This window comes from Gastrolobium bilobum, unplaced genomic scaffold, assembly GCF_033153095.1.
Source record: "Gastrolobium bilobum isolate Gb01-03AN ecotype WA unplaced genomic scaffold, APGP_CSIRO_Gbil_v1 utg7600, whole genome shotgun sequence".
In the NCBI taxonomy this organism is placed as follows: Eukaryota; Viridiplantae; Streptophyta; class Magnoliopsida; order Fabales; family Fabaceae; genus Gastrolobium; species Gastrolobium bilobum.
This window is the reverse complement of record NW_026897674.1, coordinates 472,386-581,063: the sequence shown is the minus strand read 5'-3', so window position 1 is coordinate 581,063 and position 108,678 is coordinate 472,386. Positions and strand designations below refer to the sequence as shown.

General features: G+C 34.1%; 8 protein-coding genes and 1 pseudogene across 11 annotated transcripts; 1 reads left to right on the top strand and 8 right to left on the bottom strand.

Moving 5' to 3' along the window:
- Positions 1 to 5,276: 5,276 nt before the first annotated feature.
- Positions 5,277 to 10,031, bottom strand: LOC133309205 (beta-amyrin 28-monooxygenase-like). Its single transcript, XM_061509954.1, has 4 exons — positions 9,508 to 10,031; positions 8,072 to 8,487; positions 6,178 to 6,365; positions 5,277 to 5,798 (listed from the first exon to the last, which is right to left on the bottom strand). Exons 1-4 carry the CDS (start codon positions 10,029 to 10,031, stop codon positions 5,499 to 5,501), a joined length of 1,428 nt encoding a protein of 475 aa, XP_061365938.1. The 3' UTR covers positions 5,277 to 5,498.
- Positions 10,032 to 25,614: 15,583 nt separating this feature from the next.
- LOC133309207 (UDP-glycosyltransferase 83A1-like) lies at positions 25,615 to 27,746 on the bottom strand. The gene is made up of 2 exons (XM_061509955.1): positions 27,088 to 27,746; positions 25,615 to 26,702 (listed from the first exon to the last, which is right to left on the bottom strand). The coding sequence occupies exons 1-2, from the start codon at positions 27,575 to 27,577 to the stop codon at positions 25,858 to 25,860; spliced, it is 1,335 nt and encodes a 444-aa protein (XP_061365939.1). The 5' UTR covers positions 27,578 to 27,746; the 3' UTR covers positions 25,615 to 25,857.
- Positions 27,747 to 35,055: 7,309 nt separating this feature from the next.
- Positions 35,056 to 37,497, bottom strand: LOC133309226 (UDP-glycosyltransferase 83A1-like). The gene is made up of 2 exons (XM_061509984.1): positions 37,017 to 37,497; positions 35,056 to 36,142 (listed from the first exon to the last, which is right to left on the bottom strand). Exons 1-2 carry the CDS (start codon positions 37,492 to 37,494, stop codon positions 35,292 to 35,294), a joined length of 1,329 nt encoding a protein of 442 aa, XP_061365968.1. The 5' UTR covers positions 37,495 to 37,497; the 3' UTR covers positions 35,056 to 35,291.
- Positions 37,498 to 40,398: 2,901 nt separating this feature from the next.
- On the bottom strand, positions 40,399 to 42,487 carry LOC133309228 (UDP-glycosyltransferase 83A1-like). Its single transcript, XM_061509986.1, has 2 exons — positions 41,852 to 42,487; positions 40,399 to 41,370 (listed from the first exon to the last, which is right to left on the bottom strand). The coding sequence occupies exons 1-2, from the start codon at positions 42,348 to 42,350 to the stop codon at positions 40,520 to 40,522; spliced, it is 1,350 nt and encodes a 449-aa protein (XP_061365970.1). The 5' UTR covers positions 42,351 to 42,487; the 3' UTR covers positions 40,399 to 40,519.
- An 8,189-nt stretch (positions 42,488 to 50,676) lies between these two features.
- Positions 50,677 to 53,319, bottom strand: LOC133309269 (UDP-glycosyltransferase 83A1-like). The gene is made up of 3 exons (XM_061510023.1): positions 52,821 to 53,319; positions 52,005 to 52,087; positions 50,677 to 51,444 (listed from the first exon to the last, which is right to left on the bottom strand). The coding sequence occupies exons 1-3, from the start codon at positions 53,317 to 53,319 to the stop codon at positions 50,677 to 50,679; spliced, it is 1,350 nt and encodes a 449-aa protein (XP_061366007.1).
- Positions 53,320 to 55,094: 1,775 nt separating this feature from the next.
- Positions 55,095 to 71,162, bottom strand: LOC133309248 (uncharacterized; annotated as a pseudogene).
- A 3,121-nt stretch (positions 71,163 to 74,283) lies between these two features.
- LOC133309227 (histone H3.2-like) lies at positions 74,284 to 75,164 on the bottom strand. The gene has a single exon (XM_061509985.1). It carries the CDS (start codon positions 74,890 to 74,892, stop codon positions 74,482 to 74,484), a length of 411 nt encoding a protein of 136 aa, XP_061365969.1. The 5' UTR covers positions 74,893 to 75,164; the 3' UTR covers positions 74,284 to 74,481.
- An 8,174-nt stretch (positions 75,165 to 83,338) lies between these two features.
- On the top strand, positions 83,339 to 93,005 carry LOC133309189 (protein RIK). Of its 3 annotated transcripts, XM_061509929.1 has the most exons (12): positions 83,342 to 83,681; positions 83,943 to 84,150; positions 85,969 to 86,070; positions 86,160 to 86,194; positions 86,282 to 86,357; positions 86,733 to 86,864; positions 86,944 to 87,021; positions 87,338 to 87,431; positions 87,538 to 87,655; positions 89,291 to 89,957; positions 91,969 to 92,197; positions 92,417 to 93,005. In XM_061509929.1, exons 1-12 carry the CDS (start codon positions 83,605 to 83,607, stop codon positions 92,536 to 92,538), a joined length of 1,938 nt encoding a protein of 645 aa, XP_061365913.1. In that variant the 5' UTR covers positions 83,342 to 83,604; the 3' UTR covers positions 92,539 to 93,005. The 3 variants fall into 3 exon arrangements, with proteins under 3 accessions (XP_061365914.1, XP_061365913.1, XP_061365915.1); XM_061509930.1 differs by lacking the exon at positions 92,417 to 93,005 and having other exon boundaries at positions 83,339 to 83,681; positions 90,835 to 92,097; XM_061509931.1 differs by lacking the exon at positions 83,342 to 83,681 and having other exon boundaries at positions 84,042 to 84,150; positions 86,024 to 86,070.
- Positions 93,006 to 94,478: 1,473 nt separating this feature from the next.
- On the bottom strand, positions 94,479 to 97,818 carry LOC133309192 (glycine-rich RNA-binding protein 2, mitochondrial-like). Of its 2 annotated transcripts, none has more exons than XM_061509934.1 (5): positions 97,711 to 97,818; positions 96,747 to 96,891; positions 96,602 to 96,670; positions 96,014 to 96,120; positions 94,479 to 95,292 (listed from the first exon to the last, which is right to left on the bottom strand). In XM_061509934.1, exons 2-5 carry the CDS (start codon positions 96,880 to 96,882, stop codon positions 94,783 to 94,785), a joined length of 822 nt encoding a protein of 273 aa, XP_061365918.1. In that variant the 5' UTR covers positions 96,883 to 96,891; positions 97,711 to 97,818; the 3' UTR covers positions 94,479 to 94,782. The 2 variants fall into 2 exon arrangements, with proteins under 2 accessions (XP_061365918.1, XP_061365920.1); XM_061509936.1 differs by having other exon boundaries at positions 96,747 to 96,906; positions 97,711 to 97,744.
- Positions 97,819 to 108,678: the final 10,860 nt, after the last annotated feature.

Here is a 108,678-nt window from a genome sequence, read left to right as displayed (position 1 = left end):
GTGCATATAGGGTCCAACTTGTGACCCCAACCCTCAAAGGGGAGAGGTCAGGGTTGACCCGGGTCAACCCAGGGGTGGGGTGGGGTTTTAAAACACTGAACAATACTACTAAAAAATGAAACTTTTTCGACGAAAATTTTTCGTAAAAAATGGTTAAAATACCGTCAAAAATAAAAATTTTCGACGGAACTATCAACGAAAATGAAGCCGTTGAATATCTTTTCGTGGGTAATAATTTTTTCGATAGAATTAGAGATTCCGTAAAAAAATTTCGACAGAATTAAATAGTAGAAAATTTTTGACGGAATAATTTCTGTGGAAAATTTCGACGGAAAAATAATTCCGTCAAAAATTTTCGACATAAAATGAATAAAATTTCGTCGAAAAATCTTGCATTCATTTTCGATGAAAAATAAATTCCGTCGAAATTTTTCAACGAAAAAAGAATAAAATTCAGTCGAAAAATCTTGTAATAATTTTCGATGAAAAACAAATTCTGTCGAAAACAATTGCCTCAGTTTTCAATGAAATTGCTTTTTTGTTGATTTTCTTTTTAATTTATCTCTAAAAATTAATACTCATTGATGTTTTGCATCTGATAAACAAATATAATTAAAGTAAATAACATATCAAAATCATATGATCTTAATATAATTATGTGTGCAAAAGTTCATGTTATAAACTAATGAAAAGAGTCTTATATATACAAAAGTCTCGTTCAAAAGAGACTTATATGTATAATTGTCCAAGACATATGCTAATCAGAAGAAACATACATATACAAAAGTCTCTGACATATACTAATCAAAAGAGTCTTATATGTATAAATGTCCAAGATATATACTAATCAAAAGAGACATGCATATACAAAATTCTCTGTCATATAGTAATCAAAAGAGACCTATATATATATATATATATATATATATATATATATATATATATATATATATATATGTCCAAGACATATACTAATCAAAAGGGACATACATATACAAAAGGCACTATCATATACTAATCAAAAGAGTCCTACATCTATAAATGTCCAAGACATATACTAATCAAGAGGGATATACATATACAAAAGTTCATGTCATATACTAATCAAAGGGACATACATATACAAAAGTCCCTGTTATAGACTAATCAAAAGAGTCCTATATCTATTAATGTCCAATACATATACTAATCAAAAGGGACATACATATACAAAAGTCTATGTCATATACTAATCAAAAGAGTCTATGTACAATAGTCTATGTCATATACATCCAAACAAGATACAAAAGTCATGCTGGTGGATGACCTGCAAGATCATGGTCATCACCTAGGTCTTGAGATAGGGGCTGAGTCTCGTCGTCATCCTTAGTATCTAATAATACCTCAGGAAACCTTCGCATAAGCTTCTCCATTTTTTTCATTCGCCTTTGCATCATAGCCATAAGACTATCCTGTTGCTCAACCTTTTTCTCTTGTTGTGCAGCCCTCTCTTGTTGTTGTGCATCCCTTTCTTCTTGCTGTGCAACTATACCCTGTAACTGCGTAATCAATGTGTGCATCATGTCAGGCTCCTGCTAGGACACTCCAAGTAGTAGCATGCTGGAGAACCGAGATTGCTTATATGCTCCTGCCCGTGTACCTAAACCGTATACTCGTCCTTTACGGTTAATCCCACCAGTTGCCTGCAAGATTAATTCATTGTCCAAGGCAGCACTGCTAGCATCCTCTCATGGAGTGACCTGACTGTCTCTCTCTTCCCCCAGTCTTGTAAAGTCATCCTAAAATTTACATAGAAAGTATTGATGTGTTAAAGTCAAATGCATTAAAACTAATCAGCTTTTGAAATTAATATAATATTGTAAAAATCAATAATACTCACTGCTATTGCCTTTGCCTTGTCATTGTACCACCTATCACGATCATCTTTAGATGTGTGCCTACTGCGTGATATAAAACATAAAAAAATAGGAACATAATACGCTAAGTATAAGAAAAAGGCTTATCATTTTAATTACTACATGTATATGCAATTATAAATATTCTTACCAACTGCCTTGCATGCTCAGTAAATGGAATTGAACCTCCAGAATGTGAAGGTCCTCAAATTTGGACATGTTCCTCTTATTTGCTTCAGCCATTTTCTTTCATTTTTCATCAGTCCAATGGACCTTCAAACCATCAAGTGCATTTTGGGTCATCTAAGACATATCGCCATTTCCATTTCTTATCAAATTTATGGGATTTTTAATTATGTCTGTGGCTTTAGTCTTGTATGTTTTATCAAAAAGATACTGATCATCTGACAAGCATTTATATTTTTCCTACGAGGATTAAACATGATAAAAAGACAACTTAGTAAAAATATCAACATTAACTTGAAAAACCTTGAATTATACATAAATATTAATATGGTCAGGTTTGAAGGGCAACGTTACCATCGATTTGTTGAACCAGTTCTTCTTGACGTCATCTGGCACTGCCCTATATGTAAGCCATAGACCATCATAGTTGCGTTTGATTATTTTTGTTATTTTGCGCATTACATTATATGGTTCTAAGCTGAAATACATTGTCATGTGATTATATTGACCAATGCATTTAAATTATTATCAACACTTACATCAAGATGTATTGAAAAAGTCGGGCTTCGTAAATTTCCAAATGACTTTTCGGAATAATATTTCCAAGACAACATCACACTATATATATGATGTTTGGATATTTTCATAGAGTTTAGGATATTCATACTATCACTTTTTTTTACTATCAATTCACTAGAACTCTAATATAACTATGTACTCCGGGTATTACATTAAAAAAAATTTCTTTATTTTCTCTTTAGAAACTTTTCAGAAATTGACGGCTAAAAAGTGAGATCCAATGATGATTAAAATGATAGTGGATTACTAGTAAAAAAATTGGTACTAAAAATATGTTATCTCTAATAATTAACAAATAACTAAAATTCCCTGTCAGACAATGTACCAAGAACAATGTGGGCTAATCAAAATTGATTACTTCCATTTCAGTGCTTGTTTACAGTTATTGTATTTGTTTTGCTTTATGGAAAGTTCTTTAACTTGAATTCATCTCAGGTGTCTTTCCTCTCGTTTGCTACTTTAATTATCAAATTAAAATATGCTTCATATCGCGTGTCTCACACTCTGAACTTTCCATATGTTAAAAAGGATAGTTTCAGTGATTCGATAGCATCTCCAAGCTGTATCTACGAGATTCTTTGATTTTTGTCACAAATTGATGACCGAATGACGATAGTTTTAGAGTGTGCAATATGCAATACTTTATAATTTTGGTTGGCAATGCTCTGAACCTTTTATAACGACGCACTGAACATTACTATAATTTATTGCTCCATTCTATACGAGACATGTTTCTTTTTCATTTTCCGTTTTTATGGGCAACTGTCATAATCAAATAAAAAGAATTTAAATTATGTTATTTTAATTAATTTAATATCTTTATTTTGATTAGTTTAATTTTTGTTATTCATCTTCATTTTTAGTTTATTTTTAGGGACAGATTATAATTACTATTGAAATTTTTTACTATTCTTATTACTAAATTAATCATCGTAGATTTCCGTCAATCTAACAGTTATAATTATCATTAATGAAGAAAGAGTACTAGATTCTCTCATGTTAAAATTTCACATGACCAGATCATATAAATTTTTATTTTTATCTCTATCTTTACAGACATTAAATAGGTGGGTTTCAATTATCATTAATTAATAAAGAGATATACATAAAAATTTCATACAACCAGATCATATGAAATTTTAATATGATAGGATCCATTTGTTGGGAAATCAACACCAATTTCCCTACCAAAACCTGTTAAGAATGATTTACAACAAGCAAAACAAATGTTCCAATAACAACTATGCAAGTAGAACCAAACACCAAGCAACGCAAAGCAATTGTTTAACGTAGAAAACCTCCTCAACGTGAGAAGTAAAAATCACAGGACCAATTTCGGTGTCCACCCAAATTCTTCACTATCAACAAAGTGAGATACAAGGGTTTCAACAACAATTATAATCAACAATTCTTCTCCCACCCAAACCATTTGTCAAATCTAAAGATCAACATGTTGTTAATTTGACTAAAGTTGTGTCTGTAAAGTTTTTTCAAGATACAATTGGCAAGTTGGGCAAGATAGATATCTATGCACCAACTTGAGGGGGAGCATTGAGCTGTATATTGGTTGGGAGCATGGTACTTAAAATTCCGATTTAAATCTACGCTTTTACGATTTTTCTAATCAGAATGATTTCATCAAAATTCCAAACGCTTTTACATTTTTATGATTTTTTTTATATTAGGATTTTACGTTTTACGGTTTTTTATCCTCCTTTCAATTTTAGGTAAAATCTCGATTTTAACTACCATGGTTGTGAGTTTTTTATTCTCTGATATCATTGATTACACTGTTGTATAAGCATAAAAAATTTGTATAAAATAGAAATAGTAACAAATTTCAAATTATTGTTTAAAAGTTATTTCATTTCCTTATTTATAGTTGATTGATAGCTAATTTGTAATGGACATAAAATCCCTATTTATGTATATAATAACCCCTGTAGAGGAGGGAAATTCAAGACAAAATATTCTCATGAGATGGCACCGTTGTTTTAACAAAAACAACCAGTCTTACAGAAAGTGAAATAATAATATAGAAAAACAAGAGAAAATGAAAAAGATAGTTTCTGAGTATTTAACAGTTTGAAGTGAATTAAAACAATAGTATTCTCTATGTTGCGCGCATAGCGAGGTCATTTTCATCTATGAAGCACTGACACTTCAAAAATCTCGACGTGTCGTGTCCGACACTTCCCAACACTCTCCGACACTCCAACGAACATTACAGAAACTCAAAAAAAATTCAAAGGTTGCGTTGCATTGCGTTTCTAATTCTAACTATTAGATTCTTTGGAATACAATTATCATTTTATTGAATTTAATATAAATATTTATGATATCTTATGTTTCTTTGCAAAACTAATGGGATTAAAAGTTTAACTTTATTTTTTGTTAAATTATTGAATATTAAATATAATATATGCAACATAAATTAAAAATATTATTTAATATTAAAACGTGTCCTAACGTGTCGAAATTTAACATTTTTTAGAATTAATATATCGGAGTGTCGTGTCGTGTCATGTTCTGTGTCTCGTGTCGATATCCGTCCTAGATAAGTTTTCATGTTAGAAATATTGCAATGGAATTGTAATAGCCGTTGACAGTACTGGAGACCCTAAAACAATACAAATTGATGAGTGCTTGATTACAAACAATTATGTAAATGTGTAATAACTTGCACACAAATAACTTTCGTGCTTAAAGATACATGAAAAAAAAAAGAGACAAAGGGTGACATTTAAAAAGAAAACAAATAGACAATATTCGGGCTTAAATTTACACTACTTGCATATAAGAGTTAATATCGGTCTAGGCATTCAAATATAATTGTTTTCAAGGTTGGTGAGGATAAAGACGAATAGGGAGGCCCTGGGCAGGAATAGTCATGGGATTAACGATAGTCTTCTCATCAGGAATAATCTTATCCCACTTAAACCTCTTCACTAAGTTGTGCATGAAAACCAGTATTTCCAATCGTGCATACTCTTTTCCGGGGCACATCCTTGGTCCTCCACCGAATGGCACATAAGTGTAAGGAGCTAATCCTTTTCCTTCGAATCGACTCGGGTCAAATTTCTCTGGCTCCGGAAAGCACTCTGGATTCATATGTGTCGAGTTTGCACTCCAATATAACTGTTTGAGCAACAAAACAGTTAAATAACCTCAAACTAGCTACTTGCATTAACATTTTCATCTATGTTAGATTTACTTCTTTCGGGAAGATTAAAATACTAAGCAAAATTCCTGTGAGATACACAAAACACATGTACCTGTTTATCATGTCATGAACAAGACTAATTAAGGATGTAGTGAAGTTTTTTAAGACTACACTTTCATGCATAAATACTTTGACAAATTCTAACCATAAGCCATCAATTAAAACCATAAATATGTTTACCAAAAAAAAAAAAAACCATAAATATGTAGTAAAAAAATTGAAAAATAAGAAGATCATTATGAATATATCTGTGTGCGTATAAATTTTACGGCAGGTAAAAACAATGTAATTTACCTTCCAGCCTTTTGGAATTGAGAATCCATTGAAGATAAAATCATTGATAGTTTCCCTGAAAGCTCCTGGGAGTGGAGGGGCAAGTCTCATTGCTTCACAAGCAACATTCCACGAGTATTTCATCTTCTCCACGTCACCCCAATTCAATAACTCACCTCGAGATTTCGATTTTGCAATTTCCATTTGCTCTGAACAAATTGAAGGATAAGAAAAACAGATAAGTATATAATATCATAAACAATCACGGTAGTCATTTAATGAAAATGAGAGATGGGAAAACAGGGAGAAAATAAGTAATATGATTAATTGCGCAATTTCAAGCTGACTTGTAGAAAGGAACAGTGCTATTAATTGCACAATTTATTTTTTTAGTAGTGGTCAAATCTCTCATTTTTTTCTAATTGAAAAAAGTTCTAGTTACTCATCAAATTACTGATAAAAGTTAATTAATGGGGCACACTGTTGTCCCTTTTTTTGGGTTTATCAAAGTATATATCTCCCCTCAGAGCAGCTGATAGATTAATCTGCTTGGATACGTGTGGAGTGAGATGGAAATAAGCACGAATCTCGATTTTGGTTAAAACCTTAAACCTCGAAGTAGGGTCTTCATCCAATGATTTTACCCAGTGTTATTAAACCCGGTCCGAGCATCGACCTGATCGGGGTACTGGGTTACTGGGTTATTGGTCAGACCAGTGGGTCACTGGTCAGACCGGTTGACCCGGATATATATATATAGATATATAAAAATATGAACATATAAATTCAATTATATTCTTCTTATCTAAAATAAATTAAATAAGGTTCTTTAAATAAGCTCAAAAACATGAAGCATAAATAAATAAAAATGCATACTATTACTATGTCAATTTAAATTGCAACTCATAATCCGCATAAACATACCTCTTAATGACATTGAACTCATATTTTTCAAATTCAACTACATTAAAAATGACATATGTCACAATCTCTTAATTTATTATTCCATAAATTGCTTCAGTATTGGAAGCTGAAATTTGAGGTCATTGTAGAAAAGTATACTGGCAAATAAAATTACAAAAAAAAAATTAAAATGAGTTCTACATTTTTTTGACAAGATAAAACAATTTTGATTTTTTGATTTTTTTTTTAAATGCATGACCCACCGGGTCACCGGTTTTGACCGGGTTTGACCGGATCGATGCATGACCGGTCCAATGCTTAACCCGAACCGGTCTGGTGACCGAGTCACCGGATTCCGGGTCGGGCCGGGTTTTACAACAATGATTTTACCCCCATATACATGAATCTCGACATTAAATAGGTGTGAGGGACTCAGGAGTCAGGACCAACACACGTTGGTATCCAATAGTAACCTTAATTTATTTAAATATGTTATTCTTTTATATTTAATTTCTTTACATTTGAAATTTTAAATATATTAAAGTCATATGTGTGAATTTATTAATTAATTACCAACTCAGTAAAGTATTTTCATATATTTTTAAGTTATCGGTCACGCATATTTATTTACAATATGTTTATTTCATTCATTTTTTATTTGAGTTTATTTAGTTATTAAAGAAATATTATTCAGTAAAAAATTAGATAATAAATTGACGTGTGTTTTCTAATTCTTAGATTAATGAGTAGTTCTTATCACTTCATCTTATCCAATAATTACCCTTAAAGGAATTTATTTTGTAGAAATTGTGGTTATTGATTTTGGGCTGTATAACAGTGCTCTTAAATTTAATACAAAATATTTACAAAAATGAAAATCTTGTATTTTTGTTTGCATAGAAATTAAATAATAATTGAAAACAAATTTATAAACTTATAAATACTTTATTACTCGTATTTATTTAGGATGTTGTCACAAAACAGGTAGAATAAAATTAAGAGACTGACTTACCCTGATAGACACGTTGATAAATAATTGGATCGGCAAGGTATTTGACAATGGAAGTGCATGCAGAACTTGCAGTGTCATGGCCAGCAATCAACAAGCCAAGAATCTTGTCTGCAATATCACCTTCACCGATATATTGTCCATTCTCATCGGATGACATTAACATGCGAGACAATATGTCTTGTGTTGTTGAGGCCTTCCCTTCAGCCAAATCCAATTTCCTCTGCTTTATGATCTTCAACAGCTCCTTCCTAATGAACTTCGACGCCTTTATTGCTCTGTTGAAAGGTGTTCCTGGCAAGTCTATGGGTATGGACATGATTCCCGCGGGCAACAGATTGAAAGGTTCTTCAAATTTTGCTACGTGGTTTGGATCCTCAACGCTCATGAACAAAATGCAAGCCAACCAGAAGGTATACCTATGTTGAGAGTACGTCGGCGAACACAAAAAAATAAACAAATGCATGAAATAAAATTAATGCAAAGCAGATGCAAATTAATTAATTAAACAATGAGCATAGATTCCATTTTTGGAAAATTTGAGTCAACTATATTATGAAATGTTTTGGTCAACTATGTCACTATTGAGTAACATGTCACCTCACAATTATTCCACTTATAGTCAATGCGGAATCTGGGAGGGACTAGGTGGGGCCCAAACTCATGTAAGTAGTATTTTCTTTTAATCGCCAAGTAACTCCCATTTTAACAGATCGTCCTTTAAACACACAAATATTTTCTCGCAAAATTAAGTTACTTCTTGCAATCTCAAGAGGATATAATTTCGGAGTTGCAATTTCAAGACAACGTTAGTTTGGAATTATAATTGATAATTTTATTGGTTTAATATTTCTCATCTTATAGAAGAAATAAAATTATTTTCTATACACATAAAGATATATGAAGCTCAAGTGAGTGAGGAGAAGAGAAAAAAAATAAACCCCACATATTTTTATGTATATAGTAAATAATTTTATCCCATAGAACTAGGGGTGAAATTCGGTCGGGCCGGCCTACAGGGGCCTACGTCTCGGCCATCAGGCTAGATCTGACCTAGTATATTTTGTATAATAGGTCGGACTCGGGCCTTAAAAAAGCTTGGACGTTGAAATTATTATTTTTGGTGTAGTAACATAATTTGAGTACTTTATAAAGTTGATTCATGGTTCTGCTTGGAAGTTAAAAATTAAGAGGCTAACGGGCCAAGCCAGGTCATTTGTTTTTTTATAAACGGGTCAAACCAGGCTAACAGTTAGACTCATACAAGGGTTGAGCCAGGCCAAATTAAAATTTTTTGACGTAGGCTTGGATTTTTCGGGACAAAGTTTGGCCTAACCCAGCTCACTTTCACCCCTACCTACAACATATATATTAAACCGTAACTTTAACCCAAAAAATATAGTTTTTCTATAACAGAAATATTAATAATGAATAATCACCTCTTGGCCAAGGGAAATACAGTGACATGCGTCTTGTTCTCCCAGTCGGAAGCAAAGTGCCTTTGGGCAAAGGTGTCCATAGTGCCAATATAACATTGGAGAGCTTGCGGGTTCAGAAGCTGAGGGAATATCTTTCTCATTTTTATAGCTTCTTCCTTAGAACTGGTTTCAAGCGACGTTGGGAATATCTTGTTAACGTTGTCAGGCCACCATGACACAACGAGCTTGTTCTCGTTAGAAAACAAGAACTTGTTGCATGCAGAACCACAGAACATAACTGTGGGTTCCCCAATGATTGAGGTCTTGAAAACTTGGGAAGAGTACTTCTTGATGCGTTCATATATGAACTTCTCTGGGTGACCTTTCCACCCGGTGGACAGGAATTGAAGGCTCTCACCGATCACCGGATACCCCATACTTCCCGGTGGCAAGTTGGGGTTCATGAACGGAGAAATGTGCCTGTAAAAAAGGATAAAGATGGTGACAATAATCAGAAGCAGAACGGAGAGATACAATAGCTCCATTTTGTTTCTATATTTTTTTGTGAAAGTGGCGATGAGCATATATAACGAGGGTAGGGGTGGATAAAAATTTGCGACACTATCATGCTACAGCGCTTAAGCCGCTGGCACATTTAACGAGGCCACAATACACATTGCATAGAGGATAGGGGTGGCAATACGGGTCAACCCGACACGACACGACACGATACGTTTTTGACCCGTACACTATTTGACACGACTCTGACACGACCCGTTTTGTAAACGGGTCACAAAACACAAACCCTGACACGACCTGTTGCGGGTCAAGGGTCGACACGACACGACCCGCAAAATTTAAAATTTAAAAAAAAGTGGTATTTTTTGAAAAATAAATAAATTAAAAACAATAAAAAAAAGATTAGCTTCTGTTTTTTGAGATTTTTAGTTCCTTCTATTCTTTTCTATACTAAACAATGACTATATATATCAATATATAAATGAATAAAAATAATAATATAATAAAATATTTAATAAAAAATAAAAAAATGACACTGTGCGGGTTGACACGCGAACCCGCGGGTTGACACGACACGTGATTTGGCGGGTCGGGTCACGGGTCAACCCGCGAGTCAATACCTGTATTGCCATCCCTAATAGAGTATCGACTTAAGAAGTCAAACTCTAGCACGTTTTTTTTTTTTTTTTTAAAGTATGACACGTGTGTTATGAACCTTTATAAAGCTTGTATATCTAAAAGTTCAACAAATGGAATGAATTTTTGATGCTACTGTTGCATCAAAGATTCAGTGCATTTTATTAATGGAAATATTATATTTCAGTCAAAATTCTCTCTCCTCTGTCGAATTATCTCTCTTCCCTCTGACGTGTAATGCACCCATTGATGGGATGCACTGAATCTATGTGCAACAGATACACCTAAGATTTATTCCAACAAATGACAATTATGCAAGAGGACAATTGGGCTTATGAATAGAAGGCCCAGAACTAATTACCCACAAGTAAAAGGTAAACCCTACATGTATGACCTAATCTCTCTCAGTTACTGTTATGTTGTCACTGTGCACACACATCATCTCATTGGCTTATGTCATTATTAGTTGTGTACAGTGACCTTCCATCTCTAGATATTTACTTCAAAGATACCTTAGAGAGAGTCTGGTCCCATATTGACTTACAAGCCTTGGGCTAGGCATATCTGTCACACAATTGATTAACCACAAGCAAAAATTATAAGGGAGGAATCCAATTATAAAGTTGCTCTAATCCAGGAAAGTATAACAACAAATCACGAGTTTCATATATCATACAGAAAGGTATGGAAAGCAAAGCAAAAGACAACTGTCAAAATTTATGGGTCTGGGATGATTCTTACGGGTTTCTACCAAGATGGTTTGATTACATGTTCAAAAGGGTCCTAAAATATTATAACATTTTAAGAAGATAAGTTGATTTTGTGGTATTACCTTCTCACTTTTTATTGTTATTTTATTTCATTTGGCGGAGATGTGAAAAGATAAGCAAAAAATTAAAAATATTTAAATATTTTTTAACTCTATAAATAAGTGATAAATAATTTGGAAACTATATATTAGAGAATAATATAAAAATCATGGAAACTTCATTTAAAAGTTTAAACTGTTAGGAAAATTAGTTCTTTATATGTATTAGAGCAAAAAAAAATAGGTCAATGTTTCAAACCCAAACGTCTCTTGCGTGAAGATTGTGTTAGAAAGATATAATATAAAATTATTAAAGGGCAGCCACTTAGGAGTTTAAGCTTTTGAGTTAAAATTGTTGTTTTCATAAACAAACTAACAATTCTAAAAATGGCAATTATTTTAAGGGAAAAGTGTTTATTTTTTTAAATGACACAACTTATATCCTTTCACTATCACAAAGAGGTGGGACCCACACCTTTATTTATTTTTTTGTCAACTCTCTCTTCTCCTTTATCTATCTCTTTCTTTCTCTTAAAATGACACAACTTTACATTCTTTAAAATGACACACACTTTACCTTTATTTTAAAACAGGAGAAATATATTATTTAGGAAGGCAATATGGGTTCTTTTTTCTAATGTTATTTTAAGATATTTTATCTAATGTTCACCGAAATGATGTTTTTTTGGAGTGAAAATTATGGTATGTTTGTAATTTTAATTTATTCCAGGGTTATAATAATCTTTATCATTCCACTTTTTAAATCTTTCAACTTCAAAACGACGTCGTTTCGTCGAACATTAAACAAAATTTTCTAAAGTAACATTAGATATTTTATTCCCAGGTAATACTTACCATATTTTTTCGCTTATAATCTTTTATATCTTAATCGTTGGTTTTCGTTAATTTGACGGTTATAATTTATTGAGAATTAATAATTAATTAATAGAAAAAATATTTATCTTTTTCGTTTTAGATCCTAACCATTAATTTTCATCAATCAACGGTTAAGATTAATGGTCAAACTTATTAATTAATTATTAATTCGCAATAAAATTCAATAAATCATAACCCATGATTGACGAAAATCAACGATTAAGATATAAAATAACACAAAATTATATTCTTTAAAAGGACAAATACTTTTTCTTTAATTAATAAGTATGATCCAATAAATTTTAACATTTAAAATCTACAGTTAAGATTTAATTATAAAATATCTAAGTAAAAAGAGGTTGTAAATTTAACATCATTCGTATAGAATTTGAAGCTGTCAGCGCAATCTTTTCGTTTTCCAAGCAAAACTGTCGTTATTGAACAAACCCCGTCACGTTTCAACAAGTCGCACACCATACAGTATTATAGTTATTAGTGGTGCTATTTGCGTACGGAATTTTTGCATTATTTCTACATTAACATCAATGATGTCCAACTACTAGTGTGTAAGTATCATTTAATGTCCAACTACTAGTGTGTAAGTATCATTTAATACATTTACAATACAGATGACTTCCAACGGCTTAGGTAGGAGGCAAGTAAGTCTCATTTCATACATTTATAATACCGATGACTTCTAATTAAAAACTTAAGTCGGAGCAAGTATCATTTCATACATTTACAAAACAGATGACTTCTAATTAATGCTTAAGTAGGAGCAAGTAAGTATCATTTCATACGATGACTTCTAACCAGTGTTTAAACACAGAGTGATGGATTTAATCGGGGAGTCATGGGGTCACTTCACTAACCAGTTTTATACATTAAAAAAATATAAATATATATCTTATATGATTCAAAAAAATCAAATCACCAATCATCAAAGATTCAAAATATACTTAACATAATTTAACCAATTACATCCACATGTCAATGTTACATGCTAATCAAAGTATCAAACTATCAAAGTAAAAACATATATTCCACTGGAGTTAATGAAAAGTTATATCATTAAACACATGCCCTTCGTTTCCTTCTCATGCACCTACAACAGCATGTAAAAGGAGATCCCTTACCAAAGAGAGAACAACGGAGTACAGGCGGCGACGCGATGAATCAACAGTGAGGAGAGAAGAACCAGAGCAGCGGAGGAGAGGGAGAAAGAAAACCGAAGAGGATAAGAGGAACCACCACCACAGGGGAGGAGATCATCGGATCAGGGAAACTGGGTCTGGGCCTGGGAAAAAAGATTAGAAGAGAAGAAGAAGAATGATTCAGGTTTCAGATGTAGTTCTAGATCTAGGTAGCAGTGAGTTTTTATTTTGTTTTAGTCACCAAACGACGCCTTTTGTGTGTAAATATTTTTTAAAAAAAATGCAGTGACCCCCTCTGACCCAGGAGCCACGGGTTCAACCGGGGATTTCAGGGGTCAGAGACGTGCATGCATGATCTAACTGTTGACCTCAACCTCAAAGAGAGAGGGTTAGTGACCCGGCGAAGTTGACCCCGGGGTAGGGTAAGGTTTTAAAACACAGCTTCTAACGACTTATTTATTGTTATATATATATGCATTAATACTTCTCCTATTGCTGCAAATAATACTTCTCCTGACATTGCAAAAAAGGATTTTGTGCAGCAAACACATCTTTTCCAGGATATGCCGGCAAATCCTGGCATTTTTTTAAAAAATAAAATAAAATAAAATAATAAGTGTGTTCCGCTATTCTGTGTCTGCTTCAAAATTTTGCTTTATGCAACGACAGCAGAAAAATGCAACCTATATATATAGAGAGAGAGTTCATTTTTTCAGCAAAACTTTGTAGCGGACACAGAAAAGCGAGACCCACTAGTTTTTTTGATAAAATTACTAGCATCCGATGTTTTATCTTGATAAATATGTGTACGTTACACAAAAACATTGTTTTGCAGCAACATGAGAAGTATAAATGACGTGTGTGTACATATATATAGGGATAGGATCCTTTGACATCGATATTAAATTTTAAAATTTGACACTAAATCTTAACCTCTAATTTTAATCAATTATTTATTAAGAATTAATAATTAACTAATAAGTTTGATTTAGCTGTGTGAACAATACTCAATCATACTAGCAGTAGATTTTAAGCAATCAGAACGTGCGGTTATTTGAAGAATTGGGCTTAGTGAAGAATATTGAGCCGTGTTACAATTGGGTACGAAGAAGCACTTGATTACTTTTCAATTGATAGCTATTTTAAAGGGGTATTCATAAAAACGAAAAATCATAGTTTCCCTGTGTTGATTGCACTCAGCGCACATTATCAAAAAATTAAAGTTCTTAGATATAATTGGAATAAACAGTCAAGATTAAAAGTATAACTGTTGGAATAGAAGATTCTATATGTTGTTATGATTTGCTGTGATATGTTGTAACCTGTAGTTTGTTAGGATATGTATAACTGAGTCCTAGGCGGTGTATGTTTGTTGGTTATCCTCATGGGCAGAAAGGTTGGAGAGTGTATGATCTTAATACTAAGGAATTCTTTGTGTCACGAGATGTCAGTTTCCACGAAGATGAGTTTCCTTTTGTTGCTATAAGTGTGCCTACACCTAGCCCATCATTACCTACATTTATACCAATAGATTCTAATGATTCTGCCAATCCAGTATCTCAATCAACTTCAAATGATTGTGAGGCAGAAGTGCAGTTGGAAGATAGAGGGAGTGTCCATCAGTCTGAAAGGGAGCCGAATGAAGATTCTACATCAAATGCTGATCAAGTGCAAAGGAGTGAGGATCCAGCTCCTGCTCTCGTACAAAGGAATGAAGATTCAGCTCACGAACTTGTGCAAAGAAGTGCAGAATCAGCTCAAAACGATTCTCTTCGTCCAGCACGCACACGAAGGCCTCCGTCCTATTTGAGTAACTACAAATGTAATCTGATTGAGGCACATACATACACTCCCAGTCTCACCTCTTCTAGCTCCACCTCAGGTATACGGTATCCAATTGCCAACTATGTGAATACTAACAATTTTTCTTCAAAACATCGAGTTTTTGTTGCTGCTATTGATGCAGGTAGTGAACCTCGGTCATTTAAAGAAGCAATGACCAATGATGTTTGGCGTAAAGCTATGGCTCAGGAGATACATGCACTAGAAGAAAATAATACGTGGACTATCACTGATTTACCTGCAGGCAAACATGCCCTTCCATGTAAATGGGTATATAAAATTAAATATCATTCCAATGGTAGCATCGAGCGCTACAAAGCAAGGTTGGTAATTGCAGGTAATCATCAAGTTCCAGGAGAAGATTTCCATGAAACTTACGCTCCTGTAGCGAAAATGGTGAGTGTTAGAACTCTACTCTCGGTTGCAGCTGCAAAAGGTTGGTACTTGCACCAAATGGATGTTCATAATGCGTTTCTTAATGGAGAACTGGACGAAGAAGTGTATATGCGCATACCGGCAGGCTTTAATCAAGGACAAGGAAGAAAAGTGTGTCGTTTGCAAAGGTCGTTATATGGCTTACGACAATCTCCCAGGAATTGGTTTGCAAAGTTGAGTTCCTCACTTATTAAATACGGTTTTGTTCAATCCGAAGCAGATCACACTTTGTTCACTTTGAAGCGTGGTTCTACCTTCTTGACCATACTAGTCTATGTTGATGATTTGGTGTTGGCAGGCAATGATTCCCAAGCATGTCAAGAGGTTAAGATTTATCTTAACAAGTGTTTTAAAATTAAAGATTTGGGTCACTTGAAATATTTTTTGGGCATCGAGGTTGCCCGTAGCAATGAGGGTATCTTATTGTGCCAACGAAAATATGCATTAGATATCCTCAAAGAAACAGGTTTGTTGGATTGTAAACCGGTTATGTTTCCAATTGAACAGAATCATCGCTTAGCTCTGGCAGATGGACCTGACTATGATGATCCAGGTCGCTATAGAAGAATTGTCGGCAAGCTAATGTACCTTACGATCACTCGTCCTGATTTGAGTTATGTAGTGCACACTCTTTCACAGTTCATGCAAGCTCCAAAGGAAGCACATTATGAGGCTGCCATTCGGGTACTAAGATACATCAAAATGAATCCTGGCCAAGGTATCCTCCTTTCTTCCAAAAGTGATCTCAAAATTCATGCTTTCTGTGATTCAGATTGGGCCAGCTGCCCTTTAACTCGCCGGTCAGTTTCTGGGTTCTTCATTATGCTTGGAACGTCACCTGTTTCTTGGAAAACAAAGAAGCAACTCACTGTCTCACGCTCCTCAGCAGAGGCTGAGTACCGCTCCATGGCTGCCGCGACAGCAGAATTGATATGGTTGAAGTCTTTTCTTGCTTCACTTGATGTTATCCATGTTGATCCTATGGAATTATGTTGTGATAATCAAGCCGCTATACATATCGCGGCAAATCCTGTGTTCCATGAGCGAACTAAACACATTGAAATTAATTGCCATTTTGTCCGGGAAAGGTTGGTTTCTAAGACGATTCGAACTACTTTTGTTCGTTCTCATTTGCAACTCGCAGACATTTTCACCAAAGCACTTGGTCGTGTTCCATTTCTTGCCGTTCTTTCCAAGTTAGGCATTTCATGTCTTCATGCTCCAACTTGAGGGGGAGTGTTGGAATAGAAGATTCTATATGTTGTTATGATTTGCTATGATATGTTGTAACCTGTAGTTTGTTAGGATATGTATAACTGAGTCATATTGTAATTAGGTGTAGTTACTTATCTTTAGGAAGTTGTTTTACTATTTGGTAACAGACTGTTTGGTAACAGCCGTAACAGCCTATTCTATTTAAGATACATTGATTTACAGTTTTAAATCAATGGAAATACTATCAATTGATACCATTTATCAATAACTTACACTGGTGTAAAATGATCCTGATCCTATATATATATATATATATATATATATATATAGGATCAGGATCATTTTACACTACACCAGTGTAAGTTACACTTTTTAGTAATATGAGCCATTAGATACAAGTAGATCAATGATCAAGATTGAGTGTAAATATGAACCATTAGATATAAGTAGATCAATGATCAAGATTGAATGTAAAACTTCTAATTCTTACACCAGTATAAGAATATCCTATCCCATATATATATATATATATATATATATATATATATTTGGCTCAATATTCTTCACTAAGCCCAATTCTTCAAATAACCGCACGTTATGATTGCTTAAAATGTACTGCTAGTATGATTGAGTATCACTGTATCACTCTGTACTTGCCAAGCTGTTTGGGCTATTTGTAACCTAAAATCAGAATAAGCTGAATGCTAATCCTTGTGGACTAGTTTGTGTTGTTGATGTATGAACCGTATCAACTCTTGCGTACATGTGACATAAATTATCTGACAATGGATTAATTGATTAGTTTGTACAAATTAAATTGCTTTTATTATTTTTCCATTGTTTAATCATTTTATTAAACATGAATCATCTGCCAGCAGCTTGATTGCACCTCACTGCACGTGAATCATTTTAGGAATTCATTACCATGAAAGGTTGGGGATTCGTTTCAGTGAATAGAGGAGCATGTGTAGAGTAGAGGGACTGAGCCAGTATGGGAAAAAAGTGGAATGGTATTGAACTTTTTAGAGGGACGACGAGGGAGTAGATGTTCTTCTTAGAGGATGAAATATATCAATAAGCAATATGAACTACAATTGAAAGAGGATCACCGTTGAAGTCTCAATCAAGCTAGAATCAAGGGAGAGTGATTGGATTCAATTATGGCTGGAATACTGCGGAGATTTTATTTTTTGCGAAGTTTCAATACAGAGAGCAAAGATGAAAAGATGACTCCTAGAAATAATGAAAAGATGGCTCCTCTAGAGTGACAAGTGTTTGATTGGTTGAAAGTGTTATCTTGCATATATATACATGTTTGACTATTCATCTTCAAAACCAGCATTTTTTCTGTAAGTTATTAATATATACTTGGCAATGCTGGCTTAGGCGTTTAGCACCTTTTTGTAGCTCCACCCTCTCTCCCCGTTACTTCAATGTAACTCTCGTTCATGTGCAGTAGTTTTTATTCTGCGGCATCTGTAAATTATGCTGCATTTAGGTTTCGAACCTTGGTCTGATTTTTCAGAATCATGTTTAATCACTCAATGGTGTTATTTGATGTCCCTAAAAAAAGAAATCACGTTTGAATGTATATTTTACATAAACATCTCCCTGTTTTAATTTTCTTTCTTAACGCGAGGCCTTATAATTTTTACATTTTATATATCAATATGGACTATAACGCATATAGTTCAACATCAAAAGTATCTTTAACCCAAAAGTGTCGGTGGTACATGAATCTAATAATATATGAGTGGAGATTAAAAGAAAAGGAGAAGGGAGAAATAAGATAAAAAACAAGAGAGGAAAAAGAAGGAGAGAGGGGAGGGGATTGAAGAAGAAAAGAACTAAAAAATGATCATATAAAACATAGGAATAATAACGATCTAACCTTCCACTCTGTTTATAGCTATAGTTATATTTGACCCTTTTTAATTTGGTAGTATGGTATCAATGAAACCAAACAAATTCAAAGAATTAGCTCTTGAACTTGATCTCCTTGGCAAGTCTTTTCTTTGGGTTGTGCGTACTGATAACCGGTAAAGAGGTAAACAACGCATACCCAGATGAATTCAAGGGAAGTCAAGGTAAAATTGTTAGTTGGGCGCCACAAAAGAAGATTTTGAGTCACCCTGCATTAGCATGTTTCATTAGCCACTGTGGTTGGAACTCTACCATAGAAGGTGTACATCATGGGGTGCCTTTCTTGCGTTGGCCATTCTGGAGTGATCAACTTATGAACAAGACGTATACTTGTGATGTGTGGAAGGTTGGCCTTGGATTTGACAAGGATGAAAATGGATTAATATCAAGGGGAGAGATAGAGAACAAGGTGGAGCGAGTGGCGGAGCCACTCCTATGCCAGCAGGTGCCAAGGCACCTGTTTGGTTTTAAAAAAATTTATTTATTATATGTAAATATATAATTAATTATAATTAACAAAGATTAAATTTATAATTTGGCACCACCTAAATAAATATAATTATATTTATGTTTTTCAATTAGAAAAATAAAATTCAATACTCAAATCTTTTTACCTGACTCGTAAATTAAAATCACTTTCAAAGTCCTAATTTGTGACTTACAATTGCAATCAGATTTCTCTCTCTTGCTCCTTTTTTCATCTGACTTGTTGCACAACTTGCTAGCTCTGCGAGACTTCCATTGAAATAGCAATGGCTTACGAAATGAAAAGATGGAAGAATCAAACAAAAATATATTTTGTAAATAGAAAAGTATAATGAAGGAGAATCCCTTTAACTCTAAATGTTGTCTTTATGCTTTAATTTATAGTTAATATCTCAATTATAAAGTGAAATTTATAGAAAAGTATTATATTTGTGTGTTTTCATATCCTTATGACAATATTTGGTTCATTACTTATCATGCTATGGGAGGAAAGTGAAATTCTTATGTTTGAAATGCTTACCCAAAAAGTTAGTGTCTTTTTATATGTTTGCTCTGATATTAATCATTTAGAAAAATATTTATGCATTTAATGCATATAAGTTATCTGCATTTACTCTCAAAATAACGTCGTTTTGGGATTGAAAAATTAAAAAAATATAATTATAAAGACTATAATAATCCTAGAATAAATTAAAATTACAAAAACACCATGATTTCCGTCTCAAAACGACGTCGTATTGGGCTTACTGCAGATAACTTATCTACAATAACTGCAGAAAAAACGAACCCATAATCATTAACGATTGTTCATTTGAATTTTCAATGTTTTCTGATATTACTTAATACATAATTTAAATAACTATGCTAGAATTCATAATAATTTTTTTTTTGATTAATTTGTATAATTACGATAAATATCTTGATAATTTAATATGTTAAAATTTTTTGGCACCACCTAAATTTTTGGTCTGGCTCCGTCACTGCTGTGGAGCAACTACTAGAAAATGAAGAAATAAAAGGAAGATCTTTGAAACTAATGGAAATGGTCATCAAGAATAAAGCAGAAGGTGATGCGAATCTCAACAAGTTTATCAATTGGGCCAAGGAATAAGAATATGCTCTTGTTGTCAGTCGATGCTTCAATAGAATTCTGAAATTGAGCTTGCGCTAGCTTAATAATTTAACAAAGAGTTTGAATAAATGAAAATGGAAAAGAGAGAAAGCATATAGTTATGGGGTTTTATAAATCTCATGCAATAAGAGAGAAGTTTTTTATGCTATAGATACAACCATGTTTAGAACCCACCCTATGAGAGTATATTTTCCCATAGTAGGTTCCTATGAAGCATCAACACTTCAAAATCCTTAACATGTCATGTTCGATACTCTGACACTTCCCGACACTCCAATACTTGGTGCAAAGACTCAAAAAAGTTCAAAGGTTACATTGTGTAGCATTTTAAGTTCCAACTATTAGATTCATTGAATTACGATTACTATTTTATTGAGTTTAATATAAACATTTGGGATATCTTATGTTTCTTTGCAAAATTAATGGGTATTATAAGTTTAACTTTATTTTTTTGTTAAATTATTGAATATTAAATATAATATACACTATATAAATTAAAAATATTATATAATATCAAAACGTGTCCTAACGTGTCAAAATTTAATATTTTTTAGAATTAACGTGTCGGAGTGTCGTGTCGTATCACGTGTCCTGTGTCGGTGTCGGTGTAACATAGGTAGATTCTGATCTAACTGTTGGAGAATATACTATGCTTTTAATATTAAATATAGTTCAAATAATAATTAAAAATATAGTATTAATTAAATAAAATATTAAAAGATAGTAAATTGCCAATAAATAGATAAGATCCTAATCTTTGTTGTTGTTTCAGGTTGTTTCATACTAGAATAACAAAGTACTAACCTGATAACGATGAGAAGATGAGAACGCAGTTGCAATCTGAGGAATATCAAGCAGAAATAAAGACATAAATAAAAATAAATTATTTGGTCACGATCGCTCTACCTCTCGCTTCAGCGAGCAAGTAAGCGAGCAGCACAATTAAGCGAGCAAGTGAGCAAGGAGAAGGAAATTTCTCGCTGAGCAGCTCGCTTCAGCGAGCTGGCCTAGATTAAAGGGCCAATTTAACTCTTAAATACAACGCGACAAAGCCTTTGAAAGGAATTCGGAAGACGGAGGACAGCAGACCTGATGATGGCTGCGGCTTAAGCAAGGGAAAAGCTCCGTTCCGGACCTGAGGAGCGGAGAAACGGACAAAGCTTCACCCAACACTAAATTATTTTATGTTAAGTTGAAGTTTTTTTTTTAATTTTTTTATTTTTTAATACATTTAGAATTTTATTAAAAAAATTTCGGGGCGCAGCCTCAGAACCCACCACTAAATATGCACATACAAATACAATTTTTTGGGTCCGCCACTGCACTTACGGTTATACAGTTAACCAAAGTCACAAGTTTTTCGGTCTCATCACAACACAACTTAATTAGCACAACATATACATCTCAACCTATGAAGCAGCGACACTTCAAAAACCCTAACATGTCGTGTCCGACACTTCCCGACACTCTCGGACACTCCGACACTCCCCGACACTCCAACACGCGTTATTGAAATTCAAAAAACGGTTCAAAGGTTAAATTGCGTTGAGTTTTTAGTTCCAACTGTTAGATTCGTTAGATTATGATTATCATTTTATTGAGTTTAATATAAATATTTGGAATATCTTATGTTTCTTTGCAAAATTTATAAATATTGTAAGTTTAGATACATTTTTTGTTGAAGTATTGAATATTAAAGATAATATATACTACATAAATTAAATATATTATTTAATATCAAAACGTGTCCTAACGTGTCGAAATTTAACATTTTTTACAATTAACGTGTCAGAGTGTCGTGTCGTATCGTGTCACGTGTCCTGTGTCAGTGTCAGTGCTACATAGATCTCAACTATCAACATCAACCACCATGCACCCATGATTGTATATATGGTTCTGCGTAATATCACCCAAGTAGATTTTATGGAACTCGTAATTAACTCATAGAACCTCATGGAGAATAAAGATTCACAAGTTTAAAAATAAAAATATCTCTATGTGAAACAGAGAAGTAAGAACACAAGGTAAAATTTTGTATTAGAATGAATAACTTATGTATTGATATGCCTCCAGCATATAATGTTTTAAAAGATAAAAAGAGCAAGGTTTTAATCTAAATTGAGTTAAAAAACTCCTAATCAAGATAAAGATTAATAATCCATATTTAGACTCGCTCTTGTAAAATTCTTGTGTTTTGTAGGTAAAACTACATGGAAAAGAGTGAAATTCAAAAGAGCAAAAGAAGGAAAAATCAAAGTCCCCCGCGCTAGTAGCTCAGGATTGGCGTTGTCAGAACCATAGAATCTTGAAGCCACTGTCTGACCGCACCAGTAGTGTGGAACTCGCGCTAGAAGCACCAGCACTGCACAAATCACTCGCGCCAGTAGCACGGAAGTTGCGATACTAGCGCCATGGCCAAAATTATGCTTTAGCATACCCGCGCCAATAGCATGGGATTTTTAAGTGGATGTCAAATTGCATCTGAAGGAGGATTGTATGCAAAGATTTGATAAAAATTTGGGCATATTCGGAATTAAGCTATAAAAGGAGAATGTAAACCCTTATTGAGTATCTTTGGCTGAAGCAATTTTCGTTTTTAGAGAGAAAAGTTGAGAGCTGGAGATCGAAGATTTCAGAAAAAGAAACTTGAAGAAGATCGTTCAATATTGAATCTCTTTCTTCTTCTTCTTCTTCATAATTTCATCTATTTCTTTTTATTTCTTTGTTTTGTTTATGCCAGCTATGTCTGGCTAGTTTTTTTTGTAGTTAGAGTTATGGATCCGACGTGAATCCTTTTGTGGTTTAAATTTTTTCTTTAATAAATTGTCTCAATTGTTTGTGTTTTACCTTGGATTAATTTTATATATTCATGTATGAATTGATCACTCTTATAGAGATTTGAAGGTTAGGGTTCATAATAGGCATATTGGGATTTTAATCCTGACGGATGTAAAATATCAATTCTTGCATGATCTAGACATAGGCTTGCTTAGATTGCAAACTTTTAGAATTGATCACGCTTAATACTTAATCTAAGAGGAATTACTAAGACATTAGGGTTCTAATTGGGTTAAAAGGTTAAAGTCACTAAGAAATTAGGATATAACAAACTAATTAATTAGAAGGTGAATTGTTTGAAATAATTGAGCTATTTTAATATTGAAATTAATTTAAGCTACTAAAAGAGGATCGAAGGTGAAATTTTTCCTAGCTACAGCTTCCGTTATTGAATTCTTAATACACGTTTTAGTTGGCAAAAAAATTAAGTTAATGATTTTTAATAAATTAATTACGTATTTATTACAGTTTTGAAAATAATTACATATTTATTGTACAATATGACGCATAATTTGGACGTCAACGCCTAAATTGAGCATCACTCAAGAGGCAATCACGCTTAATTTAGGCGTCACTTATCAGGTGTTGACACGTGTCATATTTTTTTCCAAATAAAGAAATAATTTAATCATAAAACTTCTGAAGGCCATAACTTTTGACTCAGGTATCCAAATCAGGTAATTCTTTTTTTGATTTCACATAACTTTTCGAGATCTACGCAATGACATCTCATTTTACATATTTTATTTCTAACAAACACAATTTAAATTTGCAAGAATGGTATTATAAGAGCGGTTAAACCCAGAAGCCTCTGAGTTTTGGATTTGTGATTTAATATAAAAAAATAAATAAAATTTTGATTTGTGATTTAAATCTTTTTAAAATAATTTTTTTTATTATAACAAAAATTTGGTTTGTGATTTAAATTAAAAATAAAAATAAAAATTATTATTATTAAGGAAAACAAAATAAAGATTTGATTTGTGATTTAAACTAAAATAACAATTTGAAAAAATCTGTAGAAATAAAGGAAATAATTAAATAAATATTCTAAATCTCTAAGGAAGAAGGATATTATTTTTGAAATTAATGATTAATGCTATAAGCTTCTGTGTTATTATTTTTGGTCTAAAATTAATTAAGGCTTATGAATGGTTTTTCAAAAATAAAATTACCTAAATTAGGCGTGATTGCCTCTTGATTGAAATCTAATTTAGACGTCATTGCTGACGTGTCAGGTGTTGATACGTGTTGACACGTGTCACATTTTTAAACTCCGAAGCCTCTGAGTTCTCGGTTTGTGATTTAATATAAAAAATAAATCAAGATTTGATGTGTGATTTAAATTAAAAAAATAATTATTATTATTATTAATAAGAAAAACAAAATAAAGATTTGATTTGTGATTTAAACTCAAAAATTAATTTAAAAAATATGTATTAATAAAGGAAATAATTAAATAAATATTTTAAATCTCTAAGGAAGAAGGATTACCTGATTTAAATTTAAATTATGTTTGTGAGAAATAAAATATATCAAATTAGATTTCATTGAGTAGACTTCAAATGTTTTATGATTAAATTATTATTTTTTGGGAAAAAAATATGACACGTGTCAACACCTGATGAGTGACGCCTAAACTAATCGTGATTGCCTCTTGAGTGACGCCCAATTTAGGAAATTGGACGTTATATTGTGCAATAAATATGTAATTATTTCCAAAATTGTTTTAAATTAATTTTATTGCCCGTTTTAGTTCTCTGCGTTCTTGCCTGAAATTTACTTTCATTGCAATTGCCTTATTTATTTTTATTCAAAATCTTTCTTATCTACACCTATTGATCTGTCCAAATTAGAGAGAATAGCAAGAATAGTAATTGGTGCATTTAATCCTCATGGGACGATACGCTACTCACACCTCATTACTTGTACGACCAATATACTAGTTATCATCGCAACATATATCAATATGGACCAAACTATTATTTGCCTAACCTTATCCAATGAAATCAAATTGCACTCACGGGTATACAGTTAACCAAAGCCACAAGTTTTTCGGTCTTATCGCAACACAAATTAGTTAGCACAACATATACATCTCAACTATCATCCACCAACCACCATGCACCCATGATTGTATACATGGTTCTGCATAATATCACCCACGTAGATTTTATGGAACTCGTAATTAAGCTCATAGAACCTCATAGAGGATTAATAAATATTGACTAAGTTTAAAAATAAAAATAATAATATCTCTATGTGAAACAGAGAAGTAAGAACACAAGGCAAATTTTGTTTTAGAATGAATAACTTAGTTAATACCGCACACTTTTGCTATCCACTCTTGTTTTATTTTACATTTATTCTTTCTCTCATTGTCTCTCTCATTGTCTCTCTTGTCCATTTTCATTTATTCAAACTATTTGTTAAATTATTAAGCTAGCGCATGCTCAATTTCAGAATTCTATTGAAGCATGGACAGACAACAAGAGCATATTCTTATATTATTCCTTGGCCCAATTGATAAACTTGTTGAGATTCGCATCACCTTCTGCTTTATTCTTGATTACCATTTCCATTAGTTTCAAAGATCTTCCTTTTATTTCTTCATCTTCTAGTAGTTGCTCCACCTTCTTCTTTATCTCTCCCCTTGATATTAATCCATTTTCAGCCTTGTCAAATCCAAGTCCAACCTTCCACACATCACAAATATATGCCTTGTTCATAAGTTGGTCACTGCAGAATGGCCAACACAAGAAAGGCACCCCATTATATACACCTTCTATGGTAGAGTTCCAACCACAGTGGCTAATGAAACATGCTAATGCAGGGTGACTCAAAATCTTCTTTTGTGGTGCCCAACTAACAACTTTACCTTGACTTCCCTTGAATTCATCTGGGTATGCATTGTTTACCTCTTTACCATTATCAGTACGCACAACCCAAAGAAAAGGCTTGCCAAGGAGATCAAGTCCAAGAGCTAATTCTTTGAATTGGTTTGGTTTCATTGATACCATACTGCCAAATGAAACATATATGACAGATTGAGGTGGCTGCAGATCTAGCCATTCAAGGCAGGTTCTGTCTTCTTGCAAGAATGAACTTATGTTGTGGTCACATGCCATCATTAATGGGCCAATTGGTAAGAGCTTTGGTGATGTAGAAAATGCTCCAGCCTCAAGATCAAAAGTGGTGTTACAAAGCCACCATTCTCCTAAATTCAAATTTTGCATCTCTTGCATCATATGTTGGAAGAAGAAGGAATTATCCAAGCAGTACCATGGCATGGCAGCTGCCTCCATCATAGGTAAATTTGAAGAAAGCTGAATTTCCTGTTTTCTTGGGAGTCCTGAAATGCCAAAAGGCAAGTAATTAAGAAGTGTCTATGTCAGTGTATGTTGCACTAATAATTAAGTAGAAATAGATATTTAATGGTTATTCATAAATTGTGGTCATGGTCAGAATTACCTATGAAGTTGTTAAGAAATAATATAATATACTTTAAGGATAGTTTGTTACATGAAAATTCTCTTTTTCAATGAGTTTCATATGAAATTGACTGACTATGGTATTAAAGTAAATGGGGAAGGATCCGTTTACAAAATTTTTTTACAAATTACACTAAGTATGACCGGTCATACACTCTTGATTGAAGTATGACCGGTCATACTCAGTGTAGTTTGTAAACAAAAAGTTTGTAAATATAACTGTTCCCCAAATTAAATATTTCTTACCATTTTCAGAATCTATGATTCCTTCATCGATGAGCCTTTGCATGGAGTTAAAGGAGGCCAATGAAGTTGCCGATGCTGGCCAGAATAGAGCCCCTTTAATTCCCAATTCGTGGCCAACTTCCAAGGCCCATCCCATATTTTTAGTAACAATTATACAAGTAACCTTGTTGTCACTATCCACAGCATTTATATCTTGTATAAGCTTGGGAAGCTTAGCACGCATGGTGGTTATGGTGGATAAAATAACTTTGGTTTGGTCACTTCTGTCATCTTGAGGATCCACACCATCTGGGAGAGACACTAACTTTATCTGTGATTCCATGAGTTTGCCCTGTCCAGCACTTGCAGCCTTCAATCTATTGTAGTTCTCATCTGAGCTCAAGAAAGTGATTTTGCAGCCATATTTGGCCAAAACCTGAGAGAACTGCAGAAGGGGATTCATATGTCCTAGAATTGGATAAGGTATTGCAAGAAAATGTGGGATACCCATGTCCGTGAAGTGTATAAACAGGGAATTAATCTGGCAGAGAGAAGCGGGCAAAAACTATTGGTGTAGAATTATAATGAAACCTAGAGAAATAGTTTGTGTAGATGTGTATGATTGTTGATTTGTCAATGGAGGGATTGTGTGGATGTGTTTGTTACTATTGTTAATATATTATGGGATTTATTAATCTACTTCAATAGAAGATAACTTACCTCAGGCATAGAAACAAGTTATGTGGGTCCCATCATTTTTTAAAAATAAAAAAAAATAAAAAAAGAATGGCACAACTTTTTATGTCTCACTAACATAAGATAGTTGTCTTCTATAAAAGGAGATAATTTAAACCTATATATTATATACATTACTTGCAAATTAAGGTGGTATAGTATTTTAATTTTTATGTTTTCGGGTCAATCCAAACGTAAGCGATGGGTTTTGTTTAAAACAATGATGGGAAATGAGCTTGGACATACATTCGTGGTATGGTCCTCCTCCATGATTTTTAATTTCCAATTGACCTGGAATTATGTACCCTCATGAGCACGGCTTGGCCCTCTCACATGCCAACAGGAACAAAGTGCTATTTATAAAAGGACAATTTTCTTTTGAATTTGAAGACTTTGTTAGAGTGTTGTCTTTCCACTGGGATTTTACGTGAGTGAGAGAATTTATAGCGTGGATGGATATAGAAATGAATAGATTGAGAGAGGGGAATTTTTTTTTTGTGCATATGATCCTTGCATTCAAGAGCTGATATTTGAATAAAAAGTTATTTTTTATTTCTTCTCTCTTCTCTCTCCTCGTTAGTTATAATATTTTGATTGGTCCGGATCACTGAATAAATGATAATCTGGAACCATTGAAATTCTTCTCGGTAAGGGGAAATCCATTTCTCTCTGTTTAGTTCTCACTCCCTACTTAATTTATTTGGAATAGCTTACGCAAGGTATAAGATTTGAAATTTCACATAAGAGACATAAGATTTTAGTACGGGGTTTATATAAACTTTAAGTTCTTATATCTTATAACATAGTTTTTTTTTTATATGAGTTCTTTCAAAGTTTGAATTAATTGGGTATCAGTGTTTTCATCTCCTATAAAAAAAAAAATTTAAAGCCAAATTGACTGTTTATCAACGAAAAAAAAATCAAATTGTCCAATATTTAGAATTGAAAAAATTCAGATTCTTCCGTTAATCTATTGTCTAATTACAAAGAAAAGATGTGATCAAACCCCAAGGGTAGCTCATTTGGCAACTGAGCTCCCAAAGGATTGTTTGGTGCAGGGATTAAACCCTGCCAAAAATTTTCGGTTAGGAGATTAGTCTCGTTCTTTTCCGGTCCATACCCAGAGAAGGTTGAATGGGAATACCTCCTGATCATGATAAATAATAGCAAGTCGGGGCCCGTAAATTTTCAAATGACTTTTCGGAATAATATTTCCAAGACAACATCCCACGTATGTAAGACGCTGGGAACTTTACATATAATAATCACCTTAGTTGGAAACCTTTTCCAAATGATTTTTCGGAATAATATTTCCAATGTGTTAAAGATTTTTTATATCACATGAGAAAAATATTTTTTTTTATACATAAAATAAATATTTTTTTCCAATGTTTATTGCCTATATAGGAAAAGAAATTTTTTCATATAATTATTAGAGAAAATATTCGTTTACAAATTTTTTTTATAAATTACACTAAGTATGACCGATCGTATACTGTTAATTGAAGTATGATCAATCATATTTAATATAGTTTGTAAGAGTTTGTAAATATAACATTCCCTTAATTATTATACGAGAAGTCTTTAACCCTATTTCCATGACAACATCACACCGTATATAAGACGGTGGGAACTTTTCTTCAGAATAATCACTTTATTAGGAAACCTTCGGTACACACGACATCTGGCAGCAGACAGTGGCTCAACCTTTCATTTTCAGTGGATGAAGATTCATTAAGCTCTACATTTTAACCAAAGTCGGTGGCGTATCCAACGGAGACACCAGGTGGTAGTGGAGCTCCGGTGAGGCCTGAGCGTGGCATAACTGGGCTTGGATGCATGTGTTGGCATAGGGAGAGCATCCGGGTCTATCATTTTTGGGGTGGTTCTTTAAAGAATGTTTGGGATATAAATATTTTTTAGATTTTCGAAAAATTAGTATTGAGAATTTTATTTATCCATATTTGTATAAGGTTTTTGAAAAAATTTCTAGGAATTCAATTTTTTTTCGAGATTCTAATTTGTGAATAAATTATATAGCAAAACGACATTCAAGAATAACATTGAGAGGTGATATTTTTGAAATCTGGGTGTTGAAAAAATTGGACATTTTCAATAATATTTAACAATCAACCAAGTATAGAATTAGTAAATTAAAGCTAATATTTTCAGTAATATTTTTGGCTATCAAATAGATTTTTGGTCATATTTTTTAGAAAATTTACTTTTTCAACATATTCTTGATAATCATGATTTTTGGGTTAAAAAAATTTCTCATCTACTAAATATTTCCTTAATCTAAATGAGAGAATAAAAATGAGAAAAAAGAAAAATAACAGAGATATAAAAAAAAAAATTGATATTGAGAGAGATCATCAAATTATTAAATGATCTTGATCCATAAAAAAATATTTCCTGACCTCGGGGACATTTCTATTTACTCTCACACATCTATTTGCTCCTAGCAGTTACGTGACAAATTTCAGAGAGTTTGGCATAATAAAAAATAACTAACCCAATAGGTGCAGCTCATTTGGTTCCTTGGCGCTGAGTTAGTGGGGTTGGACATGTGTTCGATTCTCACTGAATGCATTCTTGGGGAGGGGACTGAACCTTCAGCCATCACTGACCCCCGCACTCCGGATTAGTCTCATAACCGGCTCAAAGAGTCGAAGCTTGTGAGTATACCGGAGGGAGTCAACTCGCCTCAAGAGATAATTAAGGTTGGGTAGCTCCAAAAAAAATAATAACTAATTAATTGCCAGTCAGAGAATGTACCAACATATAATCCAAAAAAAAAAAAAGAGAACGTACCAACAAAAATGTGGGCAAATCAAAATTGATGACTTCCGATTTCAGTGCTTGTTTACAAATATTGTACTTGTTTTGCTTTTTGGAAAATTCTTTAACTTGAATTCATCTCTGGTGTCTTTCCTCGTGTGCTTCATATCGCGTGTCTCATACTCTGAACTTGGCATCCTTGGTGCCATTACATACATAAGTTGAAACTGAAAATATCTTCGGTACATCCTTTATTAAATTTCAAAATAACAATATAACTGATTTTTTTTTGGGAAATATTACTCTCCTTTTGCATAAGATTACTTATCTCCTACTCTCTCACTTCGATTTCCGCACCTCATCTTTTTTTTTTTTTTTCTTTTTTCTTGTAATGGTGGGACCCACCTATTTTATCTCTACAACATAAGATACCTATCTTATGTTGAAGGAGAATAATAAAACCCTTTTTTTTTTGTTCTTTTATGATTATTCTTATATAAATTCCAGTTTATCTTATCTTTAGTAAAAAAATACATACTCCCGTAATATCAATAATAACAAAGATATGCTCCACGAAAAGGATAGTTTCAGTGATTCGATAGCATCTCCAATCTGTATCTACCAGCATCATTGAATTATTTGATTTCTGTCACAAAAGATAAAGCTGATGACCGAGAGTGACGATAGTTTTAGAGTGTGCAATGTGCAATACTTTATAATTTTGGTTGGCAATGCTCGGAGCCTTCTATTACGATAATTTATTGCTCTATTCTATACGAGTCATGTTCAACTTTTTATTTTTCGTTTTTCAGTGCAACTGTCATCGTAATCAAAAAACATAAATTATGTTATTTTAATTAATTTAATATCTTTATTTTTATTAGTTTAATTTTTGTATGCATCTTCATTTTTTGTTTATTTTTTTTTGTTTACAGCACGTGCTACAATTTGCCACCTTGAGTATTTATAACTCAAGCACCTTTCATTTGTTATTCTGTTTTTTCAGTAACCTTATCTTGCTAGTTCTAAATAGTTATTATCAAGTTGAATTATTGCTTTGGTAGATACATACCAACTATACGGAGAAGATTTTAATAAGTGTTAGTGTGAAGGCTATGACCACCCTATGTATATAGACTGAATTATTTTTGTTTGGTAGTGAAAATGAAAAGAGATAGTGACATTAATAAAAGAGTACCGCGTGATCCTGGGATCCAACTTGAGAGAGAAGAAAATGAGGTAGAAAGTGCATGTGGGAATTGGGATCCACCTTGTGGCTGATTATGGCCGAAAGTCCTATGTTCAGATAGCAGTGAGTGACAAGACAAAACTAGAGTTGGTGGCACTGTCATATCAATTGCATGGAAATTAGGGCGAAACAATTGATTGAATTTGGTTCACTTTTGTGCAATTTTATTAAAATCGATCTAGTCTTTAATTCGGTTGAGGTACTCGGTCACTTATTTAATCAATAGATAATTGATTCAACATGATCCAGTAATTATATGTAATTTTATAATTTATATGAAAAATTATAAACATACTCAAATATCTTTTTTTTTTTGGAGTTACCCAACCCTAATTACCTCTTTGAGGCGAGTTGGCTCCCTCCGGTATCCCCACGAGCTTCGACTCTTTGAGCCGGCTATGGGACTAATACTCAAATATCTAAACAAATATATAAAAATTTCAAATATTTTAATATTAAAATAAAAAGCCACATATTATTATCCAATAAAGGATCAAACAAAAATATAATGATTGTGGTACGCGACTTCAAGTTTAATAAACGACTCCTCTAATTATAAATTAAATCAAAATTTTCTGCATTGTGCATAATTAAGATAATATTAGTGTTGTAGGTACATAACTTATGTAAGTCAATAAGCAAAAAAATATTCAAATATGTCCATTATTATTTTATTTTATTTTCAAAAAAAAAATTGAATTTTTTTTAGGACCGGGTCAGGTCACCGATTAACCGACCGGGTCACCGATTTTCATGAAAATCGACCGGGTCACACCAGGTCGCACCGGTTCTGATGCATGACTGATCCATTGCTTCAATCGGACCGGTTATATGACCAATTTACTGGTTCCCGAGTCGGTCCGATTTTATCAACATTGCTCTTGTGTCTAGACTGAGACAAGGGAATTAGGGGAACACTTATCAAAATGTCACTGTTCATTAAATTTTTTACTCAAATGTCACGTGAACAGTGTTATTTTTCAATATGTCACATGAACAAGTTTGCTGAGTATTATAGTGAACTCAATTTCCTGATGTATTACATTTCTAGTGAACATCAAGTACCAAATTCGCTACTTAGGGTAGCGAACTTGGTTGGAATGCATAATTTTATTATGTATTGCAACCAAGTTCGGGGTAATTATGCATTCCAACTAAGTTCGTTATCCCATGTAGCAAAATTGATGTCCACTAGAAACGTGACACGTCAGCAAATCGAGTTCGTTACAGTGCTTAGCAAACTTGTCCACGTAGCATATTAGAAAATAACATTGTTCGTGTGGCATTTAGATAAAAAATTTGATAAACAGTAATATTTTGGTCACTATTCCAGAATCAGAGGGGAGGAAATAAAGTCTATTTTTTCTTTAAATTACAGAATAAATAAGGAAAAAATTAAGAAATTCATCTTCTTTTAATACTCACTTTTATTTCATCAATAATTTTCATGAAGCCTTTGGCGTCATTATTCATATAGTTAAGAATTGAATGACACATACCAGTGGAGATGCATGTCTTGATGAAAATCATGAAAGATTAATCATTGACCTTTACAACAGAATCACGTGGTTATTGTTTGTGACTTCATTGACGTTATGCGTGGAAGCAGTAATGGTTTATTCACTCATTAATAATGCAACTATATCTAAAATCGTCATTAAATAAAAATAAAATACAAAAGTGCCTCATGTAAGTGTAACTGTGATAGTTCTGGACCTTCTCTAAATTGTTTCACGGCAAACTGCGTAAAAGTCTTTTATAACCCCCATTTATGTAAAATATATTTTGTTGTACTGAATGAATTACTTATTACTCGTTTATTATAGTTATTACGTGATCATTTTGTCACGTTTGGCAAAAAAATTTACCTGAGTGTCACGCCAACAGTAAATTTTACCAAAATGACACGCGACATAATTCGTTACACAGTGTAGTGGATTTCTACTTGCTTGACACGTGTCATTTTTGCTGACTGTGCAGTCTGACATAGCATATTTCGCTACACAATGTAGCGAAATATCCCGCATGACATTTTGGCAAAATTTACAGTTGGCGTGGCAGTCTGGTAAATTTTTTTGTCAGGTGTGACAAAATAGTCACTCTCCCACTTATTACAACCGCCTACCTTCCTTCAATTTTATACAAACCTTTTAGTTAGAGCATTAATTTTTATTTTTTTTCATATAATTAATGATCGCTCTCTTAAAACATAAAAAAATTTAGTTATATATATATATATATATATATATATATATATATATATATATAGGTTAGGATCATTTTACACAAGTGTAAGATACATTCTTAATCTTGTCCGTTAATCCCACTTATATCTAAGGGTTCAAATTTTTAGTAATGTGAGCCATTGGATACAAGTTGATCAATGGTCAAGATTGAGTGTAAGACTTCTAACATATACACCCGTGTAAGAATTCCTGCCCCTATATATATATTTCTTTGTCATATAAATAATTATAATTTAAAAAAAATTGTATATTAAAATTTTGCCCATCCTCACAAAATTTTTTGACTCCGCCATAAGAGGCAAGTGATATTGAATCTAAATTTGATTAAAAAATAATAGAGATAATAACTAAAAATCGATGATAACTAAAAAATACCGCCTCATAAAATAATAGTATAATAAAAAATAAGAGGTAAGATGTGTCATGATTATTTCTTCACAAATTTTATTTACAATCAGCGTAAACTTTATTTTTTTTCTCAACATTTTACATTATTCTTTTTTTTTTCGTCGTTAAACGAATAGGATTTTACTTTATAGGATTCTCAAATTATGTTTAAAAAAATTGTGAATTTCCCTTTCAACGAAGTATATAAAATCCAAATACATTTTGTAGAAACTAGGAAAGGCAAAGTATTGGGTCAAAATGTCAAATACTCTAGACTGGAACTAAATGTGATTCATGATACCATCCACAAACCCAATCTCTACAGACAAAATAAAGGTTATCTTCCATTGAATAATTTTCATAACATCAATTTTAAAAAAAAAAAAAAAAAAATCATAAAAGTTAGCACCTGAATAAAGTGTCGTTAAATATTATTCTTCCTGTGTATGTTAATGAAACACAATCTTTGAAAGCAGATAAATCAAGCATATTGTGGGATAATGATTTAAACTTCGGTTGCGCTTAATTAAGATTGTGAACAATTGCTAAAGAAATGAAAGTTAATGTGGTCTTAATTGCAACTATCGGTTGCAAAAAGATCTAAGATCACAATTTGGAGCACGAATTACGGTGGTTGACCACAATTTAAAACTCTGCTATAGCATAATATAGAATAAGGGGCACATGACTTGGCCTAGGACTTTATGGGAATTGAAAAAACCTCAACCTAACATTTGATATATCATTTTGTCTATCATCAAATTAAAAGAAGATTCCTCGGCCCAATTGATATATATCAAACTTGGAAACTATTACGAAAAGCACCATTAATCCTTGGCCCAACTGATAAACTTGTCGAGATTCTTTGAAGAATGACCACCTTCTACTAAGTTATTCATGACCATTTCCTTCAGTTTCAATGATCTTGCTTTTATGTCATCATTGCCAAGAAGTTGCTCCACCTTCTTCCTTATCTCTTCCTTGGATATTAATCCATTTTCATCCTTGTCTAATCCCAATCCAACCTTCCACACATTACAAATATATGACTTGTTAACAAATTGGTCACTAAAAAATGGCCAACACAATAAAGGTATGCCACCACATACACCTTCTATGGTAGAATTCCAACCACAGTGAGTAATGAAGCAAGCTATTGCAGGGTGGTTTAATATCTTCTTCTGTGGTGACCAACCAACAATTTTACCTTTACTTCCATTGAATTCATCAGGGTATGCATTGTTTACATTGTTATCATTATCAGGACGCACAACCCAAAGAAAAGGCTTGTTAAGGAGATCAAGTCCAAGAGCTAATTCTTTGAATTGGTTGGGGTCCACAACTGCCAAACTACCAAAGGAAACATATGTGACAGATTGAGGTGGTTGTTGATTCAACCATTCTAGGCATGTTGTGTCTTCTTCCCATAATGAACTTTTGTTGCTGACACTTTCCATCAATGGACCAATTGGCATGAATCTTGGTGATATGGAATGTGCTCCAGGCTCAAGATCACAAGTGGTGTTGCAAAGCCACCATTCTCCTAACTTCATAGTTTGTGTATCTTCCACCATGTGAAGGTAAATTTTCTTATCAAGGCTGCACCATGGCAGGTTTGCTGTGTCCATCATAGGCGAATTTGGTAAAAGCTGAATTTCCTGTTTTCTGGTTGGTAGTCCTTTAATGCCAAAAAAATTTAAGAATTGTCACTGTCAGTGTTACTACTTACTACTCATTAATTAGCTGAAAATTTGAGATGAAATAGTATTTAGCAGAGTTATACAATATCTAAATGATGATAAAAAAAATAATTATTCTTTTAGTTCCATTCGACTCTTAGTTAAATATTTGAACATAAAGAAATATGATTCCATACTATTTCTTTTATTCTCTCCATTCCTTTCAATCCAACCAAACAAATAAAGTATCATTTGAAAGGGGAAAAGGAGGGGACTTTTTTGGACACAGAGAGATTTGGGAGACAATGTGATAAGGCCAAAAGGTGCAATGTATATATCCCAATGGTAGGTAGGTGGCTTTTGATTACTCAATTGACTTTTCAAACACAGAAATGAGGCACTTTCTTGGTAATTCAAATAGAGAGAAAAATATAAGCTTGTGACCAACTATAATCAATTGGCTAACACTTTATCATCAGAAAGATAAACCACCCAACTGAATGCACAACTATTATAGTTTATTATTATGTAGTTTATTAATTTACTCAATGACCAAGACTTAGATCCAGTCAATAACTAGTTCAAATTTTAAAAACCAGTATCTACCATTAGTCAGATTCAATTACTGCTAAAATTTGATGATGTTTGAGGGTAAAAAATATTGAAAATATTTCATCAAACCATACAAGTAAAAATTGCAACAAGCTCCCTCACCAAAACAAAAACAAAAAAATTGCAACAAGCAGGGAAGAATACTATATTGGCCATTGATATTTTGTGGTGATTGTCTCTGAATTGCTTGATTTTCTTAATCAAGTTTAACATGCAAATAATTTGTGAGATTATGTAGTATATAGAGTAATTACTACTTACCAGTTTGGGAATCTATAATTCCTTCATTAATAAGCCTTGGGATGGATTCATAGGAAGCCAAAGCAATTGCTGATGCAGGCCATAGAAATGCCCCTTTTATTCCCAATTTGTGTCCAACTTCCAAGGCCCATCCTATATTCTTAGAAACTACTAGACATGTGATCTTGTTGTCACCATCCAAGGCATTGATATTTTCTATGAGGTTGTGAAGCTTAGTAGGCATGGTGCTTCTGAGTGACAATATTATCTTGGCCTGGTCAGTTCTGTCGTCATCTGAATCCAAACCATCTGGGAGTGACACAAACCTTATCTGTGATCCTAAGGGTTCACTTGCCATCTTCACTCTTTTTTTATTGAAATCAGTGATTAAAAAGGTGATTTTGCAGCCATGTTTGGCCAAAATCTGAGAGAACTGTAGAAGCGGATTCATATGTCCTAGAATTGGATAAGGCATAACAAGAAAATGTGGATAACTCATGTCAGTGAATGTGAAGAAAATGGAATAGAGACTAGAGAGTGGATAGTAACGTTTGGTGAGTAGAAGACTGAGAGAAGAAAGGTGTGAGTTTATAGTACTAATTTATTTGTTGCTCAAGTCTACGTGAAGGTTGGCAGAATCATTTTGGTTTCTTCAAGTTATAAGTGGGTCACAAGATAGCTAACAAATAATAATAATAGAAAAATGCTATTTTCTACGAAAATTTGTGGTAATCGGTTGACTCAATGAGTTGGCTTCTTGCAATAATTATGCGTGGGTCTCAAGAAATCTAAAAACAAAATAATAATAGAAAAATACTAATTTCTACGAGGAAGAAAAATTGTCGAAGTTGTATGGAACGTGGCTGGCTTGTAGGACATGATGAACACTAATCGGGAGCTAGAAATGGACAAAAAATTTAGTAGTACCTATTTTCCACTTATAATGTGACATGTGACAAAAATAAAATTTACATCATATTCTGACTGGAAGATATACCGAAAATTAGATGCATTTGTAACATTAAAGATATTTCCTAGAAATGACCTTTGTGTTCAACAATAACATAATTAACCGTTTAGTTATTCTTACATGGTACGGTTAATAGTATAGTCTACTACGATAATTTAATACATTAAGAAAGGGATAATAAATGAGAATAGAAGATTGAAATCCAGCTACAACAATGCAATATATATATATATATATATATATATATATATATATATATATTGACTTATTATTTCTCAAGCTACTTGAGATAATTTTATCTCCGACAACTAAATCATAACCGTATAAAGATGGATCAATGGTGATAAAGAAAGAAAGAGAAAAAAGGGAATCATATGAATCAATTAATATAAAAAAATAAATAAATAAAACGACGTAGTTTTGGGGTGAACGAAAATAAATATATCTCATGCTGCTTGAGAAATATTTTTCTCTCTCTATAGGGCTTATCATTTCTTAAGCAGCTTGAGATAACTTTATATCCGGCTACTAAATCATAACCGTGCAAATATAGATCAATGATGATAAAGGAAGAGAGAGAAAAATAAAATAACTATTAAAAGGTGAATCAATTAATATAAGAAAATAAACAATCAAAACGACATAGTTTTGTGGTGGACGGAGATAAACATTGTTATGGATATATATCATATCCTAACTACCTACCTAAGAAGTCATTAAAGGATAAGTGCCTAATTATCCTGACAATATTAATCAACAAGATACTTGGGATAGAATCCTTATCTCAACAGCCAGGAAGTTGAATCCTACTGCAACTGCGAGATCTACACAAACCCTAGAGGTAACCCTTATAAATAAGAGGCTAAAGACCTCAGGTACACATTTTTGACCTATTTACTATTACTGCCCTACACACACCCACGTCTTGGCTATCAGTCTGTTGCTTGTGCGCGGTGATTAGAATACTGGCTATAAGCCTATTACGGTACTTACCTCTTAGGTATCTCTGAGCGCATACCTTTCGGTATAGCAAGGTCATACAGGATCTAACAAATATATCTCAAGCTGCTTAAGAAATATTTTTCTCATATATATATATAGGGAAAAATATTTCTCCAGCAACTTGAGATAAGCTTATTCCCGCCACCCAATACTACGTCGTTTTGTTTATTTATTTTCTTATATCGATTGATTCACCTTTGAATGGTTATGATTCTTTTTTTTCTCTCTTCCTTCATTACCATTGATCCCTCTTTGTACGGTTATGATTTAATAAAATTATCTCAAGCAACTTGAGAAACGATAAGCCCATATATATATATATATATATATATAATTTCTGTTATAAATTGAAAATAAATTTATTTCTTGAAAATATATACAGGAGTGATTAGTCAAAAACTTAATAATTAAATGTACAAGAATTAGGGTCGAAGAAATAAAAAAAAGGTATCAGAGTCATCTTCATCCATTTATCAACTAATCTGATTTGAATTCGATGATATCCATACAAGATGTATGAATCTTTCAAGACTATTTTCGTCTTTCAAGAATTGAAATTAACTTACTGATGTTTCTCCCAGAGCAGAGAGTATGCATAAACACCGAGTTAGGGCAGAACTTCTATAAAATTTGTGTTCGGACGTCTCTCTATTTACTCTATTTACATTCATCTTTTGAGTTTATTTTTTAATCTCCCATTTGCTTTTTACTGAACTTTTACTCAAGTTTCTTAAAGTGAGCATAAATTTTGGCAAGAAAAATCATGTCTTTGAATATACTCTGTTATGCTCAATTTTATTTGGTATCAAAGCTAAAGGCTATGTGATTAAATAATTACGAATTCAAATTTTACCTTCTCATTCTATTAATAAATAATTAAGTATTATAAAATTTTGATCTCACTTATTCCATTTTAATAATAAATAATTAAAAACTATGAAAATTTCTTAGTACAAATTAATGAATTTTTGTATGTGTTCGATTCCCGCTGAATGCATTCTTGGGGAGGGGGCTGAACCTTTAGTCATCACTGTTCCCCCGCACTCCGGATTAGTCTCATAGCCGGCTCAAAGAGTCGAAGCTCGTGGGGATACCAGAGGGAGCCAACTCGTCTCAAAGAGATAATTAGGGTTGGGTAACTCCAAAAAAAAAAAAATTGAATTTTTGTATTATCCATCCTTCAACCATAATAGAGTCTTGTGTGAGAGGTGCATATCAACTGTTAATATAATAACCTTCATCTAAGAGCTTAGGTGTGTCAGCGAAATGAAGGCAAAAGAAATTCTTGAAAACGACTATCATGTAACACATAAAAACCGATGGGCTATAATAATGAATTAAGGGAACACATGACTTATTGAAGGAACTTCATTAATACAAATGAAATGATAGGATATGAAGAATCTCATCCTAATATTTTCATATGTCTGTTTATTCTAGATCATTTTGTCTAATATATATGTATGTAATAAATTTCAAACCAAAAAAGTCAAAAAAAAATAAAAAAAAATCCAACTTCCATATTCCAATCCAAACTATAGCCCAAGTATTACTAATTGGCCCAGTTGATAAACTTGTCGATGTTTGTTGAAGATTGGCCACCTTTAACCATGTTATTAATGATCATTTCCTTCAGCTTCAATGATCTTGCGTTAATTTCTTCATCGCCAAGCAGTAACTCCACCTTCTTCCCTATCTCTTCCTTGGATATTAATCCATTTTCATCCTTGTCTAATCCCAATCCAACCTTCCACACATTACAAATATATGACTTGTTAACAAATTGGTCACTAAAAAATGGCCAACACAATAAAGGTATGCCACCACAGACGCCTTCTATAGTAGAATTCCAACCACAGTGAGTAATGAAGCAAGCTATTGCAGGGTGGTTTAATATCTTCTTCTGTGGTGACCAACCAACAATTTTACCTTTACTTCCATTGAATTCATCAGGGTATACATTGTTTACATTGTTATCATTATCTGGACGCACAACCCAAAGAAAAGGCTTGTTAAGGAGATCAAGTCCAAGAGCTAATTCTTTGAATTGGTTGGGGTCCACAACTGCCAAACTACCAAAGGAAACATATATGACAGATTGAGGTGGATGCTGATTCAACCATTCTAGGCAAGTTGTGTCTTCTTCCCAGAATGAGCTTTTAATATTGTTGTCACTTTCCATCAATGGACCAATTGGCATGAACCTTGGTGATATGGCAAGTGCCCCAGGCTCAAGATCACAAGTGGTGTTGCAAAGCCACCATTCTCCTAACTTCATAGTTTGCATCTCTTGAACTATATGAGGGAACAGGGTCTTACCTAGGGTACACCATGGTAGGTCTGCTGTGTCCATCATAGGCATATCTGGGAAAAGCTGAATTTCTTGTTTTTTGGTGGGTAGTCCTGCAATTCAAAAATGAAATCTAAGAAAGTACTTATTTTTGTACTTCTATAATATTAGAAGAAGTAATTTGTTAGATACAATGCCAAATTCATCCATGTGTGCATACAGCGACATGAATATACTCAAAAGTGAATATAAATACAATGCCAAATCACTCTTTCAATGACTTCCCAAAATTGTGAAGCAAAAGTTTTATTTCCTTAATTTTGGGAAAATAGATTTCTTGATGAAATTTATATATAACTAAGTATAAAAAAATGAGAAGATTATACTTATCACTATTTTAGACTTGTCATTCTTACTATTTGTTTGGTTATTGTTAGATTAACTCAAAATTAATGATTCTTTTTTCCAACAGTTGATTTCAAAATGATCTAACAATAACCAAAACGACAGTAAGAGTGATAAGCTTAAAATGATAACAAATATAACTTTCCAAAAAAAAATTGTGTAAAAAGAATGAGTAAATATTAATCTTACCATCTGAATCTATGATTCCATCATCAATCAGGTTTGGGATGCAATGACATGAGGCCAATGTAGTTGCTGAGCCAGGAAATAAAAAAGCACCTTTAATTCCCAATTTGTGGCCAACCTGCAAGGCCCAACCCATATTCATTGTAACAACTATGCAAGTGATGTTATTGTCAACATTGGAAGCATTAATGTCTTGTATGAGCTTGGGAAGCATAGCAGGCATATTGTTTTTGATTGAGAAAACAAGTTTGAGGTGGTCACTTCTGTCATCTTCAGGGGCCAAACCATCTGGGAGTGTGACAAACTTTATCTGTGAACCATCATTGAGTTTGTCTAGGCCAGCAGCACCACCAGCAGCTATATTTGCTCTTTTGTGGCTGAACTCTGTGTTGAGAAATGTGATCTTGCAGCCATGTTTGGCTAGAACCTGAGAGAACTGCATAAGGGGATTCACATGTCCAAGAACTGGATATGGTATAGCAAGAAAGTGAGGGATGCCCATTTGCGTGCTGCAGGGAACGAAGTCTGAGCGAGAAAGCTGAAAGATTTTCAAGCTTCAAAGGTTGTGAGATTGATATTGAGGGAGTTTTCGGTGAAACTTAAGGATTTATTGTCATTCTTTTATATGCACATCGTGGCCGATGGATCGAGCCTAAGAACTTTCAAAACACTAGACTTGGTTGAATTGGACTATGAGACCATCTGCCAGACAGATCAAGCTAAAATCCTCGTACTTTGTGCATTTAAGGATATATTATATTGTACTAGACAAAATTATCATAATGTACAAAAAAAAGTAGGTGTAATTCATTAAAGAAAAAAGAAAAGAAAAATTAGATTTTACCTATTTTTATGTGTGCGAGAAATATATTTTTCATAAAATATTAATATATTAATCATTGAATATTTGCTATAATATTGAAAGGTAAGTAATTTATTAATCTACTATTACATTCATTTAGTACACAAACTTCTATATGAAATATATACTATAATATTTATTAAATATTTTTCTTATGTCGTAGAAAAATAATTATCTTATATTATAAAGTTACATTTATAAGTGGAACTCTCAGATAAAAAGAGAGAAAAAAAAAATTACATTAATTCCTCTTTTATGTGTATAAAAAATTTATTTTTTTAATATATAATAAGATAAATATAACCATAATTGATTAAGAAGAATTTTCGCTTATTCTAGACTTACAGTCAAAATGTCGTAATAATGTCGAAAGGTATCTTAGAAAATTTACATGATGCTTTGATTGAAGTTGAAGTTGAATTTAATACCTGCCAGAGCACGCCATTTTAGATAATAATTGAGGAGACTTTTCAACAGAACCCATAACCATAAGTAAATGTTCTCATTGCATTTCAACTTGTCCCTATCCCATGTGCATATGTTTGGAAAAGAATAAGGTAACCACAGAGTAAAATCTTACTCTTTATATTTTTTAAAAATTATTTTGATTTTGGTTTTGTCTCTCATTTTATTTTACAGTTTTTGATGCAAGATCAATTTTTTAAAAAAAAAATACGCTTGCATTCAATAATATCTTGACACAATTCGATTATAGGTTGGATGCTACGAGTTTCTTTTAAATAAAAAAATAATTTTTTAAATTATAAAATATATTTATAAAAAGGGAAATATTTTTCTTAAAGAAAAATAGTTATCTAATATAGTAGAAACAAAATTACAAGTAAGAAGAGAAAATAATAGAAGTGGAACCCACCACTCTTTTATGTATGTAGAAAATTTATTTCTTATAAAAAAAAAAAAAATTTTAAACCCATCCAAACTGCCCCTAGTATTTTCTTGATGTAGGTATTTGACTCTCTGAAGCAGAAAAAAAAAACACGTTAATATGTTCAGTTGGTTATATATATTACAAACAAAAGATTCTGTGTGTTTTTTCTATTGGAAAATAATTTATACGTTTGAGTCAAAAAAATATTTCTCTATCATTGAGAGAAAAAAAGGGGTGGGATTCCGATTGAATTACTAAATCTGATTTCTCTAATGGATAATATATTTTTTTAATTCAAATGAAATTTTATCCTTCTTCTTTTATAATTAAATTACTAAATTTGATTTTAATTTTTGTAAATACAAATATGTGAAATTTCAAAGACTAACGCCACTAATTCTTGCAACAACAAAAAATTATTTATATAAAATGCTGACAGTTAGAAGTGGAAAACTGGGCTCGGCTCGGAGGGCCGGCCCACCATTATATTTTTATAATTTAATTGAAATTTTATCCTTCTTCTTTTATAATTAAATTACTAAATCTTATTTCAATTTTTGTAAATATGACTTTGTGAAATTCCAAAGACTAATGACACTAATCCTTGCAAAAAAATTATTGTTTATTATTATTTTATAAATCTGATTGTAGTAAATGAAAGTTCATATCTGAGGTAAAATATAAAAACCTAGATGCAACTATAAAAACCTTTTTTTGTGGATAAATATAAAAACTTTTTACAAGCTGATAGTTAGAGGTGGCAAACTGCACTCGGCCCGGAAGACCGACCCACCAACACATTTTTATAATGAGTAAATACCATTTTTGGTCCTCAGCAAATTTCACGATGTCCGTTTTAGTCCCTAGCAAATAAAAAGGCTCATCGTGGTCCCTAAGAAATTCAAAATGGACCCATTTTAGTCCTTTTAGGGACTAATATGGATCTTTTTTGAATTTATGAGGGACCACGATTTCAACTAAATGGGTCCATTTTGAATTTCTTAGGGACCATGATAGGCCTTTTTATTTACTAGGGACTAAAAAGAGTGTCGTGAAATTTCCTGAGGACCAAAAAGGGTATTTACTCTTTTATAATTAAATTAAAATTTCATCCTTCTTCTTTTATAATTAAATTCCTAAATATGATTTTTTTTGTAAATACAAATTTGTAAAATTTCAAATACTAACGAAACAAATCCTTGTAAATAATAATTATTTATTATTATTTTTTAAATGTGATTGCAATAAATGAAGTCTATCTAAAAGAGTAGTGTAGTTGCTTTGATTCTGTTTATATGCATTTGTTGCAATGTAAGCAAAAAATATGACTCATACATTCTTATTTGATTAAGTTGTATTCAAATCTCGTTCAGACAACATTTTTTTTTGTCCTTAAAAAAATTTAATCCAATCTTTCTTTTTTTTGTTGATAGTATGACTTTTGGGTGTTAACATATTAGTGTTACTTATTTAATGAATTTTTGCCTTCTGTATCGTAGGCACAAAGAACGAAAATCACACAGCAAATGACATATTTAGTAAGTGTTGAACTCATCCTTCCAATGATTGCTACGAAATGACACTGAATGAATATCGTTTTTATATTATAGGTAAAAACTGATCTTTTAAATCTATATTTGCTTGGTGTTATTGTTACCTTGATTTTGTTGATGAATGTTATAGTTAGCAATGATTTGTATGCATTTTTGTTTTTATATCCCTTCCTCATGTTAACATAGTGTATTATAACGTATTATGGTGTATTATGATGTAGTTATATGCAAAATTAATTATCCCTCTCAATAACAAATTTTTGTTTGTGGTTGATATTTGTCAAGTTCTGTGTCAATGCTGTAATTTTTTTCACCTGAAATATAGAACATAGAAATTTGTGTAATTACTACTTACCAGTTTGAGAATCTATATGGGGCAGGTTATATTTATAAACTTTTTTGTTTACAAACTCTTACAAACTACACTATGTTCTCTCGAGAGTACTCTGGTTACACCATGTTCTCCCGGGAGAACATAGTGTAATTTATAAAAAAATTTAAAAAAAATTTGTAAACGGATCCTTCTTCATGTTATATATAGTTACTCTTTATAACTATGTAATACCGGCAGTACATAGTTATAATATTAAAGTTGTTTTTTCCTCCACGTCAGCGGACAGGTTTTGAAAAGTGACTGAGAAGAGAAAAAAAAACTTTAATATTATAACTATGTACTACTGGTAGTACACAATTATAAAGGATAGTTGTATATAATCTTATTTAAAGTGGCTGCAGAAATATTTACCCCTATATATCTAGAGAGAGGTAGGATCTTTTAATACTAGTGTTAAATTTGAAGTTTGACGCCTCATTTAAGAGCCGTTAAATCAAAAAAATCAATGGTGTCACATGCTTACAAATTGGAGTCATTGATCATTTTAGATCTAATGACTCTCAGATGAGGTTTTGACACTGGTGTCAAAGGATCCTATCTCTCATAGATGAGGTTTTGACACTGGTGTCAAAGGATCTTATCTCTTTTATATATGTATATATATATATATATATATATATATATATATATATATATATATATATATATATACACACATATATATATATATACACACATATATATGGGGTAGGATCCTAAAGTTTGATGCCTCATCTGAGAGTCATTAGATCAAAAAAGATCAATGGTGTCACATGCTTGCAAATTGGAGTCATAAATTGTAAGAACTCGCACCGTTAATTAAGGAAGTTAATTAATTAATTATGTGAAATTAGGAAATAATTCCATAATTGACCCTAATAATTATCATGAGGCTTAAATAAATGTAGTAAGTGATTAAGAATGCTGAAATTCGCTTTTCTGACGAAAAGTGCAGATATCGGTTCTGCTAGTCGGTATAAATGTGTACCGATAAAGTATTTCGGAAAATTATAATATATGCATGAATATTACTAAAATAATATATAGGACTTGTAAAGCGAGTTTCAAGTTAAAATAATGAGAACTGGTGCCAGAACTGATACTAGCTATGGGAAAAGCGCGTACCGGAAAGGTGCTCCGAAAAATAAAATAAAAATATGATAATTCTTGTAAAATTGAGTAGGTTAAGAATCCTGAGTTTGGGATTAAAATACTAAGCGTAGCTATTTATGATAATACTGTGTGTTATGACTTAAACCGCCTATATATTGTGTTTGGCACTAAACCCTAGGCTGATCTCCAGCCATTATTACGTGAGTGACTTCTGGTGGCTGCTGCCTTGGCCTTCTCCACCATTGTTTGACCTTCCTTGTAACCTTTCTTCTCATTTTCTTCACAAAAACTCCATGGGTGAGTGCATTCAAGCTTTGGGAAACAGAAAATGGTTGCATTTCTTAGTTGTGAGGGTGGTTGTGAGTGAGTAGGTTTCTGACTTTAAGTTTAGAGAGAGTTTGGACCTTTGGCTTGGCATTTGTGGTGCCAATGAGTCATCTTTTGGTGCAAGAACCAACCTTTGGTGTGGCATTTTCGTGCACCTTCTTGGTCTGCATAGTTGGAGCTGTTTGGTGAGCTCCATGAGCCTTTGCTTCTCTGTTTTGAGCCTTGGGGTGAGTTTCCTAACCTTGATCATGAGTTTTATTGGTTTAAAGGTGGTGCCTTTGCATGTAAATGAGTTAAAAAAGTAACAATTGGTATGTGGACTTAAAACAGAATAAAAATGCATGCTTTGACGTTTTGAAGTGTTAAAAATGGAATCTTGGATGGATAACTTCGTGAAATGCAGAAATTGCATTCTGTCGCGAAATATCCGGATATGGTATTCGGATATTGATATCCGGATATAGTATCCGGATATAAATATCCGGATATGGGATCCTTTGATATCCAAATATGGATATCCGGATATGATATCCGAATATTGATATCCGGATATGTCCCCGACAAATATCCGGATATTCTGTGATTTCGAAGAACAGTAGCTGCATTGTTCATACAGTAGGCTATTGGGGGTTGTGGACCCTAGATTGATGAAGTTTGACTTCTTAATAATTGAACTAAGTCAGAATCAAGTGATTAAGGGCTTGTGGCTTTGTTAGAAGCCTTAAGACGTAAAACGTAAAGGAAATGTGTTGTCTTTATTATGTATGCTTGTAGAGTATGTTTGTTGATATATTACTGGTCCATAACAGATTGTGATACTGCTGTGTTTGGGCTTTGAGCTTGTGTGGACTCTTGGCTTGGATAGCTAGCTTGCAAGGTAAGCTTTCGTGTCCTCGGCTTAGCCATTGTTGGTTCCACCATGTCCCATGGGGGTATGGTTATATGCATGATGTTGTTTTCATGATATATTGGTTTGTGAAATGTTGTTGAGTTGTTATATGCGAGTGCCTTTATGATATGCATGTAGTGTTCTACCTATACGGTAAGCCTGAGTATATGGTACATACAATATGGTGAGGCTGTGGGTGAGGTGCAAGCGGTGTTCCTTGTACTAACTGTGGGTAATAGACGTATTCCTGCATTTCTCTGGCCAGTAAAATAGTGATAACACACATGGCATGAATATCTGTTGCACTGCATAGTTTTGGAACTTATATTGGAATTACTGCTTTTGAACTTATATTGCGCATGTAAGTGAGCTTGGGGTGGAATATCATCGAGGACCCCTTGTCTTACTTAGATTTCTTGTTTAGAGATCTCACCCCACGTTTGGGGGCGCTTATTTCAGGTTCAGGTAACCCAGGGGTCGATACCTCTAGTGGCAGGAGGCCAGAGCTTAGTTGATACCTATTTATGCTGATTTGCTGTTATGCTTGGATGCTGGATCTTGTTTACTGTTTTATGCTTTTAGCTTCAGTTATAGATTACATTGTTGAGACTCTGTGGTTTATATTGTCTATTTGGTGAGCATGAGGATTGTCCATGCCACGTTGACTTGTTATTGTCTTAGTGGGTTGCTAGTTGTAATAATGTATCAGGATATTGTTCGGACTACATGTTGTAGTTCCGTGACTTAAATACTCACATTTATATCTATATATTGAGGTATTTCAGTTAGATGTCTATTTGCAATTTACATACAGACGATGTTTTTATGAAATTGATTAAATAATCAACTTGGCTAAGATTAATGACGTCATAATCGAACATAAAAAGATATTCCGCAATTTTTATTAAGCGTGGCTTAATACGATGACATGTTAACAAACCGGATATACACGGGGTGTTACATTGATCATTTTAGATCTAATGGCTCTCAGATGAGGTGTCAAATTTCAATTTTGACACTGGTGTCAAAGGATCCTACCTCATATATATATGGGGTTTACATACCTGCAGCTGTTGTACGTGCAGCAATCAAATACTTGCCATATATATAGTTGAAAGCATTAAATGCGGAGAATCATAATCATACAAAGGATGAAAGCATTAAATGTGGAGAATCATAACCATACACCTGTCGTTGATGTACGTAAAGCGGCTGCAGAAATGATTTTACCTATATATATATATATATATATATATATATATATATATATATATATATATATATATATATATATGGGGTAGGATCCTAAAGTTTGACACCTTATCTGAGAGTCATTAGATCAAGAAATATCAACGACTCTGATTTGTAAGCATGTGACTCCATTAATCTTTTTTGATCTAATGGCTCTCAAAGAAGGTGTCAAATTTTAATTTTGACACCGGTGTCAAAGGATCCTACCTCATATATATATAAAGAGGTAAGATCTTTTGACACCAATGTCAAATTTCAAGTTTGACACCTCATCTGAGAGCCGTTAGATCAAAAAGATCAACGACTCTGATTTGTAAGCACGTGACACCATTGATCTTTTTTGATCTAATGGCTTTCAGATGAGGTGTCAAATTTCAAATTTGACACCGATGTCAAAGGATCCTACCTCATATATATATATATATATATATATATATATATATATATATAGGGTTTGGTGTTTGTCATTTTAAATGACATAAGTTATGTCATTTTATGAGAGAGATAGACACAGAAAAACGGAAATCATGGGAGAGAGAAAGTGGATGATTTTTTTTAATTTGAAATTCAAGTAAATTTTTTTTCTGTATCTGTCTCTCTCTTAAAATAACATAATTTATGTCATTTAAAATGACAAATATTTTTTCATATATATATATATATATGTGTGTGTGTGTGTTATTTCTCTTATAAATTGAAAATAAATTTATTTCTTGAAAATACAGGAGTGATTAGTCAAAAACTTAATAATTAAATGTAGAAAAATTAGGGTCGAAGAAATAAAAAAAGGCATCAGAGTCATCTTCATCCATTTATCAACTAATCTGATTTGAATTCGATGATATCCATACAAGATGTATGAATCTTTCAAGACTATTTTCGTCTTTCAAGAATTTAAATTAACTTACTGATGTTTCTCCCAGAGCAGAGAGTATGCATAAACACCGAGTTAGGGCAGAACTTCTATAAAATTTGTGTTCGGACGTCTCTCTGTTTACTCTATTTACATTCATCTTTTGAGTTTATTTTTTAATCTCCCATTTGCATTTTACTGAACTTTTACTCAAGTTTCTTAAAGTGGGCATAAATTTTGGCAAGAAAAATCATGTCTTTGAATATACTCTGTTATGCTCAATTTTATATGGTATCAATATAACCTTTACTCATTGCATATTATCCATCCTTCAACCATAATAGAGTCTTGTGTGAGATGTGCATATCAACTGTTAATATAATAACCTTTGTTTAAGAGCTTAGGTGTGTCAGCGAAATGAAGCCAAAAGAAATTCTTGAAAACGACTATTATGTAACACATAAAAACCGATGAGCTATAATAATGAATTAAGGGAACACATGACTTATTGAAGGAACTTCGTTAATACAAATGGAAATGTATGGGATAGGATATGAAGAATCTCATCCTAATATTTTCATCTGTCTGTTTATTCTAGATCATTTTGTCTAATGTATATGTATGTAAGAAATTTCAAACAAAAAAAGTCAAAAAAATAAAAATAAAAAATCCAACTTCCATATTCCATATTCCAATCCAAACTATAGCCCAAGTATTACTAATTCGCCCAGTTGATAAACTTTTCGATATTTTTTGAAGACTGGCCACCTTTAACTATTTTATTAATGGTCATTTCCTTCAGCTTCAATGATCTTGCTTTAATATCTTCATCGCCAAGCAGTAACTCCACCTTCTTCCCTATCTCTTCCTTGGATATTAATCCATTTTCATCCTTGTCTAATCCCATTCCAACCTTCCACACACTGCAAATATATGACTTGTTAACAAATTGGTCACCGAAAAATGGCCAACACAATAAAGGTATGCCACCACATACACCTTCTATGGTAGAATTCCAACCACAGTGAGTAATGAAGCAAGATATAGCAGGGTGGTTCAATATCTTCTTCTGTGGTGACCAACCAACAATTTTACCTTTACTTCCATGGAATTCATTAGGGTATTCATTGTTTACCTTGTTATCATTACCTGGACGTACAACCCAAAGAAAAGGCTTGTTAAGGAGATCAAGTCCAAGAGCTAGTTCTTTGAATTGGTTAGGGTCCACAACTGCCAAACTACCAAAGGAGACATATATGACAGATTGATGTGGCTGCTGATTCAACCATTCTAGGCATGTTGTGTCTTCTTCCCAGAATGAGGTTTTAATATTGTTGTCACTTTCCATCAATGGACCAATTGGCATGAACCTTGGTGATATGGCAAGTGCTCCAGGCTCAAGATCACAAGTGGTGTTGCAAAGCCACCATTCTCCTAACTTCATAGTTTGCATCTCTTGAACTATACGAGCGAAGAGGGTCTTACTCTTATTTGGTGATAGGGAATAGGTGTTACTCTTATTAGTCGTTATTAACTAGCATAGATTTTTTTTAAGTATGTTATTATTCTTGTCTTTTACCGTATTTTCTATCAGTTTGAATGGCCAAAAACACACATTTTTAAATATTCACGGGTATGATTTTTTATTTTTTATTTTGTACAGATTTCGATTCACGGGTATGATTTTCGTCTTCTTTTCTTCTTCTTTTTTTTAAAAAATATATTTTTTTTATTTTTATTTTTTTAAGTGTATGACTAATTTTCAAATGCTTGAATATTTACAAAAAAAAATGCTTGAATATTTACAACACTATAGAAATTTTCAAATATAAAATTAATAATTCCTTCAAAATATTCTATTTTACAGTAAGTAAAAGCATATTGACACTTTCGTATGATAATGAAATATTATTGATATACCTTTTTTGGTTTGATTAGTCGATTTATAACAGAAAAGGAAATGTGACCAAATGATTAAGATGAATACAGCGAAGATCAGTTCGATCTGCAATTCTTTATTACGTCGTATATGGACACATTGTCCACTAGGTTACACCATGGTAGGTCTGCCGTGTCCATCATAGGCATATTTGGGGAAAGCTGAATTTCTTGTTTGTTGGTGGGTAGTCCTGCGATTGAAAAAGGAATTCTAAGAAGGGAAAAGTATGTATCATTTTTAAAGGATGTAAAGTTGTGTCATTTTAAGTGAGAGAAAGACATAGAAAAAGAAGAAGAGAGAGTGAATACAAAAAATATAAAGATGTGTTTCACTTCTTTGTGAGAATGAAATAACACAAGTTATGTCATTTAAAAAGACAAACATTTTTCCATCAAGTGCTTTTTTTTTGTACTTACATTGCTAAAATGGAAACGTCAAGTTAATATAAAATTAGAAGAAGTAATTTGTAAGATACAATGCCAAATTCATCCATGTGTCATGTGTGCATACAGCAACATGAATATACTCAAAAGTGAATATAAATACACTGATATTTTGGTCATGATCTTAATATCGGGATAACTTTCAATACCTTCCCAAAATTGTGAAGCAAAAGTTTTATTTCCTTAATTTTGGGAAAATAGATTTCTTGATGAAATTTATATATAGTAGGTATAAAAAAAAACGAGAAGCTTATACTTATCAATATCTTAGACTTGTCACTCTTACTATTTGTTTGGTTATTGTTAGATTAACTCGAAATCAATGGCATTTAATTTTTTTCTCTTTTTCAACTATTGATTTCAAGATGATCTAACAATCACCAAAACGGCAGTAAAAGTGGTAAGCTTTAAATGGTAACAAATATAACCTTCCGAAAAAAAAAAAATTGTGTAAAAAGAATGAGTAAATATTAATCTTACCATCTGAATCTATGATTCCATCATCAATCAGGCTTGGGATGCAATGACATGAGGCCAAGGTAGTTGCTGAGCCAGCAAATAAAAAAGCCCCTTTAATTCCCAATTTGTGGCCAACCTCCAAAGCCCAACCCATATACATTGTAACAACTATGCAAGTGATGTTATTGTCAACATTGGAAGCATTAATGTCTTGTATGAGCTTGGGAAGCATAGCAGGCATATTGTTTTTGATTGAGAAAATAACTTTGGGGTGGTCACTTCTGTCATCTTCAGGGGCCAAACCATCTGGGAGTGTGACAAACTTTATCTGTGAACCATCATTGAGTTTGTCTAGGCCAGCACCACCACCACCAGCTATATTTGCTCTTTTGTGGCTGAACTCTGTGTTGAGAAATGTGATCTTGCAGCCATGTTTGGCTAGAACCTGAGAGAATTGCATAAGGGGATTAACATGTCCAAGAATTGGATATGGTATAGCAAGAAAGTGAGGGATGCCCATTTGCGTGCTGTAGGGAACGAAGTCTGAGCGAGGAAGCTGAAAGATTTTCAAACTTCAAAGCTTGTGAGATTGATATTGAGGGAGTTTTCGGTGAAACTTGAGTATTTATTGTCATTCTTTTATATGCACATCTGCCAGACAGAATCACGTCATTGCATATGACTGCAAGTGCACCCAGTAATTTTTGGAAAAAAAATTTATCTTACTTACTAACTCTGCATGCTTGTTTATTCTTCTAACTTACAAAGTTTGTTTTGGCAACGGGTATATGTTGACATAGTATATAATTATATGAAAATGGATTGTTCATTTTAGGATTTTATAGAAATTGTTGACTACTCTCAAGGATTGATAACATAATTATTGTAGGAGTTATTTCAGAATTTTCAATTCTGCTCGATCATGATTGTTTGTTGATTCTCTAATTTATTTATATTTGATTGTAATTGTTCTATTATAATAACTTCGTTGACTCTTGATTATTATTATTTTTATATTAAATTGGAGTTTTCTTCTTCTTTTTTCTTATTTATATTCTTTTGTTTTTTTAATGCATTTAAAACTTTTTTTAAAAAAAAAATTGAAGACTCTGTATCTGAACCCCTGCCACTAAATGTGCAGACATAAACAAAATTTTCTGGGTCCGCCATTAAGACTAATCAAGCTAAAATTCTCGTACTTGATGCATTTAAGGATATATTATATTGTAGGGGACAAAATTATCGTAATGTACAAAAAAAATAGGTAAAATCCGTTAAAGAAAAGAGAAAAAAATAAATTTTACCCATTTTTTATGTATGCATGAGAAATATATTTTTCATAAAATATTAATATAGTAATCATTGAATATTGGCTATAATATTGAAAGGTTAGTAATTTATTAATCTACTATTACATCCATTTAGTACACAAACTTCTATATGAAATACTATAATTAATGGAAAATATTTTTCTTATGTCGTAAGAAAATGGTTATCTTATGTTATAAAAACATATTTATAAGTGGGACCCACAGATAAGAGAAGATAGAGAAAAAAAAAGATGAGACTCATTCCTCTTTTATGTGTATAGAAAATATATTTTTTTATATAAAATAAGATAAATATAACCATAATTAATTAAGGAGAGTTTTCGCTTATTCTAGACTTAGTCAAAATGCTGTAATAATGTCGGTATCTTAGAAAATTTTACATGATGCTTTGATTGAAGTTGAAGTTGAAGTTGAATTTACTACCTGCCAGAGCACGCCATTTTAGATAATAATTGAGGAGACTTTTCAACAGAACCCATAACCGTAAGTAAATGTTGACTTTGCATTTCAACTTGTCCCTATCGTATGTGCATACGTTTGGAAAAGAATAAGTTTACCACAGAGTAAAACCTTATTCTTATATTGTTTTAAAATTATTTTGATTTTGGTCTTGTCTCTCATTTCATTTTACAGTTTTTGATGCACGATCAATTTTTTTAAAAAATATACGCTTACATTCAATAATATCTTGGCACAATTTGATTACAGGTTGGATGGTACGAGTTTCTTTTAAATAAAAAAAAATTAATTAAAAAACATATTTATAAAAAGGAAAATAGTTATCTAATATAATAGAAATAAAATTACAAATAAAATCCACGGGTAAGAAGAGAGAAAAAATAGAGGTAAAACTCTTTTGTGTATAAAAGTTTCTTATTAAACCCATCCAAACTGCCCCTAGTATTTTCTTGATGTAGGTATTTGACTTTCTGAAGCAGAAAAAAACACGTTAATATGTTCAGTTGGTTATATATATTACAAACAAAAGATTCTGTGCGTTTTTTCCAAGGGAAAATAATTTCTACGTTTGAGTCAAAAAATATTTCTCTATCATTGAGAGAAAAAAAGGGGTGGGATTCATCATTTTATGGATTTTTCTCTCATTTTTTTTATGTAGTAGAGAAATATTTTCTGCCTCAAAGGGCAGAAATCATTTCCCCTTTTACTAATGTGTTTGCTTTATTGAAGCTATTTTTAATTTGTATTAGTGAAAAGAACAATATCTACAAATGGGTATGAAATTATTGTCTCAACCACACTTGATAATCTGATCCTTTGTCAACAAACTTGTGCCAGCTCCCTTCCAAAAGGTTCTCCTTGGAGGGATTCCAATCAAACTGACCAAGCTTCATTACTAGTTCATCACCAACCTGTGCTACGTAACCTTCATTGTTTGCATGGTATATCTTTACAGAGCTCCGGCAATGGATCCCAGCCCGTCTCCGAGTCTCAATCAACTCAGTTATTACATCATGGATTCCAAAATCGTAAAAATGGTCATAAAATATAACAGGCTGCACAAAATTGAAACACAACAAAAAATAAAAATGATAAATATGGGGCCTATACCAAGATTCCTCCAAAACAGATTCTTCTTAATTTAATTCCTTAGTCCTTGCCAAAAAGAATCTAAATTTTTTAGGCTATCACAAAAACAGTTCAATGTTTTAGGAAAATCTTATTGAACAACCTTAAAAAATGACAAATGTATCAAGAAGGCATTAGTTGCGAATCTATTTAGAACTTACAGTTCCAGGATGAGTCAGAATATATGCATATCCCTGCATGAGCTTATCTCGTGGAAATGGCCAGTGACCCTGAAAATAAATTGAAATTTTAAATCCATTTTACTCAGTGTATAGCATGGTCAGTTTTAAGTTGAGCATAAAAGGAAGTAATCTATATGCAACAATATCATGGCTCACAATTATTGAGGGAAACAAAGGTCTGACTTTGGAATCAGCGGAAAACATAGGAATGGTAAATTCAAACAGCAAACATAAAGATGTTACAAACACGATGTCATTGCAATATTGATACAGAAGAAAAAAGAAATCTAGAATCTAGGATTATGATTACTGACTTAGACCAAGTAGGTTTACCTAATTAATTATAGGGTTTTATAAGAGTTATGTTGTAGGAAAAATGATTGTGTTATGTTATAGAAATTCTTTTTGCGTGCCGTAGTTTTTTTTTTTTTTTTCAAAACATGCGGGTCCCACAAAATATTGTGTGTGTAGAAAAAATTTTGTGATCATGTTAAATGATGAATGCAAACCCCTTAATTATATAGGTGGAATTCCTGGTGCTATGAACCACGTCAACCAGAGTCAACTACAAGGAATGGAAACAGAAACCTCACTTTGCTCAGGTCAACAAGCTCAAAGACTAGGATTGGCCTACTAAGTTTTCATTTGCTAGATACTAATCCCTCACACCATCTAAAGCATGCTTTTATGCAAGATGATACCCTTCTGGCATAAATTCCATATAATTTACCAAAGTTAATATTTTAGCATCATAATTTGTCAAAAAAGAGAGAGATTATATACTTGTGTGGACCCTGTATCATGGTTCTCTAAGAATGTAACCGCACGAGAAGGCCACCATCCCATTACTCCTGTTGGTTTCCCTAGAGGATCTATCAATCTCCAATATTCATTATGCAGAGCAGAATGAAGTATCCCCTGAAAAAGGATAACAAACAGTAACAATTTTTTGCGTGCACCAAGATAATATAAATACTAACACAAAAAATTCTGTTTTAAGTCCCTTGCTCCCTCCCCATGACACAAAAAGAAATAAAAACTTGGTAAGAGAAATTCAAAATAAGAAAAACAAGGGCAGTCAAATAATAAGCATGCTGTCAATTGCAACTTCAAAGTAAGTTTGAAACTCCCCGTTGGGATAAGTCTTTCATTTGGACAACAGGACTTGATAGGATTAACATAAATGACATGCTGCACATATGTAAACCTCAAACAGATCTTTCTCCTAACATGTCTCATTTGCAGATCTAAATCAGAAACTTCAGCCAATGCATATTTCCACTAAAACAAAATTTATGTTCATACCACACCCAGATAAATAAATAAAATGCAACAGTTCCTGATTGTTTCGTGGCTGTTGACTAGTATTTTTTTCTAACTGATATTCAAACAGCAATAAAGATTAGTTCTTTTTCTTTCAATCGTTTGAATGATTTCTCTATTCGTTTTTGTGGATTCATAATCACTAATGATTTTTTGAGGGAGTTGTTATTTCTGATATGTATATTGTATAGAGATTGGGCAGCCCTGCTAGACCCCTTTTTTGTTCTTTGTTACTTTACTTTTTCTTCTATTAAGGATGTTAGGAACCCTCCTATAACTAAGGTATACCATTGGAGGAAGCACTATGGATCACACCCCTGAATTGACCCATGCAGGGTGACTTGAGTTTGGGAGAGAAAAGCTATTACAACAGCTTTGAGAGAGAGGGAGGAGTATGAAAGGGTATCTGAATTGTTGTGGGAAGTTCCTTGGGACTTGGGAGAGACCGGAGTCTCTCCAATGCTCTGGGCTATCTTTTCCTACTTATTTTCTTGTAATTTTCTATACTTTCACCAGATATTCCACTGATACTGTCAATTCTTGTGCGAATTCCGTTTGATTCCTAACACAGGAAGTTGTTAGGAATCATGCATAGCTGATTTCTTGGACAAGAAATTTAGAGTACCTTTGTCGTGATATCAAATGCAGACGAAGTACCACCAGTTGCATTGATCCAATTAACTATCCGTTGCCGATGAGCATCTATTTATTTATAAATGTCAGAAATAGCTTGTAAGACAACAGTTCAAAAATTGGATATGTTGGTAATATTTCATATTATTGCAATAGAACCAAGAGATAATAAATAAGCAGTGAGTATCGCAGAATTAAAGTGAACACATATGGTGGTGATATAGAATTTCTTTAAGGTAAACACAATATTCAAACAGCAATATTAGTAACAATAAAAATATACTGCCCCATAGAGGTCATTAACTAGGAGATAAGTTGATAACAAATAAATAACAGTTGCTGCTTCCTTATACTAGCCATATGCAGTGTTGTTTCCTTAAACGTATCCAGGTTTGACAATCTAGTCATGGTACTAATTATGTTGTTCTTGCATAAAGTGGCTCTTATTAATGCTCAAACTGTGCCATATCCTACGATATCAAATGTATCTACTGACAGCAACTCAAATAATGTTCCCAGTAACAAGTTGCAGGCTTCCAGCTATAAATTGCCAGTTCAATTCCTTCTTTCCTTCCTCATTCTTTATGTTGCTTGTTATGGCCAATGCGAACTGAACCAATGTCTCCTCACAATGGATAATTTGTAATTAGAACAAAGATCATGCTCTCATGACCTCCTGTGTTGCTAGTGACGCACAAGACTCCCAAAGATACCTGCATTACTGCATTTTCTATTCATTTTGAAAAATACTCCACAAAATCTTTACAAATGTCTCCCAGATCATTACAAGCCATGTCCCGACATAATGTTTGACAAGTGAATGAGTCAAGAAGGATGTCATAAATTTTCCAACTCAAATTAAAAATAAAAGGGAAAACTAATGCCAACAACCACTACGGAGTTAATATTTAACTTAAAAGGGACAAGGGTCACCAACGACCATTATTAAGAAGGACCGTTGTAATTTTAATTACAAATAAAGACTATCTAATTTTACCTAATAGTCAGAATTACCCTTGTTGTCAAGGGTTATACTCACCTCTGATCGGCAAATAACAGTCACTTGGTGACTGTCATGTAAATGGTTATCGCTCATCCTTGAGTGGTTACTAATATATTTGTTGTCAACAGCTATTACTCATATCTGATTGATCAATAGTAGCCACTGGGTGGCTATCACACCAATGATTATCGCTCCTCTGAGTGATCAACAGTAGTCATTGAGTGGTTAACACTTAACAGTCTAATATTTGTTGTCAAAGACTTACTCATCTCTATTGGTTAATAACAACCATTGGGTGGCTATCATGTTATAAATCATCTTTGAGTGGTCAACAATAGTCATTGAGATTCCATTAAGCGTAATTTTGAATATTAGGTAAAAAAATTAAATGGCCATTCTCTCTAAGTAATTTTAACTTTTTTGTCCCTTTAAATTAAATCTTACTTCTTAATAGTCATTGTCATTAATTTTCCCAAACAAAAAAGTATATTAACAAGCAATTAAATTCAAGATGTCCAGTTCACCAAAAAATCCAAGATGTCCACAACAGTATATCACATTATTTTACTCAGAAACATGTAAAAACTATGTCAGATAATGATAAAAATCATGTGTGTTCATGTGTGTATACTTCTAGTATCTGGAAATCTGCAAGTATAAAATATAATTCTATCAGCACAATTCAAACTCTACTTTCCTCAACATACAATAAGGATGGATTAATATCAACTGAGTCTATAAGCAGTAAATAATAACCTTGGTTGTAACACAAACTTCCATGTTCGTAAGCCAAGCTGTCCCAATATTCTCCTATGGCAAACACGGGATTTGATGCTTCAATATACTCTTTTACATATGAACCAGAGAAGCCTCTGCAGGCAGCAAATAAGGAGTTCTCAAATTTTATATTAGAATTAGTTATGGAACAAAACGAACTAGAATCCCAAGTTCCATTTGATAAAAACTAAAATGTATATTATACAGCAAACAGAGACTACTGCAACATTTTAGATGTTAGGCTTTGTTACGATACCACCCTTAAGGGTATTTAGGGAAAGCAATTTGGATGAGTCAGCAAAAGTGTTGTTAAGTGTGACTGAAACAGAATACGGTTAGGAAGAAATGGAGGGAAAAGCTAAATAAGTAGTGGAGGGCTGGGAGTGTGGGAATCATCTTGGATATTGCTTGGACTTGGGACTTGGGAGAGAGTAAAGCCTCTCCAATTGCTCCACACTATCCTTTTCTTTTCCTGTTTCACTGGTAATTTTCTGCCATTGTTGTTCTATCTGATATTCCTTGTATCATTCCTTGCACTGTTGATATGCTTCATTTCCTTGTATTTCTCAGACTAATACCAGTTATACAAGCCTCTATTTTCATTCAAGTATCCATTTCAGTTCTGTTTTCTGTTGTAGTTGGTTGGGTTCTTAACAGGCTCCTTTGAACATATTATCTTTATGTATTTTCGTACCACATTCACCCACAACACCATCGATCTGAGATATGAAGATAGGGCTTTTCTACCAACAATTTTATTATTTAGTTTTACTATTTTCAGTGTGCAACTTAAATTATAACATTTGTCATGCAAGAAAGTTCCTTTAAAGACAAATACTTAGAGAAAAGAGTCTTCTTTTTTCTTTTAAGAGTATGCTGACAACTCTTGCAAACTCTATTTTAGTATTTTCCACTCGCTAGTTGTTGTTGGAGAACCACTTGACCTAAAAGATTAAGCTATTAATTAAGCAAGGACCAAAGAATAATTTTTTCAACTCTAACACGCCACCTTGCACGAAAGACCATTGGGCTTGATATGTCCTAAAAAAAAAATACTAAAACTAAAGACTGCTTTAATTTGTTAAACTGAAAATTTAGTTCAGGGCAGCAAGGATTGAAATTTAGACCACTTGATTATTTCTTTCTCTCCCCCACTACATTGCTACAGTGACTGCATACGAATTGAGTATTGACCCTTATCAACTGCATTAGCTAGAAAAACATATTTTGTTTTCATTAAGCAATATACACTAAACATGGACTTATCACATATATCACAGGAGTGGAGACAGTTATGCCAATTTTGTAACTGATTGCATTTACTTTTAATGAGGAAATTCTTCTAATTTTTTTTCTTCAATCACTCAGAATATACTAGGACTTAATGAGTTAAGAAATTGTCATAAACCCCTGATATACTTAGCAGAAAAAAAATTACCTTACAAAGTCAAGCCGCCATCCATCAAAACCTATATCATTGCGAAGCCAGTTCAACCAACCTTTGATATCTTTCCGCACAAAGTCCTGAGAATGATCAATATTCGGTGCAGCATGGAAGATATCACCTACATATAGCATTAAAAAAGTCTATAGACAAGGACAAAACCTCCTAATCATCAAGGTAGTAGCTTGTAAAGCATTGTGTAGTCCTATATTGTGGAAAAGATGCCATATTTTTGTCTCTCATCTCAGGGTAATATGACACAGGTGGAATATACTGTTTTCAGAACAACATTGGTCCAAAAGAAGCAAACAATCAGACTACCTTCTCAAGATTTTTCAATTTTTTCCTCACACTCATTTGATTAGGTTTTGTTTCATTTGGAATGACAAGAAACAGCCGCGAAAGTCTCCTATGTAAAATACTTATCAAAAAGACAAGATTGAAATAACACATCTCCCTAAGTATAATATAAATATACCACTTGAAGGATTTCCTCGCCCCTCAAAATTTGGATCATCGCATACAATTGCTTCAGGTCCCCACGCAAGCTTGCCACCAAAGATGTTCCAAACCCCATTTGGATTCTGAAACAAACAAAAGTTTTTAATTTCTATAACATCCATTTAACAGACCATATTAAGCAGCGGCGGAGCCGGGCTCAAATTTGAGCCCGAGGCCAAAAAATTATGTGAATTTATTTTTCTTAATTTTAGTTAGTTCATACCATAATATATTTAAATTATATTAAATACAGAACATCTGAGGGAGCAGCATTAAGAAGAGTTATAATTTTATTAAATATTTTTTAATTTTACTAAAAATAATTTTTTTTATACAAGGGGAAATTAGACACATAACCTAATACAACTTATCCAAATCTTTCACCAAAAATATTTTAAATTTTATATAGGGCCAAATTACAATTTTAATCCGGGGCAAATTATAATTAATTATATAATTATATATAATAAGTACAATTTGTTAAAATTTAGCCCGGGTCGAGGCCACACCCACAATACATGTGGCTCCGCCACTGATATTAAGAACTGAGCCTTTTGAAAAGATTGCCCCAACTGGATTTTCATATGCTATTGTTCGATATACAAAGTAAATGGGGACAATGACCATACTGCCACTTTTTAGGCAAAATTTTACCTGATTGCCACTTCTGAAAAAAAAATTGTCAAAATGCCACGCCTGAATCCCGCTGGTCTAACAAGCGGGAATAGACTAGACACGTGTCAGCGTCTGAATGGTCAACCATTCTCGCTGGGCTGCCCAGCTAGAATGACAGAATGCTGACACGTGGCAAAAGCACATGCATTCTCTGGATGTCTGTACCTTTGCCACGTGTCAGCATTCTGTCATTCTAGCTGGGCAGCCCAGCGAGAATGGTTGACCATTCAAACGCTGACACGTGTCCAGTCTATTCCCGCTCGTCAGACCAGCGGGATTCAGGCGTGGCATTTTGACAATTTTTTTTTTAGAAGTGGCAATCAGGTAAATTTTTATTAAAGGAGTGGCAATATGGTCAATGTCCCAAGTAAATGATACTACGAGTCAAAGATTAAAGCTATTTTAGGCAAACTTGCAGACACAGACTGACCATTTTAACAAATTTTAGCTAAAGCAAATATAAAGGGCAGTGCTTTCAGAAAAGTCTCTTACCTTCAGTTTTAACATTGTATTGTAAATATTAGAATTATTTTATTATTGTTTTGTATCAGTTAGAATACTCTATAGTGTATTTGGGCTTAGCCCATTAGGTTTTTTAGTCTCTTTAAATAGAGAACTCTTGTACAAATATTATACAATTCAATAATATACAAATCTTCTTTTCTAGTTGGTATCAGAGCTCTCAATTCTGAGGGCTCTGCTTCCGTAAATCACCGCCTTTAAAAATCAAACCCTATTTGCCTGAAAAAAATTTCCAGGGACCGTGAGGACCCCTGTTTCACTCCGTTTTCTCAGATCTATCATTCTAGGGAGATTTCTTTTTCATCAGACGACCGGAACAGCTCAGGAAGAAAAAAAAAAAGCGTATTGTTCACTCGTACTGTTCACCAGCACTATTCATGTGCACTATTCATCGGTACTGTTCACGTGTACTGTTCGTCAAAAAAAAAACGGAAGAGAAATTTATTTTATTTACTGTTCTGATCGACTATGTTTGGTAAGATCACACACCCTACATCTCTTCTTACTTCTTGCACTGATTTCAAAAATTCATGGATTCTGGTGCAACTGATCATATGACCTTTCTAGCTGATTCTTTTCTTTCATATCACCCTACTAGTGGTATCCGTACTATAGTTGTAGCTGATGGATCCCACAAATCAGTTGTGGGTTCTGGTAACAAATGGGTGTATACTCCGAAGTATAATTCTGATGGGACTCTTGAAAGGTATAAAGCTCGATTGGTAGCCAAGGGATACACACATACCTATGGCATTGATTACGAAGAAACATTTGCTCCAGTGGCCAAAATGAACACTGTAAGAGTTCTATTGTTCCTCGCTGCTCATTTTAGCTGGGATTTGAATCAATTTGATGTGAAAAATGTCTTCCTCAATGTTGAATTAGAAGAGGAGGTTTACATGGAGATTCTTTTGCAATGGTTTCTCTCTCACTCTCTCTATTGCTCGACGAAGAAGAAAGAAGAAATGAGGAAAATGTTTTGAGGTTTTTCAACTTACATATGTTAAGTTACTTTAACTGGGTAAAGTTTGGTAGTGAATGGAGGTGAGTAGATAGAGAATGAAATGTTAGGGGTTTAAAGTTGTTGCTTCTAGTCATTGTTCTTAGCAACGAAATAGAGAATGAAATGTTGAGTCAATGTCCATAACTGATTTAGATACATGACTAACAAGTGGTATCAGACTCCCCAACGTCAAGAATCAACTTTCCTAAAAGTTTGAGCTATTAGGTGAAATATTAGGAATAGTTTTACATCTCTAACACATCTCACGTAAGAGTATTTGATCTTGTGTGGATGACACACAGGTCCACTTTATCTTGTGATAAAATTCAGTTTATTTGTGAAGAATAGGGGCTGCAAGTACAAATCACTTGGTCATATTATGTAAAGAATCATTTCAATCCAAAAGCTTAAGCTATTAGGTGAAAGCATGTTAATGGTCTCATATTTTTATATTATATTTCTCTAACATATTATAGTGTGGAGCTTATGGTATCACAAAAATAACAAAAAAGTACTAGACCTAAAACCTTAAGCTGTAAAGCAAGGTTTTAAGAATCACTTTCATGTCTCCAACTCAACCATCATGTGGCATGGATATGTGGATAAAACATAAGCTCAAAACAGCATAATGCTAGAACTAAACCTTACTTTATACTAAAACCTTTTATTATAGAATTAGAGAAAATAAGGATCATACTTTAGACCTGAAACTCTGCTCTAAAACTCATTAAACAGTCATAATACCCTCAAAGCTTAAACTCTTAACCAATGGCACAAGAAAAGATTTTATAACCTTTTACAGAAAATATAAACAAGAGTTCAGAGTAAACAATAATTTACCTGTTTCTGTGCACATCGATGATTAAGCACAACATCTCCCAAGGCCTATTAACAAAGGAAACATGTATCAAAAATTACAACCATACTAAGCATATGAAAATTTAAACAAGGGAAAGAAATTTCTAGTATGCGTAAGAAGTCAAACAGTTACCTGAAAAGCATAACCATTTTTTCAATAGAAACAGCATAACAATTTAAATCCACTTATGCAACAGGGAAATTGATAAGAAAAAATAGAACCCCACATAAATTGAAATAAAGCTCTGTGAAATCATCAAAATATTTCTTTACAGCACTCTGCAATGTTTGCTTCTTTTTTTTCATCAGAGGTATTACTGTTTGGAGTCTCATAAAATAAGATTATGTCATTTAAAAATAACCATGATGTATTATCATTCCCACACAATTTGTCTTAAGTACTTAACCGAAATCTTGAATGACTTAAAATTCTTCCTACCACCTAATAATTTAAATAATTCTAGCAATCAGTCAGTTTCCTTATTTGTAATTCAAACAAGATAATTCAACAGAGATGATATTAATTATCCACAAAAGAAATGAAATTTTTTGATACCCAAAACCCACAAAAGTATGTTATGCTTTAGATTTAGAAAAAAGAACTTGAACTAGTTACTTTTTGATACCCAAAACCCATAAAAATTTAGATTGTTATAAGAATTGAAGAAATTAATTGCCTACAATATATCTTCAGGTATTCAATTTTGTTTGTCAAAATTAAAAGCACAACATACCAGCAGATCTTGAGAATGCATTTCCTCTATGCAGTATTTAAGTTCTTCCACGGAACCATAGGATGAATTCAAGTTGTAAAGATCAGAAGGCATATAACCTGCATATAGTTTATATTGTTCATGAATGCATGTCATGCCACAGATTGATCATATATTATCTCATAAAATAAATTTGTTTGCCGATAAATTTAAAATGATTCCCTCATAGGAAGAAAATTAAAAACACATGTTGCCAGATCTATTCTGAAGAGAATAAGGCTTGCAAAAACACTTTAACCTTTAAATTAGATATCATGAGAGGTTATGGTTTTACATTTACTATTCATTTGTATAAGTTACCCAAAGTACAAAACTGTCTGTTCTCAAGAAAGGATCAATGAAATATGCTTATCTTAGATTGAGTATATTATTTTTGCTCCTTTTTTAAAAAAAATCACAGGAAAATGAGATAACGCAAATTGAAAATGCTTTAGATATGCTCTTAAGTGCAATGACAACATCTACCAGCTCAATGGTGCTAGCGACTATAAGGTAGCCAAACCATGCATTACTTAGAAGATGACTAGATACATGTTGACTACATGAAATAATATAAAGAATTAGATGAGCTTGCGATATATCAAAGTTGTAGAATCTATGGCAAGGGATTAGTGGAACAGATTTTTCAGTAAAGACCAGACTGGTTACAGAAAAAATTTCTAGTGTTTTTTATTCAAATAAGACTAAAAAATTGTACTTGGTTCATTTGAAAGCATACATTCATAGTAGAAGAAAATTTACTGTTGTGCTTGATACAGTTATGCATTTGTAGTATATTTTGAAGGTAAGGTGAGAGCTGATGACTGTAACACCATCAGCAACATCTTAAATTAATTTTGACAACAGATAAACACATGATGTGTATGCATTTGATCACACAATCATATGTATGCAGATTGTTTGGTCTCATACATATAGATTTACAACCCCCCCCCCCCCCCCCCCCCCCCCCCCCAACAACAACAAAAATAAAAAAATTGTTTGGAGGTGGGGAGGGGACATAAAATATGGCCTTCAATTATGATCATAGGACACCCCTCTAAGTCCCTTAGAAAGTAGAGTCAAGAAAATTGATGAAAGAAGATAGAAGAAAGCAAGACAAACCTTGAGGAGAAACAGATTCTGTTGGTGGTGGCAGCCACACTGCTGTCACCCCACATTGAGATAAATCAGCAGTTTTAGATGCTAATTCCAGATACCAGCGCCGTCTCCAGCTCTCCCAGTTAAAAGCTTGAAACTTGAGAAAAATAAAAATTCATCAGAGATAATTTCTTTTTTCTTCCTCCCCTTTTACTTGCCTCTATGAGAAGTAAATACATGCAATAGATAACACATATAACAAATACTTGTAATATCAAGAGTTAATTAATGCCAGCAGACAGAATCATACAAATAAAACAACGGATGGGATATAAAGAAATACATCTCGATGAAATGGATGGTAATTTAGTCAAAGCAGCAACAAAATCAGCATATGGTGAACAAGCACTAAATGCTTTAATGATTCTACATGCACAATATAGCAGTTCACTGAAAAAACCAGCACAAGTTTAACCAATAATTTAGTCAACTGAAAAACCACATTAACCAGCGCTTATGGCCTTGTGCAGTGGTAAGAGTCTGGACCATCGGGGCAATTATTCTAAAGGTACCAAAGAAACCATTCCAACAAACTTAAATACATAAGATCATCAGTAGCTCATGCATATTAACGTCAACCAATCATACCAATGAGCCACGATGGCATCTCATGCACTTAGAAAGTACACTACAATCATGAGATAAAATCATGAATTGCCCAGCATTTAGTGCCCATGAATGAATACCTCATAACCAAAAGTCAAAATTGCTTGAGTCCTTCACCATTTCAAGGAATATACGCAATCATTTCATACAAAGGACCCCCAAGCTATAAATATTTTCACATATATTCAAAAAAAATAAAAAAAATACGTAAAAATAAGCTAGATGATACATCACTTAAATTGGAATAACTACGAGTTACATACTACAAGGGGGAAAAAAGCACATTCTATAATTATAATCACCAGAACTGATCAACTCAACATACATTTGGGTCTAATATTACATTTAGACATAATCTGTCAATTTATAGGGTAAATAGATGTACTAACCACAATCTCACGTCCTGTTCCTGTTCCTGGCTCTGCATTGAAGTAATGTAAAATTTTACATGCCAGAGGTGGAGCACATTAAAAAAATAAACATTCGGGAGGGAATTTTTATGTTTAATTTCATGAAAAGCACTCAGATACAGCACACTGACCCAGTTTTGTTTGTTCAGGGGCTCTCTGCCACTGTATAGTCTTCCGTTGGAGAGCACGCTCCAACGCCTTTCGCTTTCTCTCAATTGTTTCTCTTTCAAAAACATGTTCAATTAATGCATCCCCCTCCCTTGGCTTTTCTTGAGCAATGGACCATACTTCATCTGCTTTAGGCAACTCCAGCGATTTGAAGTTTGATGTCAACGCTTCAGCTACATCAATCTTTTTTGGTGGGAATTTGAGTGAGACAGCCTTAATCCTTCTTGCCATCCACTGAGGTATCTCTCTACGAGGACCATCACTAAGTAGTTTCCATTTTTGAGAATCAACATTTGTCAAAAGGTCTATCCTTCCACCATTAACAACATAGATAGAATCTTCATCCCCTTCATCGTGTAACCTTTCCTTCAATAGCAATGATTCAGACATTTCAGCTCTCTGTCTCCACATCTTCAAAGCATCTTCAGATGCCTTTAAGGACCTCTGAAGTGCTTCGCATCTTCTTAGGTAAGCATAATCTTTACAATGGACCACCTCTTTGGCAGCTTCAACAGTAGCTTTGATGTTCTTCAAGTCAGTCTTAAAAGCCTTGGAAATTATCTTTGTCCTTTCTGCCACATCTTTCTTCATTTTCTCCATCAATGACTTCATATCCTCCTCCTGCTTGAGTGTGTTTTTCCTGCTTGACTCCCGAAAATCAAGCAAAGCTTTCTCTGCACCAATGGCCCTTTGTTCAAATGCCTTTAGCTTCTGTTTTGTGTGCTCCAATTCTATCTCCAATCTATCAACCTCATTTCTTGCAATCATTAATTGAGATTCAATATCATTTATTATTCCCTGTAACTTGATATTTTCTTCCTGGACAGAGGCAATTTCAGTAAATGGAGATGTACCATCTATAAATGTTTCCATGGTCTTTTTTGCATGTTCACCTGCTTCCTCTGCCACAATTAGGGCCCTCTCTATAGCATATTTTGACTTTTCCACAATGGATGATATTGTACCCTCAGTTGCATCCTTAATTTGCTTTTCAATCAGATGAGCTGCTTCAGCAGCTGTGGTTTCGGCAGATGAAATTCTGAGTTGAGCGTCTTCTAGTATATGTGAAGTTGCTTGCTGGAAAGCAACCTCTGCTAACTTTTCAACCTGCACAGCAAGATCAACAGCATCTTGTTTGGCAAGGACTAGCTTAGATTCCAAAGTGAACTTCTCTTCTACTGATTCCTCCAGCTTTTTATGGAAAAGAGATTTGGCAGCCTCAAGTTCTGCTATAACTACTTCCTTGTCTTGTAAAATGGTATTGATGTATTCCTGTTTTTTAGCCTCAGAACGAGCAAGATCTTCCAGCAATTGATCTCTCTCTTTCTCAATAGCCTCTTGTCTATCATGTGCCTCTGAAAGAGCTTTCTTGGCTATCATTAATTCATCTTCTATTCCCATAACTTCATTTCTTCCTGAATAATCATCTTGATCAACAACTACATCTCTGAATGTGTCATCTGAATCATTCTGTTACAGAAATAGAATAAATATAGGTCATTCCCCCACTATCACGAGGCATAACTCTTGTCATTTGTACCTACTTAAAAGAATATCATCAAAAGAAATGAAACTTGGTCCCCTCTCTGAAACTCAGTTATTCAAAATGATGACCAAACAAAAAAATAGCATTTGGAATGATAAAAACATGTAAAGCACGTACTTTACAGAGAACTAGAGCAGACTGCAAGAACTGGAGATGTGTCTAGAGATTTCCAAGAAAAAAAAAAGGAAAGTTACGATAAAAAAATTCTTGGTTAAAATATGTGCAATTTAGGAAAAAAAAAATATTCAGAAAGTTTCAAAGAGTAATCAATGAGTAACCACTCAATGACTCAAGTGGTCCCTGTTCCTAGACTAGAAATCTTTGTACCAAGAATTCCTTTTCCGTAATTTTGCCAAAAAAAATGACACTCGTTAACAGAAAAGAGCATGTTATAGGCTAAAGGATGAGTTTTACTCTATTGGTTAGTTATGAGATAGCATTTCCAAATAAAGAGGGTAAAACAAATTAAAAAGGCATATGTTTCGTAATATGAAGTGGTGAAAATTAAGAAGTAAAAATAGAATAAAATACACATAAACCACACATGGTTGTAGGGGCTTTCAACTTTGTGCATCTGCCTTTCTCCATCACACACCTTAGTTCAAAATACCCCATCCTGTTGCCCATCTCCATCATCCACTCTTACTATTTTGACATAAAGTTTAATTCAAATGTGTAAGTGTAACAAAGAAACCACATGCAAGCAAAGTAACACGTCTAAACCGCATGTGAGTGGTGTAGACAATCCTGAATAATGTGTGTTATTCATAATTTACACAAAAAAATTATCTACATAGAAGAGGCAAGGTTATACAAGTTCTAGATAAGAGAAGGTCATGTAAAATGATTTGAACTTTGAACATCTATAAAATACAGTTCCAAATAACTCAAATGAAAAACCGCAAATGTTTGCTGAAAAGAATAAAAAAAGGCCAGAGGGTGTCATGGTTATAACTTATAAGCAACAAGAAAGATAATAGGGTGAATTCCAAATAAGGAATGCCAGTTGAAAATATTGGTTATTATAAATATTGGCTTAAGTAAATCATTCTGAGTGGTTGTTGTTCATTCATGGTAAATGTTAAATCCTTTTCTGAATACAGGTGAATAGCAAAATGAAACTATTATGAAAAGTAACAATGACTTCTTATTTAGCTAATTCCAAAGGGACAGGATCCGTTTACAAACTTTTTTGAATTTTTTTACAAATTACACTATCTTCTCCCGGGAGAACATAGTGTAGTTTGTAAAAGTTTGTATTCTCCCGGGAGAATATAGTGTAGTTTGTAAGAGTTTGTAAACAAAAAAGTTTGTAAATATAACCTGCCCCAATTCCAAAAGGGTATAACTTGATTAAACTTCCTATCATTATATTGTTCCGTAACCTTATTAAGTAATCTTCCTCACATTGATAAACATCCACTAAATTTATTCTTATATAAAAAAACCAAAGCTTCCACTTTAATACTTGTTCAAGAAGTAGGTCGGTTCATCCACCCTAAGCAATATAAACAAAGGAGTCCTTACCGCGCGTGAAAAAACTATGTGCACCGATTTGGGGATCCTCTTGTCAGCAAAGAAACAATTTCTGCAACAAGATGAACAAAGAAGATTAAGGCATTTACAACAACATTTGTACATAAAGTAAGGGGGAAAAAGTACAATTAAAAATAAGATAAGGTGGATAGGGAAAGCTTTGGACCACTCAACCCACTTGACAGAAAAAGTAACGCAAAATTATCACACAAGTTCAGTTCTATAAGCGCACCTGTTTCTAATTGATCCAGTTGAAGTTATTCTACAGGTAAAAGGGTGCCTGGGAACAAAGGGACAGCGTGGAAGAAGTCCAAATGCTGCATCAGGCAACATAGCAGCTCCCATTTTCATCCTGTATGTTATACAATCATTCACATAAACATATAACATTGTCTTCACATTAAATAGCAGAAGGGTTTGTGAGTTAATTAACAAAATAACAACACAATACAACATACCGCTATTCCTTTTCTTCCTCTATTTTTTTTTCCCTTATATCCTTAACCTCATATATAGAGCCATCAGCAAAGATACTACTGAAATCAAAACTGAAAAAAATAAAAATATTTAAAAAAAGGGATATAATCCCAGATGATAACTAGTTGATTAAAGGAAAAATTACAAGTGAATTGAGCTGAAATTAAGGGAATTAGTTCAATGCCACAATTGCAGTTAATAATGCAACTTCAAAATTAAAACACGACAAGTTTTCGAGAATTTCTGTTACCTGATTCAAAAAACACGCCAGAGTCTTTGTTGCTTTTTTTAATTTTACTTTGTTTTGAGAAGAGTGAAATTGTTGTTTGTAGTTGGAGATCAAAGTGCAATGCGAAGGTCACGTGGAGCCCAGAGACTTTTTACAATGGCTCGGACACAACACCATGACTTTCCATGGCCAGAAAGTTGAACAGCGGAAAGTGAAGTAAAAGGGAAAAAGTAAACAGAAAAAAGAGATACATTCACAAGGTCCAATCCAAGTATGATTGAAGAGGTTGGTTGGAAATGAAGTAAAAGCCAGAAAACGATTAAAAAAAAAAAGTTCTTATTTAAAGAAGTCATTAGAGTATTTGCCTATTACTTATTTTATTTTCTTTTTTTCTTTTCTTACTCTTATATTAAATTCAAATCAACCTTTTAAAATATTACAACATTAAACAAAAATAGACAGTATATAGTATTTTCTCTCTCCTCCTCCGAACACAACAAAACTTAAAAAATTGATCCCACATCTATATTCGCTCTCTTCTCTATCTCTATCTCTATCCCTATCAGTTGTTCTTTCTTTTTCTTTTCTCTTCTATAATCCATCTGAGTTGTGTATTTTGTCAAGTACAAAAATAGGAGGTTTTCTCTCCGGGTGTTTGGTATAAGGTATTTTGTAGGATTTTCAGAAAATTAAATTTTCTAAATTTTTAATTTTTAGATATTATCGTAAATTAAATATTTTCATCATATTTCTGAAAATCAAGATTCTCGAATAAAAAAAAAAATTCCTCGACCCAACATCTTCTAAATGTATTGTTTGTTGATCGTAAGGAATTATTATAGCGAGAAAGAGTTTAAGTAATTTAGAAGAGCTTATAGGTTAGAACATCTATACAAGTAGCACGATTATACCAAAAATAATTAAACAAAATGTTAAATTTATAATTATAATACAATAATTGCTTTTTCTAATCAAAAACTATTATTAAAAGTTTCAAATAATTAAAAAAATTGCACTAAATCAAAATAATTATTAGTTTGAAAATAGTTTGAGAATAATGTAATACACAACATTATTAGTATAATTCTCTATATATTAGAGTATAAAGATTGAAAATAAAATTGTTCGCATATAAAGAACCATTTTTTTAGATACTGATGTTAGAAATATGTCTAACTTGATAGTTACTCGGTTGTAATTTCTTTTGATTGTTGGGGCGTGGCCCCTCCTTATTTATATGTACAAAAAAAAAGATCATTTTTTTTTGTATTCAACCTCAAGATATTTTTATTTAACCTCCTCTTCCAGTTACTTTGTTCTCTTGAGGTATTATCTTGCAACATCCTCCTTCGGGCCAACTTGTTCCCAAACTCAGCTCCTCCTTAGAACAGAGGTACAATTGAAAGAAAGATAAGATTAATTCCCTGATTTTCCGTTGGGTTCCAAAAAATTCCAGGAATTGCTTTGGCCAGACTTCACTGTCAACTTTACCAATTGAGCTACCCTTAATGGTTTATAAACAGAGGAAAGATATTGTCAGAGTCAAGTTATGTTATTATTATATTACTACCAATCAATATCACCGTTAAATTAATTATGTTGATCCAACGGTTATTTATTCCCCATTTTTAAAGTGAAAGCATTAAATTTGAAAAATCATAACCATACAAAGCGAAAATAAATATAAAGTATTAAATTTGGAAAATCATGACCATACAAAGATGAAAATAAATATAAGTGTTGGATCAACATAATCGATCTAACAGTGAGATTATAGTAACACAAGTTAGTTGTTACAATATTATTTTCCATATAAATAACCATCTTTATCCCATGGGAAGAGGTGCAATATGCGTGAATCATATGTTGAGAGATCCAACTCACGGATTATGCTTAGGACTTATCTGTGAAAGCTTTGAGATATTTAACTGTTAAATGTTCACCAATCTCCCAAGAAATTAAAAAAGAATGCAATTCGGTGTGGCCACAATCAAAGAAAGTTTCATGTGGAACTGTGCAAGATGCACAAGTGAAAGCAATTTATCTTTACTACAAAGTACACAGCACCACTGAAAACAGGGGTGAACACAATCGATGGAACAGAAGCGTAAGAATACACAAATTTGGCTTCATTGCAAGGGACTCAATAAATAGCTCTTCAACCCCTCAAAACTTTAAATAACTCGGTTCACAATAATGAGCATCAAAAGGTATATGAAAGAAAGAAAGAAAGAAAAAAAAACATTGATAGTATGAGAATCACTTCCCATCTTGACTTGATCATATCTTCTTATTCTTTAAAATCTTGTCCAACTATAAATTAGTTTAGGAAGTGACAATTGTTAAGGAATATCTTAAAAACATAGATGATATAAAATTTGAATGCACAATTAACCAAAAGAAAATATTACTACGGGAAATACAAGTGTTATGTTACATGAAAAATCTCTACTTTTCTACACACTCAATATAGCATAAGACCCATTTCAACTTTTTTTACTTTTTTACTGTACAATGGGACCCACAGTGTTCCCACAGTGTTTTTTGTCTGTAACATCACAAATAGTGTCATGTTACATGACAAACTATTACTATTACATAAAAAGTGAAATTAGGAATAAGCTGAAAATTTAACTATAAAAGGACATTGAAGCATTGAAAATGCAAGGCAAAACAAATTGCAACACGGTCAATGAATATAAGAAATTGGTGTATGTTAAACATAGCATGAATTTAACTTTAGAATACAATAAACTCCAAAATTCATACTTGTTACTTTCAATTACAACATGCACTCATTATCAAGATGTAATAAGAAAACCAGATCAGTTCATACATCTTACAATAAGCGAATACGCTCTCGTCAACTGAAAAGACACATCGATAGATAAAAACATAGGTTAAATTACAAGATAAGAACCAAACCCTAACTAATAACACCTATGGCATTCTATAACCCTAAGCCCTCTCGCCCCTAATTCTACGAGCGAGTTGAATGTCCTTGGGCATAATAGTGACCCTCTTAGCATGAATGGCGCAAAGGTTCGTGTCTTCGAACAACCCAACCAGGTAAGCTTCGGCGGCTTCTTGTAGCGCGGCGACGGCGGTGCTCTGGAACCGGAGATCGGTCTTGAAGTCCTGTGCGATTTCCCTCACCAGCCTCTGGAACGGAAGCTTCCTGATCAGAAGCTCCGTGCTCTTCTGGTACTTCCTGATCTCCCTCAGCGCCACCGTTCCTGGACGGAAACGGTGAGGCTTCTTCACTCCTCCGGTCGCCGGAGCGGATTTCCTAGCCGCCTTCGTCGCCAGCTGCTTCCTTGGCGCCTTGCCTCCGGTGGACTTGCGAGCGGTCTGCTTGGTACGAGCCATGTCGATTGGAGAGAACTGAAAGGAAAGATGAGTGTTTGTTTCTCGAGAAAATGAAGGAAAATTGAAAGTGGATGAGTGGAAAGGGTGTGTGTTTGGGGTGATATATAAGAGGGGGATTTGGGGAAGGGAAAGAAAAAGCGGGAATTGTGAAATTTTTGGGGAAGATGAAATGAGAAGAGAAGAGTGTGGCCGTTGATGGGAAGGGCTATCGACGGTTGTGATTCTCTTAAAGTAAGGACACACGGATGGCGATCCGTGGCATGAGAAAGTAACCAATAGGTTATCTATCTCGTCAATATTTTGTCATTGAGAATTGTGACAGGGGCAAACAGCTTTAAAAATATATAAACTGACGTATTAAATTAATATGGCAACCATGAGTTAACTATTTGATTGTAATTTTTAGAGGAAAACGTTGATTATAAATTTTTAAAAAATAAAATTAGCTTTAATTCTAAAGTGAATGAGTAAGTCAATATTTATTATTAGGGTTTTACTTTTCTCATGTTGTAGGAGAGAAGTTATCTCATGTTGTGAGATAAATTAAGTGGAGCCCACTAATTTAAAAAAAAAGAAAAAGAAAAGAAAAGAGATGCACGTCTTTTTATGTGAGTGTAAAATGAGAGAGAAATCTTATGCAACATAAGAATATAATTTCCCTTATTATTATTTTAATTTAAAGCAATGTTATTAAACTCAAATCGAGTATCAACTAGGTCGAGGTATCGAATCATTGCGTTATCAATTCAATCAATTAGGGTTGGTTAAATTGATTAAATTAAATTTATATAACTTTCGAGAGTAGCTCAGTTGACAACTGAACATCTAAGAATTTACTTAGGTCAAAGGCTCAAATCTTACCTTAAGCAAATTCTTCGAAAATCATTTGGAGTCAGAGGATGTGTCTTTCTCCTTGAATGGAAGATTGATCTCATCTTTTCTCTGGTGACGAAACTCAATGCACTCATTGTTCTAATGAGAGGTAGCCTTCGAGGCCGTACTTCGAGCACAAGATAACCGAAGGATATTGAATGAGAATATCTCCAAGTTATAAAAAATATATATATAATTTATATAATATTATATGATAAATATATTAAAAGGAGTATCACGTCAAACATGAAACATTGGCCTAGCGGTAACACTTCGACGACTACACAACCATTTTATTACCTTCGCAGGAATGCACGAAATGTCAAAGAGTTTGTTAGTCACCATAAGTTTAGTGTCAAATTACAACATGGATTACTACAACCCATTGCCCCCCTAATCACTTCAAACATTTAACAATTGATTTTATGGCTTACTTACCCATTTCCAATGGATATACAGTGATTTTGTTGTAGCAGACAGATTCTCAAAGGGTGTCCACTTCTCCCCATTACATGGACCTCCCATTATTTAACTACGCATCTAAGGTGGCAAAGGTTTTTAAAACACTATCGAAAAAATCTATGCACTTCCCACTAGGAATATAAATGGATCATACCACTTGTCACAAAGACACCTACAACTAAAGGTGGGAAGGCGGGCTGGCCAGCATTGTACCTCATTTGAAGGTGGATTAGAACACTCAGCCCATTGAGTCCTTGATATTTTATACTAAAAATATATATATTAAAAATTATGCCCTGGTGGACTTAGCGGACAGTCCACCCCACCCCGTTTGGCTAGCGGCTGGGCCCGGCCCGGCTGACCGGCTCATTTTGCCACCTTTTTCTACAACTCAACCTATCTTTGGCTTGACTTATTTTTAAAATAATACAGGGTTGAGTTTATTGACATACCTCTTTAGAAATCAGGCCAATTTAAAGGATCGACTTATAAGTCTCTAGGACTACCTTGTTTTTTAATAAAAAAATTTTTTTATAATTTTTAAATTTTTGTAAACCTCCTCCTATGTTTTATGGGAATTAGGAGGTGTTATAACAACATAAAATATAATCAATTTCTTGTTTTTTTCCCTTTATGTTACTTTATATATATTTGGCTATATTCTTATATATGTATAAGGAATAATATGGCTGCAATGATTTCCCTTTTGTTGAGTGGGATTACGTAATATATGAGTAAGTGAATATGTTTCTTTGTTTTGAAATTTAGTTACGCCTTTTGCATTCTTGCCATTATTCTGTTTTTGATTTCCAACAACGAAATAAAATTGTTAATATTTTGGGTTGTGGCTCCATCAACTTAAATATACAAAGGAAGCAAAGTAATCATAACATATAATTTACAAAGTACAATATATCATCTTTAAAAGCTTAGTAGGCCAGGTCAAGCGTTATATTTTTTAAAAATAAGTTAGACCAAACTTGTAATTTAGCTCGTATCAAGCTAGTTATTCAACTCAAGCTTTAAATATTTTACATAAGTTTAACCTATTTAGGTTAAAGTCTAGCTTGACCTAACTAATTTACACCCCTACTTCCTTCCTTTATTATTTTTTATAGGGATATGGTATGCCTTAGGGGCTGTTTGGTTGAAGGATTTTGTTGAGAATGATAGATAAATGTGAAGTGGATTTATAAGATTACTATGTTTGGTTGAAGGATTTTCAAAATTTGGCTATGTAAATCATTATGCTATGAAACTGATTTGCATATTTATTTCTATGGAAAAAGCAGGCGAAAGCTTCCCTATGGTAGTGTGGTATTGTTGAAAAGCTTGCTATTTGCTCACCCTTCCAACTGTTAAAAGACAAGCATACCCTCATCCTTCTAACTGCTATTTGCTATTTGCTCACCCTTCCATTTGTGTCGTTTTGTTACTTTATATATCTATGTACGTATATGTCTGTTGTACATGAAATAATTCGAAAGGGAAAGTGCAAAAATAAAATAAAAAAATTGGAATAGAGACACTAATGAATCAACGAATGCGTTCGAGACAAGATAGATTTCCCACAAATATCAATTTTTTACAAACAGGGTTATTTTCGTAATATCAACTTGTTTTTCCATCTATATTTTACCTACAACCAAACATAGATTTCATAAAAGTTACATAATTTTCCCGGTAAAATGTTTTCCAACCAAACAACTTTTTTTTTACATTTTCCTACCTATCTCACTTTCCAACAATTTTCCTATGTATAACATTTCCCTATTATTCATAAAATTTCTCCTCAACCAAACGCCCCCTTAGTGATTTTTGGCATACCTTATTCAAAATGTATGGAACTTCATTAAAATATGATAGTTTTTACCGTCCCCATACGAATTGCCAAACGAAACGAGTAAACAAGTGTTAAGAAGATTCACTACGGACTTTTGTTCATTCTTAACCTTCCTTATGGTCTGTTACGATCTGGTAGATCGATATGTCCAATCAGAGATTGGTATGTTAATATAGGATATGTTTTCCCTCCCTCAGGTACCTATATGAGAGGTACCCTAAAGATAAGCGGATCACTGTGCACAATAATATAACGACATAGTCAAGGCGTGGGGTGTGTGCACAGTGACAAGCTAAGAGAGAGGGTTTAGAGTGTGTGTACCTTATTAGTTTAACCCATTATTTATGGATGGGTTACTGGCAGGAGTGGACTTTTGGGCCTCTCAAGAGCATTGGGGGTCCAATTGTTGATCCATTGCTGCCGTAGTAGGATTAGCATAATTAAGGAATGTTTCCTTAATTCCCTCTTAGCTGTTAGCCCTATTTGGGCCTTCTAGAATGTAGGCCTTTGTCAGGTCCATAACAGTTGCCCCTCAGCCCGGTAGTTTGGTTGTCCAGGCTGCCGGGGTGAATTGTGTTGCCTTTTGCTTCAGGTTTTCTGCTCTGCTGAGAGCGTTTGAGTTTTTGTAAATTTTTTGCATATATGTTCCTTACATCTCAGGCTTTTTAAACCGGGGTTGTCATTGCCCCTTATCTCGACGGGTTGATCATAAACCTTGGAAAACATTTCACGTATTTGTATACCGAGTTTGGGATGAGCTTGCGTGGTTAGGATCCAACTGGCGAGTTTCCCCCAAGCATCATTCCATACGCACACGTCCTGAGCTTGTAGCTTTCTTCTGGAACTGGGAATGATTTTCCTTTGTTAACTATATGGACGGGTTATGCATGAACCCGACAAGATATTTTGCGAATGTGCTTGAGTAGTTGGGACCCAACTGGTGAGTTGCCCCCAAGCATCATCCATGTGACCTGGTTAAAAGTTTCCCCCCAGCCCGGTAGTCTGGTTGTCCAGGCTGCCGGGATGAAATAGCAGTAATGTATGCATTTGAATTTCTTTTGCATATTTTATTCAAGTTAGTAGTTGAATTCTTGCTTTGACTTGGCATCTTTATTGAAGCTATTTTCTTTGGGTTGGAACTTTTCTTGGCCAACTTAATTGGGTCAGCGATTGCAGATATTATCTCTGTCATTTATTCAGCTGGTTTCAGTGAACCGAGGATTGAATATGTTGTTTCCATATTTCTCCCTCAACCTTTTTGGCCGAGGTGGTGCTTTGGTGAGGCAGTGTTTTCCTCCTTTCGCTTTGAGCCCAACTTCTTCCACTGTAGCTTTATTAATTCAGATTTAGCTTTTCAGCGTTAACTGAACAAAATGACCTAGCCAAGGTCTTTCATGTGGATTCCGCATTTTGCTTTTAACCCAATTTCCTTAATTAGGTTTTCAAATTTGAGGCGTCATGGTGACTTGATCAAGGTTGTACCAATCTGCCCCTTATTTTTCAAGCCTGATTTGATTTATCACAGCTTGTACACATGTTGTTTATTTTGACAACATATAGAATTCGAAAGCGTACTTTCGTTTTCCTATGCCTTAGCTAGAAGCCACAATCCTGGAGTGTGCTTTTTATTTTTAACCCGTTTTCTATCCAGGTTCTTGCACGTTGCTAGACGTAGGTTTCCAATGCCTTGGCTTTATAATATTTGACGTAGGTGTCATTTTTTGACTTCATCTTGTTTCTTCGTTTTACTTGTGAGCCATTTCAGATTGGAGTGTGATCCTTTTTCTAGGATCTCATCTCTCCAAACCTGTCTTCATTCTTTACCTCAGATTTTTATCATGGGTCTTTATCCCGGTTTGGGGTGTGATCCTTTTTCTAGGATCACATCTCTCCAAACCCGTCTTCATTTTATCGCGGATTGGGGCGTGATCCTTTTTCCAAGGATCTCGTCTCTCCAAATCCGTCTTCATTCCATCGCCGGTTGGGGTGTGACCCTTTTTCCAGTACCACATATCTCCAAACCCGTCTTCATTCTATAGTGGGTTGGGGTGTGATCCTTTTTTCCAGGATCACATATCTCCAAACCCGTCTTCATTCTATCGCGGGTTGAGGTGTGATCCTTTTTTTTTCCTTTTTCATGTAAATTTAGAATTTAATAGAAAGGAGACTTAGCTTTTGCTCTTTGCTTGATTTGCCCCTTTCTTTTTAACCTCGATCTCGGCCACGATCTTGTTTGGATCTCAGCCACGATTTCGATGACAGCGGTGGTCACGACCTTGATCTCGATTTCATCATGCTTGTTGAGATTGGCTTTCATATCTCAGTTTACAAACTCTGGTTTGCCTTGATCTGTTGATGAACTTCATTTTTGTCTTTTGCATCCATCGTATTATGATTTGGTTGGTCGGCGGCTTTTACGCCTTTACCACATTTGGGGGGAAATCGAAGTTTATCGTTCTCCACAGACGACGCCAATGTTACGATCTGGTAGATCGGTATGTCCAATCAGAGATTGGTATGTTAATATAGGATCTGTTTGCCCTCCCTCGGGTACCTATAGGAGAGGTACCCTAAAGATAAGCGGATCACTGTGCACAATAATATAACGACATAGTCAAGGCGTGGGGTGTGTGCACAGTGACAAGTTAAGAGAGAGGGTTTAGAGTGTGTGTACCTTATTAGTTTAACCCCTTATTTATAGATGGGTTACTGGCAGGAGTGGACTTTTGGGCCTCTTAAGAGCATTGGGGGTCCAATTGTTGATCCATTGATGCCGTAGTAGGATTAACATAATTAAGGAATGTTTCTTTAATTCCCTCTTAGCTGTTAGCCCTATTTGGGCCTTCTAGAATGTAGGCCTTTGTCAGGTCCATAACATGGTCAAAACTGAGGGGATGAGCCAAATATCATTTCAACGCTGCCTTTAAGACTCCTGATGGGTTCACCTCGCTTATGTCACTTTTTGGTGATTACTTTCTCATTACTCGCCTATTGTCTCAGATATTATAGACATGTAGCTGTTGAGAACGATCTTACTCTTCAAGATTTCATCGTGGCCACATTACTCACCAACTCAGCCAAGGCATAACAACGGATGAAACAACTGGTTGATCAACCCAAAAAAAGATGTAACCTTTGTAATAGACGATATTGTCTTACTCCAGCTGCAACCATATCGCCAGACAACAATCCATCGTCATAAGTCTCATAAGTTATCACTGCAATATTATAGTCCCTTCGAGATCATCAAACAGATAGGGCATATGGCATATCGATTGCAACTCCACATCAACCAAGGTATATAACGTAATTCATGTATCTCTGTTGCGCCCTTTAAAAGCAACTCGAGCATATCGTATCTACCATTTGCCAAATTCTTTAGATACCCTTGACCTGAGTCATTCTCCATGGACAATAGTGGCATCCCATTCTATTTAGTCTCGTGATAATCTAGTTCCACGGGCTTTAGTCCAATATGAAGGACTTTCTTTGGGAGGGGCAAATATTCTCCTTAATTCAAATTGCACATACAACAAAGTAACTGAGACCACTATAAATAAGAAAGCGAATAAAAACAAGTGGGTCTCACCCACTTTTTTGTATGTGCTTAAGACAAAACTGTCTCATTTAACATGAAAAAAATTATTCGCATATATATAATACCCACCAAGGCTCACTTAATCCACAAGTTAATGTTCAATTATGAACCGGGTTAACCTAATAACATTTTAATTAAATGGTATTATAAGTTATAATATGATCTATTTATAATAATTTTAAATTATGAAAACTTAGTTTTAAATTTAAAAAATTATACTATACAAAAAAAAATTCAAAAATATATGAACCTAAATAAAAAATTGTAAATAATACAAGGACAACCAGATAAATTTAAAAAAAAAACCTTACGTACAAAATTTGATTAAATAAATAAATAAAGGGAAATAGATTTCTCTAGTTGCAAGAGAGGAGAAATCAAAAATCTATCTCCCACTAACTTAAAATAAGAGAGGAAAGAGAAAAAAATAAAAGTGAGACCCACATGTTATTTTGTATTAGCAAAAAATAGATTTATCTTCCATGTCATAAATCTATTCCCCATAAATAAATTGCATCTCATCTCTAGAGGTGATAAAACGGGCTCGACCCGTCCAGCCAGTCAAATGGAGCGGGACGAGCTAAGTTTTTCAAACCTGTTGCTTATCAGCTCGTCTGAGTTGAATTTTTTATTTTTTATTTAATATATAATGTCATCGATCGGACGGACTGATATTTTTAGCCTATCTTCAAAGCCGAAATGGGCCAACCCATTTTTTGGTGGAATTATGATGACGCCGTTTTGGCACCAGTGTTTAAAAACTCGGCCCGACCATCTTTTCGGCCAAGGTCAGGGGTCATAGGGTCACGGGTTCAACCGGGGGATCACATGATCACTTCGCTGACCCGATTTATACATTAGAAAAATATAAATATATATTCTATATGAAAAATTCAAAAAATCAAACAACCAATCATTAAAGATTCAAAATATACTTAACATAATTCAATCAATTACATCCATAAGTCAATATTCACTAGCTGATTAAAGTATCAAACTATCAAAGTATAAAGCACATAGTCTAATGGAGTCAATAAAAAGTTACATCATCAAACTCAGACCCTTCTTGTCATTCTCATGCACCTACAGCAGTATGTGAAAGGAGATCCCCTACCCAATAAAGAATAGTGGAGGAGAGGCAACAACACGATAAATTAATGGTGGAGAGAGAAGAACCAGCACGGTGGAAGAGATCACCAGAACAGGGAGACTGGGTCTGGGTCTGAAAGAGAAGATCAGAAGAGAAGAAGAAGAATAATTCAGATTTCAGATCTAGTTCTAAATCTAGGCAGCAACAAGTTTTTGTTTTGTTTTTTCTTTTTTGCACATCAAACGACGTCATTTCGTGTATAATTTTTTTTATTTTAGAAAAAATGCAATGACCCCTCTAACTCAGGAGTCACGGGTTCAACCGAAAGTTTCAAAAGTTAGAGAGGTCAACATGCAAGTAAGATCTAACTACTAACCCGAACTTTCAGAGAAAGAGGGTCAGTGACCCGGAAGAATCGACCTGGGTGAGGTGGGGTGGGGTGGGGTGGGGTTGTAAAAAATTGTTTGGCACCTGTAGAGTCATCCCTAGCATTAAATAGACGACAACCTTATATTTTATCAAACATTACCTTCGTTTAATCTTTGCATCGTGTCGTTTAATCCCATCTCGCGTCATGCAATAAAACGACTTGTGGCAGCTTTTCCTGGGCCGAAAGAAAAAGCAGAGCGTTATACATAAATTGCCACAAAACCCCGTTTTACCGATCCCTCATTCAATACTGAAGCTTACGCGAATCCTTTTTTTTTTTTTTTGTGGTTATCGAAAACGAAGGAGCAAAGAGAAGCAAAAAGCGAAGAAATTAAGCAAATTTTTTTCATTTTTTTTTTTTTTGATAACAATTTTTTTCATTTTGATTAACGAAGCCAATCGATAATCGCTTGGAGAATGACAGAGGATAGTAGCATTAGGGTTTCTTCCGGTGAAGCCTCTGTGGCGAACGATGCTTCGCAAACAAGGCAGAGGTAAACCTACTTCACTGAAACATATTCCTTTTTGCGTTTTGTAAATTATGTGAAATTGTTTGTGCTTTTGTGCGGTGTTAATTTCATCAACTAGTTTGTCTTTTTTTCTTTTTTTTTTTTAATTTATGGAATTGGAATCATTTGAATAGCTCAATGCTCAAGCTTTTAGGGTTATACTGTCAAGTAATGGAAATGCTAAACGAGATTGACACTTTTGGATTTGATGTATGTTTTGTGTGAATCTTTTGTCTTTTGGTGTAGAAAGAAGAGAAAGTGGGATCAACCGGCAGAGTCCTTGGTACCAGTTGGGATGTCAGTCCCTGGAGTCCTTCCACTGAGCAATGCTTTGCCCCTTGCCGGTATTTCGTTTCCGGGTGTGACTCCTATGATCTCCGGTGTTCTTTTGACGAATCCATTGGCAGCTTCAGTTCAGCAACACACTGCTGCTGCTGCCCAAAATTCAAGTCAAGTGAGATATCTAATCCTTACAATCTTTATCATGCTTGCAGGATTAGATATCAACAATTTATTGTTTTAGGAAAGGGGATTGTAAATAGATTTTCCAAGGTGGTGCGTAGTTGTTCAATGAAATTTCATCCAAGGATTTGTAAACTTGGTGCCTGAATGATATGGGAATTCAAATAGATTTTCCAAGGTTTAAGAAACACAATAAAGGGGGATGAATTGTGTGCCCATATAAGTTTCTTCATTTTTAAAAACCAAATCTTTAGCCCAATAAGAAATAATATTTCAGGACAAAAGTTTATAAGAATAAGCTATGATTATGCGGAAACAAGGATCTCTCCTTTTGTATAGCCAAAAAGTTTTTTCTACATTCTTACAACTATTCATAAGGCTATTGTCCAAGTAAAGTGCAAATAGAGATTTCCCAATTTAGTACAGCAAGTTATATATGCAATACCCTTTTTTTTGGTTGAAATATAAACAATACTTATAACAGTCAGCCATTAGAGAGAGGACAAAAAAATGGCAGACCAGAGGAGTGCCAGGAATCCAATTTTTCTCACGAGTTTTAAGATACCCACTGAAGCATATTTGCATAAACTCAATCTAAAATGAAGATATTATGCAAAGATGCAAGTATGCAAGCAGAAACAAAATGACAAACAAGAGATTGAGCATGCAATTTTATATTGGTCTCCAAGTGAAAACCTGAGATTTTACAGAAGCTCAGTAGTATTTCTTCAACCTTAGCCTTTCCAAGTTAGAATAAGCTATTTCAAAGAGTAATCTCACAAGTCACAAATTTATCTCAAAGTGGTGTATTTTACAATACAGATCAAAAACCTCTTTGTTTCTACACTAATGAAACAATGTTTTTCCCTTTCAAGCTCTGAAAACTTAGTATAATCTAAATACATGATGCAAAGAGTATTTCTCTAAGAATTTGCTCCACATTTATTCCACTCATGTTATACACTATTGGGTTTTCTACCTCACTTGTATAAAGCTTCGTAATGCCTTTTAGAATAGTATGACATCTTTTCACTGTACCTCATAGGCTCATACACCTTTGTTTATCCATGTGTGGAGCTTGCTTTGCTTCACAGGGACTTCATGACAACCTTATGGAATTGATAAGTAGATTATTATTGTGCTTAGCTCTATTAAGGCACACTTGAAGTTGTCCTCTCTAGTCTTTATTCCTCTTGGGAGCTTGCTCCAGTCCACGATGATATCTTGATATCGAAACTTCAGAAATTCTGCAAAATTAGTTTGTTGTTTGACAATGATTTGATAGATTCAGCTGCTCATTCTCTGTAACTATACCCTTTCAGGCAGGTTTCTATTTAAGATCGTGTATATTTCCACATTATAATATTAAAAGTTAGCTTGACCCATTTGTACTTCTCAGACCTGTTGCTCATAAGTTTGCAGAATGGTTTTTGGGATGGGGTGAAATCAATGACTTCGATTTTTGTGCTTTATGTTGTCATTAATAGCCTGTTCTAGTGGTTTTGTTAATTTTTATTACTTTTTGTATGATTATGAGTATTTCAACAAGTATGTGTTCTATGTCATTCCATATATATTTTTTTCATTATAATTTCCTTAGAATAATTGCTTAAGTGTAAATTCATGCTGTATAATATTTGTAATTGGTAAGTGTTTATATACATAGGTATTTGGCTATATGCTGCTGAAGCCTTTTTTTTCCACTTAATTTTTTACATCATTTTTTTATTATGAAGTATGAACTTGTTTTGTATTTTTTAAAATGTATTTCAAGTTCTGTATCTTGATTTTGGGATGAGTTTTCATGTAGCCGAAGATCCAAGATGAATTAATAATTGCTCGAGAAATTGTCATAAATGATGCAGAGTCTTCTGTTCGTTACAAGTTGACAAAACGCCAGACACAAGAGGAGGTGACTTATATGCAATCAAATCTGCATCCTTTTAACTCTGAGCTTCTCTTAATTTTCATCTTTAATGATCAATTTTCTTCTTCATGCAGATCCAGAAGTGCACTGGTGCTATAGTTATAACTAGGTTTGTAGGTCTTTTAATGCATTTCTATAGTCATTGTAGTGTTTTCTATACCTCTGTATGTAATGTGCATGCGGAATTTATGCACAGGGGGAAGTATCGACCGCCTAATGCACCGCTTGATGGAGAGAAGCCGCTTTATCTTCACATCTCTGCAGGAGCTCATGTAAAAGCAGCTGCTTGTTTTCCCTATAGCATGATGATTGGGTTAAATAATCAGATTTAATTAGATATTTTTGTGTACTTCTTTATTTTGATATGAAAGTAAACATTTATTTCTTTATAAAGTAGTGCGATCAGGTGTATAGATTGGAAAGGTCCGAATAGTCAAAAGAAGAATAAAGTCTAGTCAGAGTAATAAATGAAATGTCATATGAAAGAGATTGATGGAGTTCTTTGTAACTTAAAATGTTTTCTTATTCTTGAAAAAAGAACCACATAGCTTTGTTGTATCATCACTCATGACACAGTAATTGTAGTGCTTCACAGGAATTGATTACATATTTTGGTTTGCTTTTGGTGACGTCAAATTATATCACAGATAAAAGAGACAGCAGAACGGATTCTAGCTGTTGATCGTGCTGCTGCGATGATTGAAGAAATGCTGAGACAGGGACAAAATTCACATGCAATTTCTTCTGCTTCACCTTCAGCTTTGGCTAATGGACTGAAGGTACACATTCATCACATACTAGTGTATGTGTACCGTTGTAATGTGATGTGTCGACAACTGAAATATCTTCCTGAATCAGGCGCTGAGCACATGTGTGTTTTTGGGCTTTGATGCTGACCCATCATTGAACATTGTTGCTCGTATACGTGGACCAAATGTGAGTCCTTCCCTACCTAATTCATTTGTCTAGTCTCCCTTGGAGGCTGGTTTTGTTTATGACCATATGTGGACAAGATAGCCTCGAATTTTATGAGAGGACTGGTAGAAGTTTCTCTTCTATAATCTGTTGGCTTTTTGGGTCTCATTTGATGGTCTTTGATGTGTTGATATAGTCATTTACTTTGATAGTTTCTGAAGTTTATTTGCATATAATGAAGTCGAGATAATCTAATGTTTCAAGCTTTCTCTGACATCTCCATACAATTGGGAGAAATTGTTTTGGTGTTGGTGGTGGTTTGGATTTGATCGTGCAGGACCAGTATATAAATCACATTATGAATGAAACAGGAGCAACAGTTATACTGAGAGGACATGGTTCTGGAAACAATGAATGCTCGAACGGAGAAGGTACTTTCTCCATTTGTATGATCTGAACTTCTGAAGGGCATGTTATTTCAACACAGCATATTTTTTATATTCATGGTTTTCAATTTGACTTCTTTTCTGGTTGCAGATGGACAGCAGCCCCTGCATATTTTTTTGTCTAGTAACAATGCAAAAAGTCTTGAAGATGCTAAGTGTTTGGCTGAAAATCTTTTGGATACAATCAGTGTGGAGTGCGGTGCTTTGAGGTATATAATTTTATACTGTGATCGGCATAGGATCTGTGAACCAGATCTTGATTCTACCTAGAGTGAAAAATTTAGGAAATGCTTCGTGTCTTCTCAGATATTTAGCTCTTACCATGTAGAAACAAATATTTTTGTAGAAAATTCAAATTTCTAGTTGATAATTAATGGAACATGACAACATACCTTTTGATAATCCAAATTTCTTGTACCACATACTAATGTCAATGTGTGAACAATTGAACATATCTTTTTCATTAATGGAATTGTTACTACCCTTGTGCATTTGCAGTGAATTTTTGGAATATTACTTTGGTTTTGTTCCATTTAGGAAAAGGGTATAAATAATAACTTTTTCTCCACCTATCCTGGAAAAACATGGATCCTCTCTTTAACGTAAGAGATTTGATTTCATATTAAGTTAGACCAGAATGATGTCAAAGGCTCAGGTGTGTGGCCATGCTTCTGATGCCTGGTGAGTGGTCGATGCCTCTGTAAACAATTGCTGCTTTAAGGTGCTATGTTCTAGGAGAAACTAATACCTAAAAGAAGATGAGAAGATTTAGGTTAATTTGTGTAATAGCCCCAAACCCTGTAGCATGATATTGTCCGCTTTGCCCCGCGCACAAGCACCGTCGAGCTCACGGTTTTGTTTCTTGGGACACCCCACAAAAGGCCTCACACTAGAAGAGGTATCCACACCCTTATAAGGCATGCTTCGTTCCCCTCTCCAACCGATGTGGGACATTACATCCTCCCCCACTGGGAATACAGCGTCCCCGCTGTACACACCGGTCCAGGGCCAGGCTCTAATACCAAATGTAACAGCCCCAAACCCTGTAGCATGATATTGTCCGCTTTGCCCCGCGCACAAGCACCGTCGAGCTCACGGTTTTGTTTCTTGGGACACCCCACAAAAGGCCTCACACTAGAAGAGGTATCCACACCCTTATAAGGCATGCTTCGTTCCCCTCTCCAACCGATGTGGGACATTACAATTTGCAGAGATGTAGGTACATTAGGTTGAATTACAAGTTGAAAATGAATGCTCTGGGATTGGTGCAAGTTCGTACGATGAAGACTAGCACTCTATTCCCTAGAGTTGTGGATTTTAGGCTGATACCTAATAGATTTTGTCTCCATTCACTTCCATGACAGAATCACATGATGGCCACCAAAACATTTTCATTAATGTATGTTTCCTTTATTTTTCTGTCTGTCTCTCTTATTGACACACTTATAAATATCCTACTATTACTATTTGTTATTTTAGTTTGCAATTTGAGTACTTCCATATTGCAGACAAGGTTCTTTAATATGGACCGTGTACTTTAACTTGGCAATTTGAACTCTGGACTTTGTTGGTTGATTTAAATATTAAATTTAAAATTTGTGTGGTTTGTATTGAATTTTAATTTTCTTGGTGTTGAGATTGAGCTTGTTGAGAGGGCAGTGCAAGGGTGGGAAGCTGAGGTCTGGTAAATCTGATAGATAGCTGAGAAAATTACCCCAGCCTTCTGCCATTTCAATTCTTTGAACTATGTTTTTAGTTATTTTTAATGTTGGTACTGTGATAAATTACTTTTAAGTCGGATTTGTATAAGTTTTAGGAAATAACTTATGGTTTAACTGTCATAGGGTTTCATCATGTAAGGTTTATAGTGCTGTTCCACCTCCACAGCAGGTATATGGTGCTGTTCCACCTACCCAGCAGGTATATAGTGCGGTTCCACCACCCCAGCAGGTTTATAGTGGCCCCTCATTGTTAAATCAGATTCCTACTGCCATTTCACCCCTGCAACAAGTTTATAGCGCCGTTCCACCTCCACAGCAGTTGTTGACTGGAGTTCAGAGGTCTGGAATTGAGCTAGAGGCTAGTACAGGCCTAACCACTAGTTCGATGTCATCAACTGTGGTCTCGACACCAGTTCCTCCAGCTTCCTTGGTTGGAGTGCCTGGGGTCACCAGTGCCCTCACATCAGGGACTACACCACAATCTGCAGGATATTTAAGCTCTGGACTTCCAGCAAACATGATTAATTATACTCCCCCTTCAGTATCAGGTGGGACTAGCTATATTGGATATGGTGGAATATATCCTCAAGCCACCCCTTTGCAACAAGTTGCCCTTGCCCTAAGACACTCGCCTCCTGTTGCTTCAACAGTTGCTCCCACAACATCAGCATCAAACAAAGAATCCAAGTCAACCACAAGCTCTCGTCTTGAAAAGGAGAAACGGACGCCTCAGAAGCGGAAGTTTCAAGAATTACCAGTTGGTTTGAAGGGCACAAAAAAACTCAATCAGGTCTTTGCATTGCCATTGATAAATTCTTTAAATACAACATTGCATGTATCAAGGGAAATATCATTCAACCCCCTTTATTTAATTTTAGTTTCTAGTAAGCTTGTAAATGAATAAAAGGGCTTGGTTTGTAGGAAGTCAGATTTAATTCTACCTGTGCACTATGGATTCTGATATACTATTAATTGGATGGGGAGATTTGAATATTTTATGACCTGCTATCAGGGCTGTAATGAGGGGCACCATAATGTGATCTAAATGCCTCCAAATTGACTGATTTGATAAGAATTCATCTTTTTTCCAGGGTAGAAGCTATGATTGTTTACTCTTCCATTATTATTTCTTACCCCGCCCCCTCTGTTCTGATCACAGCCTGGGGAGTGTTTCTTATACTTACATGTTGCTTGCTGCATGTATTTTGAATATTCATTTTCAGCGTGTATTTATAGATGAACTTGCCATTTGAGAAAGAGAAAATGAAATAAAGCAAATTACTTGTGGATACATATCAGGAATTGAGGGCCTTGTTGTCTTCATGTTTTCTTATACTTACATGGTGCATGCCTTTTGCTTATGCACTTCCAGCTTGTATTTTTAGATGAACTTGCCATTTGATAAAAATAAAATGAAATAAAGTAAAACACTTGTGGATATAACTGGAACAGAGAGCCTTGTTATTCTTAAGTACAGTTATACCTGTCCGTGGATACCTTACCATCTTAAACTGAACTATTAATTATTTTCTTTCTTCTTTATAATTTTCTTTTTTTATCAGAGAAAATAAAAGTACAAATTTTTTCTCTCAAATGCTCTTCATCTCTAGCTCTGTTCTGATCTAAACATATTATCTTGTGCTGACTGTTAATGCTTAATATTCCAGGTATTTTCTCTGACCTTCCATGAAGCTAGTTGGCTGACACTGAACCTGTTTGTTGGGCCGTTGGTTTGTATGTTTGGCAGGGCTTTCAGTTTTGGAGAAGTTAAGAGGGTGCTTGTGGCTGCACAGCATTTTCCCTTGCCAATCCAAGATGTTATTTTGATTGTTTTTTTCTTCATTGGTAAAATTGTTGCCAAAGATGTTGGCATATATGGACTGCCAATATCCTGAAGAAAATGGTTTACCAGTACCAAATTGATACAGTCTCTTGTAGTGAAAAAGACAATTAGAGATAGGAGAGAATATAAGAGTAGAGAATGAGATATCATCGTAAGGTATAATAAGAAAAGGAATAAGATTAAAAATGTGAGTGAAAGTACGTGAAGCTCTTTCATTCTCTTGGTTATCCATTGAATAGACACTCTTAAATATCAAATTTTTAGAAAACCCTGGCATTGTGGACCTTATCCTAAAGGAGGTTATAAGATACCATCTCACTTAAACTTCTTGCCTTTGTCTTAGGCCAATGTGAAATCTTGGTAGACGTAGTCCTGTGCCCCTTGAAATGATTCATAAAAAAAAACTCAGTTTTGTGTGCAATCAATAAACCTATCACTTACCAAAAACTCAGTTCTTGTTTACTACCAATAAACCCATCGCTAACCAAAAAATTCGGTTTTGTGTGCAAGACTTGTTAATCTTGATATTTGACATCAATGCTACATTTGGTACTGGTGCTCAAACCCATCAGGAAAATTCGAGCTGCTGTTGTACTGTTATCTTGCCAATCACACTATCTATTGGAAGCATGGGTTACCACTACAAATTCCTCTGCACCTTCCATTTTATTTATGTTAAATCATCCGTTTACACAACCGGCAGTCTACAAATTTTCTGTACTTTTCTGCTGTTATCATTAATGTGACACTAGGTCATGTTTTGAATGGTACTCTACTATCAAGTCATTGCTTGTTCATCCTACCTTATATTGTTTTACCTTGTTTTCTGCATTTGCTTTTCTCTGCAGTTGAGAATCTTGATTGACTTGTAGTTTTTTGTGTTGGAACAATTAGTAAAATATCTGATTCAGAAGTTGTGTTTGGATTTTTGTTTTCTCCCACTCTAACTCAATTGCAGGGATTGGAACATCTAAAACCTAATGAACAATCTGATGATCTGGTTGTGAGGAATGTATCGAATATGCCTGCTCCTAAGAGGTTGATGCTGCCATTATCCAATGGGATGCCACCACCTCCACCAATAACCATGCCCACTCCACCTCCTTCACCTAAATTTTGTGATTCTGAAGTTAAAGTACAAGATGGCAGCAAGAATTTACTTAAGAAAAAGTCTGATACAGTTCCTGGTGAGAATTAAGCCTGCTTTTACTAACTATATCAGGCATTGATTATCTTGTTTGAGCAACTTTAATGTTGCTTTGATGTGTTATTCTTTGTTTTCTCTGTAGTTTGTAGTATGGAGCATTTATTGTCTGCTTTGTGTCCCTGTAATTTTACTTTACAATGCCTTCTTTACTGGCCATCTTTTAGATTGTTCTTTTGTGTAACTTCTTTGTTTATTTCAGATACTTTGGTCAAGCTGATGGAATATGGAGAGGATGATGATGATCTAGACGATTCTAGCGATGAATCACTTCCTCAAACTGCCCAAGCAATTGGGGTTCAAAAGCCTTTCTGGGCTTTATAAGCTGTAAAGTGGATGTTGGACATAACAGATGTAAATAAGTAATTAATTGCGTTGGGATTGAGCCATCGCATTAGTGCTTGCTGATTATGGCTATGGTTACTCTTTCCAGGGGAACGGAGGTGGAAGCCCTGAGCATGATTTTTGGAGCAAACTAGTTGGTTGTTGAGTAGTATTTAGACTTTAAAGGTCGTAATTGCACATTCTCATATGCTTTGTGAGACTAGTATATCTGTTGTAGTTTTGTCCTAATTTGAGTATACATGTACACTGGTCGTGTATTTTTAGCAAGTTGGTATCTAATTTGATTTAAGGTGCTGCGATAAGGGATTGAACACTGGTTTTTGCTTCTGCCCCTTTTTAATAGTTGGCACCTTCTTTAGGACTCTTCCTGATTTATCAATGTAACTGCTGTTCCCAGTAAAGATAGAACATGCAATTACAAAACCTGTTATTTTGTTTTTCCGTTCTCCAATGGGTTACCTTTCTTTTCACTGCAACTCAACATTATTGCCTGATTGCTGTTCTATAGCTGTTATGCTATAATTTATTGAAAATACCTCATTCAGATACAGAAAAATTGTATTGGATATAAATATAAATTGCCAAAACTCTCGTATCCTCTTAAAGTAAATCATAATAGTAGATTTTCGTTGTTCAAGTTTCTGTTTTGTCTTAACATTTTTGGCGGTGGCAAGAACATGATTCATTTTAAATTTTAAATTGATTTTATCTTTGGTGGGGCTTAGGAACTGTTGATCGCGAAATTAGAAGTTACGGTTCAAAAATTGGTCATGGCAAGAATTTAGAGATAAATTTCAAGTTTTACGCTTGAGGTGCCAACTAAAGCACCTTGACCAACAAAAGCCTCTTAGTATTTTCACGGTTCGGAGTTTGACAATAAATCAAAGCTCTAAAATAAGCCACAGCTTTAAAAGTAATAATTTCAATCTTTCAACTGGTCGGGAACTTTTGCCAATTTTCAGGATGGTTTCCCAAGGCTGTTCCAATTCTTGTTTGGGTAATTTTAAGTCTCAATGTATTAACCCAGGCAATATTGACTCCTGCACGAGTCTTACAATTATAACACTTTTGTTTATGAAGCATAACTCTGATCAGTTATGGACCTTAGGAAGGTTGGAAATCATTGCCATAGAGTTTTTAATGGATTATGGAAGATGATTATGGTTGTCGTATAATACCGGCCTTAGTATACCACGAGACCAGGATGGTTTTGAAAAAATATTTTAGGCTGTCCTTACCGTTGACACGGAGGTCTTGCTGTTACCACCAGTGAAATTAGTTAGCATTGCTGGGACATATATTGCACCTACACCACATGATGACACATTACTTTTAAAAAATATTATAATTTTGACACGTTTTGATATTAAATAATAATTTTTAATATATATAATATAATTTATATTTAATATATATAACAGTCCATAATAAAATTATATAACCAATCAAATATAAAACAAAAATAATTTTTAATGTCAAATTTCATAATAGAAAAAAATTGATTTAGAAATTATTTTAAAAAAATAAAATATGTCGAATGCATATCGAAACATTAACCCAGTGTCAAAAACCCGTGTCGGAACATTAACTGTGTGTCCCGAAATATTAATTGCACGTCAGAGACGACACAAATTTTTTTTTAAACTGCATGTCCGTGCTTTCCAGGCTGGGGCCAACAGCTGCCATATTCCATAATCCATATATGGTAATTCTGTAATAGCCTAACTACTATGACTGAAATGATGTCTTGAGATCTATTTCAATGACAAACTCCTTCACCTAGGCACAGAATTCATACATATTCTATGGCTCTGTAGTTGTTTCATTATGAGGACCACCAGACAAATGCCAAAATAGAGTGATCCTCTGTTCCTCTTTAAGTGATAGATAACACCAACTCTGAATTTCCATAATCTCAAAACATGCCATTTCACATTATTGACTACAATATAGTGAGTTTTATATATACCGTTTATCATTCCAAGCGTCAAACGGTGCAAAAATAAAATCATTCTAAATATAGTTGCAATTCACGCATAGACAAATCCTATTTTACATCAGTCGCTGAACTGACAAACTATCAAATTCAAGTCAAACAATGAAGTTCAGAAAAGCTAAAAGGGGAAGAGAAGAGCAAACAAATATTTGAAGCACATCTAATTATCATCAACCCCACAGGTTATTCGCTCTTAACAAAGGAATTTCTTCATTGGGAAAATACTCTCACCCCCGGGTTTGAGCGTAGTCATCAGGCTCATCATTGTTCTCTCTCACATGACTGTCTTCAAGTGGCTCAATGGATTCTCCATCATCTGTGACTCTTGTGTCATTTTGGTTGCTTCCAAATTGACCATCATATCCCAAACCAGACTTGCGGCCGAGTTCTCCGCTGTCAGAGCCAAAGCCTAGATCTCCACCAGAATTTTCATTTAATTGGTAATTACTAGCACCACCACTAGTGTAATTTGTTCCAGTATTGCCATCCCCATAGTTGCCTGTAACACCATAACCACTACTTCCATAACTTTCACCCCTATTGTTGTTGTTACCTCCATAATTACTACCACCATAGCCGCCACTGCCTCCATAGCCTCCGCCGCCATAGCCACCACCCCCACCATAGCCACCACCACCTCCATAGCCACTTCCGCCACCACCTCCATAGCCACCACCAAACCCTGGACGTGACCTTTCAGTGGCATAATTCACCCGTACCCTTCGACCATGAAGATCCTGTGATACAATTCACAATATAATTTCAGAAGCTCAAGAAACATTGCCAACCTTTTAAAATTTGCAAACAGTAGCAAGCTTAGTCTATTGAATCTAACAGTAACAACTAATTGATGCTAAAGTTCTAATACAACTATCATGAAGAATTGTATCCTCATTCCTTCTTTCTTTGTTTAAATAAACAAGATTATATTTTAATCGGTAAAATATTGTACTAAATCTTGTATCTTTCAATTTCTCAATCTTGGTTTCGAAATCTTATTCCATATTGTATGAATTTGCTTGGTTTCTCTAACATTATTATTTTAAACTAACCCTTGTAATAAAAATACCCGTCATGAAGATCCTTTAGAGCAAAGCATTCTCGACAACAAGAATAATATTATGCAGGTTGCACAAGTTATTTACACTGAACTTCAAGAAGCCTCAAAAGAAATGTTTTTTGGTACGCTACAAGCTTAATGTTTGAACAGCCACATGCATTTGCAACAAAAATTATCATTACTGCATTCAAGATGTCTACTGTACCACGGCCAAATACAGCAATTGGATACTGCAGGAATGTACATGGGGTGTTTCACTATTTTGTGAAGTAAAGACAACCTTATAATTTCTTCATAAAGGGGGCTTTAATTAAAACCATGCTTCCCATGTGAATGGATGTCAGAAATGTTAATTTTAAAAGTTCAGCATGATAAATCACCAAAAAAACTGATAATACCTGGCCATCCATGCCTTGAACAGCAGAAGACGCATCCTCACTTGTTGCAAAAGTTATGAAGCCAAAACCTCTGGACCTGCCAGTGTCACGATCCATAATAACCTTTGCTGGAAGAAAATCAAGAACAACCAGTTTCAGTGCTGAAACCAATAAGCACCATAGTATGAAATATGTATGCTTTACACAGCCACCATTTATAAAATAAACATTTGATTGTTGCTTGCTAGTTTGTCACACAATACAGCTGCTAACAATCAAACCACACTATCACAACTAACAAGTAACAACTACAATTGTAAACTATTTCTTACAAAAGAGAGGAACAAGGAACAAAGTAACATGCACCCACAAAAGAAACAATGGTATACAAAAGTATAAATAAGCAGCCTATACTTTTATTAAAATATAATCATTTATGGAAAAAAAAAGGTAGCCAGTCTATATATAAAGAGAAAATGTTGGTTTGCTATGGCTCACTATGAAAAATTCAAAAGACAAATTCACAAGTTGAACCTTAATTTTTTGTTTGATGTTGTCTCCCTGAAACAATGAAAAACTAGTAAACTGTCTTAGTCAGAATGAAAATACCATCAATTACTTCTCCATAGCGAGCAAAAGCTTCTCGCAGACTCATATCATCAGTGCTATATGAAATACCTGCAATGCAATTGAAATTTGAAAAGTTATAGCTATGTTCCATTTAGAAAATATTCAGCGTGATAAACAAATGTACCTCCAACAAAAAGTTTTGCAGATGACATGGATCTAATCGCTTGGAAAACCGAAGGATTAGACAAAGAAAAATCTTGATTGATGTGCTTGACAGCAGAATTCTTGAGTAGCTTTCCAATTTTACCGATGAACGCCATTGCTCAACCCTAAAAAATGTCACACTGCAAAAAGTCATATGGAATATATATTCATTGTTCATTGCAACTTATGCTCTGGCTGTGTACAAAAGTTCCACAACCAGGTCACTTTCTAACACATCAAAAAGAATTATTAATGCTGTTGCAATCTGATCTGATCAAACTGCAATCTAATTTCACATTAGCCACAGCACAAAGAATTATAAGTGATCATCAAGGGTTGTGGTCGAAGAGGTTCACAGCCTACACCAATTTTGTGTTATCTCATAGTAGTAATGACTATTGAGAAAATACTTTTAGCAACACTATAACAAGCAATTCATTCCCAATTAAAATTATAAACGTACAATGGATTATAGAACCAAAAAAATAAAATAAAGGTATAATGGTTTTTCAAGACCACCCTTGCCACATTGGAATACACTGCACCAGCAAACTCTATTTATGCTGAATACATATTCATATCATATGTGCAGTAGATTTGCCACCAACTTGTAAGCAAAAAGCCCATAAGCCAAGAAGCCATAAACAGTACTCAACCAAAATATTTAAGTTCATTTCTTTCTTTTTGATTCTCTTTCTTGACTACCCACTTGCTTTTTGCACAAAACAGAAGGCTTGCAGGCCATAAAAATCAAATCTTGAGAAGTATTAACCATTACCAAGGTCAAAATAACAAACTGTTCGAAACCCAATTAACGAGTAAATGGAAAAAAAAAAAAAAAAAAGTTCAACGGCCAAACAAGCCCTCAGAGAATAACAGTGAAATCATAATGGAAATCGAAAAAATGGGTTGAAAGAAAGTTCTGATCTTGAGATCTTACGAACCTTGAGAAGCTTCTCAGCTGTGTGTTTGAGACTCGAGACAGTGCGAAGCTGCCAAAAACCCTTGCCGCTAGATGCTGACCTAAAATAGGGCTTTGGATTTGGGAATTGACACGTGGCCACTCTTTGTGATGTACAGATGCTGAAGCATAAGTAACGCTAACCGTTTTGAATTAGATTTTCTATTTTGAATTTTTTTTTTTTTTTGTTGATTGTTATGGTTGGGTTATAATAAAATTTTAAGTTTGTTTAGTTAATTTTATGTTTTTGATATTTTTCTTTTAGTTTGAAAATAGGGGTAGGATATTGTACCAATCAATTAGGGTTATTATTTCTACCAATTAATTTTACCATTAGATCGATTATGTTGATCAAACGATTATATATATTTCCATCTTTCTATGATTACGATTCCTCGTATTTAATGTTTTCACATTAAATATGGGAAATCCTAACCATACAAAGTTGAAAATAAATATACAATATTAAATATAGAGAATCATAACCATATAAAGATGAAAATAAATATAACCGTTGGATCAATATAATCGATCTAACAATGAAATTGATTGATAATAATATTGGTAATAACCTTAATTGGTTGTTACAATACTCTATCCTTGAAAATATACTTCATTTTTTTTTTGGAGGTTTGATCTTTTTTTGGAGGTTAAATATACTTCATTTTAATATAGAATCAGGAGAAGTATTTCATAGTCCAACACTCCAGCCCATATAATTTGTAGGTGCTCCATCTCACAGATAGGAGGGTATTTTTCGGAAAATGAAAGAAAAAATAGTAATAAGATGGTCAATTTTTATTTTTATTTTATTATGAGTGAGAACATGGAAAAATTATATGGGGCCGGAAGGTTCTAATTATTTTTCATCAAGAAGGGAAACAAAAATTTATTGTAAAACAAAACCATTATATTAGAAGTTCTAATTGATTCTTGAGCATGTCCTTTAAATTCCCCAGAATCAGCCACATCCATGTTCACCTTGTAGAAGCACTATCAAGCGTGTGGTTAAGCAAATAGTATAGTTTTAGAGATGTTAAGCAACTAAGCTTCACTTATTATAATAAAAATTTCTATGTTGCGGCTATAACAAAAACTTCATGCTGTTTTTGATTTGATTTTATGTTGTTGTACGCCGTACGGTATGAGTGTCTTCAATTTAAGTTTTCCATCAATCTGCAGATACTGCATCTTTTCCATTACAATCTTGAGGGTGAATTTTAATATCGGTTTAGTACATTAATTTAGAAGAATTAATACCATTACATGTTGGTCAAATGTTTGAATTCAAGTAATCAATATAAGGAGCATATCTCCAATAACTTCATTTAGTCGAACAATTTATGAACCTTCTCATATTCATGAACTAATGTATGAGTTTGATAACTTGTATATGTGGCATTGTGCATGTGAGCATTATACTGATTTTACTACTTTAAACAATATATTATACTATTTTTCTTGTATGCAGGCATTTCGGATTTGCAAAACTTGTTATCGAATATTGAATAAATGAGTGATTATATTGAATAAATGAGTGATTCTCATCACTTTAATTTATCTAACAATCATGTTTAAATTTTGATAAAATTTAGCTAAACTCTGTAAAAAAAAAAATTGATTGTGTAGATAATTCTTTCGTTGATTCCCAATTCCTTCTAATTGCATTTGTTTTTTCAAATATTCAATCTTAGTCCACCGGTCGCAGCTGAACGTAGTATAAATTCCTTCTTCTTCTTCTTCTTTCATTTTATGGATTTTCCAGATAACCCAAGTGAGAAAACGAGTGCTTCGCTTGTTTATGCAAAGTCACTTGGTAGAAATTTAATTTTAAACCCAATAGTCTTAAAGAAAGGGCTATTGGAACAAAATTTATTTGTTTCAGCGTTAAGTACAGTGTTGAAACCAAGAGCCTCAGTGAATAAATTTAAGCAGAATTTGCCTTTCTTTTAATTGGTTTGAACAAATTTATTCTGCTCACAAAACGAACGTTATTTTTATAGGATGCTACTTCCAGGAGACTTTAATCATAACGTTCTATTCCACGTCACCACACAAGTTTACGAAGAAAAAGAAAAAGAAAAGTACAAATTTAATATTATAATTATGTATTTCTCACATTACATATTTATAATGCGGTGACTGGACATAAGGTACTTATGTCCAGTGATTGAATACTCAATTTTCCCGATATATATATGATATCAGAAGATGCTTTGAATTAGCAGCTTAGCTTTATTAATTGAATGAGAGTCTAATATATAGACCACTGTTACAACAATATCATGCGCTAATATACAGGAACAACAATAACAAAATAAGGAGCTAACAGTTACAGCTGAAACAATAACATATCTTTGTAACAAACTAATCCTACGTATCTGTAACAAACTAATTCTATCCCAATACTCCCCCTCAAGTTGGAGCATGGAGAGAGGAGATGCCCAACTTGGAGACCAAAAAATCAAATTGTTTGGAACCAAGAGCCTTTGTCATAATATCAGCAGGCTGAGAATCTGATCGAATATGTTTCATGGAAATGGTCTTATCGAGGACACGTTCACGAACGAAATGACAATCCAATTCGATGTGCTTTGTGCGCTCATGAAACACGGGATTGGAGGCAATATGAATAGCGGATTGGCTGTCACAAAAAAGGTGCATGGGATCTGTGTGAGACAGGCCAAGTGAACTAAGGAAAGATTTGATCCAAATAAGTTCAGAAGTAGCAGCCGCCATAGCTCGATATTCTGCTTCAGCTGATGAACGAGAGATAGTGTTTTGCTTCTTAGTTTTCCAGGAGATAGGAGAATTGCCAAGCATGACAAAGTAGCCAGTGACCGATTTCCGTGTGAGAGGGCAACTAGCCCAGTCCGAATCACAGTAGGAGCGAATAAGAAGATCAGAGTCTGAACGAAGTAGAAGACCTTGTCCTGGATTGGTTTTAATGTATCGAAGCACACGAATAACAGCATCATAGTGTATGGGCATGGGATTCTGCAAAAATTGAGCCAACGTGTGAACGGCATAGCTTAATTCTGGCCGAGTAATAGTGAGATATACTAAGCGCCCAACAATGCGACGATATCGTTTAGGATCTTCAAATGGAGGACCGTCAGCCAGAGCGAGCTTGTGATTAGGGTCCATGGGATATGCTGCTGGTTTGCAGCCTTGGAGTCCACATTCTTGGATAATATCCAAAGTAAATTTTCTTTGACTGAGAAAGAAACCGGATTTGCTTCGAGCAAACTCGATACCAAGGAAATACTTGAGATTGCCAAGGTCCTTGATTTTAAACCAAGTGTGAAGATGAGCTTTGACACGATCACAGAGAGCTACATCATTGCCTGCTAATAGAATATCATCAACGTAGACAAGGATAGCAACCGAAGAGCAGCCATGCGAGTATGTAAAAAGAGTATAATCTGCTTGGGACTGTATAAACCCAAAACTAAGAAGAGACTCGCGAAGTTTGGCAAACCAGTTGCGTGGAGACTGTTTAAGACCGTAAAGTGAACGTTGAAGCTTGCAAGAATGACCTGGTTGATGATGAGAGAAACCCGGAGGAAAACGCATAAACACCTCTTCATCCAGATCACCGTGGAGAAAGGCGTTCTGCACATCAAGTTGAAAAATAGACCACTGTCGAGCTACTGCAACTGATAAGAATGTGCGCACACTAACCATTTTGGCTACCGGAGCAAACGTTTCCGTGTAGTCTTCATCTTCGATCTGATTGTTGCCAGCAATTACCAGACGTGCTTTGTATCTCTCAATCGATCCATCAGAATGATACTTGATACGATAGACCCATTTGCAAGGGAGAGCCTTCTTTCCAAGCGGTAATGGTGCAATACTCCAAGTGTTGTTGGCCTCAAGTGCAGCAATCTCGAGCTGCATAGCTTGCTTCCAGTGATCGGATTGCATAGCTTCTTTAAAGGATTTAGGTTCCAAATGGCCATCAAGGGCTGCAAGAAAAGCCTGATGTTTTGAAGAAAAAGAAGCGTTAGTGACAAAATGGTGTAAAGGGTACTGATTACCTGAGGCAATAGGAGGAGTGGAGAGACGTGGAAGGGGTGTAGAAATTGTTTTGCAAACATAATCTTGCAGATGAGAAGGCGGATGCCGTGTTCGCTGTTCCCGAGCAGCAACCGGTGGTGAAGAACCAAGTATAGGAGGTGGAGAAGGCACATGTGGAGAAACACTCCCCCTGTCGTCAAGTCCTGGTGTGGGGTTGTCAGGTTCATCATCTGATAAATCATCAAACACAGTTATAGCCGGTTGTGTTAGTGGCACATGAGAAATAGGATGCGATGGTTCTTGAGCTAGAGGAAAGATATTCTCATGAAATAGCACATCACGGGAGACAAAAATATCTTGAGTTTCAATATCCATGACTTTCCATCCCTTCTTATTGAAAGGGTAACCAACAAAAACACACTTGCGAGAGCGAGCCTCAAATTTGTCACTTGGTTTGGGCAGAATAGTGGAATAGCATAAACAACCCAAGATCCGTAGGTGATCATAAGAGGGTGAGGTGCCATGTAAGACTTCATAAGGACATTGCCCTCCAAGAAACGGTGTAGGAGTCCTGTTGATGAGGTGAGCAGCAGATAAGATGCATTCACCCCAAAGAGAGATGGGGAGATGTCCATCAAAACGTAGGGCTCGAGCAACGTTAAGAATGTGACGATGACGGCGTTCGACACGTCCATTCTGCTGTGGAGTGTAAGTACACGATAACTGATGAAGAATCCCATAGGAAGAGAAAGCCTGTTGAACCGAAGCAGACAAAAATTCGATTCCATTGTCAGATTGAATACGCTTAATTGATGCATTATACTGAGTACGAACCATATTAAGAAAATGAATTAAACAAGCGGCTGTGTCATGCTTATCTTTCATCAGAAAAATCCATACATGTCTACTAAAGTCATCCACGATAGTCAAGAAATAACGTGCACCAGTGGTGGAAGCAGTACAATATGGTCCCCATATATCACAGTGAAGTAATTCAAAAGAATGCAAACATCGTTTATTATTATTTGGAAATGGACTACGTGGTTGCTTGGCTTTACAACAAACATCACAAGGAGCCAATTTATTTGCTTGTGAAACAAAAGATAATAAAGATAAATATCTTGAAGATGGATGCCCCAGACGTCGATGCCAAACGGAAGAAGAAGTAACGGAACTGATGGCGTTTGCAGAAGCAGACGTTGAACACAAGATGTACACCCCTCCACGTTCAACACCCATTCCAATCGTCCTCTCCCCCTTTAGGTCCTGCAACAGACAAACAGAATTAACAAATAGAGCCATGCAAGACTGTCGGAGCAACTGAGAAACCGAGATCAAATTGCAAGTTAAAGATGGAACATAAAGAACGTTAGTGAGGGAAAGAGTGGAGCCTAAAGTTATGGTGCCACATTGTGTGGCAATGGCGCGAACACCATTGGGTAAGCCTACTGAACACGGAGAGATGGGCTGCACATTGGAGAGACATGAAAGTGTGCCTGTCATGTGTTGAGATGCACCACTGTCGATAATCCAAGATGGATGAAGTGGCATACCCGTGAGTTTGTAAGTTGGGGTTGTAGAGGAGACAACAAGGGACATAAGATGTTGCAGAACGTCTGGAGTAAAGTCTGCCATGGTAATTGATGGTGAAGAGGGGACGGTAAGAGCAACAGATGCTTGGTTGTTGGTAATGTGAGCAGCACGGGCAGAAGGAAGTTGCTGTCGTCCATGGGAAGAGCGGCCACGCCCAGAAGCAGTGCGATCTGGGTAGCCAATCAGTTGATAGCATTGGGAAACGTCATGGTAAGGTTTACCACAGTGAGTGCAGATAACCCTTGGTTTTAAAGAATCATGGAGAGGCCGATGAACTGTACCTGGTGTAGCATAACCCAACGCTTCAGTAGGTGCATCATGAGAACGAACGATGGCTTTATGTGTCTCTTCTTGAATCACCATAGAGAAAACCCTATTAATAGAGGGTAAGGGAGTGGTGTTGAGAATCTGAGTGATAAGACTGCCATAGGTAGCGTGATCAAGGCCCATAAGGAACTGGTATACACGATCATGTTCATCTTCCAGTTGGGTGGATTTAGTGAAGGCACAGATGTCGCCGGTAGCGCAGGCTGTAAGGGATCTGTTGGATTCAAGTTCATCCCAAATAGAACGGAGTTTGGTGTAGTAATCGGTAATGGAATCACCGTGTTGCTTCATGGTAGACAAGGCAGCCTTCAGTTGGAAGATTCGAGGAACGTTGGCCACAGAGAAACGTTCATGGAGATCATCCCAAAGGCCTTTGGCTGTGTCGAAGCACTTAATGAAAGGTTGCAGCTGCGGATCAATAGTGTTATGAACCCAGCTGTTAATCATGGAGTTGCAGAGAATCCATGCATAAGCTTCGTCAGAAGCATTATCTGTGGGAGTCACGATCCCGTCAATGAAGCCGAGTTTATTCTTGGCTTTAAGGGCATTCTTAAGGAGCTTTGCCCAATTGTCATAATTGGTTTGACCACGAAGGAGTACCGTTGTGAGAATAGCTCCTGGGTTATCTGAAGGATGGAGGTAAAAAGGTGATTTAGAATCAGAAGCTTTGAGATTTCTGGGTGCGGAAGTCATGATGGAAAGAAAAAAAAATAAAAATTATATAAGGCAGGTTTGGAGATCGTCAGTCTCGGATACCATATCAGAAGATGCTTTGAATTAGCAGCTTAGCTTTATTAATTGAATGAGAGTCTAATATATAGACCACTGTTACAACAATATCATGCGCTAATATACAGGAACAACAATAACAAAATAAGGAGCTAACAGTTACAGCTGAAACAATAACATATCTTTGTAACAAACTAATCCTACGTATCTGTAACAAACTAATTCTATCCCAATATATGAGGTAGGATTCTTTGAGACCAGTATGAAATTTAAAATTTGACACCTCATCTGAGAGCCATTAGATAAAAAAAGATCAATGGCTCTGATTTGTAAGCATGTGACACTATTGATCTTTTTTATCTAACGACTCTCAGATGAGGTGTCAAATTTGACACCAGTGTCAAAGGATCTTATATATATATGTATGTATATATATATATATATATATATATATATATATATATATATATACATAGGGGAAAACATTTCTGCAGCCTAGATAAGCTTCTCTATAGTTACCCTTTTTTTCACTAAGTACGACGAGTCGTACATTAGAATTGCATTTTCTCTCTCCGCCACGTCAGCCGACAATGTCAGAGGAGAGAGAAAAAAAGAACAACTTTATTATTATCACTAAGTATGACCGGTCGTACTTAGTGAAAAGGGTAACTGTAGATAACCTTATCTAAAATGGCTGTAGAAATATTTTTTTCATATATATATATATATATATATATATTAGTCAAAATTTCACAAAAATATTTAATATACAAATATGTATGTTCCAATTAAGAGGTAAGCTTTTGGTTTAAGAGTTTTTCTCCTTCTTTGTTATTCCACCATGGTCCAACGAGACTACGATTTTGTGTGTGTGTGATTGAAAATGTTAGATACCTAATATATTTGCATTAATGTAGGATATGTTTATAAGATGATATTATTTGACTAATTTGTGGTTCATGGCCAATGAACACTTACAAGTGTGTTCTTTTCGTGAGGGACACAAGCATCAGAAGTATATGATTCTTAGGGACTTAAGCCTTTGTATTATCATGTATGATATTCTATGAGGACCAAGGTTTTCAGAGGAATTTGTTATCTTCCATGAGGACCAAGGTGCTTTGAATAATCTGTTATCTTCCGTAAGGGCTCAGGTTCTCGGAGGAATTTGTTAATACTATTCGTGAGAGGACTCAAGCTCCTTGGAGTCGTATATTAATTATGATATATATGATGTCTCTACACTTTGTTATCTAACCTTTCATGCAGAAAGTGAACTCATGGGTGGAGACTGCTCCATAAACCCTGAGTTTACTGAGATGTGGAATCTTACTTCGTTTGGGGACATGTTTCAAGTACTCCAGCAACAGGATAAAGGCCCTCGCAGGGCAAGAGGCCTGCACAGGGTTGGAGGACCCAACTGAATTAGACATTTAATTATTTTGTGGAGGAGTGTATATATATTATTTTGGGTCATGACATATGATCATGGATTGATGTATATAGTCTGATATTTGTTTTGAGAGACATGTGTTGAAATGATGTATATGTTCTGAAATTAAGGCATGTGTAGCCTTTATACAATTATATGCTTTTGATATTGGCATGTATGTGATTATATGTCTTATATGTTAGATTATGTAATTGTTGGCACTGAGCCATTTTGTATGAATCCATGAATGGATTCTAGGTCTATTAGTATTAGACTGTTGATATTTGTATGGGCTGGACTATCTGATTATTAGGTACCTTATGTGATAGTGGAAAATTATCCCTAGTTGTCCAATTTATAACCGAAATATTGTTCGTGATATTCTATCCGGGATGGGACATGTGATCATACTCGAATAATCACTGACCATTAAGTATGGTTATAGGATTATCAAATAGAAATTATGTGTAATACAATATGCATGACAATACATAAGGAAAAAGAAAAGGAAAAAGTTAACTCACAAAGTTACCTAGGATAATAGTGATACTTTAGATAAAGTCTTTTGCTTAAGTATTTAATTATGCCACACTTTAAATATCATATTGCATGTTAACAAGCCGGTTGAAAATGGGGCGTTACAAGTATCAAGAGCTAGATTGAGAGTTAAACACGTGAGGGAAGAGAGTTGTACAAATAAAGAAAGAGTGAAAAGTCATGGTCACATATTCTAATTTTGTGCAAGCAGTCGTTCCACGTTTCAATGGTCACTATGATCATTGGAGCATGTTGATGGAGAATTTCCTTCGATCCAATGAATATTGGGATGTGGTTACTAATGGCATTGTCGAACTACCTGGAGGAGCTCAGTTGACAGCAGCACAACGAGCAGCTCATGAAGTTGTAAGATTGAAGAATTTGAAGGCGAAAAATTATCTCTTTCAGGCCATTAATTGCTCTATCTTTGAAACTATTCTTTGTGAAGAAACTTCCAAGGATATTTGGGACTCCATGAAAAAGAAGTATCAAGGCTCTGCAAGAGCAAGGAGGCAACAACTTCAAGTTTTACGCTTGGAATTTAAAACACTTCAAATGAAGTTGGGGGAATCAATTGCTGATTATTTCTCTCGTGTGAGGACCATTGTCAACAAAATGCGAATTCATGGAAACAAGATAGAAGAAATATCTGTCATTGAAAAAAATTCTTCGATCCTTAACACCAAAATTTAATTTTGTTATTTGTGTTGTAGAAGAATCTAAAACTATAGATGATTTATCACTTGATGAATTGTAGAGCTCATTATTGGTGCATGAACAGAATTTCAAATAGGAAGATGTAGATGAGCAAGCATTAAAGGCTTCTACCGATACTCGTTCCAATAATTTTTGAGGAAGGGAAAGAGGTAGAGACAGAGAAAGGGGAGATCTCAAAATCAGAGATACCTCCATTAATTTCAAAGCCAATAATGACCAATTTCAAGGCTAAGGAGAATTCTTAAGGAGCTTCAATTCATAAAATTATGTGTGATAATAAGTTAACAATTAGACTATTCTTGAGGAGTTTTTTTTTTTTCTTATCAGTTTTTCTAGTAATTGCATTGTTATAACTTTTAAGTAACGAATGATCAATGATTATCTGGTTATAAAGGAATCTCTTATGTATTACTTAAAAAAATAAAAATAAAATTCATTAATAGCAAAGAACAAATTTCATCGAAGTTGAACGATTGGCACGTTCAAGGATATATATGGGTCTTATCGTTTCTTAAACTTTTTGAGATAACTTTATCTACGGCTACTAAAAACATACTTTTCCCATATATATATATATATATATATATATATATATATATATATATATATATATATATTTAGTGCTTGTTTGGATTCTCTTATTTTTAAACTAGAAGCTACTTATAAGCATAAGCTAGGCCAAACAAGTTTTGGAAAAAGCTCTTATAACGAAAAACTCTTTTTTTTATAATGAAGAAAAAACTGAAAATTAAAAGCTCCTAGGAGGAGCTTTTTTTTTAAGCTCTTATCTGTTTTACTTGAATTTTGTATTTTTTTTTTAAATGAAGAGTGATAAAGACAGAGAGAGATGATTTTCTTGAAATATGTGCTTTTAAGTAATTGTTAAGCTAAATTTCTTATGTAATTTTCAAACAGCTTTTAGCTTCTTTTTTTTTTAACTTTAGCTTATAAGTAGCTTCTAACTTAAAAATAAGAGGATACAAACATGCTCTTATATATTGGTTCTAGATTGTAATCAAAATGAAGTGTTAAAAAAAAAAAAAGTGAATATGTACCAAAATAATAATAATAATAATCAAATGAAGCTTTGTGCAACCAATAAGTGAATAAGACACTCCTTACGGGCCAACACAAAAAGACTTGGAAAAATAATCAAAAGTCCTCTACCTTTTCTCCCCCTTCCGATACGCTCACGTAATAATTGATGGAGACGTTACTTACAGAGGCCACCTTGTTTCAGATATGGTATACAGTGACGAAGGAATGATGATCGCAGTTAGAATATAATATAAAATTATTTATGTGCTTTTAATTTAATAATTTTATTTTTTAGAAGAGTTGGTTCCTAATATAATATCAAAATCTCTTTTTTATTTTATTTTAAATAAATCCTAAGTATTGTCTACAGAAGACAATATTGTTTGTGATGGGTCAATAATTAAAGTTTTAAATTTTTTTCAATTTTCAAATATGATATTAAAGAGTATTGAATACATGCTATTACCTTCACTTACTCAGCTAACTTTCATGCATCAACTGAATTATCATCAATTAATATAATATTAAAATCTTTACTTTTAGCATCAAGTGATTTCT

What these genes read in the sequence shown, in the direction of transcription:
- LOC133309226 (XM_061509984.1), bottom strand. Translation starts at nt 37,494, where the DNA reads ATGAGTTATCCACATTTTCTTGTTATGCCTTATCCAATTCTAGGACAT. An exon ending in AATTATAGATTCCCAAACTG is followed by an intron (nt 36,143 to 37,016) that starts GTAAGTAGTAAT and finishes TTGGCATTAAAG; the next exon opens with GACTACCAACCAGAAAACAG.
- LOC133309227 (XM_061509985.1), bottom strand. Translation starts at nt 74,892, where the DNA reads ATGGCTCGTACCAAGCAGACCGCTCGCAAGTCCACCGGAGGCAAGGCG.
- LOC133309205 (XM_061509954.1), bottom strand. Translation starts at nt 10,031, where the DNA reads ATGGAGCTATTGTATCTCTCCGTTCTGCTTCTGATTATTGTCACCATC. An exon ending in TTATCAACGTGTCTATCAGG is followed by an intron (nt 6,366 to 8,071) that starts GTAAGTCAGTCT and finishes CAATTTGTTCAG; the next exon opens with AGCAAATGGAAATTGCAAAA. An exon ending in CAATTCCAAAAGGCTGGAAG is followed by an intron (nt 5,799 to 6,177) that starts GTAAATTACATT and finishes TTGCTCAAACAG; the next exon opens with TTATATTGGAGTGCAAACTC.
- LOC133309192 (XM_061509934.1), bottom strand. Translation starts at nt 96,882, where the DNA reads ATGGCGTTCATCGGTAAAATTGGAAAGCTACTCAAGAATTCTGCTGTC. An exon ending in TGCAAAACTTTTTGTTGGAG is followed by an intron (nt 96,671 to 96,746) that starts GTACATTTGTTT and finishes ATTGCATTGCAG; the next exon opens with GTATTTCATATAGCACTGAT. An exon ending in CTATGGAGAAGTAATTGATG is followed by an intron (nt 96,121 to 96,601) that starts GTATTTTCATTC and finishes ATTTTCTTCCAG; the next exon opens with CAAAGGTTATTATGGATCGT.
- LOC133309207 (XM_061509955.1), bottom strand. Translation starts at nt 27,577, where the DNA reads ATGGGTATCCCACATTTTCTTGCAATACCTTATCCAATTCTAGGACAT. An exon ending in AATCATAGATTCTGAAAATG is followed by an intron (nt 26,703 to 27,087) that starts GTAAGAAATATT and finishes TTGGCATTTCAG; the next exon opens with GACTCCCAAGAAAACAGGAA.
- LOC133309269 (XM_061510023.1), bottom strand. Translation starts at nt 53,319, where the DNA reads ATGGGCATCCCTCACTTTCTTGCTATACCATATCCAATTCTTGGACAT. An exon ending in TGGAATCATAGATTCAGATG is followed by an intron (nt 52,088 to 52,820) that starts GTAAGATTAATA and finishes TTTCAATCGCAG; the next exon opens with GACTACCCACCAACAAACAA. An exon ending in ACCTACCATGGTGTAACCTA is followed by an intron (nt 51,445 to 52,004) that starts GTGGACAATGTG and finishes TCACCAAATAAG; the next exon opens with AGTAAGACCCTCTTCGCTCG.
- LOC133309189 (XM_061509929.1), top strand. Translation starts at nt 83,605, where the DNA reads ATGACAGAGGATAGTAGCATTAGGGTTTCTTCCGGTGAAGCCTCTGTG. An exon ending in ACATCTCTGCAGGAGCTCAT is followed by an intron (nt 86,358 to 86,732) that starts GTAAAAGCAGCT and finishes ATTATATCACAG; the next exon opens with ATAAAAGAGACAGCAGAACG. An exon ending in GTGGAGTGCGGTGCTTTGAG is followed by an intron (nt 87,656 to 89,290) that starts GTATATAATTTT and finishes TAACTGTCATAG; the next exon opens with GGTTTCATCATGTAAGGTTT.
- LOC133309228 (XM_061509986.1), bottom strand. Translation starts at nt 42,350, where the DNA reads ATGGGCATCCCTCACTTTCTTGCTATACCATATCCAGTTCTTGGACAT. An exon ending in TGGAATCATAGATTCAGATG is followed by an intron (nt 41,371 to 41,851) that starts GTAAGATTAATA and finishes TTTGAATTGCAG; the next exon opens with GACTACCCACCAAAAAACAA.